This window comes from Scleropages formosus, chromosome 20 (assembly GCF_900964775.1).
Source record: "Scleropages formosus chromosome 20, fSclFor1.1, whole genome shotgun sequence".
Classification (NCBI taxonomy): Eukaryota; Metazoa; Chordata; class Actinopteri; order Osteoglossiformes; family Osteoglossidae; genus Scleropages; species Scleropages formosus.
Window position 1 is genome coordinate 19,970,924 of NC_041825.1, and position 104,150 is coordinate 20,075,073.

General features: G+C 42.1%; 8 protein-coding genes across 12 annotated transcripts; 5 read left to right on the top strand and 3 right to left on the bottom strand.

Annotated features, from left to right (window-relative positions):
- Window positions 1-5,989: 5,989 nt before the first annotated feature.
- utp6 (UTP6 small subunit processome component) lies at window positions 5,990-14,738 on the bottom strand. The gene is made up of 19 exons (XM_018761367.2): window positions 14,510-14,738; window positions 14,307-14,391; window positions 14,115-14,156; window positions 13,412-13,504; window positions 13,194-13,241; window positions 13,027-13,090; window positions 12,023-12,141; window positions 11,670-11,747; window positions 11,197-11,278; window positions 11,029-11,110; window positions 10,717-10,904; window positions 10,155-10,234; window positions 8,602-8,679; window positions 7,904-8,083; window positions 7,542-7,622; window positions 7,178-7,287; window positions 6,963-7,029; window positions 6,661-6,733; window positions 5,990-6,419 (listed from the first exon to the last, which is right to left on the bottom strand). Exons 1-19 carry the CDS (start codon window positions 14,599-14,601, stop codon window positions 6,265-6,267), a joined length of 1,797 nt encoding a protein of 598 aa, XP_018616883.2. The 5' UTR covers window positions 14,602-14,738; the 3' UTR covers window positions 5,990-6,264.
- A 3,443-nt stretch (window positions 14,739-18,181) lies between these two features.
- Window positions 18,182-32,554, top strand: suz12b (SUZ12 polycomb repressive complex 2 subunit b). Of its 2 annotated transcripts, none has more exons than XM_018762008.2 (17): window positions 18,182-18,335; window positions 18,887-18,964; window positions 23,076-23,122; window positions 23,332-23,396; window positions 24,473-24,541; window positions 24,625-24,674; window positions 24,862-24,947; window positions 27,256-27,487; window positions 27,687-27,810; window positions 28,310-28,415; window positions 28,694-28,868; window positions 28,992-29,080; window positions 29,331-29,474; window positions 29,721-29,878; window positions 30,237-30,435; window positions 30,692-30,771; window positions 30,865-32,554. In XM_018762008.2, exons 2-17 carry the CDS (start codon window positions 18,916-18,918, stop codon window positions 31,079-31,081), a joined length of 1,890 nt encoding a protein of 629 aa, XP_018617524.2. In that variant the 5' UTR covers window positions 18,182-18,335; window positions 18,887-18,915; the 3' UTR covers window positions 31,082-32,554. The 2 variants fall into 2 exon arrangements, with proteins under 2 accessions (XP_018617524.2, XP_018617525.2); XM_018762009.2 differs by having other exon boundaries at window positions 27,687-27,786; window positions 30,865-32,553.
- Window positions 32,555-32,786: 232 nt separating this feature from the next.
- On the bottom strand, window positions 32,787-47,751 carry crlf3 (cytokine receptor-like factor 3). The gene is made up of 9 exons (XM_018762010.1): window positions 47,674-47,751; window positions 41,769-41,886; window positions 38,459-38,666; window positions 38,073-38,160; window positions 36,709-36,886; window positions 35,310-35,532; window positions 34,891-35,023; window positions 34,516-34,628; window positions 32,787-34,153 (listed from the first exon to the last, which is right to left on the bottom strand). Exons 2-9 carry the CDS (start codon window positions 41,883-41,885, stop codon window positions 33,891-33,893), a joined length of 1,323 nt encoding a protein of 440 aa, XP_018617526.1. The 5' UTR covers window position 41,886; window positions 47,674-47,751; the 3' UTR covers window positions 32,787-33,890.
- A 970-nt stretch (window positions 47,752-48,721) lies between these two features.
- atad5b (ATPase family AAA domain containing 5b) lies at window positions 48,722-60,907 on the top strand. The gene is made up of 24 exons (XM_018762060.2): window positions 48,722-49,215; window positions 49,626-49,694; window positions 50,186-51,945; window positions 52,093-52,171; window positions 52,262-52,423; window positions 52,659-52,788; window positions 52,885-52,963; window positions 53,214-53,395; window positions 53,547-53,689; window positions 53,852-54,002; window positions 54,527-54,844; window positions 55,098-55,194; window positions 55,770-55,852; window positions 56,038-56,183; window positions 56,434-56,599; window positions 57,288-57,461; window positions 57,551-57,699; window positions 57,844-57,937; window positions 58,033-58,097; window positions 58,190-58,385; window positions 58,614-58,771; window positions 58,878-59,755; window positions 59,893-60,048; window positions 60,821-60,907. The coding sequence occupies exons 2-24, from the start codon at window positions 49,644-49,646 to the stop codon at window positions 60,897-60,899; spliced, it is 5,496 nt and encodes a 1,831-aa protein (XP_018617576.1). The 5' UTR covers window positions 48,722-49,215; window positions 49,626-49,643; the 3' UTR covers window positions 60,900-60,907.
- A 608-nt stretch (window positions 60,908-61,515) lies between these two features.
- Window positions 61,516-65,267, bottom strand: tefm (transcription elongation factor, mitochondrial). Of its 2 annotated transcripts, none has more exons than XM_029246789.1 (4): window positions 64,723-65,267; window positions 63,998-64,503; window positions 63,731-63,880; window positions 61,516-62,341 (listed from the first exon to the last, which is right to left on the bottom strand). In XM_029246789.1, exons 1-4 carry the CDS (start codon window positions 64,859-64,861, stop codon window positions 61,913-61,915), a joined length of 1,224 nt encoding a protein of 407 aa, XP_029102622.1. In that variant the 5' UTR covers window positions 64,862-65,267; the 3' UTR covers window positions 61,516-61,912. The 2 variants fall into 2 exon arrangements, with proteins under 2 accessions (XP_029102622.1, XP_029102623.1); XM_029246790.1 differs by having other exon boundaries at window positions 64,644-64,772.
- Window positions 65,268-65,313: 46 nt separating this feature from the next.
- On the top strand, window positions 65,314-72,366 carry LOC108940129 (arf-GAP with dual PH domain-containing protein 2-like). Its single transcript, XM_018762061.2, has 11 exons — window positions 65,314-65,422; window positions 66,012-66,142; window positions 66,352-66,443; window positions 68,068-68,156; window positions 68,651-68,763; window positions 68,848-68,997; window positions 69,669-69,752; window positions 70,245-70,307; window positions 70,572-70,649; window positions 71,455-71,683; window positions 71,913-72,366. The coding sequence occupies exons 1-11, from the start codon at window positions 65,335-65,337 to the stop codon at window positions 71,936-71,938; spliced, it is 1,143 nt and encodes a 380-aa protein (XP_018617577.1). The 5' UTR covers window positions 65,314-65,334; the 3' UTR covers window positions 71,939-72,366.
- Window positions 72,367-73,811: 1,445 nt separating this feature from the next.
- rnf135 (ring finger protein 135) lies at window positions 73,812-78,084 on the top strand. 2 transcript variants are annotated; one of them, XM_029247027.1, is made up of 5 exons: window positions 73,812-74,354; window positions 75,710-75,836; window positions 75,939-75,998; window positions 76,529-76,624; window positions 77,487-78,084. In XM_029247027.1, the coding sequence occupies exons 1-5, from the start codon at window positions 74,019-74,021 to the stop codon at window positions 78,005-78,007; spliced, it is 1,140 nt and encodes a 379-aa protein (XP_029102860.1). In that variant the 5' UTR covers window positions 73,812-74,018; the 3' UTR covers window positions 78,008-78,084. The 2 variants fall into 2 exon arrangements, with proteins under 2 accessions (XP_029102860.1, XP_029102861.1); XM_029247028.1 differs by having other exon boundaries at window positions 75,954-75,998.
- Window positions 78,085-78,806: 722 nt separating this feature from the next.
- On the top strand, window positions 78,807-100,296 carry rhot1b (ras homolog family member T1). 2 transcript variants are annotated; one of them, XM_018762003.2, is made up of 20 exons: window positions 78,807-79,203; window positions 82,633-82,691; window positions 83,029-83,110; window positions 83,234-83,277; window positions 83,655-83,708; window positions 83,899-83,951; window positions 85,239-85,347; window positions 86,470-86,571; window positions 86,884-86,982; window positions 87,185-87,293; window positions 87,741-87,861; window positions 88,455-88,539; window positions 89,048-89,193; window positions 89,926-90,026; window positions 90,841-90,971; window positions 91,940-92,023; window positions 92,275-92,397; window positions 92,868-93,070; window positions 95,683-95,805; window positions 99,054-100,296. In XM_018762003.2, exons 1-20 carry the CDS (start codon window positions 79,167-79,169, stop codon window positions 99,169-99,171), a joined length of 1,983 nt encoding a protein of 660 aa, XP_018617519.1. In that variant the 5' UTR covers window positions 78,807-79,166; the 3' UTR covers window positions 99,172-100,296. The 2 variants fall into 2 exon arrangements, with proteins under 2 accessions (XP_018617519.1, XP_018617520.1); XM_018762004.2 differs by lacking the exon at window positions 95,683-95,805.
- Window positions 100,297-104,150: the final 3,854 nt, after the last annotated feature.

Sequence of the window (104,150 nt, forward strand, 5' to 3'; positions counted from 1 at the left end):
AGAAATCCAGAAATTTGTAGGCTTGTCAAGACATATTTACATTTATTTAGCCGATACTTTTTCCAAAGTGTTTTAACACTGGTAAGATACCTGCAGTTATTTAACCGCTCATTAGGGTAGGCTCCGGTTCCCCGTGACCCCGTATGGGACAAGCGGTTCTGAAAATGTGTGTGTGTGTGTATAGCAGGGTAACCTTTGACCTCTGAGCCTAGAGGTAACAGCGCTAACCCCTACAATATAGTTATACCTCTTGCTTTCCAGCTGAATCGTTAGGTCTAGAACTGGAACACTGTGTGTCCACAGGACCAGAATTCAACAAAAAGGGCTTTATTCTGCAAACAGACTTCATCCAATGTATGCAACCCATACAAATCAAGTCAATTATTATCTAAATGCATTTGCATTAACTGGATTTAATTACATTTTTAAAATGGTGATGTAGCCAATGTGAAGTAGAACATAATGGGACAATAGAACAGAAGATGCATTTTAGATAATATGTACAGTATTGGGGGGGGGGGGGGGGCGCAGTGGGTTGGACTGGGTTCTGCTCTCTGGTGGGTCTGCGGTTCGAATCCTGCTTGGGGTGCCTTGCAATGAACTGGCATCCTGTCCTGGGTGTGTCCCCACGCCCTGTGCTGCCAGGCTAGGCTCTGGCTCCCCGCAAACCCTGTATGGGACAAGCGGCTCAGAAAGTGTGTGTGTGTGTGTACGGTATTGTGCAAAAGTTTTAGGCACTTGGGGGAAAAAGCTGTAAAGTGAGATTATTTCCAGAAATAATGCTTTTCATAAACTTCCCACAAAGCTTAGTAACCATCCATCGTCAACAAGCGCTTGTCCCGAGCGGGGTCGTGACGGGCTTGGCCGGGTTCCATTCTCTGGCAGGTCTGGGGTTCGAGTCCCGCTTGGGGTGCCTTGCGATGAACCGGCATCCCGTCCTGGGTGTGTCACCTCCAGCCTTGTGCCCTATGTTGCTGGGTTAAGCTCCAGTTCACTGCGACCCTGCTCAGGATAAGTGGTTTCAGACAGTGTGTGTGTGTGTGTGTGTGTGTGTGTGTGTACTTTCTTTAATGACACCCAAAACCGTTACTGTAATACTGCAACTTTTTGCAAAAGGAATGCTTGGAAATCTAAAATATTCTCTTTCCCCTAAAGCAGGAGGTACGAAATAACCATGCAAAACAAATACTTTGTGAAATATCTACGTGCCTAAGACTTTTGCGCAGTACTGTATGTGCCTTAGTTGGAATTACCTAAAGCTGAAGCAAACTTCTGTACCGTCTGGTTTAACTGCCTTTCACTCACTACACACGTACAGGAAATAACACACTTAAAGAACATGTAAATGGATGAGGCACAAGAGAAAATGCAAAATAAAATAGGGGCACGCTGGGCTCTTGGGCTGCTTTAAGTGTGCTGTCATTGTGTTGTAGCAATGTGGTGTGGGTCCTGTAATGATGTAACGATGACGTAACAATGATGCAATGATGATGCAACGATGATGTGGTGATTCTGTAAAAATGCTGTAAGTATGTTGTATGGGTCCTGCAAATGTTCTATAATGATACTGACTGTAACAATACGGTAGTAATGCTGTAGTGATGCTGCAATAATCATGTTGTAATAATGCTGTATCAATGCTGCAATAATACTGTAATAAAGCAGTAGCGATGCCTATAATAATGCTGTATGGGTCCTGCAATGATAATACTGTAACAATGCTGTAATGAACGCGTCCTTTTTACGATTCTGCGATGGTGCTTTAAAGCGCCGTGTGTGACGTTCTGCGCATTCCCGTGACGCGATCGGGAACGCGCCCGCACGGGGAAGCGCCGGCAGCCCAACGCCTTCGCACGGGGAGCGCGTCCATGTTGTGGGGGAGTCGTGCGACCGCGGCGTTTCGGTGAGTGTGCGAACCGTGTGGGCTGCGCGTGTCCGTAGCGTGAGCGCCGCGTCCTCCTCTCGCCGAGTTTATTCTCCGCAATCGCGGAATGAGCGACAGCAGCAGGATGACGGGACGGACGGGGCGGTCGCCGGGCGGCCTCTTATTATATTGAACTAGTTGAAGGGCAGCGACACGTAGAGCCTCGAGGGAGGTCCGCGCTCACTTTGACATGATCATCATCATCATCATCATCATCATCATCATCACTTCCCCGCGTGCGACATTTGCCGCAAACCGCTCTCATCTTATTCTCATCTTATTCGCGGAGAGAGAGAGAGAGATTGTGTGTTTTTTTTTTCTGTCTGAAGCATCGCGATGACACGGTTTTACTGCGGGGGGGGGGGGTCGGTTTCTACAGTAACTCCACCTCCCATACCGCTTCCGCTGTATCACTGAACCTAACAATATGAATGTATTCAGTGACTCATCATCATCATCATGATCCAGGCTCTTGTAATGCCTCTTCTGCTCTGGTTGCTGAGATGATGCAGAGAACAGCTGTCCATCCTCATCCCCAGGTTTTTTTCACTGATGAATACACACACACACACACACACACACACACATTAGGGAGGTGAAGCCTTCATTGAAGGGGCTCAGGACCAGGATACACCTAGTAGCTGTGGTCATCACCTCTGTGCCTAGTATCGTGTGTCTCATGTTGAGCTGGATGGACACCTTCGTGTGGGGGCGCATCCGCTCGATCCTTCATCCCGCATCTACGCAGCATTCCAAGTGCTTGCTCTTATATGTCCTTAGGTTGATCTGTAGAGCTCAAAGTGGGGATGTGTCCACCCCCCACCTCCCCAGGGCTGGTGTATAATCCACCGAGAACCACATATAATCTCTTTGTGGTCCCCGCTATCTGACTGCTTGTTACACCCCAGCCTTCGTTTCTGAAATTGTCCCTCTGCCCCATGTGCAGGCGAGCGATGCTGAGGGGCCTGCCGGGCGTCTGATGTGGCTGCGTCCCAAGTCAGGACGGCCCGAGCGCTCGATGGTCTCTCCCACCATGAAAGCCGTGGTCGATGCGGTGTGGGCCGTGTGGAGTATCGGCGCCTCCATCTACGACTACCTCCACACGAGCGCCATGGAGGAGCGCATCCACGCGCTGGAGGACGTCATCACCATTCACCAGTGCGTTATTGGGGTGCTGTCCGCTGGCCTGGTCGCGCTCATCACCTACATCCTGCTCAGAAAACACTGATGGCTGGGATGGCACTCGGGGAAATTAGGGCCACGCGGCGCTGGGGACGCGACCCACCGCCGTCGGTGTCCAGCTTTGTATTCCACTCAGAAAGGGGACCCTCCCCACAGACTGCCGCCACCCTAATGTTACAGCTACAGCCTTAACCTGCCTGCTGTCGAGGACTTTTCAAGGCACACGGAGCAAAGTCTATGAGAGTCTGAATTTTGCACTCGTTGATGTCGGCGAGCTCTGCGGAAGCGCGGCTGCAGCGTTCTGTGCCGTGCGAGTTGGTTAGGGGGAGAGCAGAATGTACCTTTAGTGCACGCCTTAATCCAGCGTGCTCGGCGGCAGTCAGAACACACCGGGTGCGAAGATGCACGGCCCTTGAGTGAGAAGGGGAAGGCTGAGGACTGTAAAGATCGTGGTATGAACCCAGGTCGGGACGGCGTGGGGGAAGATTGTGCTGGAGGACATTATCCTTTCAGGGAGCGACAGTGAAACACAGCAGAGGTGTGGAACGGTGTAGATCTCTAGCGCATTACTTATTTCCTTATACATCTCTAACTTTGTTTTCGACGCTAAGTCCCTTGATAGAGGTGCATATTTACTTGTATTTACAGCTGTAAATGGTTTTGCTTGAGTACGCTGCTGCTTTCTGCTAGGAATTCAGATCCTCAGCCTCTTGATCACAGATCGATCTCCCAAAATGTAACTCCATGCTGCTGCTCAGCTGATGTATTCTTGAACGCCGGAATAGGCGGCTGGCCATACCGGCATCCCCGTGACCGTCATGTGTTGTGTCGTGGGTCTTTATCTTGCTCCGAGGCAGCGTGTTGAGACGGGCATTATGCAAAGATTGTAGTGCATTGATAAGACTTTGCATGTTCTAACCCTTGTTCACATGGGTTTCCTCTGGGTGCTCCCTTTCCCTCCCACACTTCAAGGACATGTGTTTCAGGTGAATTGGTGACTATAAAATTGTCCATAGTGTGTATTTGTGAGTGTGATTGCACTGTGATTGACTGGCGTCCCATCCAGGGTGTATCCCGCAATCCCTGTATGCTTCCTGGATAGGCTCTGGACCACCACCACCCTGCATTGGACAAGTGGCTATTAATAAAGGATGGATGGATGGATGGATGGATTGAAGTTTCACCAGAATCCCACTAGAGAGGCCCAGGAACCTCTGGATTTTGACTCAGAAAGAGGATCTCACTTTAACTTGCCCTCAAAAAATACCTAAGCTGGACAAACTGGAAACCCAAAGTACCTGCAGCTTTTCTTTGTATATATGTGTGTGTGTTAAATAAGGTATCCTACAACTGACTTGATCACAGGGTTGGAAAAGTGGAGACTTGTAGCTCTACATTTTGCCATCCTAGAGCTAACTTGTGTTGGTGGGCTGTAGTTTTGTTTTAGTGAAGACTTTTCTCATGTACTTACACATCACACACTCAAACTCGTGGGCTTGACATCATGGGAGCCATGTATTGAGACATCTTTTCAGAAATGACTGGAAAATATAAGTGACCTTAACTGTTGCAGCCCATGACATTATTTGAGGCCCGTTGTGTGACTTTATTTGAATGTTTTTAACATTTATCTTCCACTATCAAGAATATACAGAATACTTGCTCTAAGTTTTAGAAGATGAAATGGTTTTATTAATCAGACATGGGAACATAGACTAACTTTAATTACATGTAGCTGTCATTACTTTTTTAATAGTGATGAGGATGTATTTTGTACTGAAGTGTTTCTCGCTGTAATTTAACCATACATTTAGTATGTTTTGTGATAACCTCTTTTGAGGTCTCTATGTCTGGATTAAGGAAGGTTCCAGGCCAGGAAATCTTATTATGTAGTCATCACTGGTTAGCAGAAAAATTAACTTTGCTCAGAAAATGCTTGCCCTTACTTATGCCAAGTGAGGTCCTTACATAATTCCACTGGAATAGTCCCATCTATAAGTATCGTGTATATACTATACTCCATACAACATAAATGGATGTAACATTGACGGTTGGGGGAACAAAAGGTTTTCAAAGAAGACTCAACCCAGTTGAAGTCCAGTTGACCAACTACCGCTGCGCAGAACGCATTTATTCCTAAGTGCCGATCCCTTTACTTATTGTCACCTAGATTTTTACCTTACTTTTTACAAGAATGATTGAAAGAAAGCATCTGAAAAGCATAGGCTGGTTGTTCAATGTCCGAGGCAAGGGTGTATTGAGCACCTGACGCTTCAGGGTATTGTTATCAATTCAGCTTAGGTATCTTGATTGAAACCAGGGTCCTTCACATTGCTACGTAAGAGCCCTAAACACTATGCTGCCTGCTTTAGAATCATTAGAGGGGTCGTGCTTTTAGATGTAGAGAGCACATTTCGAGGAGCACAAGAAAGAGTGAAATGTGAGCAAACTGACAGCATGAACAGTAAAACACAGCGTAGTATGTGCGTAGGGGTGACTGTTGGCACTTGCTCAACTACTAATACTTAGAGCGAATTCTACAATGAACTAGTAACATATTGTAAGTTATGAGTGCTGGATGCCTGACCATGTTCTAAGAAGGCTGCAGAATAGGGTTGTGGCTCATCGGTGGAGGGATTGGGTATTGCCAAGGGTCCAGCTCTAACTTGACCTAAAGTGTGTATCTTAGGGAAAAAGTCAGACCATTGCATGTTTATAGCTGGAGCAGGACTGTTTTCTGTATAAAGATTGCATTTTACACAGTAGGCAATGGGAAGTTGACTTGAAACATCCAGAAAATTAATTTTTTAAAGTTTTACTTAACGTTAACCAATAATTCATGTATCAAACTTACAATAAATGTTTGACAACAACACTTCCGTATTTTTTGGGGAGAAAATATTTGTAAATGAAGTTTTAATGGAATAAGCAAGTGTTCTTGCAAAAAAAGAGCTATAACGCCATTTACAAACTGTGGGTTGAACTCAAGTCAAAATCTTGAACATCCAAAACTAACCAAAGACATTTACTAAGAAACAAGAGAATGGGAGAGGTGCCAAGTTCCTCCCAGTGGCACAATCACCAGAACAAGTTGGACCAGAAAACAGTGTTGAAAGAGAGGAACTGCTGCTTAGGGGAGGATTACAGAGGGGTTTTGTCTATATGTGACCAGTCTGCAGGAGGGTGTACTTAGTCACAAAACGCTCTACACACTCTCCCTCCAGGCTCTTCATGGCCCGCCAATGAATTGACCCAGAATTCTCTGCCTGGCCATGGGGACCCCGCTCCTCCTTGATGTAATCGAGCCAGAGATCTGCAAAAATAATAAAAGTAGTGACAAACCAACACCAGCACTGCTTTGAAAAAAAATTACACTTTGCATAGCCTTTTCGTCTATAAGTTAGCATGCATATTGCCACAAGGTTTGTTCTCCAGACCCTCTTGATTCTCTAAAGTCCTATCAGGGCTCTTCTGTATTATGTAATACACAGAAAGCACGATGGGGTATGTCAGGAAATCCCCGTTCAGCCAGCTGTTTGGCAGCACAGACTCACCCTCATCTGACGATCCAAACTCTCGGAGAGCTCGCTCATAATAATCTCTGATGTTGCTCATCTTCAGAGAATCCTAGGAAGAACATGTTTGTTTAGTCTGCAAAATACTACCAAAGCATCAGCAGCTCTGATTTCCTTACTACCGTCACAAAGACACACTACTTTGACTTGCAGCATTCCAAAGGTCATGAAACACAAATATTGACATAGTATATTTAAATTTCTTTGTGTTCAACTTGGCCGTTTTGCACTAGATACACACAACATATGTTGTCACCTGTTTATCACATCTGCAGTCTCACCTGTTCTTTTTCTATCTGGATCATCCTGAGGAAAAACTCCTTGGAAAAGGGCCGGTGTTCATGCAAACTGAAAATACAGAGTAAGTTATGCTGTAGTTTCCAAACTTATTTTATGCCCAACAAGGAAAGTCCTGGAGAATACTGAATATTAGCAGTTCACTGTAGACTCAAGTGTGATGTTTTTAAAAGGGTGTTCACATGTGAAGGAACTACACCTTCTGAAAGTCTGTCTGGCCTTCTTGTATCCACCCGTTGTGTAAGACCAGTCAAGGTATTTCTTCTTCACTTCCATGGAGACTGCAGGCACTGTGGATGCTAAACCTCTCTGATCACAGGAAAAGATATGCAGCTTCACAACACTTTCCTCATTTATATGCACAATTCCTACAGTTAAACCCACAGTTTAACTGCAAACAAACCTGTTAGTCAGTTGTACTGGTTTCTATGATAAATGGATTTACAGCTAGCTACACAAACACTATCCATACAGCCACTGGTTATATGAACAGATCACATGAGGCAATGCACTACTGTAGTGCCCAAGTGTTGTTTATTCAGCTACAAGGCAGGCAGCAGCACCTTGAACAGGGCCTCCGTCTCCTCGGGGCTCTGGGTTGATGCACTCCACTCCAACTGCAGCACCCACAGCGCCATGCTCTCCTGTGAGAAGGAGAACGCAAACAATCCAGGTGCAATGTACCACCTAAAAACCAATAAAACATTCAGCTCTGAGCACTTGGTATGAGCGTGTGGCACCACCTCCTGCTGGGGCAATGAGGCACTAACTAAAGTGTGGGTTCACCCACTGTGGGATAAATCAGCCAAAAGAATAAATCATATTAAAATCAGAGCATACCCAGAATATTAATAAATTTGTTTAAAAAAAAATACATGATGTGCCAGAACGCTGCCCCACTTCCAATACTGGTGAGCAGCGTTACCTTGGGATTCACGTGTTTCAGGGCTTCCTGGAATAGCTCGTCTACATTGGCACTACCCAGCTCCATAAGTGTCTGCAGGCTGCAGCTCCAGGTCTCCACCGATTGGCTGAAGCGCTTTGTGGCTGCCACGGCAACTCTGGTGGCACCATCAGCATCACCGGTGGACTGGAGGACCTTGACCTACACATAGGTAGGCATCGCTTAAGTGTACTATCAACATCAGCTATCCATGTGCTCACTGCATCTCATCAAGGGCAAACAGCAAAAGGGTAAATTACCATGATACAAACTAGAAAGGCACTTTAAACCTGTAGGACTATACGTTTACATGCAATCATCTAGCTGAAGCTTTTCTCCAAAGCTACTTATACTGTTAGCTTTGTACACTAAGCTACTTAGGCTTATTAACCCTTTTATAGAGCTGGGTAACTTTTGCTACATCAATTCGGGGTAAGTACTGTGGTCAGAGATATTAACAGCAGAAATGTGGATTCGAACCCGAATTGTTTTTGGCTGCAAGCCAACAGCTGTAGTCACTGCACTACCCGCTGCTCCTTTCATAAGGGTCCTTACTATGATTCAGAGCAATCTTTAGTGTCTTTGTTCAGCTGACAGATGGGCAGGAAACTATTTTACACCTTTGACAGAGCTGCGATTTCCCTACTGCTGTTGAAGGATGACGACTTCCTGCCCCTTACCCATTTCTTGTAGAAGGACTCTTCAAGAAGCAATGCATCATGGGCTCTCTGAAATACTGTCAGCAGCCTCTCCTGCCTCTGAAGGACACAGACAAAACCAAGTTAGGTTCTGTATTTAACACTCCCTCTGTATAAGCATCTACTGAGGATTAACTCCAAGGGCTTCTTTCACCCCGTTCTCTCAGGATATGTGACAAAATGGGTTTGTATCATGTTTTGCAACAGAAAATGATACAAAATTTTGTCTGGTCTTCTTTAGAAATATGAAATCGCTGCAATTCAGTACTATACTAAATATTTCTCAGTACCACAACACTAATTTTGCACTTGAGGAGGGACTGTTGAAAGTGACAAATGAGTCAAAACATGCACCGCTGGTCCATGAGGAATTAATGGTAGGGACAGCAAGTGTAAAATCAGAAAGACATAATGAACTGATACATCATTCACAAGTCACTGGTGTGGCGTTATTTTGGTTGACCTATTTGATATGAAAACAACAGAAATGTAGTCATCCAGCTTCGCAAGACTCTACACTAGCAGCAAAATAACAAACATGACCACGCATTTAGCTAAACAAGCAGTTATGACAGCCATAAGAGCAAAAGGACAAATGACTTTGAAGCAGTCTTTTTTCTAACAAACTTCCCCTGTCATCCTTTGGAGCTAGAGAAGAATCATCAGACTGCCTTTATGACAGATAACACACATACACACACACACACATATATATATATATATATATATATATATATATATATATATATATATATATATATATATATATATATATATATAATAGAGAGAGAGAGAGCAGTGTGTTGAAGTGGACTGTGTTTTGCACATACTTAGTGGAGCAGACCAAAGGGGTTGCGGGTACCCCTAGCGAATCGCATTCTGTGCCCAAATTCCCAGTACCTTCTCCTCTGACCGAATCATACCTCTATGTCTACCCACTGAGTGAGTGTGATCTACTGCAGGGAACAGTGTGACACCACAGAGAGCTCAGCTGCTTCCTCAGGTGTGGATGTGCACATGGCTATACCTACAACCCTTTAAAGCCATCTGTTTCTGCATTATAAAACGTCAATAATTTACAGGAAATTTAAAACCAAGACGTTTTCAATTTGATCTTTCTGCAATCAGAGTTTGCATTAACTGGTAACTGCTTACCGGAAGGAAAATTTCTAGGAAATATAAAATGCTGAAAATATTGTATTGTGAAACCTGTATCGAGATATGAATTGAATTATTGTGCGAGTATATTTCCACTCCTAAAGCCAGGTTCTGGTTTTTCCACACATCTTCACAATTGTCTCCCACACAGTCCAGGATACAAAAGATCATTTTCTGTAATGTAGCATGTATTTGTCATGCAGCCAGTGCCAAGTGACAATTTTTTCCTGCCAATTGTAGCAATAAGACATTAAAGCATTTTCATAATTAGCAATGGGCCAACATGGACTTATTTTGCAGGACTTAATTTCTTTAAGAGATTCCAAAAGCAGGGCAAAACCAGGGTCATATAAATATCAGAAACACTGCAAAGTTACCTTTTCCTTCAGCTCAGTGACATTGGTTTTCCTCTTAAACCTATTCCAGCAGAAAGTGGCATAACAGGTCCACATAGCCTCTGTGATACAGGGAACAATCAGTGCATTGAGTAAAATCTATACAAACCTGTTAAAATGTAAAACTGGCTGTTGTATTGTAATTTCTGCCATTCTTGTCTTAAATGCCTAAAACCCATACATTTATCTCAAAGGCCCTCACAACCTAGCATACACATTGCTGTCATTCTTATAAAGATTAAAAAAATGTTTGAATGAAAAATTGTTGAAATCATGCAATACTTAGTATTCTGACTCATCGAATCAAATCAGTGATTTTAAAACTGAAACACAAAGTGTTGCGTGGAAGTCACACTAAATGCATCTTTCATGGCATCTGCACAATTTTTCATTATGATCTACCACGACTTTCAAAAATACGGCCGTTTCAACAGGCATTTGGCATCTCTGAGGGTTCTTAGTTACTTTGGCTATATATACACGATTACTGAAGCTGAGATGCAAATATATGCATGTAGCAAGGAGAGCATTCTACAGCCTGTACCTGTTTGGAGGCTCTTCAGACCCTCTTCATACACCAGGCAGCTGCGCTCCTCTCTCCTGACTGTGTCCGATGCCTTTTCCTTGGTGCTCTGCAGTTCTGCTCCCATTTCCGCTCCCAGACCTGCCTCCAGTTCACATTTGGCCATGTAGTCCCAGGTCAAGGGGTCATTTGCATACTTATTCTGTAGACTGGAGCACATCTTGGGTCACAGCCTACACTCATATATGCCACAGGAACAATATGGAGCCATTACAGCATTGAAAATCCTTCACGCCTGAGAAGAGCTCACAAAAACAAGACATGCGGACTTACTCCTGGAGGATCATCTCCTGTAGCTCCTTTGTGAAGTCAAAGAGAGCAGCGATGTTGAGGAAGGACAGCACAAACTCAGCATCTGTGATAGTACATAAGGAAGTCTTAGCTGCTGTTCAAACACTTCATGATGTGAAGATGCACAGGTTTCATAACTGTGGATTGTACCTTTTATCTTCTCAGTGGCTTCTTTGTACACAACTTCAGCTAGCTTGCCGTTCAGGATCTCCATGGAGAACTCATACTCGCCCTACAAAGTAAATGGATTGTGAGATGGGGATAGACCACACAACTGAAGTCCAAGTGTCTTTCCTCCTTTCACTGGCTTCCAGTCTCAATGTGACCGCTTAGAGACTCTTGCTGTATTTATGCGGGTTTCCTCCAGGTCCTCCAGTCTCTTCCCACAGTCAAAAGACATTAATTTCAGGTGGAGACTCTAAACTGCCTTTAGCCTGTGGAAGTGTGTGTCACATTGCACCGGTGTACAGATGGTTGAATGATTATAGGGAGTTTAGTATATCTTGCACTGAAAGTCGCCTTGAAACTAAACAGTACATAGGAATCATTGTACATCTCTTTGGAGAAAATCGTATGCTAAATCAGTTTAAAAAAAAAAAAGTAACTATGACACTGGCACTCACCATGGCCATCTCAGCCTGCTCCAACTCCTTCTGCTGTCTCCTCAGCTTCTCTGCATGCATGAGCTCCATGCGAAAGTACTGTCAAGTGTAAAGGTAAAACATACAGAAACATCAGGGTAAAGGGTCCAAAGGACTTAATCGCAGAACTAACCACTTAATATAGGGTAAATGTCCCCCATCTCCAAAAATATTTATGTAATGCAAAACTACTGGCCCCATTTTCATCATTTTATTCCAGAAGCTCAACCACCAAATATCAGGAAATGTTGTCGTGGCAGTTTGAACTAGCAACAAACCAGTGGGAACACCTCTCTATATACTGAGCAGAGGTCAGAAGCCCTCCAGCTCCTCACCTCCAGGTACACTTTCTTGTTTTTAGGGTGAAAGCGCAGGGCCCGCAGGAAAAGGTGCCTGGCACTTTCAGATGAATTTCGGTCTTCCATCTCACACTTGGCAGCCATGATCCATAAGGCTTGGAGGGAATATATAAGAATTAAGAAAAGTATGTTGTTTTTTTTTTTTTTTTTTTTTTTTTTTAAATCAGCAGCCCTGTATAATCTGGGAGGATACTATTTTTCTATGAGAATTAAGCAGAATTTCATTTTACTCTCTGATCATTCTGAGTAAGGAAAGACACAAATACTGAAATAGCTTCTAAGAAAAAAAAGTACAGCAATATGCAGCATGAAGCATAGTCATGGAAAGCCACAGACCAACACATCTTCAGCATTATAATTATTTGTTACACACTGGCTTACAAATTGTTACTTTCTAGAATGCCCAGGAGGGGTGGGCAACCACTGGCCCATGGACCCCCAGAGGTTTTTTTTTCCTCCCTCAACCTTCAGTTGGGAGTTTTTGCTCCTTTCCCCAGTGGCCAGTAGGTATACTTATAGCTCTATAATAAGTTCTTCATTATGGTAGCCATTAGTTGACTCTTCTTTGTTTGTATCAATGTTTCTTGCTGTATGCCTGTGTTAAAGCACTCTGTGTCACTGTGTGAGAAGAACGCTCTATAAAAATAAAATATGTTTAACATCTGATGCATACCTGGTAAGTTACAAAGGTTGCTGGTTCATGTCTGTCCCCAGTTGCCTCCATAGTACCCTTGATTCATACTTTTTAAAATTAGATGATGGCATTTACCATTTTCTTGCTCCAATAAAGCTATTAAGAGCTCAGCAAAAGCAAAAACAGCATACAGCGCAGTCCTCAAGGACATGCTTTGGCCACAAAACTAAAAACATCATAAATCATGAACTTGCAAGTGCCTTATATTGTTTGTTTTCACAGCAGCAAAAGAATATAATTTTTGCCTTAATGAGACCAGTTAAAATAATACAACTGCAAAACTTACCTGGCTTGTCTGGATGGATGGCCAGTAGAGACAAGAACACCTTGCTGACCTGAGTTTTCATATTCTGGTTTTGAGGAAAACAGTACCATCGTCATTTTCCACTGACAGCAAAAACAGCAACAGCATGTATGTATCATAAAGAAAAACAAGGTAACTATGAAACATACCCACTTCTTACAGAATGCAACGTGGGACAGCCAAAGCTGTAAATCATCCTGTAAAGAAATCAAATCAATGAATTAAAATGTAATTCAACAGTACGTTCATTGATTACACTCATTGATATATGTGTTCAATGAATGTACTATTAAAGAGTTATTGGCTGTTGAGGAAAATTTCATTCAGGGAAAATCTCATTATTTTACAGGAATCTGTTGTACTGTACCTTCCACTTTGCTGTTGCCCGCCTAAAAACGCTGCTTATTCTGCTCATGATGGGAAACTCAATCTCGTCCTTCTTAAAGTTGTAGCCAATGCGCTTAAAGTAATAAATAAATAAATAAATAAATACACAGAACAAGAATAGTCCATCAATTTATATTAGTTAGGTTATGTGACTGCATTAATCACAAAATATAATTATTGTACATTGATTATTCAATCTTGAGTAGCACTAACTGTTCTTTCTAGTTTACAAGTTTTTTCACTTGTCGCTGAACCACGACAGAACATTGGGAATATTCAATTAGGAGATGTGCGACATAAAACAAGCAAAGTAGTGGGGCTGTTTATACAGTTTTTCCAGTGATAAGAACTTCAAGTGGTTATTAAAAAAAAATAAGCTTAGTTCTTGTCCCAATTACTGTAATAGTAATTTAAACACACAATATTTGCCTCCCCAGGATCAGAAATAAAGAACAAACCCCTTATGAAACAAGAGATTTAGTCAAAATCAAAATAATAATGTCAAAATTCCACCAATGCAGCAAGGAAGGATACATACTAGTGTAAGATACATCTATATGGATCACCAGATCTTTTTTACTACAGTGTAAAGTAACTTTGAAGTTTGAAAGCATTAAAGAGGCTGCACAGAAAACTACTTCACTGTGTGGAAGTTCACCAATGAGACAAACTGATAATCTTACCAGTCTTCTCTTCTTTATCAGCTCCAAGACACCGATCTCATACTAAACAAGAAACAAAAAAGTTAAAACTACTGAACTGAATCAATTCCACTTTGACAGACGCGCAAAACGTTGATAACAGGGCAATCCGAGAGTCACTTACTTAATATTATTTTACTGACAGCTAATCATGGAAAGAGTTAACGAACCCACCTCAATGTACGTGATGAAATCCTCTTTCCTTAGCATCGGCCTGTGCAGCTTGTACTCCAGGGCAGTGGATTTTTTTATCACTAACCTGTAATGGACTTCGTTTAGTAACTACGCAGCACACACATCAAACTCGAAGGGCACCAAAACGTACAGTAAATTAGCTACAAGAAATCCAGGTAAAAAATGAAAGTGACTTGGTTTACCTCACTTCTTTTTTCGTGAATAGTCCGACTCTTTCGAGTTGTTCCAGTCCAGGGATCCGATCCTCTAGCCGCTGTTGGACTATCTCTGCCATTTTCAAAACTCCTGAGATCCACCATAAAAATTGCACAGTCTCGTTACAATGTTTTACGTCTCACGTGAAACCGGTTGTGTAGCTTCGAAAGTTTACCACTGCTCCACACACGTGTGGAAGTTGCGATCGAAGAGACTTCCTGTCCGTCGCATAATAATTCCCTTCGAAAACATCGACATCGTTACTTTGGGTTCCGCTGTGAAATTTCCTCTTAATTTGTGAAAACATTTATAATTAATCCCGTTCATCAGCTGTGCAAAAGAAAAAAAATGACAAATTTGACAAAAGGTGAAAATTGGGATGTTTGGAGAGACGATGGTGTAGTGAAATTTCTTGGAAAAGCTGACATTGTTCTTACAACATATTTTCCTAAAAGATCAGCAGTTATTAGTTTCTCACTTCAAAAAAAGGCTTTTATACATATATACTGTATGACATCGTCACAATGTTACGTATTATACACAAAACAGATTTGTTCCTCCTTAGGACACTGACTTGTAACCCGGAGTTACTGCTACAGTAAATTTGATTGGTATTTTTGTTATAACGCGATAGTTAGTTGCATCCATTTTTTAACTTTCTCTTTGCTGATTTACATAATAAAGCATTCTTTTAGATAACTTTTTAATGGATGAATGAATGAGACTGTACAGATTGTTTTGGATTGTAATATCAGCTAAGCAACAAATTAATTGTAATAATAATGCAGTTTTATAGCATATTAGCCTAGGTGTATTAATAGTTGAGTTCAGTGAATTCATGATAATTCATATGTGTATTTCCCTAGTGTAACTCAGGGTGCATAAAACTTACCTTATTAGCTAGAGTACTAAACATCAGCTGAAGTGATGCTCTAACTGAAGTTCACCAAATACATGCTATTATTAATATATATGCTATATATTGTTGCAATTACGATAATGATTACTCTACTCTGTACCCAGCTGTCATTGATTCTGTCCTGTACATTGATATAACTGTCTGGTTTGGCTACCAAATCGATACAAGAAGAGTTTTTTCTCTCAGGCCATCACTCTCATGAACAGTTAACACTCTCCTATAGGTCTCCTGTTAGTGCAACAATATCCCATCACTTTTGTAATTTACATACACAGTCTGAAACCACTCATCCCAGGTGGGGTTGTGACAAACCAGAGCCTAACCTGGCAACACAGAGCGCAAGGCTGGAGAGGGAGGGGACGCACCCAGGATGGGATACCAATCCGTCGCAGGGCACCCCAAGCGGCACCAGTCTGTGACAAGGCCCCCCCAAGCAGGGCTCAAACCCCAGACCCTCCAGAGAGCAGGACGCGGCCAAATCCGCTGCACCACCGCACCCCTTCTCCTTATTTATTTACTTTTTTGTACTTATACTACTATTTATACTCTCATGTTTGTATACTCTGTAAATATGTTATTAATTTAATTATTCTATAATTCTGTGTCAGCTGTTTGTTGTCTCTAAATACTGGAACCATCAAGAACCACACTAAATTCCTTGTGTGCTTCAGCACACTTGGCCAATAAAAACTCATTTTCATTCTCATTATGGTGATGCTGACAACAACGATGATGATTATTATTATTATACTATTATGTTGTTGAACAGTACAGTGCTGAAGACAACAATTCCTTGGTTTTTATGAAATTTTTTGTATGTGGATCCTTACACTGTATAAACAGAAAAATGCCTCTGTAGAGGTTGAAGTATGAACAATGACTGCTTCTTAATTTTTATTCTGAAACCAAAAATACAATGAATCCATTAATTATAATAACAATTGAATGAATCCCTAGAGGGGGTGCGGTGGCGCAGTGGGTTGGACTGCAGTCCTGCTCTCCGGTGGGTCTGGGGTTCGAGTCCCACTTGGGGTGCCTTGTGACAGACTGGCGTCCTGTCCTGGGTGTGTCCCCTTCCCCCTCCGGCCTTACGCCCTGTGTTGCCGGGTAGGCTCCGGTTCCCCGTGACCCCGTAAGGGACAAGTGGTTCTGGAAATGTGTGTGTGTGAATCCCTAGAGGGGGTGCGGTGGCGCAGTGGGTTGGACCACAGTCCTGCTCTCCAGTAGGTCTGGGGTTTGAGTCCCGCTTGGGGTGCCTTGCGACGGACTGGCATCCCGTCCTGGGTGTGTCCCCTCCCCCTTCGGCCTTACGCCCTGTGTTACTGGGTAGACTCCGGTTCCCCGTGACCCTGTATGGGACAAGCGGTTCTGAAAATGTGTGTGTGTGTGTGAATCCCTAGAAAACAGAACCTGAAGAGATACAATAAGAAGGCAGGGTACATGGCCATCATACTACAACTAACTTTTGTAATTATGTTGTTTAGTTATAGCACAAATCCTTTTGCTATAATTCTCTAGGTTCAGCTCAGTTCAATACAGGGTTAGATTATTAAAGTAAATATCTCACTTCTCTCTTTCAGCTAATGTAATGCACACATTGTATTTTCAATGAGACGTATGTAGCTTTGGAGAAAAGCATCTGCTAAATGAATAAATGTAAATGTAAATATATCTTTCTTCAAGCAATATGCATATAATAAAACTGGCAAACAGAAAACCCAATTGCACTCAAGAAGAAAGAGTAGCTCACTGCTTCTATACAAGAAGAGCCAGAGCTGCCTTTACTTTTTAAGAAGGTTTGCGTCTTTGTGCCATCATGGACTATGACCCCTGAATGCCACCCTGGGTAAACTGAGGAACACTGTAGGCCATGAACTGATAGATCTATCTATCCTCCATAATGCCAGAAAAGGGATCGTTAGCTCCTCAAGAAAGCGATTCAGTGGATGCACCAACAGTCATTGCACTGGTTTAATCAGTCTCACTTTAAATTCATTCATTCATTCATTGTCTATCTCTGTATAACTGCACATTTCTGTTACACGTCATGTTGTTCTTGTGTTATGTTGAAGTGCTATGAGTGAAGTATTATCCTATCCCTACCCTTCTCACTAGCCTTTAGGCCACTATTGTTCCTCATGCACTTCATATGCTTCAAAGCGAGGCTTGGTTATTAGGGCTTTTCTACTTTGAGTGGCCACATTTTAATTTTGTTTTCAAGATTTCTTCACTGCATGTAAATCAAGTGCTTTTTCTGGATTGTACTACTGACCAGTATGACATTTACATTTATTAATTTAGCAGATGCTTTCTCCAAAGCACGGAACAGCTCATAGAAAATACAATGTGTATGACGAAACTTAAAGATAGAACAGGTAACAATAATATAAGGGATGTATTATCCTTGAATTAATAATGTTAAAATATTATTAACCAGAAATGGCAAATTTGTCTCTTAAACAGTGACAGTTGGATTTTATGAAAATTAAAGACTCAAAGGTATATGCGCTAAATGTTGCCTCTAACTACACAAACTACAACTCCCTTGGTGCACTTCCGGCGACCTCCGACCTTCCAGAGAACGTTTCAAAGGGAAAAAAGGGGCGCGAGCGGCAATTCGTCTACCTAACTTGACTCTGACGTCTGTTGTGACCCGCGGCACGTGCGAGACCAGTAGTGCGGTCCACTTCAGCTTCAGTTGTCATTGGAGAAAATTTCGAGATGGGCGTGGCTAGTAAATACGTGTGGAAATCCGGACCCTAACCCGCAGAGAGAAGAGTCAAACGGGGGAGACGTCTGGGCGGAATGCATTTATTTTTCAGTCTCTAGTTACCCAATATCTATATAACAATTTACATGATTTGAGGCTTCAAGAACATCTTACAGAGTTTCAGGTATACATGTGAATAATCCAGACGACAGCATTTCACAAACCAAGATTAGCTAACTACTACTAGCTAGGCTGAGGGCTGGGTGTTCTCTGTCTGTGTGCTTGAGAATGGTCGTGTAGCTGTTTTTGTTGCAAATATTTGTTTTAAAACCCATGCAGGTACACGTGCTAGCCGAAACATCATGCTAAATAACTCACCTTCTAAACGAACCGAACGTATAAGTAACCGTACATAATTACTAATTAGTCGTGCATCTGATTATATCACGCGTTGGAGTCAGTTAGTTAGCTCCCAATACTGGTTTATTCTGTCAACCTTTCCACGTCGGAGAATCGAACACGATCGGATCAGCGTTAGCGCGGACTTTTTGTCTGTCTGTCCTTTGGAAAAGGCATTTATTTTCTTCCTGATTTTAGTCGATAAAAGCAGTGGTTCCGATTCGGTGCAGCTTGTAAACAACAACAAGCCGCATGAACTGCGGTACAGTGAGTATTCAGAGACTTGTCTGCTTCGGTACAGCTTGTAAACCACAACTGTCATGTATTCGTCCTCAGCTTTTCTGGCCCCAGAGACGGAACCGAAAATGGAGCAAATTCAGGCTGACCACGAGCTGTTTTTACAGGCCTTTGAAAGTGAGTATATGGGCAAAATCTGTGTTCGCACACTGACATTCAGGCGCGCTTATATAATGAATTAACCGGAAGTGTGACCTCCCATTTTCCGGTTTGAAATATGGCGCAAGAAAAGTTGGTTGACTGGGTTACCTGATGGGAAAGATTACTGACTCTCCGAGAGCCTTATTAAAACCTGCACACGAGGGTTTAATGATCAACCGTATTAATGTGGTAACAACAGCTGAAGCGTTTGTAGTTTACCTCCATGAAATCATGTTTGCAGTTTTGTTTCATTTTGCATGTTTTGTATTGGGAAATATTTCATAACCCTGTGAACTATGTCATTCGCCGTATTTGCATTTTGACATCTCGCACACATCATCTGAACCGCTTGTCCCATACGGGGTCGCGGGGAACCGGAGCCTAGCCCGGCAACACAGGGCGTAAGGCTAGAGGGGGAGGGGACACACCCAGGACGGGACGCCAGTCTGTCGCAAGGCACCCCAAGTGGGACTCGAACCCCAGACCCACCGGAGAGCAGGACCTGGTCCAACCCGCTGCGCTACCATGCCCCCTTGCATTTTGACATGACATTGTGTTGTCTAAAGCACCGTAGATATTCATCTGAGTTCCTGGAAATACTGTGTGATAGTACAGATTTTTAAGGAACACCCACCTGGATCAATGACATGGATGTTTTGCATTATCAGCAGTGAAGTGGACAGTTGGGTCAGTCTCATGACACATTGATAAATGAGGTCTGTGGTGATTTCAGTTATGTAGCCTTCAACAAGCTACCAGTCTTCAACCACTTTCTGAAAAAAGTGTTTATTACTGTTTATGTATTGAGATTATATTAATTTAAATATTATATGATCACTTTTTAAAACTAAAAATCTTATTCTTATCCATCTGGATCTAAAATGTATGTAATTGAATGCCTATGGTTTTTTACTAACTGTTTTTGCAGCATCCCAAATTGAGTTCATGTTAAACATTGTTAAATTTCAATCCACTATAATCAATAAAAGTATATTATGTAAAACTACATTGTTGTTACATTTGTCCAAGTGCCTGTCAAGAATTTCAGTTTTAATAAAATTTAAGTCTGCCATGAGGCATCATGAAGAAGTAAAGATTAAAGGTGGACACAAGGTGAGTTGGGCATGTTTTTATATATTAAATTTATTTTTTTTTCTGTGTAACTCCTGTATAAAACACCTCCCAATCTCATTACTCAAATTTTGCTGAAAATCATAAGGAAGCAAAAATAAAATGATTCATCGTTTAGAAATGGAAAGGGTCCAAAATGATCTTAGCTAAAGTTTTCCTAAGTCGTAATGGTTGCCACCACTATGTGTGAAAATGCTAAAGAATTCTCATTACCATGCAATTTTATAGCCTGTATCGCTGATGAGAACTTGAACTGCAGTAATTCCATGTTTTATTAAGGTTTAATTTGTACCGTATTTATGCTAGTTTACATTCTTGTGTTTTTTTTTTTTTTTTTTTTTGTATTTCACATGTAGTAAAGTTATTTACTATTGTAGAGCACAGTAACTTTATAATTGCAATGGGTGGTAATGATTAATGGTCTTTCCACTAATTTGAAGATTGGCAGTGTGAGCGTACAGAAACTTGGGTAAAAACTACTGTAGCCCACAGCTGATGGAAGAGTATAGACAGTGGGAAAGAGGGCTTCAAGAAAGCAGAAGTGTGATTTATGATTTTGTCATTTCTAGCCAAAGTTGTCACTTGTAAGATGCTTAAAATAGTTTAAGGGACCTGCATAAGGCTATATATAACAACTAAAGCTTAATAATACTGTTAGAAGCATCATGTGTACATCATTTTCAGAGGCATGGATGCATTTAAAACCATTTTGTATTATGTTCATTGTAGGATTTGTCAGTGTAATGACATATCAGTGCTAACTTGGATGATATTTTTGAATTCCACAGGTGTCAAATAAGAAAATAAAATGGTCTCTTGGAAGTCTGCAAAGGAAATGCAAGCCATAGAATAGTCAAAAGAAAGAACTGAGAATTTTTCCAGATTTCTCAAGATGAGAAGCCAGTTGTGTACAGTTCTTGATATCCCAGCTCATTCTCAATTCTGTGGCTGATTTAACATAAATGCTAATATTAATGTAACTTTGAAATGAATCCAGATATCAAATGGCAGTTTTTCCTTTTGAGCCCAGTATTAGCATCCCTTCCAAAATGATCAGCACAATAAAACAATTTCAAAATTAAGACCAAAGTTGGGGGATGCTGAAGATGAAGAACTTAGACATTGAAAACCTAAAGAAGAGAATCATTAGAATTGAAATTAAAGTCAGAGTTCAAGACAAAGTATGGAAAAGGAGACACTGCACCCTGTTGAACCATGTACAGTTTTTCACCTTATGAAGGTAATGTGTTGTAAAGTTCGTGAGACTGAGCCAACTGTCAAAGAAAAACCATATTTGCTTAAAAGTTAATTATTCTAAAATACAGCAGAACTCTTACTTGCTGTACACACTGAAGATAAACTTTTGTAAACCATTTTCTGTATTAATACAAATGGCATATTGCATAAAATTGTATGAAATACAGAATCTGTCATCTTTTTTCCCTTCAGAGAGTGAAGTTTCTTTCTCTTGAGCAGGTTTATGATGTATTTTAATGTACTGTAATGTGCTTTTCTTGCATAACAAGTGTCATTTTAAGATCTGCTCATAAAGTGAGTTCTGGTAAAACAAACTTTTGTCTGTATGTATGTTTGTGTATGGTACATACCTTGTATGGATATTGTCAGATGGTGTAACCAAACAAAATTCTCCTCTGGGAATTAATAAAGATTCATTCTTTCTTTCATTTCTCTTAAATATGGAGAAAATCTCATTCAGAATGAAGTCCAGAATATCGGAACTCCAGACACCCTTAAATACAGTCTTAAAACCCATATGTTCAGAGTTTTTTTTTTTTTTTTTTTTTTTTTTTCTTTTTCATGTATAAAACATTTGCGTGTTCCTGGACAGCACTGATCCCTCACAGCTGTCTTGTAGTTCCTGGACTGCTGATTTGAATCTGACTCTGTGGAATTAGCTTGTCTTCCCCATGTTCGTGTGGGTTTCCTCTCGCAGTCCAAAGAAGTTCTTGAAGCAAATTGATGACTAAAGTACCTTAGTGTGCATGTTTGTCTGTGTGAATAAGTATGCATGTGTTTGTACTGCACTGCACTGGACTGGTATCCCATTCAAACTGTACCTTGCCACACACCTTGTGCTTCCAGGATAGACTCCAGACCGCTCCATTGTGCAAGCGGTTTATTAATAATGAATGGATTCTGTTGTTCCATGGCATTTTTTTAAAATCTTGATATGTTTTTAAATTTCTTTGCCTTAAAGTTTCAACTCCTATTTCTTTCTCTAATATTGAGATGCTTAGAGAAGCTTCTTTTAAATGTGCTATATAAAAAAGACTTATTATTAGCACATTAATAAGGCAATTCTTGTAATTACTGTACTAGTAATGCATGTAACCCCTCTCCTGAGCTATTCATAAATTCTAATAAATGCAGCAATAAATGAACAGTAAATGAAATCAGTCATTTTTGTTGACATTGCCTATCAAAAGTATTTTATGCATTTTGTCACTTGAAGTTTTAAACAGTTTAGGCGTTCCTTTGCCTTTTGAACATCTGTTAGCATCTGTATGGTTCATTATTCTGATATATAATGGTTTACTATCGTAAGACTTTTCTGAAAGTTTCCTGTGAGCAGGAAAACAGTATGAAAATTTAGGTGGGCAGGAGACATTCCATTTGTTTGTAGGGAGGGGGGGTGTTGCTGCCTTGTGTACTGCTCAAGGTGACTACTGTTTTGAATTGAAATTTGTAATAAATGTGATAGCCTGTTATGCTAATTTTAGCATACAAATTACATTTACTGAAAATTCAGAATTCTTATGAGTGTTTTTTTATGGGAAACTTGTTTGTAAGTGTTGTGTGCAACAGTGCACTACATAATTTGCCTGCACTAAATATTTATACTTAGAACAAATGTTGGACACCAAAAAGGTGATTATAAATTTTGTTAGCAGGTTAGAAGTTCAAATGACATCCTTTCATACTTTTCTTTTCTCAGAACCAACTCAAATCTATAGATTCCTTCGCACAAGAAACCTGATTGCGGTGAGTTGTTTTGGTTGAAATGTTAACATTAACTGCAATCACTATCTGCAGAATGTAACTTCTTGCTATTTAGTTGACAGATTCCAGCAGAAAAACCAATGACATGAAAAACATTTCATATAGTTAAGGGAAAATTTTTGCAGTGGGAATTGGTTAGTTACCTTTGTTATTTCTGTTACAAATAACTTTTTGTTAAATGTCTTTTTCAGCCTGTTTTCTTGCACAGATGTCTTACCTACATGTCTCACAGAAACTCAAGAACAAATATGAAAAGGTGAAAATCTTGTTAAATTGCATGACATCTGTATTTCAATGACTTGGCATTTCTGATGTTGGGACTTGAATGAATTAAACTGTGCTGTCCTGAAGTATTTAGGCTTATTTGTTATCAGAACAAAGTATTCTGTTAAAATGGGTAAAATGTTTAATGACTTGAATGTTAGTCTTTTGTTCTTATAAGCTACTATACTATACTGTTTACTTTTCAAATGGAGATTATTTACACTCACACAGTACTTGGAAATGATTGAAGAGCAATTTTAGATGACTTGCAGGTTTTTTGTATGCCAAAACCTCTTATTTATAAAGTAGAGTGATGATGTAAAATGTGACTTAAGCCTTAGTTACTATAGATGATCCAAAGAGTGTTAGGTTGAATAAATATGAGAAACTTGCAATTTTTGAATGGTATTATATAACAATGTGTAACAGTGGCACAATGGGCCTCACAGTGCTTGAGCTGCTCATTCTGCCATATATTCAAACCCAGCTCAGTTTCCAGAGTTCCAAAGACATTACATGGAAGAAGAAAATTGTAAAGCACATTCATACCTCCTTCACTAAGGAAACCATGCAAGTTATGAGCTAAATTGGATTCATAGGCACTTATAGAAAACACAATAAGTTACTGGCAAACTGAATTGGAAAAAGTGAATTCTTATAAGTGCTAAGTCTTATTTAATGTACCGTCTTTTTGCTTTTCCTCTTTGGAGGGAGGAAGGTTTTGTGGGGGAAAAACTTGACCATTAATTATCTGAGGTTTTGATGAGCTTAACTGTTAAGGAGCTTGTCCTCAAAAGTGTAGAATAAGAATGCTTCAGAGATGTCAGTGTTGTTGCAGCTTAATCCACCTTTTCTTGGGGCTGAATCTGTTGGGAAGTCTGTGCTTGGAACTTTAGTCTTAGTGTTTGGTTTTATAGCACCTAGTTTGTTGTATGTTTTTGTTGAGTTTGCTTAAATAGTTTTTTACAGTATATACTTTTAAAGAGTAATTTTTAACTCTACTCTTCACAGTCAACTTGTAATGGATAAATGTTTTTTCTCTTTGGGTTCATCTGAAACTGCTTTTAGGAAGGCATTTAAAGTTGATGACATGCTGCTGAAAATGGAGAAGATGAAGGGAGATGAAGAGTCACACAGGTAACAGCTTGTACATCAGTAGAGGCACAGGCCTCAATTCAGTATCGGTCAGATATTTCATGTTTCTTTCTTTATCTCCACAGCCTGCCTTCACACCTGCAACTAACTTTTACTGGATTCTTCCATAAGATCGGTATGTGTTCGATCTGCTGGTGTGACGATGAAAACTCGCAATGAAATGAAAGCCACCAGCTGATTCCTCATTTGTCTCCTTGTTTCCTACTCATATGTAGCTCATTGTCACAATGACTGACTTTTTTTTGTATTTTGCATGGGTTTCTACTGAAGTGTTTTGACTAATTTAAACCTTTTTTTTGCAGAAAAGCCATCACTAAACTCAGAGAATGAACAAAACTCAGTATCTTTAGAGGTGCTTCTTGTCAAAGTCTGCCACAAGAAAAGGAAGGTAAGAAACTGGTGTAAAGCATTGCATAGCAATGTCTTAGTCTGCTTGCTTTTTAAGCAATGCTGCTTTCATTATAACTGTTTTTCTTGACTGTATGAGACCTGTCCTACATTTACATTTATTCATTTAGCTGATGCTTTTCTCTAAAGCAACTTACAATGTTAAGGTTACAATTATTACAGTTACAAGCTTACAATTATTTACCCATTTATATAGCTGGGTAATTTAACTGGATCAGTTTAGGGTAAGTGCCTGCAATCTTTGGGTCCAAAGGCAGTAGCTCCAACCACTACACTACCAGCTGTCCCCATACTTTGCATCCTCCCACGCAAACACCATTGTTCATTGTACTGAGCTTCTCTTGGCAGGTGTTTGGTAATGCGTAGTTTAGAGGGCTTGGTGACTGATGGAACCCCAGTCATACTTATTGTTCAGGTGAATTAGTTTCGTAGTCTTTTATGCTCAGACTCAGATCCTGCGGCCCTGTAATTTTTCATTCTGCCATGGGTGTGGCGTGAAGCCCAACAAACCCGAGTTGAGATTGTTAATCTGATCAGGCTTTTACATGTGCTTCCCTTTGAGAGATGGGGCACACTGACTTAACTGGAGGATCTGTATTATTATTATTTCTTTAAAATTTCATTTTAATCCTTGTTTTGTATATGACTGCATATGTGTATACTCTATAAGACCAAAAGTTTCCTTAGTTGTGAAGTTGAAGTCTTAAGCATTGATGATTAAATAATAATCACCGAAAGTCAATAATTAGGACTTCATTTAATCTCACTCTATATTATTACAAATGTATCTATAAATGAAGACTCAAAGTGTGTCCTATCAAAATTTTCCATATAACATGAATTTTCATACTTGGAAGTAATTTAATGAAGTGTTGAAAATTGAAAGTTTCAGGCTAAAATTGGGTGCAGTTTGTCTAATTGTTTATGAAGTTTCAGAAGTAAACTTTGTATTTTTTTAATTTTGTGTTGTGTAACATGTAGTGTTCACCTTTATTTAAAGCACAAGTATTGTTTTTCTGCCACCTAAGAGCTGCTGTGCTTAACATTGATGTAAAAGAGGAGTTTATCTATATCACTACAGCCATTTTCCTTATTACACACATAACCTAAAAATCTTTTATTACACCTTGAAAGTGTTTTAAATATGAAATTTAGCAAGGTAATTTGCCAGCTGTTCATTACTCCACTGAATTTAGTAAGTAACCCAAAGTGCTGCTTGCCAATACTATACATTGGCTTTTCATGCATTCTAAATTTCAATACAGGCATCGTCCAGTTTACAGTTGGCATTGCATATGAGTTTGTACAGAGGTTTTATTTTAAATCATAGAAAATTGGTTTTAATTTTCACGTAGCTTGAAGTGAATGTCAAAAATGAAAAAATGTCAAAATGAAAAGTCTTTCAAAGTATTTTTTACTACAGCTGTATCAAAAATGTTTACAGAACCTATCCTGTAAATTGAGAAACATTTGTATTTGTATTATTAAGCTTTTACTGATTGTGTAGATGAGGAATGGTGAAAGTGACCAAAAGCTGATAAACATTTGACGTGTTTATGTGATGGGTCAGCTGATGGAACTGAATAGGAGGCTTTGGAGACAATGTATGTCTTATTTTCAATCATTTTAAAACATTTTACTTTTAAGTTTCAAATTGATGAGAATAATAAGGTCAAAGTGTTGCACTGGCATTCCGTCAGACCTTATGCTTCCAGGATATTTTCCAAAGTACCGCAACGCTGTGTCGGGCAGGTGGTTACTGATGATGGATGGATGGAAATGTTATTGTTTTTATTTGTAGAATATTTATATATTTATCCTTTATCTGATGTTTTTACAGTCCCTGGCCTGTGAATGAGTGGGACATCATTAGGACTTCATTTAATCTCACTCTATATTATTACGAACGTATCTATAAATGAAGACTCAAAGTGTGTTCTATCAAAATTTTCAATATAACATGAATTTTCATGTATTATGTAGTATTATTATGTAGTATTAGTAGTATTATGTAGCTTTTATTGACTCTGTGGTGAAAGTGGCTTTGGATTAACAAATCGAGTTACATAGACTCCTGGACCCAGTTGTAAATTGAGGAATCAGTGTTCTGGAATTGGTGCTGTTAACATTGTGATAATTCTTTCATTTTGATCATCCACTATCTGGTTAAAACAACATTTAATGAGATGAAGAATGTTGTACATTGAACATACGTGACTTGTGGTTTTATCTCCTGTAATGATGGCACCCCCTGTCTTCTTCCAACACCCATTCTGTCTCTAATCTAGGATGTCAGCTGTCCGGTTAAGCAAGTGCCTACAGGTAGAAAGCAGGTGCCTTTGAACCCTGACTGCAGCCACACCAAGCCTGGCACCTTCCCCTCTCTTCTTGTGTCCAGCAACGAGTTTGAGCCCAGCAATAGCCACATGATCAAGTCATACTCGCTGCTGTTTAGGGTGTCGCGTCCTGGCCACAGGGACCCGAATGGCCTCTCCAACGGGGAACCCAATGAAAACATTGGCAAGTGCCCTGTAGCACCGCACACTCTTTGAGTGCTTTTTAGTGTATGACACCATAAGTGTACAAGTGACAAGGGATGAATGCATGGTGATACCCCTTTACACAGCCTTTTTAAGCTTTGCACAGCGTTTTTAAGGTGTGTCAAGTAGTCAAGCATCTTAGGCATGAAAGAGTATTAATTGTAACATTGTTTCTCCAGATGTTTTGGAGGAGCGTCCCAACAGAAAGAAGAAGAACTCTCACAAAGAAGATGGAGGGACTACCTTCGTTGCACAGATGACTGTCTTTGACAAGAACAGGTCCCAGTCTTTATCTACTGATATGTGAGGATTTTTGATAGCTTTAGATGTCTGCTGTACCACTGTCTTGTGTCTTGCATGTCATCGGTCTGTTGTTCAAACACATGCTTTCAGCAATAAATATTGGGTGAAATAAAAGGTCCTGTGAAGGAAGAAAATTTTCAGTTATTTCTAGGGAATTTACTTTTTTATGTTTAGAAAAAAACATTTGGAATTGTTTGTAAAAGAGGGTTTTACAAAGTGATTCTTTTGAATTTTGATTATATGGCTGGTTTTTAGACATACAAATAGTAGTTGACTGGTTCAACAGGGCCTTGGGTTTGTCTCTCTTGGGTTTTAATCAAATATACAGCAGTAGTATGCTAGGAATTTAGTTTTATTATGCCATAATAATTTGTTTTATTGATTTATGGGACAGATATATTGGAAATCTCCGGTGTGACATTTTGGCTGGGCCAGAGACAACAAAGCAACTATACTAGACAGCCTTGACAGTGAAGAAAAGTTGCGTTGGCTTTTGCAGGTGTCTACAGCTGCTGGATGGGGAGTATGAGGTCTCTATGCAGGAGATGGAGGAGTGTCCGGTTAGCAAGAAAAGAGCAACATGGGAAACCATCCTGGATGGGAAAGTGCGTCCTGCAGGGAGGAGTTTCCTCACATCACTGATGTGATGGATTCCATGTGCTCTGTTATAGTTGTGTTAATGTCATACTTTGTAGTGCCTAATTTGTGGTTCTGTCCCCATACTAAATAATGTTTCTCCTCACGAGCCTTCAGATATCCTCTTGAGAGGCTCGAGGGGAGCCTGGGTGTGAGGTTCACAAACACTGCACCAAGTGTTCCCTCTATGTTGTGATGGTGCAGCTGGGTGGCCATGTTAACAGGCTCATTGTCAACTGCTCCGCAGAGGCTGCCTCCATTCGAGACATTCTCTCAAGGACCCACGCTGCAGTTCACCCTGCGATGGACGGGCGGTCCTGGTGAAAAATCCACAGCTCCTGGGGCCAAGCCCCTGGCCACACGTAACTCGGACACAGGCACTCTGGACACTAAGATGAGCACATTTACACCCACTCCCACAGGTGAGCACCAAGTCTTGTTATTGTGCCTGGATGTACCAGTTTGTGAATGGTACATCTCCATTTTTCTTCTTCAATGCATTATTAACATCCATTGGTCCTAATGTCTTTGTCATACTTTTTCAGCTGTTAAAGACTCAGTCATCACAAATATCCAGATGAGAAAAGAACAGATTTCAGTCGAACCCCAGCAGAAATTGCGTGTGTTTTATCAGGTGATTCAAAGTTTTTTGCTGTGTTTGGAAGTGAAATTTTTTTTGGCATTTTGCAATTTTTGTACAAGTACTTATTTTTTGTAAATGTTGAATGAACCAGGCAGATTAGTCTGTTAGGGACTTGGTGTGAAATGCACTTGCTTTGTCATGACACATTTATATTATCTTCCTGCAGACTGGAAGTAGAATATGCCTTCAGACTCGTACACCGCTTATTTTTGAACTTTCTGAACATCCTCACTGTTCTTAGTTCCTGTACAACAACAACATGCGTCAGCAGACAGAGGCCCGCGACGACCTGCACTGCCCCTGGTGCACGCTGAACTGCCGCAAGCTCTACAGCCTGCTCAAACACCTCAAGCTGTCTCACAGCCGCTTCATCTTCAACTACATGGTGAGTTACCGGTCCATCTGCTTGCTCCTCAGGTTCGTCTCATTTTCTATCAGACCCCGGAAACTTCCCTCGTTTAGTTTTTTCCCCCTTTTCTAAATGGTTAGCATGTAAGAGGATACAAGCAGCTGAAGGAAGGTGTAGTCTAAAGTGTTTGGCACACATTTTCTGTGGCTTAATGTTATGCCTGTCTGCCCTGACTGTCATCACGTACCATGGAAGTGCTGATTGGCTCCCCTCTCGTCCCAGCCTCACCCCAAGGGAGCCAGGATAGATGTGTCCGTTAATGAGTGCTATGATGGCTCCTATGTGGGAAACCCGCAGGACATCCACAGCCAGCCGGGCTTTGCCTTCAGCCGCAATGGTCCTGTGAAAAGGACTGCTGTCACACACATTCTCGTATGCAGGTGGGTCTGCTGCTGCTGGCCTCCCCTATAGCTTCAACCTCCTGTAACATGTCCCACCATGATAGTGTCAAGGCCAAAGGGAGCTCTTACCAACAGCTCAGCAGTAATTTAAACCATTTAAAGTATTTTGGTGTAGACAAAAGCACTGTTTTGGGTTGCTGGAGGAATAGAAACTAAATATTGGCTGTGGTGTGAAGACAACAGGTTTTAATGCTTATATAGCTTCAGAGTGTACAGTGCTGAAGTTTGGGCTGGAGAACTGACAGTGGGGAATGTACATAGGTGCACCTTTGTATTTCTGTGTCTTTTGATACGAGAAAGAGCAGAAGGAAATCGTCTCTCTTTCCTTCCCACATAGGCCAAAGCGCACGAAGCCCAGCCTGTCGGAGTTCCTGGAGCCTGAGGATGGAGAGCTGGAACAGCAGCGTACCTACATGAGTGGCCACAACAGGCTCTACTTTCACAGCGACAGCTGCCTGCCGCTGCGGCCCCAGGAGATGGAGGTGGACAGTGAGGACGAGCGGGACCCTGAGTGGCTCCAGGAAAAGACTGTCACAGTAAGAGGCCTTGACAAAACTCATGTCATCTGAGAAGGTATTTCTGGCAACTCCGCATTTTCGTTCTGAAACAAACTGCTTGACCATTTAAATACAAACTTTCACGCCCTTTGGATACTCACAAGGACTCCTGCCTTTTGGTTATTTCAGTTATTTCAGCTCAACTGAAATGTTTGCGCTGTGAGGTTAAGTTTCTGCAATAGAAAAAGCTCTTCCTTCTCTAACCTGAGTTGATTTCTTCACTTTATACACACAGCAAATAGAAGAGTTCACCGACGTTAATGAAGGCGAGAAGGAGGTGATGAAGCTCTGGAATCTTCATGTTATGAAGCATGGGTCCGTTTCATGTCCGAAATTTTCATTATGACTTACAGTGTGATGTCACATGAGGCTGTGTCCTCAGTGTTCTTGTCTTGTGCCCTCTTCCAGATTCATAGCTGACAATCAGATGAATCAGGCCTGCATGCTGTTTGTGGAGAAGTGCGGACTCTACATTATTGAGAGGAATCTGTGCCGGAACTTCCTTCTGCATTTGATCAGCATGCATGACTTCAACCTGGTCAGCATCGCCACGATAGACAAGGCCATGGCACGCCTGCGTGAGATTGAGGAGGAGCTGCACGTGCCTCAGGAGAATGGAAGCTAGTCTCCCTGCACAGGCACACCAGAGTACGCCAAGTGGCTGAAGCTTGCCTGTTCTGCTCCCTCAGGTTAACTTTGGAGCTTCTTGAGGCTGAGCTGGTGGGCTGGTTGGCTGGCTGACTGAGGGGGTAAGGTTTGTGATTGAACATGCAGACAAAACCTGAGACACATTCCAAATGGACACTACTTCATGTATGCAATGCTAATGAAAGCTGTACTCTACAGCATGATGCTAGTTTTCTTCTTGAGATTAGTTGAGTAAGAAAAGTCTTGATACATTTTTCTTAAGTACATATATTGCCATTAAGATTCTACAAAAAAGTTGTATCACTGAGTAATGTAAAAAGTGCTTTATTTGTCCTACTATAGATCCATATTGACCCCATGATTGTTTTTATGCGTGAGTTAGCACTTGTGCAGGTCTGGGTGCCTGGATGAAAAGAAATGTACTTCCCCTTGTGAAAAAGTACATACATTGAAAAGTTTGCTGTTGGAGGGGGTGTGCTTGGATTTGTAATGGGATTGGTTCAGTAATGCCTGTTCTGATGTTCACTGCTCCACAGGTAAGGAGAAATGGGGAGATTACTTGACAAATACCCACTGTCCTCCTGTATGCAAACATAGTCTGGTCTTAGAAATACCAGGAAAGACACCTGCTTGTCTTCCGCTATGTGTGGGAACCTGGACTTATGCAAATAACTTTGTGTTTTTGTTCCTAACAAATAGTTCAGTGCCTCATTCTTTCGTCTGCTGTGGACTTTGTGCTCTAGTTTATTGTTAATGTACCAAAGGGTTCATTTCTTCGCCGATCATGTACCAGCATACTTCCATTCCTTCTTTTCTAAGGCTGGGAAGAAGTTTTTGATGTTTTATACAAAACACACCTGTGCACTCTTGTTTGTACATTTATGTGAATATTTATCTCCTGTTTGCCATCACTATCATGTAGATGGTGCTGTAATTGTGGGTGTACTTTGGATTCATTCTGCTAGGTTTGTCTTAAAATTTCTTTTGAGTGTTTGAGATTGAATCTCAGCTGGGTTTACAAGCCAAAAGGGGTGATACCAGCAGCTTTTTTTAATCCTGCTTAAATTTATTGTGGCTTTGTGTTGTATGCTGGAAGAGACAAATGAGAAAGCTTTTCTCAAACTTGCTTTAATTTGCTAAAGCTCTGCACATAGTGGATGGCAGTAATTCTGAGACTGGCTGATTATGCTTTTACTGCTTCGGGGGCATTATTTGCACATTCTTGATGGTCCAAAAATGTCAACCAACATTGTTTAAAAATGAGTTTCATAATAAAGGAGTTGCAGTGTTTTTTGGCTGTGGTATTTTGCCTTTAAATGTTCCAAGAACATTACAGCATGTCATCCTTATTCTACTGTACTCATTTTTAAGAAATCCATCAGCTGGACAAAAGCCCATGAACTGAGTTGAGTTTGACCCAGTTTGAAGCACAAATCTCTGTATTAAATATAAAGGTTCCCAAAAGGATTACCATATAGGTGTTGCATAAACTAAAAGCTACAGTAACAGTTTTTGTACATTGCTGCGTATACTTCTTGTTGCTAGGAATCTTTTTAATTCCTTGTTGCCAATTTGTGCTTACCCTGAAAGGCAGCACAACAGACAGGAGCAAAAAGAAGTCTTTGTTGTTAAACAGGAGACTAATTTTCTACCCCTAATCTGTAATTTATTCATCTCACTTAGACCACAGGGAAACAGGTTATAAGAAGGTTTTAATCAGATAAAAGGTGAACAGGTAATACTGTAGCTGCTGCCATTGCACTACCCTTGTACATTACACTCCCTTTTCTTTCAACATCTTGCTTCCACAATGAGCATATGATCAGACCATGAGTGTATACACAAAAACTATAAAAGAAAAACCCCACAACTTCATTCATCCAACCACATACCAGTCCTACCATTACTAACCACACTGCAAGCAATGAAATCCTCTGTTCAGACAATCACATTTCATAGGCATTAATAACCTAACTAAGCTACGAAACACTTCTTTACATTACAATCCAGTTCCACTAAGGAATTATTACTGGAAATGGTCACATTTTTCCACAATTTTATCCACAGCACAGAATGGGAGAAAGGGTTAAGGTGTCAAAGGCTCCAGAAGGTATACCCTGGTCACCCAGCATATTTTTCTCCCACCAAATCTTAACAATGTAAATAGAAACTTTTTACTAGCATTTTTAAAAAAAGAGAATTTTAAAAAATACAATCATGTCACAGTGACCTCCACAAACAGCTGTAGCTGATGCCTGAGGATACGGTTGCTAACGTTCTTGATGAATCCATGCATACCACTAACATCAGTTCACCAACCTAAACTGTTGGCACCTGCTGAACCATGGTTCACTTTACTTTTTTGCAGAGAAGTTACTTGTGCCAGATAAATTATGGCATTATGTAATGCATGCTACTCATGTCTCTGAAGTTCTAGAGGTTAGTTAGATTGAAGTGTGACAGTTAATACTGTTTTATAACAGTTTAACACTTTACTGTTTTCAAAACTTAGATTCTCTACTGTTCATGTTAAGAACAAAAACTCAAGACCTTTTCAGGTCCAACCAGAAGTACTCAAATGCTGTCCTGAGGTGGATCATAATTAACTTCCAGGGATCTCAATTAGCACAGCCTCAGAAAGACATGATGCTAAAATGCCAAAATTAAAGGGATATATAAAAGTATGTTTATTATTAAAAGACTGGCTGATCCGGTACCCAGACTGGATATCCTTCCCATTTGTGCCTTTGTCTGCAGTGTAGATTCTACTAGGTGAGGCACCAGCATTAGAATACCAGAACCTTCCATCCAGGATGCACAAAGGAGCAGCCGAAGAAAAGACAATCCACCGCCTGGTCCAGCAGCCAATCAAATACCACCTCCCTGTTTCCAGAGCCGATCGTTACCCTCAGCTTGAAATTGCCTGCATCGTTGATGTTGTTAGTGACCGGAAACATGCTGACCACCTCCATATCAAAGGTCACTGCTGAGCCAACTGAGATGGCTGGCAGTTGGTTGGTCATCTCTTTTCCATTGACAAACACAGCTCCTGAAAGGAGAAAACAATGTATTGTGTGTGTACTGTACCAGTCAGAGTGCATGTGGGACATACTTTTACACAATGAAATGAAGAGTGAAAGCAACCTATATCACTTTGAATTACTGCAAAAGAGCTGGGAAATGAGCAATAAGTGAACTCAAACTTTTGACTAGTACTCCACTTAAGTTACAATAAACAATGTTTTTCATAAAAGGTTGAAAGCCATTACCATTACATATACATATCTGGTGACAGTTGCACAGCATTTGTGTAATAAAACAAGAAACAGTTAAAGCAGATTAACCTACACTTCAGTGCAAAGTAACAGTGTGGCCCCATCCTGTCTGCCCTCTGTAAATGTGTCAGCTCACCATTGGTGGAGATGCATACAGCCTTTTCCTTCTGCAAAGACTCGGCACTGCTCGTATACTCCACGCAAACTCCAAGGCTGTCTCGCTTGTCCACTTGTCCTGCTGCCAAGATCCTAGCATGAAAGACACATCGACACATCAACACATGATCGAATTAACAGAATGCAGCTTTTCACAATGTTCTGTTGGCTGCTTCATTTGAAGCAAAGGCCACCAACGGTGGCAGGTCATGATTGTTCACAGCTGCTGTGCAACTACAACTTTGTGTAGGCCCTGAATGAACAGGCGGTAAAAGGTACTGGATGTCAGTAGTATGGCACAATGAAAAACGGGTGGTAACACTGCATGGTGTTAGGCAGAAGGGAGTTGATTTACTTGAAGGTGAGGGTCTGTCCACAGAAGTAGGTGGGAGCACTGGAATAAAGGACCCCACAGGTGGAGGAGTCGTTACGCATAGCCATATTCCTCCGGCTACTCAGGATGTACCCATCACTCCCTGGGCACCACTCTGCAAGTGAGGACACATGCACACAAAAGCACAGGGTTTGATTCTAAGTATTAAATAAATTTAAAAAAGAAAAAAAGAAAACCACCCTAATACTGAACCAAATCACACATAATGCAAAAACCATTTAAAATATACCTGTAATATTTTACTGAATTGGTACCTATCCACTCCATTTCACCTGAGCAGCATTTATACCTAACAGAAGCAAGTCACATATGTGACTAATGTGGACTGTACCCAATACGAAAGATCCAGCTGTAGTTCACACTTGCGCCAGGCTATGTACCATGTGGTGCCAGCGTTGTGTAGCCCGTCTGCGGTACACTCCAGGGACTCCACTCGGAGCGGCCATCCCCCCGCGCACACACGCGGAACAAGTGGTCTGTGTGCGGGTCCAGGTGCAACACCAGAAACTCTGAGTCCTTGCCGATGTAGGCGTCCTCGTACTGCGAAGCATTGCTACGGCGGAACTGCAGCCGGTAGTCCTGCACGGTGAAGTCTTCATCCACCTGCAGGCAGCCATGGCCACAGCAAAACATTTACATTCATTCAGCAGATTACAACAGTGCGTTACACCAACAGAGATCAGGATGCAGATGTGATTGTTCAGTCAATGCCATATACCACTGTATAAACCAACATATGTGACTAGCTGCATTGTTTTTTTTAAACAGAAAAACTTAGCACATATTTATGGAGCTCAGAGAAGATGTGACTCCAAAAGAAGTCATTTTTGAGACCCTTCCTGAATGTTGAGAGATCCAACAGTTCTGACAGAGGGAGGTCATTCCGCTACATCACAGCCAGAACCGCAAAAACAAAAAAGTTCTTGCTTTTGAATTTGGACCTCTTGTGCAGGGCACCACCAAGCGGCCAGAAGCGGAGGAGTATAGAGTCGTGAGCAATCAGATCTTGCATGAGTTCCAAGACATTCAGTGTCATGCAAGGAGAACAAGCCAAGAGCTCCTCCACTCCCCATTCTCCTATGGGAGTTATCAAACCTGTAATAAAACACCCCAGTACTATCTAACTTGTGTGCTCTTTCAGAACAATGCAGCTACAGGAAACTGGTATACTAATGCACAAAGGATTGAGAGGATGTTGCATCATCGTGACCGCTGGACTATAGATTTTGGCTCCTTAATCCTCTAATTATATTTCACAGGAGAACATGGGTTTTTTTCTGGAACAAATGGAAACAAGGTAAAATTTGATTACAAATGAACGTCTGAACAAGAATAGCTCGGAAAGCAGTTCTGCTGTCATCGCTCCTCTTAGGATGTTGTACAATATGGAGAAATAATTCAAACCATATAAGGCTGAAAACACACATTGAAAGAGATTATCTCTCTGTCATATACTGTATATATGTGACAGAGAGGTATATATGTATACACACACACACACACACACACACACACACACACACACACAGACAAGTATTTTTGCCTTATGGTGGCGTTTGGCTAAAACAGTTATGCAAAGAAACCTTTCAAATTCATTCAGGTGGAATCCTTTTAGGTTTGACATCCATGTCCTGGAGAAGTGTGTTATGTGATGCCCCATGTTTTTAAACTTCCTATTGAGCATGTGTATGTCATGTTTGTCTGAACCACAGCACTATTGGTAGTGTTGCTTTAGAACCCAGCACTTGTGACTGCCTCCAGGACAGCAGGCAGGCTCACCTTGCACCAGCGCACTAGCACACCCCCTGGCCTCTCCACCAGCTCCTCAATCTGCACAGGGGGATGTGAGGCTATGCTGCCATGACGGGCGATGCGCTCCGACACCGATGGAAGCAAGGAGTCATCCAGCTGGGCGGACAGACAGGGTACATCCACTAGAGCAGGTACCTCTGGCAAACTGAAATGCACATTTACCATTAATGAAACATATCACATACTGATCAAACTCCATGGTGGTTATGCCAAATTAGCAATGTTAATCTTGGTCTACGGCAACATAGCGACACAACAGTACCCACAGCCTAGGAGCTGTGAGGTTCGGATGTTGTTTTGAGCAGAGCTCGGAGTTTGCATGTCCTCCCCATGTCTACCCGGTATCATTACCCTTTGTTTCTTATTTTCCTGGTAGCAGAGAAGCAGAAAACAAAAATTACGACTAGAAAGCATATCTCTGTCAGACCAGTCTGCTTTCCAGACTGTTCCACAAATAAAACACACAAGTTCTGAATGTACCACAAGTGTGTACTCAGTCCTGATTAAGTTAAACAAGTTAACAGCTATATGTCCATAGTTTATCTGTATATGGATTCAGAGAATCCAGTTCCATCCTCCCTCCTATTTTAGTACCAGGGGACTTATCCTAAATTGCTCCAGTTAAAATTACTCAGCTGTATAAATGGGTGAATAATAAGTATCTTAGTGTTAAGATAATTTGGAGAAAAGCATCAGCTAAATGAATTAAGAATAACACGATTGAATCTATCTCAGTTGTGACATTACAGAGAAATTAACTGATGGTTGTGATTCTTTGGCACTGTCTATGGGACAGAAAGTACTTCTCCCATTTCGTCTTGTGCTAAGCATAATTAAGCTCTTTTACATAGTTAATTCATGTCCTGCAATTTTCTTAAATGTTCCCATGAGTTTATCCCATGAACGTATCTGGAAGTTGAACCCAACGTACTAAAAAATGCAATGTATTTTCGTGATATGCTGTAGTGGTTTTAACACAGGTATGAGGGATGGGTGTACTGTACTTCACTACAGTACAGTACATACTTATCTCTCACTCAATCAGATCAGCACACACACAGACACACACACACCTTACTGTGGATGACCAGGGAACCCATTGTGCTCAATCTCAAAATCACCATCAGGAAGTGTCTGTGTACACACACTGAGGACACCTCCTCTTGCTCCACGCCCTGCCAGGACGTACCAACACGGCTAAAAACACACAGTCACACCGGAAGGGTCACATGAGACCACCGGTGGCCTTTCCAATGTTATGCCAATGTTCTGGCTGAGCCCCAGTAGCCGACATCCTGGTCACTCCAGGGGCCGCACTCTTTGGCTCCTACCTGTCCAGCTGAATTTGAAGGGCCTTCTTTGTGAAGCTGCCCAGTTTGTCATCCTTCTCTCCGATGTTACAGCGGATTGCAGCCTCACCTGGGAGTGGGAAAGAAAGAGTTACTGAGTGACTCCAGCAGCTTGAGTAAAAACATTTTTTTACTATAGCAGTTTAAGGCAAATACCTTGGTCAAGGGTACTACAGCAAGAGGTGGGATTTAAACCTCAGTCTGAATAGAAATCAGCAGCCCTAACCACCACACCTTTTTAATATTTAATCAACTGAAATTTCACACTTGCTCAAACTCTTCGGTAGTCAGAGGCCTAGCCTGACACTGCAGATGCATTAAGCAGTGCAGATTATTCTTGGAGTTTCCACTCAAGGCCATTTCCTCACCCTCTCGGAGCAGCTCGTCTGCCGTGCTGACCCCATGCTCAATGAGCTTCTGGCAGTCATCCAGTGGACGAACACTGTCCTGCTCGATGGCATCCACCTCATCCAGCAGGGCCCCGAGGCGCTCATTCAACAGCCGCAGCACGCCTGCCTCCAGGTCCTGGAAGTGCCGTCGGAGGGCCTCACGGGTCTGGGTAGCGCTGCCTCGCACCTAGAGAGCACAGCGCACTGTGTGGGTGACCCAACCCTGACAACTCTAAAGGGCATCCTATAAGCCAGACTTTGTACCAGCTGTACATTCAAAAAAAAAAAAAAGTTCTATATTCTTGTACGTTCCTTTTTACTGCAGTCACCAGTCAAAAAAACATAAGATGAGGCTCATGGCTTTATGCCACACGAGTTAAATAACCGAGAATCCTGTACCCACACAGCTGGATAATTACTAAAACACATCTCAATGGAACAGCAGTAGATCTCCCTGTGGGATTGGATCCTGATCATTTTGGTCACTGAATCTCTCCTTGAAAAGGAATTTCCTTAAGGTTATTAAATGCTAAAATACCTACAACTGCAAGTACTTACAGACAAAAGTATTCTTTAGTAATTGTGAACATGAAAACGTGGGGCATGAGTGGGATGGGGCTGAATTTCTTGTGCTCATGATGTCCTTGCAAGGTAAAGTAATCCTCATATTCGATGAAAGACACATTTAACAACACAATATAAACAAAAGACGGGAACATCAGAACCGTGGCTGCCAAGAAGTCAGGTGCCAATCAAAATTCACAAAAAACACCGCAGAGTGTGTAATGACCTCACAAACAGCGTTGTGACAAGGAACTCATTGAGAGTGCTGTGCTGTCTATCTACTCAAGAAAGTTTTCACTTCTCCTCCCCCACACTTCCAGCTAAGAGAAAGGAGCCAAGTGACAGGAAGCGAGCGAGTTTTTCGAGAAAACAGCCTGTCACAGTGAGACGTTTCATACCTTCAGCTTCTCCCTTCAAAGTCCTTGGCTGAGGACATGTCACAGTACAACTACAACTCCCTGCAGCTACACGGAGTGACAAGAACTCCTTTCCAGCAGCCGGTCCTTCACAGACCACAGCTGCAGAAAAGTGAAAGCCGCCTTCATTGAAATACAACGTAATCGTTAGCAAAGGGGGCCATCCAAAGCAGTGCAGACGGCCTCCCCAGCCTCCTGGTGGCTGGTTGGGTGGGCACAGCTTCTGCCTACCCAACGGGGTTGCCTGTTGCATAAACGTGCTGCTGTGGACACTTGTCTTCCTCACCCCCTTTCTCCTGGGGTTACAGTAACGAGGCCCGGGCAGTCTGTGCAATCCGGGGGGTGGGATGGGGGTGCTTCCCGGCACAGGGAAACGGGAGAGGAAGACAGAGAGGCTGGGGCTGCACTGATAAAGGAGGAGAGGATGACTCGATAAGCAGGAAAAAAAACAAAACCAAAGGGAAGTGTAGCAGACTGCATCAGTGTCTGGGGTCTGGGGTCTGGCCCACCCTGCATCAGGTCCAGGAAATGGCAGCCGGGAGTCATCAGCACTGTGCACTCCACAGCATCACTGCACAGTTCCTATCAGCAGCATCTCTCAAAGCAATCTCCTGGGACCAGCCGCTTTGTGCGTGCACACGCGCACTTGTGTGTGGGTGTGTAGAGCAGTTCCACACGCTGGATCCTACGGCTCCCTTTCCGCCCAGGGATCAGGTTACAAGCGGGCTTTCAGGGGAACGTGCAGGATCACACCGACTCACCAGCGAGACAATGTGGGGCTTCCTCTTCAGACTGCTCTCACGTTGCTGGTGGAGACAGTGACCACAGACTCACAAAGGCTGTAAGCATACGTGCCTTGCGGCCTCAATCGGAGCAGACAACAACTGGGCAAGCAGGGGATCAGCACAGAGGGGTGGGGCATGGAGAATAGTTTTCTAGGGCCCCGCAGCCCAAAAATCAAGGAAAGCAGATTTAAGTACGGAAGCTACATGTTCATGCAGTACAATCTGAACACAGTGCACAACCCAGTTGCTAGGGGCTAAGTGAGGTCTTACAACACACCCAACTTCACAAAGCATCCTTTTCTATAAGACTTCCTTATGTAAGACGACAATATTTTCATGAAGAAATCTAACACAGAATGTTAAGATGCCCTGACAAATGTAAAGAAAGTAAATCCTGAAATCTAATAATTATAAAACTGGAGTCTTGTGCAGGGTGTATCATGGGTTATGCCTTATGTTTCCAGGACTGGTTGTGCACCACCAAAAGGCAAGTGGTGACTGATGACGGGCCATAATGGACAGACAGACAACAAGAATACCAGTGTGTGCTTAAAAATGATCCCAAAAGTGTGGGATTCCACAAGGAAAAAAAAAAAAAAAACCACTGGCAGGAGGTTCAGAATAATAGTGGATAAAGTGCCATTACAGCACTTCAACATCACTCTTTAACTGCACTCCATCAATTTCATTGTCAGATATTAAAAGTGCTTCTCCTGAGCATCAGGATCCTGTATCATAGTTTTATTCCGCTTCAAGTATTTTCCATCTGGCATCTGGTGGAAAAAGCCATGTTCCAAGGTAGGGAGAGGAACTGCCTAGGATTCACTTCACATTTGCCTGCATCGAGTGATTTTTCAGCTCTGTGAATGATTAGCTGCAAGTGATGAGTACAGCATCATCGCTCCAACGTGGTGCCAGTTCAGGAAACGGAAGAGCACATCAGACGCCCGTTGCTCAAAGCAGTCACAAGGCTGCTACAACCACATATACTAGATTTAAAGCAACGGCAGTAAATCTAATTTTTTCTTAATTTTTCCATTTTTTTTTTTTAAAAAAAAAGTATCACTTCCATGGCATCTGTCTGACGTACTGAGATTAGGAGCCATGGTCAACCCTACCTCCTTTCAGAGGAACAGGAAGTAGCAACGTTGTTTACGTGCAGAGAGTGAGCGGGACGTTCGGCGCTGGGCAGGGGGAGGGGCAGGAGTGTCTCAGGACAGAACGCCAGAAACTCCATGGGCTTAAAGGCTTTCAGTGTCATCCTTAGGCTTAGGCAGCACTGCTTCCCTCAGCCATCCAAACAATCTGCTGCACTCTTCATCCAAGATCTTACGCCAAAATTGCAGCAAAACGTTCAATGCTGAATGTCAACCTTTCCGCCTCACCATAAAATGCCAACCGCTCTGCGCATTTCACCTCACGGGCACCATCCCAAACACTGCGGGCCTGCGAGGGCCGCTCACGTGGTGGCGAGCATGCTACGTCCGTGCACAGCTGGGGTTGATGGGTGGGGCACAGCCATACCTGTTTCCGTGCCTGGTTGAGACCATGCAGGCGCTGCTGCAGCTCGGCCCTGTAGTTCTGTGCCGCCTCGATGTTCTCCTTGGCCTCCTGCAGCAACGCTTCCACCTCGATCGACATTCTTTGGAGGACAGAGATTTCAATCAGAATATGGACTAAAACCAAAAGAGCAGCTCAGCAGTTGCAAAGAGTTTTTACATCCCTCCCATCAAGTGCAGGTTATGCACTATTCTGTAACAATCACACACTATAACAATTACACCAGCATTGTTATGAGTCCCCCCTCACACAAAACAAGAGTAAACCAAGTGGAGGAAGAGAGGTCCACTTCTTCGTCAGAAGGGGGCAAGTGAACTGAGCACTTTGGGCTCCACAGACAGGCTCAAGGCACAAAATCTCAAAGGCCCAAGTTCACTTAACAGTCAGGATCCCACTGCAACATCCCACTGGCCTGTGGCCATGTACTGCATGAGTTAATCCCAGATTTGAGCTTCCGCCAGAAATATAATTACATCAAGAATCATGATTTGCCATTTCCTTCGGCAGTTTTTCTTAATGATCTCCCAACCCAACTTTCACTTTTGCTTTTCTACAAACGATTCTGCTCTCGAATCGAACGTGTTGGACATTTCAGCCACATCAGTTTGAACTGCACAAAGCTTTAGGAGATGAGCACAGCAAGCCAGCAGCTTTGGCTCATCTTGATGCCATTTCTGTCCACATGCATATTTGCAGACTTGCACAAAATGAGGGAAATTCCTACAAGTATCTACGCTGCTGAGCCTACGATACAACTCCACTACAAAGGCGTTGTGTCCCGGACTTCCTTCCTTTAGTATATTCAAATGCAAGCTAAACGTCAGTAACGAATGGTACTGTGAACAAATGATCGTGTCAGTGATCAGCCATCAACACATCAGTGTCATTTCTGCATGGCTCTCCTGAGGTCAGAAGAATAGCTTGCTTTCACTGCATAGGGGTCGTCTCTTGCCTTTCACCAGGTGTGAATCTTTCTCCAGTTAATGTGGCTCCTGACTGCTGCTCCATCAGGTTTACAGCACCCCAACATGATAACCATGATTCATTCAAGAGTGGGGGAGGCCAAGAATGTCAGCCAAACACATGAGAGCACAGGACAGGAGCACCGGCACTTTACAACACCTCTGGACCAACGTTTACAAAGATGTCCACAGGAAGTGACCCGACCTGTGTAACCATGGTTACAAACTCCAAAGGACAAATGGTGGAATGCTGTTGCCTCTGCTGTGAAACCTGATGGCAGTTTGAAATTAAAATGCGGAAGCGCAGAGCAGCAGTAAACCACCATCTCAATGAGACACACACACACACACACACACACACACACACACACACACACACACACACACACAGCGAGCACTCTGAGATGTCTTCACAAATACCTTACAAGGCAGTGAGAGGCCGGAAGAGCAGACAGTATCATCTGAAAACACAAACCACTTCCTCTGCACTCAGGACAGCAACAAGACCATAGCTGGCACAGCACGGGTCCAGCAGCCTCCTAACCTGACTGGCTCCCACTGTTTCAATCACATTTACAATCTTAATTAACAGCCTTTACGCCCTTTCCACAGCACATGCAAGTGTTGGCTTTATCATCTCCTCCTACAAGCTACACCATTTACATTTATTCAGTCAGCAGACGTCTTTCTCCAAAACAATGTAAACACTCCAGGTAAACAACAGCGCACTTTGCAGCCATGAAGCATATTAGACAGACACACAGACACTTTCTGAACCGCTTGTCCCATACGGGGTTGCGGGGAACCGGAGCCTAACCCAGCAACACAGGGCGTAAGGCTGGAGGGAGAGGGGACACACCCAGGACGGGACGCCAGTCCATCGCAAGGCACCCCAAGCGGGATTTGAACCCCAGACCCACTGGAGAGCAGGACCCGGTCCAACCCACTGCGCAACCGCTCCCCCCCTTAAGATAGACACAACTGTCTGTATCTAAAGCAGTTAGCTTGTCCAATACCACCATTTTTTGTCAGTGCAAATAACTTGATTAGCCGCACGTAGTATTGACACCGAAAAGAAATCATCCCGACAAATGCAAATTTTTGGAGATGTCAAATTAACAAAGAAGTGGGTCTGAAAGATATTACTTTTGAGACCATCCTAAAAAGCTGGTAGGGATTCAGCAGTGCTGAAGGAGCTCATTCCACACTGGAGCCAAAACTGATAACCTATAGGCTTTGCAATTATGATCTATTATGTATGGGACCTCCAAGCAGCCAGATGTGGGATATTCAATTAAACACAGCAACCACAGCTTGTGTAACACAGTATCAACTTGCTCCATACAGAGGTGCCTGCCTACACATCGGCACGAGCAATTCTTATTGTTTTGCTATGCCAAGTTCCATAAGAGCAGACAGCTGTACAATTAACCCCTCGACTGGGTGCAGTGGACAGGTCATATTCACACTCCACATTCCTCCCTGCTAAAAATGCCTATAACAGAGCCACTGACTCAGTACAAAGGAGTCAGAATGCAGGCAACATATGGAACTAAATAACTCATCTCACTGCAAACCAAAAGCAACACGAGGTTGAGAATTTAAGCCGATGCAACTGCCACTTCTGTCATAACTGCCAAGCTGTTTCCTCCCGACGGCAAATAAACGAGTCAGTTAATGACTCAAGACAGTACACATCCCCCTAACTTTGACCGTAAACAAAAACCATTTTTACTTTTTTCCGGTTCTGTCTTTTTCCATCCTCAACAGCCCACTCAGTCTTGAAGACAAGGGGCCAGCGTTACCAAGCTTTTGTGCTTGTGCAAGATGCGCACCATCTTTCCACGTATTGTAATACAATGTAATAAATAAAACAAATACTAGAACTACAATATCAAAGAAATCATGAAACAGGAGAAAGCTTATGAATTTATTTTAGACTTTTACTTCTTATTCTACGGGGGGTGCGGTGGCGCAGCAGGCTTCACCGGGTCCTGCTCTCCGTTAGGCCTGGGGTTCGAGCCCTGCTTGGGGTGCCCTGTGACAGACTGGTGTCCTGTCCTGTGTGTGTCCCCTCCCGCTCCAGCCTTGTGCCCTGTGTTCCTGGGTCAGGCTCCGCGATCCCGCTCGGGACAACCGGTTTCAGACTGTGTGTTTCTCATTCCTTTGGAAAGGGAAAAAACACCAACTTTTGTGCCAGTCCGAAAGAATAATAAACCTGACCCAGGGTGTTTCACATTTAGCTGACGCGTTTCTCCAAAGCGACTTACAACATTAAGCTACTTTACAGATATTTAGCTGTTTATAGAGCTGGGTAGTTTTACTGGAGCAATTCAAGGAAAGTACCTTACCCAAGGGTACCAGAGCAGAAGATGAGATTTGAACCTGTGACCTTTGTGTCCAAAAGCAGTTATTCCAACCACTATGCTAACCAGTTTTCTCCAGCAACAAACTCTCCACCAAGTCATCTGCCTGTGTTTTACAGGCCAAATGTACAAGGACACCCAAAAAAAGCACAAACCCCTGGCTAAAGGTCCAAGATGTATCAAACTTTAAACACTCACCAATACCAAACAGGTGAAAATATTTTTCTCAAATAAAATTACAGTTTTTAAAGTCTGCAGAGGTAAGACAACCCACCACGTGAACCAACACAAAGCACTACAAATATATTTTAAACAGCAAAGCATCCAAGGTTTCTCTAGTGCAAACTAAGTAAAGAGAACAAGCACAAATCAAAGAGTCTACTTGCAGCAGGGACTGTGAACTACAGTAACTGTCAACTCAGACAGGCCCCTTAACCTGTGAACAAAAGATAGTCAAACACCGGCTAGCTTGACCGGTCAGCTTCATCATGACTGCACGGCCAGCGTTGCGGGCCTAGGACCATGAGCAGATACCCCAGTCCTTCTTCCTAGCATCACATCACCTGCAGGAGAGGCGTACAGCTCAGGTTTCCCATGGAGACTCCCCGCCATTTCAGAAAAGTACATGAACAACAATAACACAACACTGTAGCCAGTCCCTGTCTCCACCACCAACAAAACTGACCGAAGTAACACTACACCAACATGATCCACATTTTGTAGCAGAGCAACACCAGCCATGACAGATAAGATGAAGAATACAACTGCATTCTTGGCTTACCATAGAGCAGTATCAGCATTTTTCTCAAATATCACATAACAGTTATTTTATTATGGCTGCCGCTGCACTGTAATGTCATCCCGTCACCGTCAACAACCGCTTGTCCCGAGTGGAGTCACGGCGAGCCGGAGCCAACCTGGCACCACGGGGCATAAGGCTGAAGGGGGAGGGGACACACCCAGGACGGGACGCCAGGCCATCACAAGGCAGGTACCCCAAGTAGGACTCGAACCCCAGGCCCACCAAAGACCAGAACCCAGCTAAACCCACCACACAACCCATAATGTTGGTCCCTCTCAGTGGGAATTACCTCAAGGCAGCAGTGCACTAATCCAGTCTTTTTTTTTTTTTTTTTTTTTAAAAATTAATAATTACTGCCTTACTTGAAAAACTGTGAAAAAGGATTTACCCACTACAAAAACTCCTTTCGAAGCAAAGAGAACCAAGGAGAGAACACACCTGATGGGCAGGTGAAGAAGTGCATCTCCAAACTGTAGCCAAGTCAGAAGGTGACCACAGGTCTGAATTTTTCTCAGTGGGGGGAAATTCTAACAACTGCTCAGTTTACAAGGCAATTAGCTGATTTCAGAACTAACATTTATTTAAAAAAATAAGAATTTTGTTATCAGGAGTCATCTATCCTGCGTTTTACACCTACTCAGGCGATGAACATCTAGTCTAGTGGAAAGTAACAACTAGGTTTACTTAAGTTAAGAATCACACCTCTGCAGCTATGTCTCTTTCTCTAATGTAATGTACAAATTGTATTATCGCTGAGATGTACGTCGCTTTGGAGAAAAGCGTCTGCTAAATGAGCAAATAATGTAAAATGGCAGGTACTGTGTGACGCCTAACCGATTCTTTCGTCAGACAGAGGGATAACATCTCCATGATGAAATGATGGCTTTAGACCAGCCATTTATCATTTTGAGTTTCTCCAAAACGACTTACAGTGAGTGTTAGGGTACAATTATTTACCAATTTATATACAGCTGAGTAATTTTACTAAAATTATTTAGGAAAATGCCTTACTCAAGAGTACTACAGCCAGACGTGGGAATCGAACCCGCGACCTCGCGAACCAAAAGCAACGGCGCTACCCACTAGGCTACTCATTCCATTGTCCTCATACAAATGACACACATTAGAATCACGCGTCTGCTTCTCTCAGTCTCTCTAATTCACACTTCGTCTTTTCTGAGAGATCCGTACATCCTTAAACTTGCGTCTGCTAAATGTATATGCGTACAAACCACAAAAACACCCGTACAGCATTATCATGGAATTACCAGTCTAAGCGATAGGTTGTTGTGTATGCTATAATCTTAGCTAAGAATATCAGTAGAACTGTGCAATTTTATTATTATTATTATTATTATTATTAACAGTAGTAGCAGCCTGGTCCAGAGTTTTTGAGCAGTGAGTCGCAGTGTACAGTACGAGTCTGAACCTAGTTTGGCGAACATGCCCAAACTCGCACCAACTGTGAGCTTCCGCAATAATATCGTTTGACTTTTTCGTACCACCGCGTTTCGTATTGCTAGTTTGTACATTCAAATTAAAATAACGCGATCTCGTCATCTTTCCAACCGGCCGGGGCTCGCCGGGAGAATTTGGTTATGAAAACAGGCAGAACTTCCTAACTAACCAACGCAAAACCGCTCTTCACTGTTCCACACCACCATCCTTCGATTACTGTTTAACCGAAAGTGTTGTACTCCTGCCTCCAAGAGTTTACACATTAAAAAGAATGTAATTACCTGCCACGAGCTCACTCCCCGACCATGCTGCGAGCTTTAAGAGTTGACGAGTCTTCTTTCGGGGCTCGCAGCGTTAAAGTTGAGCGCAAAATAATGCCTGTCAATCATATTGCAATCTCCAATAATAATTTAGAAATTAGCCTTAACTTTGAGTGACAACACGAATATCCAATCAACATTGGGCTGTGACGTATAGGGCAGTACCCTTGAGGTCCTTGTGCGCTGTTGGAAACGTGCGAGCAGATTCACGCCCTGAGTGTGATTATTTCGAGCCATGAAGATACGACATAAACACACGTTTTAGAAATATTTACTGTATTTCCAAATTATATTGTAATAGTGTGACCAGGACTGTTAGCTGGGCTCTTAGAGTCAGTGATAAGCTATTAAGGTTTCTGCAGAAAAGCTGTGCGACACCAAGAAGTTCTTGAAGAATAATCACTTCTAGTTCTACACAACCCTATTGGTCTTTGGGATTCTTACTGCTCAAGTCATGGAATGTGGGATTATCATTCTCTTCAGTTGCAGTTTTGGCATTTGAGTTTTGCATACCTCTTTTACGTGACATATCCGATAACCGAAAAGCTTTAGCCACGTGCTTATTTTTATTCAAACATATATGCAGGGGTACTGGGTTTTCAGCTCTTTTAAAAGGTTACGCATGCAGAATATTCGAGTCGTTGTAGCCACTGAAACCCAGTACGTAAAAGGGTTAATAAGAAACACCATACACGCCCCAGTTCCACCAAACGTACTTCTCCACAACAAGACGGCGGTAAAGTGTTTTTAGTTCCGGGTTCCTTCCGGACGCAGGGAAAATGGGGCTCGGGGACATTCATGATAACGGCTGTAATACGTCGCTCGCGTTTTTACCAATGATAACAGGAACCCCCAGACCGATGCCATACAACAGTACTAAAAACCCACTTCCGAAAAACCACTCTCGCGTCCCTGAAGAATAATCATTAATGCCACTAACGTCATTGGCCATTCTGCAATCCGATTGGCTGGGACTGTCGGTGCAAAGGTCACCTGTGTTTGGCGCCATTTGTCCGAGCCGACAGAAGAAATGTCGAAATTCGGCGCTCTTTTTAAATGCTGCTGGATATTATTACCTTATATTTAATGAAAATGTTTATATATCTGTGCTAAGACATAGGTGGGAGGCGGTTTACATGACTAATGTTCTAATTACTATACTATTACTGTATTTATTTGTTTCCTTTCGATGAATGTGTGGCACCAGTCACTGTGACCAGCAGCAGTAGCCGGTAATTTTTAATTAAAAAAAAAAAAAAAAAATACATGTGTTATTATTAGAACAGGAAATTTATAATTTACTGTGATACTACAATGCGGACTGAGTAATTGGTTACATTTTTAATATGCTTTTGTTTAGTCGTGTAGCAGGCGAGACGCTGTCACATCTCTTCTTGACATTCACATGAGATCTGTTTTGAATTGAATGTTGTTGAATTACATCGCTTTTTTGTTGCGTTACCGTCATGGTTATTTCTTCCCGCATGCTGAAATAGGAGTTTGGTAAGTAATCATCTTTCCATGGCAGTTTTACTGTTGTTTTTGTAAATGTAAGTGCTTCGGCTATTTAGCGATAGCTTGTAATGTAATCATGATAATGTTTTTGTATAAATAAATAGCATTGATTAAGTACTGTTGTTAACTGCCTTGTTTTTGCTTTTAAGTCCTCTAGATATGTGTTGATCTGTGAAAACACTATTTGATATGACATGTATTTAGGTCATTTTTATGATTTGAATTTATGGTGTGAAGTTGCTGTTCACTTTCTTTCATTGACCAAGATATAATAGGGATCTGTCACTTTACCATAAAATGACCTGACACTTTCAACACAAACTGACCCAGCTCTGTTTTACACTAAACTGATCCAACACTTTGTTTCACAATAAACTGGTTTGACAACCTTGTTTCAGGAGCTTGTTTGGAAAGCTATGGCCAGTCTCGTTGCTATGGCTTCTGTGACTGAAGACTTTGAGACACAGGTACTTTTGTGTTGTTTTCTGATGAGGTCCTTGTCATTGATGATGGGTTATCTGTTGTGTAAACAAAGAAAATGCTGTTTTTGTTTTGTTTTTGTCTTTGTACTTTTAAAAAGTATAATAAATGTTTTCCCATTTTCTTCACTTTGTTACAATATGTTTATTATGTGTATTGTAAAAGTTTAAAAGTTTGAGTCCACTTGGTGGAATTTAGTTTTTTCTGAGATTTTCAGTTAAGTTTTTAATCAGACAATCAGCTGACATTTCTCCTGAGCATTTCTGCAAAAATTCCCAGATATTTAAGACTCTTGTGGGTTCCTTTGTTTTCACTTATCTTTCCAGTTTGTTCCATGCAAGCATTACTCCAGTGTACTCGGTCTTTGGACTGGTAATATATGTGTTAAAAATAGAGGGTTTTAAATACATTGTATTTCATTAAACATAGCACGGATGTACATAAAACTATAATACGCCTCCTTTGACTTTTTTGACAGCCATGCAAGAAAGAAAGAAAAGATGGCGAGACTTCTTCTGTTAAGACAATCACAAACTACTTTCAGCCAGTGCCTAAGCCTACAGAGAAGCCATTCTCACCCCCTAAGCCCAATAACATCTTAGATTACTTTAGGAAGACGGGTAGCACTCTGGAGAAGACTGACATTTCTGATCTGGCCAAAGAGAACAGGAAGAGTCCCTCTGAATTACAAGATTGCAGAGAAACTGCTGTAAAGTCAGTCAAGATCGGGCGTCTCAAAAGAAGTAAAAGGCTGAGTAAAAAACTTTCTTTCAGTAGAGGAGCAAAAGATCTTGAGACAGAAGGCCCATCAGAAGTCATAAGAGTGTCAGAGTCAGATTTTTCCAGTGATGGGCAGCTATCAGTAGGTGACATGAAGAGGAGTTCTACAGTATTTGGCAGTGACACCGCCACTTTTCTGGCTCAGATCAGCACTGAGGCTATAGATGGACAAGAGTCTCTTCATGATGAGACTTTCATAGTGACAGACACATGTTCAGAAAAGAAACCTCAAGAGAATTCAGACAGAAAAGGTTCTGTGAATCAGAAGGCCAAAAGTCTACTGGACACCACAGCGAGTCTGGAATCTACAAAAAGTGGTGGGAAAAAGAGCAAATACACTAAGGCTGACTGCAAGCCTGATGCCGTGTTGCCAAAGCAGGATTTGCTTAAAGCTCAGGAACCTGATCGCTCCCTCTCTGACAGAAACCTGGAGGCTAATGTGGACAAGGCCTCTCCACTGAATGACAGCACTGTGACCATCTCATTTGAGGAGTTTCTTCAAAGTCAAAATCAGGATGATGGTAGTTCCAGTTTTGACACCAGTGACCATATCAATGAGGTGTCAAATACTACTAGTGAGGAGTTCAGTTCCCAAAAAGTGTCACCTCGTACCCTCACTATCCAGGCAGAGGTGCACCCTGTCTCTCCAGAACATGAAATGGTTAACCCCAGAATGAGGCAACTGGCATCCATATTCACCAGGAGATTGGTGCAAAGTGGTAAAGGGAGTAACTCAAAGAGCCCTAGCCATCCTTGGGAAGATGCAGATATTCAGCCTACTCCTAAGCGAAAGTCTAATGTGGTGCTGCAAGAGGAGGACCTGGTGCTGGCTGTCATTGAGGCTGGCTCCACGCCCAAGTGCACCCAAACAGAGAGGAAACAGTTCATGAATGCATTCAAGCAGCCTACTTTAGAGGCTGGCAAAGCAAAACTCAGGAAGGGTCCTTCCAAACAGGAAGCGGCAAATAACAAAACTGTCATGCTTCCTGAAGAAGAGACTCTGACCTGCAAGAAGGTTTCAAAAGAAGAAAAGGCCCAGCTCGAGGATGTTTTGTTTCGAAAGAAGGGACACAACAAGCTTCAGAGGGGAGGCAAGAAAAAGGCAGGAGAAGAATCCCCACTTCTCCTCCCAGCTTCTGAAGAAAAGGCAGTATCAGAGGGAGGTGGAAAGGCTGAATGTCCTGATACTGCTGGGGATCATACCATCGCTCCTGTAGAGACCACAGCTCTCCGGAGGTCTACCAGAGGGAGAGCACAAGAAATGACCTCTGAGCAAAGCACACCCACGCAATCTCCCATGACAAGGAGCTGCAATAGATTGAAAAATCAGCAGAAAGGTAAAGAACCCTCCCAGGGCAGTCTCACAGTCACAGCCACACCCAAGAGACACCTGAGCAAGCACAGGATGTACAGAGTAGAGATGCTCTCTCCTCCAGATGGTAATAGCAGCCCAATAAGGTGAGTCTGTTATTTTGTCCAGTGAAATATCCAGTTAGATTTATAAAATGGATAAAATAGCTTTTTCATATTTGATGTACTAAGTAACAGAGTAATGCTTATTAATACATGTGTGTTTTCTTCTGCAATATGTTTGTTTTGTTTTAGGATGAGGTTCCAATATGTATCTGAACAAAAGTCTGGTGATGCAAGTGATTTTGAAATACAAAGTCCTTTAGTTATTCAGGTAAATTTATTTCAAAGATTATTACGCATTTTCAGTTTGCAAAAACATCTTAACTGAAACTTTGATCTTTATGTTTTTAATGTAATCTAGAAATCAGGTCCATCCAAGAGCAGAAAACAGGCTAAAAAGTTGGTTGAGAAAGCAAAGGCTCTCCAACAGAATAAGAATGCAGCAGCTGCAGATAATAAATGTACCTTACGACGCTCCACGAGAAGTGCAAACCTCCAGAGGAATTCTCATTCTGATAACAAGGTATTGAAACATTTTCGATAGGGAGAAGTCATTTTTTTTCCAGCTGTTTGAAATGTAGCTCCTTTTTCAGCTGCATATAATGTATTCTGTGGTCTCCTTGACATAACTAACCTTTCATTGTTTATCATTTAAAGTGATTGTTATTGGTATTTATATTTTTAACAATAAATAAATGAAAGAAGCTATGATACTGTTTGCCGTGATACTGGATGGAGATTAGTCTGTTTGTTCCTAGGACTCTGTGGTGTGTTTGGAAGAAAAACAGGAGGGCTCTAGTCCAACTGTCAACAAAAAGGTCAAAGGTCAAAAACAGCTGCGCACTTTGAATGAGGTTTTGGGGAAAAAAGCAACAAAGGGCTCTATAGGTACCGAAACAGTGCTCAATGTTTCTTCACATGCATCGTGAAAGTTAAAAATGATTTCCACAACCTTTTGAGTAAATTGCTTTTATTTGTTTGTAGTTTCCAAGATTGCTCCTGTGTTTCTTGGGAAAAAGATGCAGAAACCCGCTGCAGTAATCTCAATATTTGATGAGAGCAGGTAATGTCAAAGTTCTTTTAATTCTTCATTCAGTATGAGTCAATTTTTTGGTCAACTTTTTCTTATCTTAAATGGTTATTTTTTAAAATTATGTAAATGGATGTATCTGTTGATCCCATTGACAATGGCTTTTAACAGTTTCATTTTTACAAAGCCCATCTGCTTGTTCACAGCTTAAACTAGACTTTGCCACAGAGCCCAAACTCACAGGCCATTTTGTAACACTTCTCCCTTTCTTGTCCCTCTGCAGTTGTGATTGGTCAGAGAATTCCCAGGACGATGAACATTTCAGAGCCCGGAGGGAGTTCCTGAAGAGCGGCCTTCCAGAGTCATTCAAAAAACAGATTGCTAGGACTGCAGCCAGTCGAGATGCCTACTCCACAGCCTGCACCTCCTTCCAGCCTGTTGTGCACGTGCTACAGAGGTCCCCAGGTAAGACAACTTTGCTTTTGCTTTTCAGCTATTAACTGTTTTATAGTGTTTATATATACTATAAATATTGTTCTAAAACCAACTGCTCTGTGGACCTTTAGTCCTGACATGGAAGTTAAGTTTTGTTTCCTGCTTTGTTTTCTCTGTTCAGGCTGTCCTCTTTGGAATCTTCCATGGCCTGGATCTCTCAAACAACTGGAAAAAGCACGCTTTGATGTCTCAAAACCTGTTCTGTCCCTGGGACAGACGCATTACACTAAGACTCAGCCTACCTCAAGAGCCAACATCAACAAGGTACATGAGACCTGGCCGTAGTACTACCCAAAACAGAGGTAGACCTTTTTGGTTTGAGAAGTCCATTGGCCACCTGTTATTGTCTTTTTTGGTTGTCTAGCTTTTCTGAAGAGTACTGTTGTGTGACACCTGGATTTCTTAGCAAGTCCCCGTGATACACAGGGCACCGGCTGGAGGGAGGAATTCTCAGAGCCTGTCCGAAAGTGCCTTGTGGAAGAGGTCAGAGCGTCCAACCCACAGTTCCCAGTCCAGAAGTTTCTTGCCTGGTTTCTAAAGAGGCGTGCTGAACACCTTTTACAGTGTGCAGTCTCAGGTGAGTTAATCTTAAATTCATTGCCCAGAAAGCCTTAGCAAACCCTTGAGAATGAGAGAGCGCACTGAGATCTATTTGTAAATGGCCAGTGGACAGAAATGTGATCATATACTGTTAGGATTACTGTTCCTAACATTCAGGTGTATGACTCCTCTCCTAGAAATGAAGAACATGGACCAGTATTTTTGGTGAAACATGTTTTAATGTTTTGCATGGATTCCAGCAGCAGGTAGTGTAGTGGATATAGATTTGCAAATAGGTTACTGAATTGAGTCCAGGGATGACCCAATGTGTTGTACCCCTGAGGAAAGTCATTAACCTGAAGTAATCCCAAATAATTAAGCAAGAAAATTTCGTAATTTTCCAGTTACTTTAAATAAATCGTCTAAGTAACAAAAGAGATGCAGAGGTTTTTATAATGGATATTCAGTATTTTGAACGTCTTTGTTAAATCTTGTATTTTGATTTTTATCTAGATATATTTTGTAGACTTGTACATTCACCTTTGTTCCTTTCATCTCTAGAGCCAGACAAGAGTCACAAAGCTGTCAGTACTCCTGCCCTCCCTGAGCCTGCTGGAAGGAAGCGGAAGCGTGGGTCACAAAACGATGGAAAAGTTGGAGGCACTAAGCGTCGACGGTCCAGCCGAGGGGATCCCATTGTCATTGAGGATAATTCTGCAAAGGAAGACGCAACTTCTATTGGAAGTCGGCTGAGCCGAAGTCGCACGCAGAGGAAGCAAGAGACTGGAGGCCTAGTTTCAGGGAGCACACCTGTTCAGAATTGTTCTGCAATAGTGCTTGATGATAGTCTGCCTCCACCAGAGAATTTTCAGAAAGGAGGTATTGCTATGACCCTTGAAATCCAAACATACCTAGGATCTTCCCTTAAATGTATATGATTTCGGAATCTATGTACCATACCTTAAAATGTTCTTTGAAAGTCTGGATTGACAAACATTTTTCTTTCCATAAGGAACCTTTATCCTATAAAGGCTTGTATCTACACAGTAGTGTCAAAATGCATGAAGATCTCCAGTAGTTGCTTTTCAGAATTCTTTTTGGTTTGCGTTCATTCCTTATTCCCTTTCTGTAGGCTTTATGAAGGAGGATGTGCTGTGGACGGAGAAATATCAGCCACAGCACTCCAGTGAGGTCATTGGGAACATGGCTGCCGTGAGGAAACTTCACAGGTGAGGGCTACCTTTAAGGGTGTTCCAGTGAAGTTTGTCTGGGAGTACATGTCCTGGTATCTTCATAATGGGTTATTTCATTATTATAAAATATTACTGTGATATGGGATTATTACATAAAATATTTTTATCCAAATCTTACATATTTAAGTTGGGGCGTGATAGTGCAGCGGGCTTGGCTGGGTCCAGCTCTCTGGTGGGTCTGGGGTTCAAGTCCTGTTTGGAGTGCCTTGCGATGGACTGGCATCCCGTCCAGGGTGTGTCCCCTCCCACTTTGGCCTTACACCCTGTATTGCCGAGTTAGGCTCCGGTTTGCCGCGACCCTGCTTAGGACAAGCGATTTCAGCCTGTGTGTGTGTGTGGCGTGTGTGCGCGCACGCTTATATACTTTAATATTGACTGTCATATTGCCGCAATGCTCTGCAACTTGAATAACAAACCTAGTTTTTAAACCCCAGGTTACTTGCTGTCCTTTTCATTACTGTGTAAATGCTGTCCTATCATGTTTTTGTTACAACACCTATTTGAGGTTGAGTACATCTGTTAACATCTGTCATTCATGTGGTGTTAAACAGCTGGTTAAAGGAGTGGAAGCAGAGGGCTGACAGTGAAGAGGGGAGAAACCAAAGGGACAAGAAACGTGGGGATAACAGCAATGGTAGGGTGACTCCTAGCGGCCATGGGCATGGTGTCAAAGCATGTTCAACTCAGAGTGTTTATTGATTTTATATAAGTGTAACAATCTGAAATGTCTCATTCATAGATCATCCCTCTGTCTTTGCAGTAAATTCTTCCTTCCATATTTCTGGTATGTTGACTGCTATTTGTGGGTTGCTCTCGCAGATTCTTGGGATTGTGGCGACTTCCAGGGGGAGGAAGCACTGGAGATAGGCGAGGACCCACTGTGCAATACACTCCTGATCACAGGTCCCCCAGGGGTGGGGAAAACAGCTGCAGTGTATGCCTGCGCTCAGGAGCTAGGCTTCAAGGTGCCTGCTTGTAGATCTCTGTACTGTTACCTGTCTGTCACCAGACCTTTCTCCTCACTATCACCTGTGCACAGTGGCACAGAATGTCAGAGATACACGTAGCGCTCAGAACCTGCTTGATTGTAAATCTTAACACATGATTGTGTAAACAGACACTGGTTAGCCTCAGTGCGATGTGAGTCTGTTGGTGAATGTGTTTGAGCTGACACCTGTTCTACTGTGAAGGAATATTCATTTTTGCCCTCTTTAGGTTTTTGAGGTGAATGCATCATCTCAGCGCAGTGGGCGTCAGATCCTGTCCCAACTGAAAGAAGCTACGCAGTCCCACCAGGTGGACCTCCAGGGAGTTGGGGCTCTGAAGCCATCCTATTTCAACAGCCAGAGCAACAGCTCCACCAGAAGTGGCACTTCTCCAAGTGAGTGAGCATGTTTCTCCCTCTTGTTTATCATGAGGACATTCTTGATGTCCGGGGCTTTTCTGCTGAGTAGGGGAGTTTCTTTAATTCAGTGTTGACATCATCCAGCTTTGCAAAATTAACTTTTATACCGCTTAAATTGATTTCCACAAAGTTCATTCGATCAGACAGGTCTTTTATAGTGCGTGTCTCTCTTGACCAGCATCTAACTCTAACATGTCATCACTTAACACTTTCATTCAAGCTGCCAGATGTACATCTGAAGGCAAACTAGTACAAATGTTGATAGAATGGAGAGGAAGAGCCCAAATTCCTCCCTCTTTCTCCATAACTGTAGATTGTGTACTCTGAGTCAAGTTTTTTCTCAACTGGCTTTTCAGTGTTCTCAGATCATTTTTGCTTTCTGAAGGTGTGATGAGGAAAAATTTGAATAATCCTTGCCTTCCTAGGTACAAGACATGCTGGATTCCATTGATTTAAATGGCTTGAAACCGATATTAGGGGGGTAGAAAATATCAAAATCGTGGATCTCTGGAGAGGAGCCACAGTTTATGCAGCCATCATAGAAAGTGGCCATGTGACTGTCTAAAAGATTTTCAAGTGTTTTTTTCACCTGTGGGACTGAACATTTGCTTTATCTCTGATTTTGGTTCATATGGCTAATAAATTCCATGACATTCACGAACAGGAAAGGGCAATTCTCCTGGGAAGGTGGTCTCATCTCCTAGGAAGGTCCCGCAGTCCCCTCGCAGGACTGGCCACAAAAAGAACAGGCTGGCTCCTGTTTCATTGGTCAGCTTTTTTAAGACAGGCAGTCTCAAGGAGAAGAACCCAGGTGGTGAGGACAGCTGCCCACAGAAAGGTGATCAAGCAGTCTGCACCTTGCTGCTGGAGTCAATCTGTGGTCAGTGTCCATTGCTCATAATTTGTTCACCTCGTTGTTTACCACAGACACAAGCACTTGCTCTGTCAGACCAAAAACAAAGGAGAGCATCATAAAAGGCAAGGAGAACACAAACAAGTCCCTGACTGACAAGGAGGAGGTGTCAGCTGAAGAGCAGAGTAAAAAGACTGCCACATCACTCATTCTGTTTGAAGAGGTAAACCAGTTCAGCAGGTCATGTACCAACTTCATCACAAAATAATGAGCCTGTGTTCAGGTGTGTTTTAACACAGATTAAACTAGTTTTGCAGGTGTTTACCTTGTTGTCATTGTGTCTGTATTTGATACCCGGTTCACCCAGGTTGATGTCATATTTGAGGAGGATTCAGGATTCCTTGCTGCCATCAAAACATTTATGACTACAACCAAGAGACCAGTGATCCTAACCACCAGTGGTAGGCACATATTGTTCCTTTTGTGAAATAGTCTGAACTTGTTTCTACTATTAAAATTAATAAAAAAATGTTAAATAAAGCATTTCTTCCTTTAGATCCTATATTTAGCATAATGTTTGATGGCAGTTTTGAAGAAATCAATTTTAAGATGCCATCAGTGGTAAGTTACCTGCAGTTGAAGTATGGTTATATTTAGCCTTGTTTTTATGCAGATGAATATGTCATTCACATGCCTTAATGTATGTGCCACAGGTGAATGTGGGCAGCTACCTGCAGCTGCTTTGCCTGGCGGAAAATGTGAGGGTTGACGCGCAGGATCTGTTCTCGCTGCTGGCCTGGAAGAAGTGTGATATCCGGCAGTCTATGTTGCACCTACAATTCTGGGTGTGCAGTGGCGGGGGGCGTCCATCTGCCCAGCGACTCCTGGCTCCAGCCTCTGACATTAGAGGTACTACGTCTGAGAAAGTGGTGCAACACCAAGCAAGAAAAGCCACTGTAATGCTGTGGGAGACCCGTTTCTGACAGCTGGTCTTCTTTTTTGGAGTATTTACCATTTTCTGAGGTTTTGAAATAAAATGTTATGGCAGCACTTGTACTGCACTACCATAAATGGAAAGTGACTTCAGTTCTCTCTTCATTCCCAAAATGTTCTGTGGTTGTTTTCTTACCATTTCAGATGATGAAGGGGTGTCTGAACTGACTGGGGAGGCAGAGAAACCCACTGAGGAAAAAGGCTCAGCAGCAGATCCACCTCACTGCCAAACTGGCTGCACTGAAAGCCTACTGGGCCTCTTAAACATTGGGTCTGACCTGGACCCTCAAGAAGTGTGCAAGGTGGGTCTTCGATCCTCTGTGAGTCCACAAGTGTATATGGCAGTATGTTGTCATATGTGTCAGCAGCTTTTGTATTAAAAAATTGTGTGTATATGTGTGTCTGCAGTGCAAGTCCTCGGCAGAACCAGAGACCCAGAAATGCTGGAAACTTCTGACAGACAGCTGGAAAAGGGGAGTGGACTTGCTGTACACAAACATGGAAGAACTCCTGCCCTTGCCTGTCTGCATCCTGGAGACATGCAGCCGAGGACCACAGGAGGCACCAAAGCAAAGTTCCCTGCAGCATCACGTAGAGGTCTGTGAGCTCTCAGATGAGGCCAGCCCAACTAAGGTGTCCTCTAGGATAAGGAGGAAGAGATGTCTAAGCCATACAGACCAAGCTACCCCTGTGTTGGACTCTGATACAGATGATGATTTCCTCTCGCTGCCCAAGTCCACACAGGCAGCCACTATTTCCAAGCCCGAAGAAACATCTGATATGTCCACCAGAGTTCTGCTGAAACACAGTGAAGAGAAGCCACCCGCACCTGAGAAATCCTCCAGGGAACTGAATAACACAGAGCTCTCCCCTGAGCAGCGCAGGGCCTCTACGCTGGTGTCCTGCTGCCTGGAGTCTATGGCAGAATTCCTTGATCACATGTCCTTCCTGGACTCCTCGTTGAAAAACCAGGATCTGGAGATGGAGGGCACCTGCAGGCCAGGGGCACTGGGTTGGATAGGGGCAGAGGTGAAGAGTGGGCTGACTGATGAGCCGAGGGAGGCACACTCTGCAGGGTACGGCCAGTGGGAGGAAGCAGCAGAGGTCAGGGCTGTCACGGAGAGTTTGAGCTTCCAGAGGTGTCACAAAGAGGTGTCAGAAGTATGGGTTGAAGCCCAGAAGCTTGAGCATGAGGTACAAGACAAAGTCATAGAGAGGCTCAGCCTTCCAGTGGCCCTGCACAGGAAGGGCTTCAGTCTCTTTGAGTCCAGCCTCTGTGAGCCACGGTGAGCGTTCATGTTATGACCAAGAGTTGCATTAAACTGATGATGTGCACTTAGTTCAGTACTGGTGTTATATGGTTTTGTACTTATCAAAGGTTGTTTTTTTGTTTTTGTTTTTTTTTTTACCCCCCTGTTCACAGTGTGATTCAGATGCGAGGTGATGTCCTGAGGACAACCTCCAGCAGAGTGCTAAGCATGCTCGGAAACAAACCTGCAGCAGCCATGGACTACCTACCATCTCTACGTACAATCTGCAGGTCAGAAAGGCTGAAGGAGCAGGGGAAGGTCAAACGCAGGTGAGGAATCATTGGAGTGACACCTATCCAGGTGCTGATATAAACATCAGATCAACACTGCTCCTTGAAATATGTAAATATCAATATCCTAATTTACATTTGATATCATACATGTTGTACAGAAAAAGTAACTGTTGGCTGGATTAGTGTATCTTCCTCAAACCACTTCATTTTGACGTCAGCAAATGGTGGTGCTTTTCTTACAAACTCGGTAGAAGGTACCTGAAAAGTTAATTTACATATGAAGTATCAGTGGGTCACACCTATTGCCAGGGAAGATGCACGAGTCCTGGTATTGGCATCCAACAAATCACAGGGCCTGCGTTCAGTGGTGGGTGAAACTATCCATTGTCCCTCGGCATTTCCACTTCCTGGTTCCACTGGAGACTTCAACCTCTGGGCTCCTGACACCTGCCTTGGCAGTTCACTTCTTCAAAAAGACTATTGTGCTCAGCAAGGTGGAATCAATACCATCATCCCCGAGTATTATTCAAGTTTGTATAGCTTAAACCCTACAAATGATCTAAATCAAGTCAACAAACCTAAGTACAGAGGCATGCAGTGTCAAGAAATGTTTAAGATCAACCCTCTTCCAAGGTGCTATATGAGCTCAAATCAGAATGAGGCTTCTCCGTGAATAGGGAGGACAGCCTACGCACAGTCCTTAGACTCTATTGGAAAATTCATGATTGAGTACTTTATTAATGCAGTCAAAGTAACAAATTGGAATTAATGAAGGATCCATAAAGTGCTGCCCTTATTTCCTTCCTAGGTTCTTGCACTACTTAGATGGAATTCATCTTGGTCTACCAAGGAACACAGTGCAGATTCTGGCTGAGGACTTCCCTTGACTATTGATGCCCTGATGATGCATTTTATAAATCACTGCAAATTTGTTTGCTATATTTCCCATATTTGTACATTTAAAGTAACCAGAATTCAATATCAGGTCTAGTTTTGTACCATTTTCTGAATTTTGAAAATGTTTTATCAAGAAATAAATTTACATTTATGACAGCAAATGTTTCTATAAAATTGTATTCTTGCCTTTTATATAATGTGAAAGTTTTGGAAATTGTAAACCGTTGAGTGTTTTAATTATGCACTTATACAGAACCCAGATTATGTAGCTGTTTATATATTCACAAGATCTTAATGCAGCACGAATCTCATGTGCTGAGTAACAGTCCAAGACAGCAGTCCTCTCAGCCCTAAGGTGTTATGCTTTTCAGTGACACCACTCAGATGAAGAGTATGAAGTGTCACCAACTCAAACACTACTGTTGGCGTTCCTGTCCCAGATCTTCTCTTCACCTTCAGGTACCATTGAAGCCATTCCTTTCTTGGACTATGTATTGTAAATGACAGGAACCTGGAGGTTTTTCAACATTTTTATGGAAAAATGTAGTTTCTGGAAAAAAATTCACTCTTTATTAATAAATAGGCAAGTATCTTGGGGTAAAATAGTTCCAAGGATAAATGGGGTGGAAAAAAAGTGTTTAGTGGGCACCATGTTAGCCTACCACTGGAATCCATCCATCAACCAACCAATCTAAAGGTGACTATTTTCCACCGTAGGTTTTGAGGAGACTAAAGAAGCTGTCAGCTTTTATAGGGGTCACACAACCCTGACTAAGCTGTGCCAGTATCACCTCACCAGTGATTTCAACATACCTAGATGACTCATTGTAGTCTTCATAGGCAAGACTCTGACAAATGCCCAAATTTAACAGCATTGTGACTACTCAGAGGTAAATGTATCCCGCGTTATTGGGCAGGTACATCTACAGTCCTGGACAGCAGTATGTCAGCAGAAATAAATCAAGAGTGAAACTTAGATGCGGTGGAGGAAGGGTCCCCTGCTCTATTCCTTAAGCAGTTCATAGAAGGCCACTGCCTGCAGTAAGGCATCACAGAGCTCCTCCCCACGGTTACGTGAACTCATCTGGAAGGCATTCCTGTACCGTGCCAGTAGTTCAGGAGGGAAGGTGACACGAGGAGCCTTCTGGATCACAGAATCCGTCATCATGTCCTGCACCGCGCGAACCCCACTGGTCCGTGACTCACCCACCATCAACCCAAAGTGGCGTCCCACCGCCGTGCGCATCATGTTGAGCACTTTAGGCTTGCTGCCGGGTGGGCCATGGGGAGACTCCAGGAGGGCGAACAGCATGGCCTCCACCGTACGTAGGTGTGCCATGGCAGGGTACAGTGATGTGTTCTGTAAGGAAATTCCTGGCTTCTCCACCACAAAGAAATCCGCTGTTGGCATTCGTGAGACTACAGCGGAAACCTGAGAGGAAGGGCACACAAGAATAATGAGTGTTGATCAGAACTCGGCAACAACACTGGATTCACAAATAAGTACCATACTAGAAGTGGGTAAGGAACACTACTAGTACCCAAAAGGCTACAGGTCCTAATAAGGAGTTTTGTATCATCGTGGAATGGAGAACACGGGGACAAGAAGTCTATTTACAAATCAATTTGTTTATAATTCAGAAGTCTCCCTTAACATGGCTCAATCAATAAGAGCCAAAGAAATGTATCTGTCTTTGTTTTAATGGGCTGGGTTCTGTAAAAACCTCAGATGAAACGTTCATTTTCAGAAGTATGTCCGGCACAGGGTCGCACTCCAGGACCTAGGGTGCAGAACAAGATACACCACCTGGCATGATGCACAGTAATAGTTTCATTTTCATTGTCAAAACTACATTAAAGTTAAGACTTGTTACTTAAAAAATAAAAATGCATCTCCACAACCTCCCATTCGATGCTGTAGGCCAGTTCGTCACATAAATGTCCAATGTCCATCAGCTCCACACGACCTTCAACTTGATCTACACTTCAATAATCCCTCAACAACACACATCCCTTGGTTCATTTATGCGTAAGATTCTGCAAATGCCTTGGATATAGCTATAGAAAATGATACTTTTGTCTAACATTATTAGCTTTGAGCTGTATTAAAAATAAGACTAATTTAAAAATGACTAAACATTCTCTCTACAAAGCAAGGGGGCGTGGCGGCATAGCGGGTTTGGCCTGTGCCTGCTCTCTGGTGCGGTTCGAGTCCTGCTTGGGGTGCCTTGCGGCAGACTGGTGTCCCGTCCTGGGTGCGTCCCCTCCCCCTCCAGCCTTGCATCCTGTGCTGCCAGGTTAGGCTCCAGCTTGCCGTGACCCCACTCGGGGCAAGTGATTTCAGTCAATATGTGTGTGTGTGTGTCTACAAAGCCTGATTCAATGAAGACTGGTAATCAATTAGTCCCACCAATGCGTGGCGAGTTCCTCAACTTGTTGATCACTGAACTGAGGAGCACTAGCCAGGGGCTCTGAGCACCTGGAAGAACAAGGAATGAAGATGGTCCTGCACCTCTGTTGGGTTCCGATGGCATTTTGCCATTAACAGCGGCAAGCAGAACCACGAGACCTTTTCAATTTCCAACTGAGATAAATATGAGAAAACCGAAAGGTGAAGATGAGGACACAATGCAGATAAAACGGATCAACTGGACAAGAATCCTTAGATCCTGTGCTACCTGCTCCCTCGGAAAGCATGGAAAGCAGAGGAAAATAAGAGTTTTCTGGGCTGGGGGTGCGAGACACATAACTGCTTTTGAACCCGGACACAATGGAGAGGCGAAGCCTGACAGGTGTAGCGGTGCACGTGCCCTCTACTCACGTCGCGCAGGTACGCGGAGGCCGTGTACGCGCCTCGCATGAAGCTGTGGCAGTCCTCCTGCTGCCAGTCCCGCACGGCGCGCGCGCGGTCCACGTGCGCCCACGCGATGCGGCTCGTGCTGTACGCGATGGACACGATCACGCGGGCCTCCTGCAAGGCGGGAGGCCAGCAGCTGCTGTTAAAATTGTGCGGAGCAGCGCGCTTGGTAAACAATTTTCAGGCAGGTAGATCAGCTGAAGTAAAACTTATTTTTAAGCAGTCCCTCACCTTCAAAATGTTGAGATCAACCTCCGGTCTGATGGCTTTCACCAGCCGGTTTCTGCCTTTCTTCTTGTCCTCCTTCAAGGAGTCCAAGTTCTTCTTGCTCTCGGAAGGAGACAGGATGGAGTGGAACGCGACCGCGGCCGTCTTGTGCTTCAGCCCCGGCACGTTCACGACGCTCTCGAGGTCGCGGAAGGGCCCGTTCCTGCTCCTGTATTCCACGATCTTCTGCGACTTCTGGCCCCTGAGCCGCTTCACAGCGCACAGCTCGCGCTCCGTCGCCGAGTTGAGAACCCGCAGGATGGCGGACCGCTGCTCGGCCGTGTACCGCTCGTCCAGCGACTCGGACTCTCCCTCTTGCTCTTCTCCCGCTCCCGCTGCTTTACACGTGACCTCGGAGGAAGGGCGACGTTCCGGCTGCTCGCAATCCGCCACGGAGAACCCACCGGCCCGGCGGCAGCGCGCACAATGCAGATGCCGCACCGCTGAGGAGGAGGAGGAGCCCGCGACCCCTGCACACGGACGGAGAATTAATTTAATAATTAGCTGTCGGAATAGATACCGAATCGCGTAATTTGTGTAAAGTTTCACAGAGCGACGTGCTTACACTTTGTTAAACTTTGAAATTATTACATTTACTAGCATAATTTACCTTTTCGAGCCATGACAAACAGGAGCTGCTTAAGGACCCGCATTATTTCTTCAGTCACAGTGCTACGAAAAATACCTACAAGCCCCTCTTCTGCTTGTCCTTCTGGATGGTCCGACGTGCCACAGAGTTGGAGCGACATTGGTTCCGGGGCACAGCCGTTCCGCGTCTCTTGTGCTTTCTCTTCCGAGAGAGAGCAGTACCGAGCGTGTCAATGCCATCTGCTGTCACGCTTTTAAAAGAAAGAATTTGTAACTTCATTTGTTTTTTTTTTTTTTTTTAAATCCAGTTTTTCAACTCTTTAATGTAATAATTTTAGCCTCAGGTCTTGTTCATTTGATCCCTGTTCCCTTGATGATTTCCCGCTGGGAACGGCACACCCGTGACCCGCACCGCTGCTCTCACCAGTGTGACAATGGCAGTCTCTTCTTAAAACATTATTCTTTCCCGGTTATAGACCGCTCAGTAGGCTAGGCTGCCTGATGGCTGCATTTTGAGAGAAGGTAACTTGCCTTTCACTTCCCCTCTCACTTGTGAAAGTGTAGGCGTTGCACAGTGAAGCGCGCAGCGCTCGGAAAACACGGCATAACGCGGCGGGGAGGCTGCCCGGGCCCCAACATGACAGCTGCTGCCAACAGCCGTGGAGTAAGGAGTTAAACACCTTGTGGAAATATAACGGTCCGGGTTTGTGCTTATGGCTAACTGGGACCGCAATAAGAACCTCCTGCTGGAGCTGGTGAAGCTGCCGGGCAACGATCGATGCGCCGACTGCGGGGCCCCGGGTGAGAGAGCCGAGCTTGAGGGTCACGCCACGGGAGACCTGCTGGGTTGCCTGGACCTGGGCCTGGATCCGGATCCGGACCTGGGCCTGGATCCGGACCTCATCACAACTGCTGGATTTTACTGTCTTTTTCTCGGAGCTTTAACAAAGTTAAAGAATATTAACATTGGAGTTCTTCAGTCACAGCGAAATTGCCAGGATCCGAGATCCCCTTTTCTCTAGGTCAAGGCCGGTAAAATGGGGTCTTGAAAATACATGTTTTGTTCTCTTTTGTTCGCGTTAGTCTTAAACCTACAAAATACACAGCGCAAAGTTTTTCTGTGTTCTGCTTGACCGTCGCTTAGATGAGCTCGTTTCTGTGGCCCACATCTATGTGGTCAGTTATTTATGTGCTGCGCCTAGTGTTTAACTTCAGTTTTTTTTTTGGCTTCATAGCTGCACTAACAACCAAAAAGAGCAAAACGGGTATATAATGAGCACTTTAGCAAAAAACCCTAACAAAGAAGAAGGTATTGAACTGGGTGTTTCTTTTATTGCTTGGAGTTTTTATTTAAAGACTATAATTTCTTTATTTTTTTGGTTGAGCACAGATGCAGACTGGGCATCCTACAAGCTAGGCATCTTTGTATGCCTGAACTGCTCCGGTACTCATCGCAATCTCCCTGCAATAAGTCGCATCAAGTCCATACGTTTGGACTTCTGGGATGATGACCTGGTGGAGGTACAGTCCTTCTGTGGAATTTGTTGATAGCCAATACACTGTAATATTTAATATTACAAGAAGATTCCTTCAGCAGTTCTTGTCTCATAGAGGCTATAATCTGCCTTTGAGATTCTATTTATGCAATGTACTTTGTATGTTGTTTTGTTCCACTCAAGGAATATTAATATTTGCAATTGTCATTCCTCTTTTGTTTCAATAACCTGTAGTTCATGAAATCCAGTGGCAACGCTGCAGCCAAGACCTTGTACGAGTCCTCTATCCCAGTTTTCTACTACAGACCAGAACATCAAGACTGTGCGTGAGTAATGCAAGATTTAAGACAAAATCCATGCAAATCCAGCTGTGGTTTTCATAGATAGAGTAATGGATGACTCATGTTTACCACAACAGTATTTTTTTCTCTTAAAGATCATGCCTAGCTCTTAAACTGAAAGGTAGTCTGTAGTGTGTGAGTGACAGTGAGAAGGTGTTCCACTGATGTATGGATGAATGACCCAGTGTAAGTAGTGTATCTAGCAGTGTAAGTCACCACGGTGAATAAGACGTGTGGGCTGATAACACCACATAAAGTTCATTGGAAGTCACTTTGGAGAAAAGCTTCTGCTAAATAAATAAGTGTAAATGTAAATTAGTATTTTTAATTGGATTCTAGAAAATATACCATTTAAAACAGAAAAAAAAATGAAAATAGGAAATATACTATTGAATACATAAAAATAGACTATTTAATGGTTTGAATTTCTTGCATGGATATAATTGGCTTTGAAATTTTATTGTAAGCATCCTACATAAAGATCATCTATGTTTTTCAAAATCAGCAAGTGCTTAGTAACTTCATTCAGCACCAGAAAGGAAGGCAAAACAGAAAATAAGGGCTTTGTTTTGCAGCCTCAGAAAATTTAAATAAGATTTCCTTTATCAGAAACAAGAGCAGAATTATCTTTACAAGAATACTGAGACCAAAGGATAACACATTTTTAATCACATTTAATAATTTAATCATTTTTAATTAAATGACATTTTTGAACTGGCTAAAATGATTGTGCAGAACCTGTAATAGTACTGGAAGTGACTGTGTGGTTCCTGTTTTTTTTTAACAAAATGGTTGCACAACAGTAACATAATAAAGGAACATGATGGCAGAGACCTATTAATAATCTCCATATGCAGGAAGTTAAATAAACATGACTCAAACCACAACAATTACAGAGCCAGGGAACAGATTTATTTTGTTTTCAATGGCAAGATTAAAAATGCCAAGGTTACCATCATGAGATCTGTACAGATTTATTATATGAGATGTTGTATAACTATACTTAAATTGTCACATCTACAATAACACAGATGTATTCCAGACTTTGTCTTATACATGACATGTCTTGAAGAAAATTGGATGACATCAAAAAGATGATAGTTCAGACCAATTTGAAAGTATATGTGATATTTCAAACAAAATGTCCTTATAATAACATGGATATATGAATTTATGGATGTTTTGTTAAATTCTAAATGTATAACAAAATCTCAGATTCAAATTTTTAATAATTTTACCTTCAGTTTTATAAATCAGTACAAAACCATATTAACAAGCTTTCAATGAGTTGTCTTCCTGTGAGGTATATACTATATCCTGAGGAATTTTCTCTATTGAAAAGTTGCAATCCATTCTAATTATTATCAGATATATATATCATCTAGAGACATCTACTTATAATATTACTTGTACAACTAGATTCATTATGATTGTTACATATCAACTCTATAAATGGTTTAAAATGGCATATTTACTCATTTGAAACATATTAAAAAGCTTTATTCCCATGTCAGTTTGGAAATTTTCCTAGAAATATGCATATATTTTTCTACCCAGTGTTCTTTATAGATGAAAAATACAGTAATACGATTTCTCTATTTCTATACAGTGTTCTGAAGGAACAGTGGATTCGCGCAAAGTATGAGAGGAAGGAATTCACTGCAGAGAGAAAGCATCTTCAGCAGCCCTATAGTTCTGGTAGATGAGTCCTATACATTAATTTATTGAACATACTTTAACAAATTTTCATTTCAGTGATTGCTTTGTAGTTCTGAGGTGTAATGTTCAGTTTGTTTTCACAGTAGTTCAGATTATTATGAGATGCTGAGAAGGCACTTGGAAATTGTCTATCAGAAAAACTGTTACTCTGATTATATAAGTGCAATTATGACACTCACATCCATAATTTATACATCTATGTCTATGAGGGCAGGTCAGGCCTGCTGTGGAATTTGGCTTCCACATTTGCTTTGGGGGAAAGAACACACTGTCCGAAGCCAATAGCCTCAAAAGTTCTGGTTTCACTATTCAACTCATGACCAGTAGAAATTCACTTTTTTTTTTTTTCCCACTTTTTCAAGATTTTCCTCTTGAATCAATATTGCCGAAAATATTCACTTAAGTAAATAGATGCTGTGAAAATGCTGTGAAAAATAATAAATAAGGAACATTACTGGGTAATGCTTTTTCAGGATATTACGAGGGGATGTTGTGGAAGAAAGGCAAGGATAAAAAACAATTCCTGAAGAGGAGATTCCTTCTCTCCCAGAAAGATTTCACCCTAAAATACTTCACCAAAGAAGATGTGAGTAGATGCCGCAACAGTGTTTGTCTCAGTCAACAAGCGCTTAAAATGCAGAACTGTGCTGATAACGGGTGTCACCTTCAGTCCTCAACAAACCCCAAAGCAGTTATTGCTGTAAAGGACCTGAATGTTACCTTCGAGCCAGAAAAGATTGGCCACATGCATGGGCTACAGATTACCTTCGTGCAGGAGGATCACACCAGGAACCTGTTTGTATATCATGACAGCGGCCAGGTGAGTGGGAAGCTGTGCGAATGCCCGCTGCAAAAGAGGAAATTCTTCTCTACTTAGGAAGAGGATGCAGTTCCTCTTTACATCCTATTAACTGTGAAAATGCCAGGTGTAGTAAAGATGTTCAGAAGCCTAGGAATATTTTTTGCTCAGATGCATTAATTGTGTAGGCATTTACAGTTAAGCCAAGACAATACTGCTGTCCTAATTAACATTGTCAAAATTCACGTCAAGCAGTGAAGTTCTGTCAAGCGTATCCACATTAACTGAACGGACTGAAGAGCACAGACACACAGTACAGAAGAAATTTAGAGTCGTGCAACTGGTTAGTCGCACAACGTGGTTAGAGCTACTACCCCTGAACCCAAAGGCTGCAGGTTTGAATCCCACCACCATCTGTAGTACCCTTGAGGAAGGTACTAACCCTAATTTCTTCTAGTCAAATTACCTATTTGAATAAACAGGTAAATAACTGTAGAGAGCTTAACGTTGTAAGTCACTTTTGAGAAATGTCTGCTAAATAGATAATTTTTACTTCCTTCTGTTCTTCTTCTAAACCTTATAGGCTGTGCTTCAAGATGGCAAACTAGAAGCAGTTGTTCTCACAACACCGCTTTTTTAAAAGCTGTTTTCAGTCATGCTAAACTATGAAATAAAAATGTTTTGCCCTCTAGGAGATTGTTTCCTGGTTTAATGCAATTCGGGCTGCTCGCTTTGCTTACCTAAAAATGACCTTTCCTGAAGCTGTTGAATCTGAGGTGAGAACATCTTTATTATACTGCAGTGTTCTTTTAAATATTTTGATGTGCTTTTTCATTAGCATTTAATTTTTTTAATGAAATTAAATGAAATACCAATGGTGAAGACAGGCATTTTGAGAATTTATGTCTCCTGCGGTAGAGAGACGGCACAGCAAGGTGTAGTTGCAATGGAAGTTGCTTTGGAGAAAAAAAAAAGCATCTGATAAATAAATAAAATGTAAATGTATAAATTGGAATGTATCTTACCGCAGGGTTTAGAAATATAAACTCAAAATAATCATTAAGCTATTGAACCTAGGGTTGTTAGTTTCTAATGTTTTTAATTGTTTAATATGATCAGATCATTTTTCAGTAGATCACTGAAAAATTGCCTGAATACCATTTGAAATTACAGCACATCAACTACAGACATAGGGGACAGATGATCTGTTTCAGTAGTGAACTTGGATAACTTTCCATCCATTGAGTTTTTTTCCTTTTTTTCTAAAGCTCCTCCCCTTGATAACAAGACATCACTTGAAAGAAGGTTACATGGAGAAAACTGGCCCAAAAGTGAGTCATTTGTGACGTTATTGTTGCATATGCAGCACATTCATTTCAAAATCATTACATTACTACTTTAGGTTCATCTAAAATGTTCTGTAAGTGACAGGTATTGGATTCAATTGCCTTAGAGTGTAAATGGGCCAGTTAAAGTCAATTTAATTGGGCATTTCTAACGTCAACTTTAGCCATTGTATTATAGGATATGCTTGCGAATCAACGAGATTTCCCTTGAGCCAAATTGAAATTATTAATAATTTCTGTTTTGGACAGCAACGTGAACCATTTAAGAAGAGGTGGTTCATCCTGAACTCAAATGACAGGAAACTGCTTTACTTCAAGTCCCCACTGGTATGACACATTTAATATCTATGCAATGTTTCATTGCCTCAAATGGAATATTCTTCATAAACCTAATAACTGAGAATATTACATTAAGAAGAGTTTGTTCTCGTCACCATTTTCAATCCTCCATTTATTGACGAGCTTATTTAATGAAAAGCTTATGAAGACTTGGACATACAAAATGAGTTTTTAATCCTAAAAATTTACAGTACTGTACACTGTACAAGAGGAAACGATTCTTTAGTTTCCATTATAAAATCTTCCTTATGTGCTGCTTTTGTCCTGATTAAATTATTTAAATCATCATAAAATTAGTAAACAGTTGTGCAATGCGGCATCATGGTGGTCCTCAGCCTACCCTGGAAGCATAGGAGGAAGCAGGGTTTGTGAGGTGTGTTACACTCGGGCAGGGCACCAGTCCATTGCAGAGCAATCACATGTAGGCATTCGCTCATGCAGAAACACACTAAGGGCAATGTAGCATCAACAGTTCACCTGAAACACATGTCTTTGGCGTGTCTGAAGAAACCAGAGCATCTGGAGGAAACTCACTTCAACACTGGGACAGCATGCAAAGTCCACACAGACTGAGCAGGATTCAAACCCATGTCCTAACCCACAGCACAGCATCTGTTATACACGCAGTGCTTTTTGTGCCACTTCTGAAATTAATCTGTTTAGATTTCCTGTTATGGTTGCTTGTAAAATGCCCCAGTGAATGAGGTTTGTATATCTGTCAGTCGTAGAATGAAAACTGAGAAAATTAAATATGAAAGCCTCCTTTTCTCCTGTGATGTTTGTACATTTGAAGGATGCAGTAGAACTTGGAGCAGTGTTCCTTGGTCCTGAGAGCCTGGGCTACTCAGTAAAAGAGAGCCAACCCAAGAGCATGCGGGGCAACAAGTGGAAGTATGGTGTGACAGTGGAGACGCCAGACCGGCAGTTTGTCTTCATGTGCGAACAGGAACGTGACCAGAAGGAGTGGATTGAGGCCTTCCAGCAGGTCATCTCCCAGCCCATGATACCTAAGGACTATGCCAGTAAGGGCCTGTCAGCAGGAAAACGTACAAGGCTCCCTTTACTTATTCCATCCAACAGCATTCCTGTCAAGTTATTTCTCCAGAGTGCGTTCAATGATTAGTCTTGTCATTTCTGGTGCCTTTCTTATTCTGTAGTTGGAATTTCATTGATTCATGGAAATAAACATGAACAAAGTTTTCTATAGTACTGGAAATAATCTTGGACTAATACAGATCTGCACTGTTACAGCTGAAGCTAGTTTGAAGAGAAGATGACAACAATTTCATGAAGACATGGAAATTTGAGAAGAGAAGTGTGAATGCTCTTGGTTCTGTGCATCATCCTACACACCTGGAGATGGCAGCCTCTATGGTACTGTGCAGCTGGAATGATTTAGAACTAGAAAAAATGTGAATTCTCCCCAGTCCATCTAGTTGTTATCTAAAGTGTTGAAAATAATGTCATGTCTACTGCCGTTTGCGGTCCTGAGGAAATTTTGAAATGAACCATTGATCACCAGTGATAAAAGGGTTGCAAATGAATTAAATCCTTCATTTTCCTAAACCAGTTGATAGTTGAGCAATATCATCACAGTATTGAAAATACATGTCTGTTGTTTGTTGCATACCAATTAGGATTGTCAATACGTTTAATTAATAGTACATACTGTAAATCTTCCAATCAATGCATTTTAAAAAATGGAAAAGGGGAAATAGACAAAAATGTGTTCAAAGTGAAATGTGTGAACAAAGTGTTCTGACTGACAGTATTTACATGCAATACATTTAAACTGAAACCTTTTATATTAATGGTTAAAAAAAAACATTGTATTCTGTTTTGTGGCCAAACATGATGTGAAGTATACATGAATTTTTCTGTTTACGATGACTACTTTTTAATTAGTTTGTCACTGCTAATAAGAATAAGATGACATTTCTTTACCAGCGTGATATTATATTTAAATGAATTCATTTAATCCTTTTTTAGATTTATACCTTTGCTCACATGTAGCAGAGCAATGTTCTTCCTTGAACTTGAATCAGCAAATGTTAGGTTATAAACTGGCATCGTTAACCATTCATCTTGGGATATTTTCCAACCTTCTTCTTGTAGTTTTGTTATGTACAGTATGTTGTTGTGAAAAAGTGGTAGGCTTCATCTTGTACCATCTGACATTCCCAGTTGTACCAGATTTATGCAGTTTATCAGCAAAGGCCTTAGCTATAGTGCTTTAGTGTTTATAATTACGTATGAAACAAAAACTAATTTCACACCAAAATAATGTAACTTGATTTGTCAAGTTTTTGTACCAATGTACAATTTCTACCTTAAAAAGTAATCATCCAAAACAATTTGCAATGTTAAGCTACTTAACATTTAATTATTTACCCATTTATACAGCTAAGTACCTTGTTCATGGGTACTGCAGCTGGAGGTGGGATTCGATCCTGTGACCTTTTGAATCCAAAATCACCACAGCACACTATTGCAAATGCTGTGCGGACCTGCGGTAGTGAAGTGAGTGTTGAGTTCTCTGATAAATCAGCTCATCTCACTCGCTCTACGACTCCATCCTCACCTATGGTCACGTACTTTGCCCAGTGACCGAAAGAACAAGAGCATTTGTGCAGGTAGAAATGAGGTTGCTTTACAGGTTGGTGGGATTCACTCTTTGCGGCGGGGTGCAGAGCTCAGGGGTTCAGGAGGCCTTCGGAGCAGAGTCCCCACTTCTCCACAGCGAGAGGAGGTGTGTAAGGTGGTTTTGGTAACCTATGGAAGGTCTACTGGGTGTGTCCCGCTGAGAGGAGAACCCAGGGCAGAACCAGGCCATTGTGGAGAGTTTATTCCCTCCAGCTGAGGCTCTGCTAAGAGAACTCTGAGTTCAGTTTCTGCAGAAAGGGAAGTAGGGTATCCCCTGGTCATGGGCCTTCCACCACCACTGCCCTCAACACAATGTGCCGCTTGGAAACTGACGGATGAATGGATGAATACCAAAAGAAATGCAAAAAAAAATAAACTTTTCTTAAAATAAAGGATTGTTTCGTATTTTTAATTCGTGTCATTTCTTTAAAGTTTTGACTGTAGGCTGTTTTCTCGTTCTTTTCCATTCGCCTTTTTTTTTTTCTTGCATCTCTGCTCACAGCCGGACGGATCGCGAACACGTCCTCGACCCGCGCTAAACGCCGTCGCTTCACATTCGCGCCACTTCTCGCGATTTTCGGGCCCGGCGAATATCAGAGTCGCGCCGCGGACTTGGCGTCAATCCAGCAAATGGCGAGTTGTACTTTTTCCTTTTTAACTTTCATTTTCACTCCGCGCAGGTCCGCGTAGTTGCGTGGCTGGAGGGGAGCCGCCATGGCAGCGCTGCGCAGAGATGCCGCTCTCGAAGCCTTAGCGCAACATCTCAAGTGCTCCATCTGCTACGAGATCTTTCTGGATCCCGTCACGTCGTCGTGCGGCAAACACAACTACTGCAAAGGGTGTCTGAGCACTTTCTGCGAGGGGAACGGCAGCAGGAGGAACTGCCCGCAGTGCATGGAGGGCCGCCGGCAGGACTACACGCCTCAGAAAAATGTCACACTGTGTGAAATAGTGGAGGTTCTCGGCAGAGACACGTGGGAGGAGCTTCTGGCCCAGAGCGAGCAGAACCGCGACAATCATCACGTGCGTCTCATCCGAGACTCGGACGGGGTGCGTTACCCGTGTTTGCGCTATGCCAGCGGCGCGCGCAAGGTAGTCTACGGTCTGCGTGGTACCGTGCGCGCGCCATGTATGGTATGGTATGGTATGGTATGTATGCATGCATTAGATCTTGAGCTACTGCTCTTGATCTTGATCTACTGCTGCTGCTGCTGCCTTTGGTCCAAAGGTTCCAGTTTCGAATCCCACCTCCAGCTACATTGCCCTTGGCTTGGTCAGGTACTATCCCACCTCTTTAATGGGTAAATAATTCTGAGTATCTTGACTTTGTTAGTTGCTTTGGAGAAATGCATCAGCTAAATGTATATATCCAGTGAATGAACTGAAATAAATCTTGCGGTGGTACAGTAGGTTCAGGCAGTGTCTGCACTGTGAGCCCTGCTTGGGGTGCTTTACAACAGACTGGGTCCCATCCTGGGTGTTTCTGCTCAGCTTTGCACCCCAGGCTCACTGCAACCCTGCTTGGGACAAGCACACACACTTGCTGAACTGCTTATCCTATACGGGGTCACAGGGAACCGGAGCATAACCCGGCAACATAGGGTGAAGGGCTGGAGGGGGAGGGGACACACCCAGGACGGGACACCGATCCATCGCAAGGCACCCCAAGCGGGACTTGAACCCCAGACCCCTTTGAGAGCAGGACCCGGTCCAACCCACTGCACCACCACAGCCTCTTGGGACAAGTAGTGTCCTTGGATGGAAATCTAGTGTTACATTGTACCGCTTGGTGTTGTATTTTATGATGTACTTCCGTATAGTTCATGTACTGAATTTTCCACTCTCACCCTGGATAAATGATGTATAACTTACAACGTCACTGTCAGCCCAAAATGTATCAATAGCCTTTTCTGCTAATAAAAATGGGAGGTAAGGAGTGGTTGGTAAATATTTTAAATAATACAAACCACGCTTTCACATGACACAGAATAAATCACTCCTTTTTTGGTTTATGCTACTCTAATATAAGGAGTATAATTAATTTCTGAATATCTGTGCATAAGGTGAATTCCTGCCTTGCCTTTAAAGCAAGAAGAAAATCTCATTGAAAACCAAGTCCAGAATATCAGAACTTTACCCATCTTTTTTAATCTCTCTTAATGTTTGTATCCCCTCTCTGCTGAACTATATTTGAATTTTATGGATCAAGTTCCCCTTTATTTGGACAAAGCCATGAAATAACGTACAGGTAGTCTGCAAGAAGCAATTTTCTTGCATTTATAACTAAAAGGTAAGAGGGTGTATGAGTATTTGTGACAAACAGGAAGTCATGTTATTCAAGATTAAGTTTATTTTTGTCATAGTGGATCCTACAGAGGTGACAGTTGCAGCTGTCTCTTTCCTAGCTGGACAGCCAGACACGGAAATTCCTCACGGGACAAGTGACGGAGGATGCCGGACTGTACAAGGAAGAGGCAAATACATCACAATGCGACACCACAGCATTATCAGCGGTCAGAGAGCTGTCAAAAGGTACCGGTACCTTTCTTTGTTCTTTCTTGATGGTATGGTATGGTATGGTTATATAACTGGCTATATCTATAACTACCTTTAATAATGGTCTATTTCATATAGTCCCAAATCATACAGGTGTTGCTGCATCAGAACCTCACGAGGAGTGTGGAAGTAGCTCTGGTAATTATTATTATTATTATTATTATTATTATTTGGGGATTGTTTCTTAGTTGACACTTTCATCTAAAGTGACTTACAGTATCTGAACTGGAGCCATTCAGGGTATATATCTTGCTTAGGGGTAATATATCAGTACGAGGGAATGGACTTGAACCAGCAACCTTCATATTACTAGTTAATGTATTGTAATGTAATGTGTTGTACATGATATAGTAGGCAATCTTTTGAGAGTTCAACTGTTAACATCATTTGTCCAATCATTTATTAGGAATTATGTAGATGATTACATATTAGGTGTTTTACCTCTAAGGTCATTGCAGAGAATCCTATTAGAAAGAGGTCTGCAAAGAAGCTGATCTTTCCTTTGTATTCCTTTGTATAAAAGTTCGAGTTACTCCACCGACCTGAATGCAGAGGATGAGACGCTTCCTAAGATCGATGCATTATTTCGTCAAAAACAAATACATTTGAGCATGTTTGTAAATCTGCACAAGTGATTGTAACGATCAAGTGTGTACTAAATGTTGTAGAAAACTCGGAACTGGCGTTCAACGGAGCGCAGAGTGTGACTGAAATGCTGGAGGCTGGTGCACAACAGGCGGAATCGTCAGACAGCCAGACTGAAAGTAAGTGTTGTTATAGACAAACGTACTGTGGGATCTGTGTCATCGGTCCACGAAGGCATGTGCCAGCAATTCCAGCCTTTGTGAGCCTGTTTTCCATATTTCGGAAACAAATTTAAATATGAAACTTTTTACATGTCAGATATCAGGCTGCATGTTTCACTGTCTAATTTTGTAAACATTTTACGTACGGTTTCAGTAATAACTTGCCTAATTTCCATTTATGCAAATCAGATTTGCATAAATCTGAAAATTTCTGCCAAACAGAAATGGAAGTGTTGTAGGTTTTGAATCAGCGGCCACCAGGTTCCAAATTCATTTCTTTAATCAAAACAGCAACTTCTGCTCTACTTTATTTCTAAATAGTCATTAAATAAACATCAACAATCTTTACCAGTCCACTGAGATTATTTGAAAACTGCAGATGCACCGTGAAGTGCAAATATGAATATTTTGGAATGCTTTAATGTTTTAAAATGTGCTTTGAATTTCTAAGTTTGAAAATTAATTTTCAGCAATCGCTTGTCTGGTGGAAGGTCATAGTGGTTTGGAGGCGATCCCAGAAGCACAGGCCAATACACACGCGCTTAGGGCGATTTAGATTCCCCAGTTTGCTTAAAACATGTCTTTAGACTGGGGAAAAAAAAAAAGCTACAGCGCTGGAAAGAAACCCGCACAAACCTCCGCAAAGACTGAGTCTCGTTTGAACTCGCATCCGAACCCACGGTCCGGTAGCTGTGAAGGCACCACCACACCCCCTCGCGCCATCGTGCCGGACGTGTTCGAAAATACTTTAACCGTATTGTCCGTTTATTGACCATATTATCCATTGCCGGCTTTTCTTTTCTCTCGTTTCGTCCTGCAGCTTTTGCCAGGCTGAACTTCAGCCCTGAGCTCAGGCACAGTAGCCTGGCTATCTCGCAGGACGGCCGCAGGGTGGAGGTGCAGAAACCGAGGGGGTTGTCCCGATCCCGGCAGGAACGCTTCGAAACGAGCCAGGTGATGGCAGACCCCGAGTTTGCATGCGGTGCGCACTACTGGGATGTGGACGTGACTCGCGCCGATGGCTGGGCCATCGGCGTGGCCTACAGCAGCCTGGGTTCCGGAGATCTCCTGGGTCGGACTTGCACCTCCTGGTGCCTGGAGTGGAGCAACAAGAGACTGTGCTACTGGCACGATAGCGAGCGGAAACTCCTAGGAGGTGACCGTCCCGGTAAAGTGCGAGTTGTGCTTGATATGAGTCAGGGCTCACTGTTGTTTTACAGCCTGCGTGAAAAAAAGACTTTGCTGCACAGTGCGCTGGTCAACTTCACTGCACCCGTGAGGTCTGCATTCTGGCTCTATGGACTAGGGAACAGAAACTCTCTGTCCTTCACTGGACCATAGTTGATGACTTACTGGAAGAAGATCTGTTGTAATGACTGCATTTATTTCTTTATATTTTACACACACACACACACACACACACACACACACACACACACACACACACACACACAGAGTCTGAAGCTGTTTGTCTCAAGTGGGGTCGTGGGGAGCCAGAGCCTAACCTGGCAACACAGGGCGAAGGGCTGGAGGGGGAGGGGACACACCCAGGACGGGACGCCAGTCCGTCGCAAGGCACCCCAAGCGGTACTCGAACCCCAGGCCCACCGGAGAATAGGACCCAGTCCAACCCACTGCACCACTGTGCCCCCTCCCCCCCCCCTTATATGTATTTGCAAATACTTTATATTATTGTATTTAATGTAACAGTAGTGTAGTTGCTGTAAAAAGGTTAGATTTGTATTTTTAGCTTCAGAAGCTAAAAAAAAATGTAATGGTATGTGTCTTTTTTCTTTGTATTCACTTATTCCTTTTGTACTACTGTGTAATAAAATAGCCTGTTTCATGATGCATTGCTGTAAGAGTTGCATTTCTTTGGAATTGCTCTTCGTGTTTATAAGATATTGTTTATTGGGCCAGAGACATAGTATGTAGGTCTTAAAGCCGCACAGAATTTGCATGCAATCTGTCATTTGCAGAAACGTTACGTTAAGTTTTAGCAACAACAACGTACAACAAAGACCGGGGCGCTACTCCGTTCTCTTTTCGCGTGTGAAAAAAAAAAAAAAGCCCTCACTTCAAATGTCCCTTTGCACGACCCGTAAACAGTGGGTCAGAACGCGGAAGTGTGAACCGGAAGCCGGATGCGCCACAGGATGTCACTCAGTGACATAATGCAGGGAACGTGTAACAGGCTACAGGCAAATGAACTCCTAATGGCCTTCAGTGTGGTGAATCGCAGCTAATCGAAAAACGGTCTGGTCCGCACGGTTCCGTTTCCTCGTAAAGCGGTGGTTGAACTGGACTGGCCCCGGGGCCCGGCCTCCGCCGGCGGAGGAAGTGACCTGCCCCGGACGTCTCTCTCCTCTTTTTCCCCGGCGCTGGGCTAAGCTGGCTAAGCCCATGATGGCATAGTCTCCATGACATTGGACGCACGCGCTCGCTCTTGTTCCCTCACAGCCGAATAAGAAAGGCTTGAAAAGTAAAGTGTGTGGAAGCCATGAGGAAGGACGTGAGGATTCTGCTGGTGGGGGAACGTAAGTGGGACGCACGGGGTCGGTATGAATCATGAGGGCAGTCAGACTCTTGAGTGTCAGTCTGTTAAGTTGTCAGCAGAAAAGACGTGCAAGTGAAGTGCCAGTGGGCGGCTGGGAACCGAGCGAGCGGAGACAGAGAGTCACAGACGTCGAGCCGGCCGGCGGCGGCGCTCCGATGTCACGACACACCACCGGTCTGCTTTCGATTCGTCACGTGTTTAACTCTGGGATTCTGGTGTCTGACACAGGTCAGGTGTAGTGTGTCACACTGATCATGTAACAGCCCGGGGTAGAGAGAGCCCAGAGCCAGGCGTGTTCGTAGTGTGTGTTCGGACCGGAGGGGTCACTCCTTCACTTCAGTCTCACAAGATCATGATCATGTTCAGATGCTCGTGACCTTGGCCTTGGCTTTGATGCTTTCTTTTCATGTCACATGATCATGTGTCACTTAAGTTAAGGGAGCAGAGTGTCTGCCTGGTGAGTTGTGTTGCCGGCGTTTTACTTATTTCACTACACTGACTGACTGACACACTCAGAGAATGTGCAAAAAAAAAAAAAAAACACGGTACTATGAATCATATCTAGGCAGAATGTAGTAAATATCCTGGTTAGCTGCTCACAGCTAAGACTTAGTTACAGGGTGGAGTACTGGGAAAGAGTGATGTTTCGTATCTGTAGTTTCATTTTGCGCTGTCGTCGTAATAACTATGTAGGTATCGGGGAATCAAAAATATTAGGAATAATACTAAATGTGACACAGCTCTTGGTGGAACTCTAGATGGGTACACACACACACACTGTCCGAAACCATTTGTCCCGAGTGGGGTCGCGGTGAGCCGGAGCCTAACCCGGTAACTGAGGGCGCAAGGCTGGAGGGGGAGGGGACACACCCAGGACGGGACGCCAGTCCATCGCAAGGCACCCCAAGTGCACACACACACACACACACACACACACGCACATTTTCAGAACCGCTTGTCCCATACGGGGTCACGGGGAACCGGAGCCTACCCGGCAACACAGGGCGTAAGGCCGGAGGGGGAGGAGACATACCCAGGACGGGACGCCAGTCCATCGCAAGGCACCCCAAGCGGGACTCGAACCCCGGACCCACCGGAGAGCAGGATCCGGTCAACCCCGCTCCACCATCGCACCCACCCTTTGTTATGACTGTGATATTCAAATTTGCATCCTCTTGAGACTCGGCAAAGAGAGGCTGTTGGAAATATTTCTCGGAAGTTTTGTAAGCCTCACCCCAAACATAGTATTTAAAAGCATGGTATGTTATAAGGTGCTTTAAGACTCTTTAGCATGTAGAGTTTGGGAGGTACCCTAAAAAAATTGTCCTCTAGAGCGGATAAAAAGAAAGGCTACATTTCAGGGGGATCTACAGTCTTCTCCCGCCTCAAGAAAATAATGTATTTCCAAGAAACATTTTGTAAGGTGAATTCTCATAAGTTATCGACTTAATGATAATTTCGAATAATGAAACTCTTTGTGTTCTGAGCCTCAACATTGACTCCAATTTATGATAAAATATCACCAAATCCCATTGAAATTACTTTAATAGTTGACATTAATTATGAAAGGACAACTTGCTTTGATACTCTACTCTATCTCCCTGCCTGTGACCCTTCAGCTCTTTTGCAGCTGTTATGTACCATACACTTAACAAACGCTCACAAAAAAAAAAACCATACATACATGTGATACTCAGTGTTTATGTGTTGATATGACTTTTAATGAAAAGCAAACAAAGACAAAAGAAATCGATGAAAAGAATGCAGCTGAACTCACAGATGAAGCTGACATGGTGTTTCACAACACCTGGACCGTACAGTTAATTATGGGTTTGATCCCCGCTCAGTCTGTGTGTCGTTTGCATGTGGTCCCCTTCTATATATGGATGCTCTACTACAGTCAGGTGAATTGGAGGCTGTAAATGTTCTGTTGCATGTGTGTATTTAGAGTGTGTTACGTTGCTCTGCTGCTTAGATGGGTGATATATTGTATGTAATTTCAGCAAATTGTATCTAATATTACCCCTTGTTCAAGTCACCTTAAATAGAGGTGTTGCTTAAATACTGGTCGATCATGATTGTAAGTAAAGCGAAAGAGAAAAGCGTCTGCTAAATAAATAAATGTAAATATTTCTTGCTGCTCGGCTGCCAGGATGCATGCAAAATCCAAATTTGTTTCTTGTAAATATTATGATATGCATCGTAAGTTGAAGTAGGAGTTTTAAAGGAAACTTCTTGTGATGTCAAACTCTTGAAAATCGAATGGGTGTATTTCGGGGATGACTGCACAGACTGAGACTCTACATGAAACGAATGATATCTAGCGTCACAACCCTGCAGCCAAGGTCATTGAACGTGATGCGAGTTGTGTTTCCTGTTTCTGATTTTGATTTTCACACGTATAATGTATGGTTAAATAAAAACTCATGTGTAAGTGAATTTTTCCAGGTCTGTGAAAAATGCCAATGATTTCAATCTGTCATCTTTCTTATAAATAAGTGTTCGGATGTGACCTTTTGCTCCCGGGTCTGGATAGCGCATCCTACTGGTTTTGGGATCACTCGCAATTTTCCATGATGTCTCTCTGAATTCAGGACAGTTTTTAATCTTTTGCATTTCAGTGCCAGGGCTTACTGGCGTGCATATTTTTTTACTGAAATAATGTGGATTGGACTTGAGCTGTTTCAACATCAGGTGTTCCGCATGTGCCCAATGCCTGTTTTAGTTGCGCTCAATTTGGAAACCTCACCTTTGGCTTTCATCACCTCTCTTCCTCAAGGGTCAAGAGCTGTGGTTGCTGTGGTGACTTTTTTGTTTTTTTTAGTCATAGTGTTTCACTTGTGCTTCGTCGTTACGCTACGTGTGTTGAATTTAGTTTTAACCCTACATGTCAGCCATAATGTATGTCTTCATTGTTTTCAAAAGTCTACAAGAACAACGGAAAATTTTCAAAAAGCAGTTTGGTTTTTGTAAAGTACAGTTTTAATTCATAGTGAAATACTTGCAAGAGATGTAGACTTTCCTGAATACTGTTGGAGATAGATTAGGGAAGATTTTTTGAGTGGCTCACACACACCAAGGCTTGCTGCAGCTGTTCTGTTGTGGAGCTCCTCGTTTGTCAGTATGTCAAAGTGTTTCATTGGTTATACGGTCTATACCACCAAGTGACAAACAGGGCGGCTGATGCCATGTTTCATTTCTTGAAGTGGTGGAAAGTGGTCATGCTGCAATATACCTGATCATGGTGCTTAATTTCACCGTTGAAATATTCTGCTCTATAAATGCATAAAAATAGTATGTCTGTACAGATGAAAGCACTGGCTAGGCAATACAACAATAAAATAACGGTAATAGATTTTTCTTGAGTGTAGTACTCTTAGATTGAGTCAGACTCTTCCTGTTTCAACAGCTAAAGTTGGAAAGACATCTTTAATTATGACTCTTGTCAGCGAGGAGTTCCCAGATGAGGTATGTAGATTTTTAAGACCTTACCATTTCATTCCAAGAGGGAATTATAATTCTCCCCGTTTTTATCAGAATGTCTTTTTCGCATAAATGTATATTTCTGGTTTCAGTTAAATTCATACCTCATTTTTCCCAAATATTTTCAGAAAGTGGTTTTATGAGGAAAAATTGAGGCAGATTTAAACGGCAGAAGGGTAAAGTTAGGTCTTAGGGGTAACTAATCCCGCTTTCTTAGTTTTTACATCTGGTTAAATTTGAATTTGTTTTTGTTTTGTTGTAGATTTGTCTCTGGTGTTTGGTTATATGGCCTAATGCAACCTATCCGCTTTATGCTGAACAGGTGCCCCTTCGTGCTGAAGAGATTACCATTCCTGCAGACGTCACACCGGAAAGGGTCCCTACTCACATAGTAGATTATTCAGGTAATCATTTTTTCCCATTCAGGTGCAAAGTCAACATAGTATCCAGACGGATTTAATCATACGAGATGTCAGTTAAGGCAATGGTGTGTAAAAAATAACAGCTTATTTTGTTACACTTCACAGAAGCAGAACAATCGGATGAACAGTTGTTTCAGGAAATATCGAAGGTGACGCTACTCTTGACGACCTTTTCTGGTTTCAGAGATAATTTATTCTTTGGTAGAATTTTTGGGACATCAGAATAAATTATAAATTCAACATTGCATATTTAGGGTAAATGGTGAGAAAACACAGAACACTCATATTAAGTCATGTTAAATGATAACTTGTACTTTTAAATAAAAATGCTTTTCCATATAATAGATGTACCTGAGAATGTGAAGCATCCAGGTATCCTCCAGTACAAGCCTGGTGATTAATTTTGTCTGAATTTTGTACTGCAAGTACCAAAATGAATAAGTGATGCACAGGAGCTCTAAAGATAACAACAAAATCAGGTGGTTGTATTTGTTATATTAACGGTAGTCTTTTTTCCCCTTTACAGGCCAATGTAATATGCATAGTGTATTCTGTTAACAACAAGAAGTCCATAGATAAGGCAAGTTCATTCCTTTCCTTTGGTCAAAGCCCAAACCTCCCTACTGTTTTAACAGTGTTGAATGTCAGACTTGTATAACGGACTGATTTTGTCTCTTATTATTAAAAGAAAAATCTAAAAATAGACCAACATTTACAGCTTTATTCTCATTTCTGCAGCCTATGATTGGGTACTCTTTGCTTTCTCCTAGGTGACAAGCCACTGGATTCCACTCATAAATGACAGAACAGACAAGGACAGCAGGTCTGTGGTGCTGTTTTTGTTACTTGGATGCCAAGTCAAAGTTCAGCTATGTTGGATTGGTTTGACCTTTAATAGATAGACAGTAGGTTTGTAACAGGAGGGCTGCAGTGCAATGCAATGTTTACTTCATGACTACGGTCATGGAGCTTCCGCTTGACAGCTTAGCAGTGTCAGTTTGAATTTAAATACAGGCATTCCTCGATTCACAAAATTAAATGGTTCCTGAAAACAGCATGCATATCGAAATAATTGGATACTGAAAATGTAATTTCCAGTACAGTATTTTTAAATGGGGGGGAAAAACTGTAATGCATTCCCTGCCCATCCAAAAAAAAAATCACTATAACACTGTAAAAAGTCATATAACTGCCAGCCCATGATTTCAGCACAATATAAAACACATTTGCATTTTCATTTATTTAGCGGATACTTTTCTTCAAAGAGACATACATCTTAGAAAACAATACAAAAGTGCATTACAACTGTTAACTTTGCTTCCAGACAGTTCTTCGCAAGATGAGCAATAAACCAAGTAGGGATCCACTGAGTACATTGCATTTATTCTGATCAACTTGATAAAACTATGATTCTGCTCAAATGTACATACATATCCAAAATAAAGTTTTCCCCCTAATTGCTCTGATGTCTATCAATTCAGTCATTCAGTTAAACTCCACTTTCTTAAAGCAGCACACTCATATTGCTAACATACCAACAGATGGAGAGATCTGCATACACATAGACCAACTACAGTACATTACTGCACTTTCGCGTCATTCGTGTGATGCTCAAATTTTTTTTAATTACTTTGGGTAAATGTCACATACTTTTTTTGGTTGCGTAAATTGAAAATGGGTATCAAAAGCCAATAGCTGTTATACCAATATTTTTATTAAGAGAGTTTGTAAATTGAGGGATACCTGTATATGGCTTGTCAACACTTTATTTCAGATGTGTTTTTTTGCATGTATATGTTGCATGTCAGCATTCTTTGCTGGAGCTGCCATTTAAAATCCGGTTATGTGCTGAAGGAAAGATGAGAAGTATGAAAGGAATGCTGTGATTGATGACTTGTTGCTATGGGCTGGGAAGAGCGCAAGGAAAATCCAGTCCCTTTCACAGTGGCAGCACCTCCCACATATATGTATATGTGACAATGAAAAGAAACCAAGAATCTGGTTGTTTTGAGATTTTTTTGCTGAATAAAATAAACAATTAAACAGGGTGCTTTTGAAATGGCTGGCAGCTCAGAAAATTTTACCCAGTAGGTTATGTGTTGGGCTACAGGGTGCCCCTGATCCTCGTAGGAAACAAATCAGACCTGGTGGAGCACAGCAGCATGGAAACCATCCTGCCCATCATGAACCAGTACTCAGAGATTGAGACCTGTGTAGAGGTGAGATACTGTGTGTTGAGTTGCAGCTGAGTTATTGATGGGTTTGCCATGATACTGAGATGTGTGAGAATGCAAAAACTGCCAGTGTGTTTTGGTGTGTAATTGAGAGAGGTTGAATTAATCATTGAATACCGTCACATTATGTGAAACACCCTTTGGTGCTTGCAGTTTTTCCATTTCAGTTTCGTAAGTGTGAGTGTGGGAAGTGTTAGTTTAGCAGGCAAACTAATCATATTTCCTCTCCCTGATCTTGATGCTTGGGCAGTGTTCATTGTTGGAAGGAGTAAAGTTGTTTGGATGGAGTTTCTGCAGCATATGTTTTTCTTTAGTGTGCGTTATAAAGACTTGCTGCCAGATTTTTGATTGGCTACTAAATCACCTGATACTCCTTCTGTATGCTGCTTTCCCCATTGATTCTTAATTTTAAATGTGTCTAACTTTGTCCCTCTCTTAAATCGAAGTGCTTTTGTTGCTGTGATCCTTGGTAATGAGATTAAATAACTGGAGGTTGTGCTCATCAGACTGCTAAATCTAATCCATGAGACGGATTTCGTCTGTTAAATGTCTTGCACCCATGTGACACAAGTTTAGCAAAGTCACACCAGGATAGAGGTTGTTTTAGACAGCCTTTCTGATAACAATTGAAATATGTTAACTTTCCACTCAAGAGGTCTGCAGGATTTAAATCTGAGATGCTGGCACTCTGGGGAACCTGAGGACAGAGAGCAGGAATATGCTTTGGGGTGGTGGGTGGATGATTAGAATAAGGAACAGGGTCTTGCTTCATTATTACCTAGTTTAAAATATTTAATCAAGTTTATCATGGCAGCAAATCAGAAAAACTAGATAGCCATCAGCATACAGTTAACAAAACATTTTGGCTTCAAGTTCTACATCAAATAAAAGGACAACAGATTCATTGTTCACTAGAGAACATACCCCTTGCTTCAGTACAGTGTTCATGTGGAAGATATTTGAATAAGGAGATTACCAAATTGGCAGCAAAGTGGCACAGGTCACCTTATGTCACATATTGACTTCACTACTGTTCATGGCAAGTGTTTCGTTCATCTGTTTCTGCTCTTCCACATCACGTTGGTGTACGCTTGTTTCTGTCTGTAGTGTTCTGCTAAAAACCTGAAGAACATCTCTGAGCTCTTCTACTATGCCCAGAAAGCTGTTCTGCACCCCACAGGCCCCCTGTATTGTCCAGAGGAGAAAGAGGTGCGAGCTGCGTCACCACATTACAGCCATCTGTAATTGTCATATTGTAATTTACTCTCATGTCTCCTGATGAGATAATGGATCAATATCTCTTTCACAAATTTTTTGATGAATTTATTCAAATACATTCAGTGGTTTCTGGGCAGCTTATCTCTGCTTAAAGCTCTAAAATGTACTGGAGCAGTTTGGCAGTCAGTGAAATGGTTCAAAATGTGTTGAGATTTCACTCTTTTGAAACGATCTTGTTTGAATGAAGCCTTTTTGTGAATAAGAATCTTAAGTCCTTTAACTGAATGTATTGTTTATTTGCAGATTAAACCTGCTTGTGCAAAGGCCCTAACACGCATCTTTAAAGTATCTGACCTGGATAATGACGGCATTCTGAATGACAATGAGCTCAACTTCTTCCAGGTATCAGGCGTTTCTTGATGGTATTTGTCCATTTGCTATTTTGCGTCTCCTTGCTGCTGTTAACATCTATAACCAACCCTGATGATACTTTTGGTCTATAATTTAGTTTAATTACATATGAAGTATAATCATGATTTAATCATTATTTAAAGTGCCTAGAGATATGTGACCATGATGGCATTTATTTATTTATTTATTTCAGAGGACATGTTTCAACACACCCCTTGCACCTCAGGCCCTGGAGGATGTGAAGAATGTAGTCAGGAAGAACATGACAGATGGAGTGCGTGACAATGGCCTCACACTGAAAGGTGAAACAAAACCAACAGGCTCATGCCTTTTTTATTCCCTCTCTTACAGGAAATAACTGATGTTTAGAATTTAGTTCATTTATTCCTAAGTGAAGTTGATGGTCATAGATCGTTTCTGATTGGTTAGGAGGACTCTGTGATCGTATGGTGAAACTTAAATGCCATTGAAGAGTGTTGAGTATATTTGGGCAACCTGGGCATTTTTCTGAAATGAATAGAAGAATGAAAACAAAGCAACATAATTTTTGCTGCAGAAGAATTGGAAAGACACACTGTGACTGATTCGCCGATCAAACATATTATCCAAATGCCTCATGGGTGGGGAAAAAAACTAGTTTCCATCAAGAGTACTTAAACTTTCGACTACTGTTAATGTGTTGATGTACCCTTAGGGAACACACTGTCAGTTGGCTGTGTCTGATTAGCATCTTACTCTGGCTTACTTAGGCTTCCTGTTCCTGCACACACTATTCATCCAGAGAGGCAGACATGAGACCACTTGGACGGTGCTTCGGCGATTCGGCTACGACGATGACCTGGAGCTCACCCAGGAATACCTGTTTCCCCCGTAAGCCTCACGTAGCTTGTTTCCTGATACACCTTGATTATGTGCCATGACAAAAAGCGGTATACAGCAAGGACAGATCAGTTTCATTCATTCATATGATGCTTATTTCCAAAGCAAGTTATGACGTTTGTATACTAAGATACTTACATTTATTTACCCCATTTATATAAATGGGTCATTTTTACTGCAGCAATTTAGCACGAATATCTTTCTCAAGGTTACAACAGCAGGGATTTAAACCCGTACCCAAGTACAAGCTGTAACCATTGTACCTGCTGGCATTTGTACTGCTTGCTTTATGCAAGTGTGGTTAAATTTGCACATCTTTAATTCTGTTTGCAGGTTTTTGCAAATGATATTACAACACTGTTAATAGTGAAACTTTCCCTACATGTTTAGTGTTACTACTAACTGTTATTCCTAGCTTGTGATGTGCGAAATATTGGAATTGGCAGAAGAGCAATCTGATGTAGGTAGTTACCTTGGACTCAAGTCTTTCAAGAGGTTTAGGAAGAGCTGTGTCCTAATCTTGTTCTCATAATCTGTTAATCCCCAACGTGTTTAGTCTAACGGCAGTGTTTGTCTTGTGTCAGGTTAAAAATACCTCCTGACTGTACCACTGAGCTCAACCACAATGCTTACCTCTTCCTCCAGAGTGTCTTTGACAAACACGACAAGGTGATGGTCTGCATTTCTCTCCATACACATGCAAAGCTCCCATTTCAAAGATGGTTGAGGAGAACATGTTGGTAAAAGATAAATTTAATTCTGTGGATCATTTTGTTGCATTGATACAGTTTTATGCTGTAGGCAGTTGATATTTTATGGGCATAAAACAGTAGAATATTTTTGGGCTGTTGATCTTTTATAGGCATAAAAGAGTAGGATATTATTTAACGCCTACTGTTATGTTTAGACTTATCCTAATTCTTTTGAATCACTCCCTTTCATACCTCCAGTGTTTAGACACAAATACTCTTTCATTTTCCTGTCTCAGGTTATAGACTATGCATAATTTGTTCACCCTGCAGGTTTATTGCATACTCACATTTTAGCATTACCACAAACCATGAAGTAGATTATGTCAGTCCAGGGCTTTGCAGTCATTGATTGGATGTTTCCTAGTTCCTGGGGTGATACCAGTAAATTGAATGGCTGTGAATAACTGGTCTGTTATACATTTCAGGACAGAGACTGTGCCCTGTCACCAGATGAGCTGAAGGATCTGTTTAGAGTCTTTCCCTACATGCCCTGGGGCCCTGATGTCAACAGCACTGTGTGCACCAGCGACCAGGGTTGGATCACCTACCAGGGCTATCTCTCTCAGTGGACGTGAGTACTGCCATGGAACCTAGTGAGAATCATGCTTTCTGTTACATGGTGCCGTTTCTTAGTTTGGAGCCAAACATTGTACTGGTTTAGATGGTTTTGGCCTTGGTCTCGACAGACTACTGTGTATGCTGGTTTTGGTCCTCCAGGATTCTTATGTAATTTTCCATGATTTAATTGATTAATGGAATTCCATGTTCCAAACGACCCTGAAACTGATGCATTATACATTTTCAATAGCTTTGGCTAATCTGTGAAAACATATAGATGGACATTGGATGTATAAAAATGTTTAATTTCTTAGGTTTTTTCTGCAATTTAAGCAAAGTTTAATAAATTAATGTTGGAATAGGCAGTTGTGTAGTACTTAATTGGTTTAATTCATAAGAGCTCTATCATATCACTCACTTAAAAGAAGAAAATTAGCATTGCCAGTGTTTTTCTGTTACAGCTATTGCGTGACAAAGTGGGTTTAAAAACAGTTATGCGTGGTTTCTCAGTTAATGCATTCAGTTTAGCATCGTTTTAATTTTGCTGTGCATATCAACAGCTGAATCAAGTGTAATTCATTAATGGGACATAAACCAGCATAAATGGGGGGACGAGGGTCATCAGACCCAGAGCATTACTTATGTAAGAGTATTTATAATTAAGTGGTACTTTATTAATGGTGCATCTCCAAAACATTAAGTATTTGAGCTGTACAGCTAACTGGTTTCTTCTCTTTGGCGTCAGGCTAACAACGTACCTGGATGTGCAACGCTGCCTGGAGTACCTGGGGTACCTGGGCTACTCCATCATTTGTGAGCAGGAGTCCCAGGCTGCTGCCATCACTGGTAGGTCACAGACTGTGGAGACCACATTGTCACGGTAGCTGGTGGTGTGGTGGACCGCCATCTGTCTGTTTCTGCTTTAGTCTGACAGTTAGTCACATGTCAATGCTTAGATGTGTTTTCTAGCACACTAACATAGTTATTATTATTCATCAGCTACCACGGTGGTTCTGCACCCAGCAGTGCTTACACAAAATGATATGACGGGTATAAATAGACTGGACACTGGCATTACAATAATAAGCAGAGAAAGAAAACTCTTTTACACGTTTATTTATGAAGAATAGCCAATAGACTGCCATGCATGAAGCATGGAAATTGGACTTCCTTGCATTTAGATTTTTTAATTTAGCTAAACTTTTCTCAAAAGCCACGTAAAACTTAAAAGAAACAGAAGTCCATTTTACAACAGATGAAGACCTTTAGGATTGTTGAAGTAGAGTTTTTGACCAGTGCCACAATTTTTAAGGCACGCATTACTCCGGTGCCTGTTCATACAACTGAAAGTCACATAGGAGGTGCAAAGATGATCATGACAGATACATAAACTTGTATCATAAAGTAACTATTAGTGGATCAGGAGAGAAGTGGGTGGGTCTGAGAGAGATGTTTTGAGACTGAATCCTAGAAAGGATTCTGCAGTTGTGAGGGAGAGGGAGAAGAAAAATGAATAACTTGATTTATTGGTAAATGAAATGTTACATACTATAACTGAAACCTTTCCTGGTCTGCAGCTATGATTTTAGTATCTGGTTGTCCTGCGTTTGGCTTCTGGTTTGCTGACTTGAAGTTGTTCCCCACCCTTACACACTCGCAGTGACACGTGACAAGAAGATTGACTTGCAGAAGAAGCAGACACAGCGTAATGTGTTTTGCTGCAATGTGTTTGGTGCCAGTGGTAGTGGGAAGAGTGGCTTCCTCCAGGCTTTCCTGGGCAGGAATCTTGTGGTGAGTCACCTCCATCTCCTGTGGTTTACATTTACGTTTATCCATTTAGCAGGCGATTTTCTCCAAAGCGACATACATCAGTTTGAATTAAAAGAATTTCACCAGGTGTGTGTTATCCACCGCTGATGTGCATGCAAATTTCTCGAAGGACATACTGTATGTGAACACTTGCAAAGATGTACGAACACGTTGATGTTAATGCACCTGTGTGTTTCAGTCTTGAGTGCTCTGTGGGGTTGGGCTGTGTCCTCTCCTGCACATCTCTGTTCCGTCTTCTAATACAGCCTGAATCTTACTTATAACAAGCACCGTCCAAGGTCCTTCAGCATCAGACCAATGCATCTATGTTAATGAAAATTACCTCAAACAGAGATGCCTTGTATTCCACAACTTTCTACATGGAGTTTCACAATAATGTATGTAAGAATGAATGCAAAAGACATAATATAATCTAGACTATATAATAGATAAATAAGAGTAAATAATAATGCACAATCCAACAGTGATTACTTAGATTTAGTGAAAACTTAGATTTAGATGATTAAAACATAAAATAGGAAATATATCACTATTACACTACTAATATCAAGGATATGTTCTTTGTCCAAATTACATAATTACATTTACATTTATTCATTTATCTGACAGTTTTCTCATAAAGCGACTTACAATGTTAAGCTACTTACAGTTATTTACTCATTTATACAGCTGGGTAATTTTACCAGAGCAATTTAGGGTAAGTGCCTTCCTCAAGGGTACTACAGCTGTAGGTGAGACTCAAACCTGTGACCTTTGGATCCAAAGGCAGCAGCTGTAACCAGTACACTACTAATTATCCCCAGTAATTATCACTCGGTATTCAAAAATATACACATATTCGTAAGTGTCAGATTTCATTTGGTGATTTTATATTCTTGGCTTTTTCATAAAACTGACCTCTCTTTGAAAAGATTTCCTTTCCATTGCAGCGTCAGAAGACTATAAGAGAAGACCACAGATCCTATTATGCCATCAGCACCACCTATGTTTATGGACAAGAAAAATATTTGCTGGTGAGTTAGAGCTTACTTCCTTTAAATATGGTCTGTTATCTGTAGTACTAGTATCACCATCATATCATCATCTTGGAACTGATTTCTTTGGTCTGAGTGGAAGGTTTGTCGTTATATTTCTGATGGTTTTTATGGGAACATGATTTACTGTATATACCATCATTTGTTGAAGTTTGAACTTCTAGATGAACTTCTAGAACCCCCTTGATTGATACTTGACCGAATTGTCTCCTCCCTTTCTCATGACTCAGCTTCATGAAGTTTTCCCCGACTCCGAGTTCCTCTCGGATGCTGATCTCTGCTGCGATGTTGTCTGCCTGGTCTATGACATTAGCAATCCCAGCTCCTTTGAGTTCTGTGCAGACATTTTTAAGGTACCTTTTCGGCTCCGTTTCTTGCAAGCGGATGTTGGCCGAAAGTTAGTTCATTTGATATTGTTTGTTGTTAATGATTTTATAAACTATAAATCTGTTGCTGAATATCTACTTCAGTTAAATTTCATGTCAGTAAACTGCATGTGTTCCATTTGGCTACAATATGAGTAATTTGTTAAATGTATTTTTTTGATGACGCTGCAGTATTTTCAGTCGTTCCATGGTCAAAGCAGGCATAACGTAATATGAATTGGTTTCATTTGAACAATTACCAGGAGGTACCCTGGTGCTGTACCCTTTAGTTCATACTTAACATGAACAACAAAGGTCTGCTTGTAGACACATGAAATAAATCAAGTGAAATAACTATAAGACATTTAATGTTAATATGATGTAGAAAAACTTTGGCATTGAAAATTGTTGAGTTGATTGGGTTTTTCTTCAGTAATCCTTATTTTGTGGGCTTGCAGAGGTACTTCATGGACAGCAAGACGCCGTGCATGGTCATTGCTGCCAAGTCGGACCTGCACGAGGTCAAGCAGCACTACAGCCAATCACCACTTGAGTTCTGCAAGAGGCACAAGATACCACCTCCGCAGTCCTTTACGTGCAATACGGCTGATGCCCCCAACAAAGACATCTACACCAAGCTCACCACCATGGCTATGTACCCGTGAGTGCTGGGTGCCCACCCATCACTTTCCTTCCGATCTGTCCTTTGATGCTCCCCATATCCCATCTCCCTCTCCTGCATGGCTCTGCCGAATTCTCAACCTGCCTGGTTCTCTGGCACAGGATTTCTTTACATTCTGCCTGTTGTGTTTACTCATCTGTTACATTTTTTTTCCAATTTTGCATTGGTGTATGCTGTGAGCCTTTATTTGGCTTTGGCTGCATGTCTTCTTGTATAATGACCTTCCTGCTGAGCTCTAGTGGTGGGCAGTTTCACTGGAGGTCAGGGTGCTTGGAGCCTTGATGACATAATGGGGAAAAATTAAACTACTCACAAAGTACTACTAGAAAGGTAGAGACACAGGGTGCTCTTTCAGCAGAGGATAGCAAGTAGTGAAATGGTAATAGCTGCTGCCTTTGGACTCAGAGTTTGCAGGTTTTAATCCCACTCCTGCTTTCGTACCTAAGTCAAGCGCTTACCATAAATTGCTTTAGTACAAATGACCTAGCTCTATAAATGGGTAAATAATTGTAGGTAGCTTAATGTTCTAAGTCATTTTAAAGGCATGAACTAAATGAACAAAGGTAAATTGGAAGCCAGTTTAAAGAATATACAGGTATTTGGCTAAAATGGCATCAACGAACAATCACAAAGGTAGTTGACAGGACCACAACAGGCCCAAAATTTCACCTACACAGTATGTCCACATATCTGGATGTTAGGAGTGCCTTGGATCAGTTCCAGACATATGTTACTGCTCCTTACAATAGTTTTTGATTGATGTACGACACACACTTTAATTGGCAGGATCTATTTCCCGTTTTATTTGTCGCGCTCCTTCACTAAGGAAGTTTATGCAAGACCTCTGTGTACTTAGTGAAAGTCACTGATAGATTAAATGTCAGCAGGGGTTTCCCTTGGTAAACATCATTATTATTAGTCGATGTATTTTTTTTTAATCTGTGATTGAGCAGTACACAAATACTGTTCTGCTGGGCAGCATTACGGTTGATATAATAACTTGGATTTAGACCACAAATTATGCATTATGTTTTCTGCAACAGTGTAGTACTGCCCAAGAGACAACAGCTGGGATTTCTGCCATGTTTTGGAACTGCGTTATCACTTGCATGTTATTTCAGGTTAGAAAAACAGACATTGCTAATTTGGTGTGTTCAGATTGCAAAGGAATTCAGTTGTTTTGATAAGAAAGTCCTAAATGTGCTGCTGTTTTTGCTCTTCCTATCATACCGACTCCTGTTCTTTCTGGTTGCACAGCTGCTTATCAGAAATGCCAAGTTAATATAAATAAAATCTGCTATTGTTTATTTGCTTAACAAAGCCGTATTTACCAATATGAAAAATACTCGGTAGATGGTGTAGTGCATATTAGACCCCTGTCCCTCGGCACCACTAGCCTGCTTCCACTGGGAGATAACTTATTCCTGGAGTTCCAGTGCACATCTTTCATGCACCTCTTAGCAAAATGTGCTGCTGGCGTTGCATCCAATACTAAGCCAATTTGGGAATATTGCTGATCTCATTGATCACTGGAGTACAGTATAGTGGAAGTGCTGCTGTTTTCCCTGCTTTGTGCCACCAAGTAATCTTTCTCTTAGTAAGTGTTCTCATTAGGTTATGACTGATATTATGCTGAGCAATTGTGTAAATGGATATTAACTGCTTTGAGGGCACACTGCCCATGTGCATGGCTTTCTTTACTTCAACCATGTACATAAAACAAAGATTAAAGAAGAGAAAATCATTTTAATTTCTGTTCAATAATATGATTTGCTTTAAACAAGAGATTGAGTTTTATTACCAGCATTTTGCTGTGCTTTGTTTGCATTTTGAATTCTGCTTTTCTGCTTCCTGCAATTCATGATGTAAGTATGTGGAATTTCTGCCCCCTTTCCTCCTATATAACATGGGAATGTTTAAGCTCTGAAGTAATTGACTAAATAATATTTATTTTATATATCTTTAAAAGCAGCTTCTTAAAGTGCTTAACAATAAAGAAGAATGATATTGCAACTGTAAAGCTAAGAAACTTACAGCATTTAAAGAATTACAACAATAAAAGAAAAAATAAATGATATGAGGGAAGGGGGATAAAAAATAAGGAGCAAGAAAATGTTTGCTATAAATGTGATTTTGAAACTTGTGTAAAATGCTTTTGCTTTGGATTGGCAAGTAGGGTTTTTTTTTTTTTTTTAAAATTGTCAATGTTAAGGGAAATTCTACAGAATAGAAAAAAATAAATGTTGCTGTACCATTTACCTTTTAAGTATCCTTGTAAACATGGTAGAAGTGAAGGAGTGGAGTATGTTACATCAGTCAGTGTGACAGCCAGCAGCAGTACAGTCACCTGTAGGTGTCTGTACAGGTAATGCTTTGGCTTTTACTGGATGTAACAGTGCTCGAGTTCTGCTGTTCCACTTTTACGCCCCTTCCCCCTCTCCAAACGCCTCCTTACCTGTTCCTGCGTTGTCAGTCACCGAGGGGGATACGTTAGGGTGGCTGTTTGTATATTGGGTGCTGCTGGGCTCTAATCGTTCTGATTATGGTGTGCGGTTCTCACCTGCTCTTCCTCTGTGTGTGTGTCTCCGCAGCCACGCCCGGTTACGCTGCATGTGTACCTGCAACAGGTGCACCTTTTGCATCTGTCAGAACCTCCTCAACTCAGAGTTTCTGCAGTCTGTAAAGACCAAACTCTACACTGCCGTTCTCAACAGGTCCTTTCTCCCGTCCTGCTGCGGCCCCCTCCCTCACAAGCCTTCCTCTTGCTCATTGATTCCATCAGTTTTCCCTTGTTCTTCTTTCCACTGCATATCCACTGCCTGCAGCTGATAGGTTCCACAAATGCTGCCAGAGTTAGTTCTGATTTTCTGTTAATGGGTAATGATGTTAATGCTGTCACATTTACTGACTTGTCTTAGATACTCTTGTGTGAATGTCACATCTCTAGAAAGATTTGGGCTGGAATGTGATCGTGTCATGCTGCAGTTAATGTCTGCCTTGACAGCAATAGTGTGTGACCGTGAGCTGTCCCAGTCTCTCGGCTCTTTCCCAACGTGACCTCACAGTAAGCTTCTTGTGTCTACACACCAGTCCCAGGAGCCTGCTCCTGATGTCAACGTTCACCTCTCTTCAACACTCCAGCTTGCTTTAAACTTCTGCATTTAAGGACTTAATGGGGGGTAATTTGAGGATGTCCCACATGTAACATCCTAATAGGTCAGTTCTGCTGAAACCTCTGGGGTGTTATGAGGCCACTAGTTAAGATATGACCCCCATGTTACATACTAGCCATCTTATCCAGGATTTTTTGCTGCATGCTTATATGCCTTGCAGCTTGTACATTTTGAAAATGAGTAGTTAGGTGGTGGATATACAGTGTGAAGATTGGTACTAACACATGCTCCTTTTTATTGAGCTGGGAGCAAAACCTGACATTGTTGCCCAAGTGAGCATTCACAGTTTTCATGTCTCCATCCAGCTGACCTAAGCTTGTTTTGAAAACGTCACAGAAGTTTTCTATGTTTCATGTGTATAGAGGAGGGTGGCACAGCAGGTAGCACTGGTGCCTCACAGCTACTGGGCTCTACATTCAGATGTGAGTTTGAATCCAGCTCAGACTGTGGAGTTTACATGTTAACCCCGTGTTTGCGTGGGTTTCCTCACACAGTTCAGACACATGTTTCAGGTGAATTGGTGACTCTAAAGTGGCCTTTGTGTGAATGCATGTGTGTGATTGGCCTGAGATGAACTGACATTCCATCCAAGGTGTACCATCCCTCATGCCCTATGCTTCTGGGATAGGCTTTGCACCACCAAAACCCTGCACTAAAAAGCACTTACTGACAATGAATGGATAGATGTGTACACAACTACTGTAAAGTGCAGTGAATACTGAAATAATACTTGTCCTGTTGTGTGTTGAGAAAAGAAGTGGGTGAGGGGGGAAATATGTACAAAGGATGTCATGGAAATTTCTGTGATGTTGCCACAGTGATTGTTCTGACATGTTGAATGTTGATGTTCAAACCAGCTGTATTTACTGCTCAGGCATTTCTTACAGTGAGAGAATGAAGAACTGACTTTCATCACTTCAGCAGCATCCAAGTCTCTAACATTGGAGTGCGGGTGGTTTTTTTTTAATTTTTTAATTTTTTTTTTTTTTTTTTTTTTAAAAAGAAAAAAGTTTTAACATATCCACCCAACTTAGTCAAGTAAAATGAACAAGTTTTCAGATATTTTAAATAGTACTTTTGGTTTTGAGTTGACTTTGTGTTTTCGCAGTCCACTTGGTTTGAACGATGTTTGTTTTTGACTAACCATAATATGTGTCAGTGCTTCTATAGAAAGGAAGCTACACTTACTGTATATCATTTACGTTCTCATGATATCATTTTTGTTCCATACTATTTTCTGTTGTCCTCACTGCTGGGTGTTCAGTTTCATGTGGTTGTCTAACCCTTTTTCTTTTCCTGCATGTCCATTAGTTTGTTGCCTATTGCTGTGTTGCATGTCTCATAAATGGCATGGTCTTTCCACACTATATTCCCCTTCCCGTCTCTGTTTTCTCCATGAGGCTGCTCTCTGACCTCTTCAGACTCCCAACACAGGGGTTCTCCCTGCATAGTTCTGCCTTGAGTTGACAGGGCTTAGCCTGATGTCCATCTTTTCTCTTGTATCACACAGAAGTGGGTGATCAGTGTGCATACTTTGGTGTCCTGCAGCTGTCGTCGGCGATTTCTGTCCTTTGTAGGTCCATACCATTCCCATGTGTCCTTTCTCATCCTCTTGGGTGAGGATAAAAGAGCTCTGCGGTCACTGATGTGGTTAATGATCTTGTGAAGAAAGTGCTATGAGTAGGGTTATTGCTTCAGTGGAGATCAGTGCCTTGCAGCAAAATTCAAAGTGAAAATATTTGCAGAGGATTTGGTCTGTCTTTCATTAAATGTTTATTTTTGTGTATGTATTTTATAAATTAAAAATGAAAGGTGGCAACTCGTTATGACATCATTGCTTCTCAGGTTAAGACACCTTTATGCATAATAATCCAAAAACTGTAACTGAAGCTACAGCTAGAGGGCACCATAGTGCGGTCAGGCTGTTCAGTGCTACTGGGGTTGCTATGTAAGAGGATAGCTGCTTGGGGTGCAGTGGTGTTTCTCTGCATCTGGTGTACGGTTGAAATTGACAGGCAGGATTCTTTCCTTTCGGCTGACATGGAGAGCAACTTTTTGCCAAGATCATGACATTATATATGTGCAGGAGTCCTTAGGCATGGAGCCATCTGCTGACCTGTCCATGTCTGAATGAAGACAAGCTGTAGAATTAGCCAGTAGTTTCTTGCTTGTTTCGCCTCCTTTTTTCTGTGCATTGATACAGGGTGCATCATGATGGTGTTTACCAGGGTGTGGGAAGTAGCATTTGCAGGTCATTTGAGAGATGCCTTCGTGCAGATCCTGATTCTTTTTCGTGCCCTGCTGGCTAGCGTAGCGCTGAAGTCTCCCCTGGCTAATTGTGCTGTGTGGCATTCATGTCACTGTGGCTGCTTTCATGACCCCACTGCCCTGCCCCCCTCTCTGCTCATATCGCTCTCTGCATTCATGCATGCTGTCTGCTGCTCATGCATCACCTAGCTCTAAAACAGGCTTTTTGTTCTCTTCCTTTGTCTCTCTTATCTGCCTCTTGTTCCCGTGTTTCTCTTTCAGAAGTTTAATTTGTTTCCCTTCTTTCTCTCTATTATTTTGTGTTCAGAGCCCCTACCATGCGGGCAGTGAAATGGGTGTGGCTTGTCGAGTGTGGGTGTGCAGAGATGCTCTGGATGGCACCTCACAAGGCTATAGTTTGAAATTCAGCTTTGACCGACTGAATCAAACTGTTGCCCTGTGCCTGTGCAGCTGGATTTTGTCCCCTGCCTGGGTACAACACGACTAACTATTTTCTTCTTCTCTTCCTCCTCTTGGGACAGGCATGTGACCCAGGCAGACCTGAAGAGCTCCAACTTCTGGCTGAGGGCGAGCGTGGGGGCCACTGTGTTTGCAGTGCTGGGGTTCGCCATGTACAGAGCACTCCTCAAACAGCGGTGATCTGCTGGAGGGAGCATGAGACCCTCTCTGACCAGCCTGCATCCCCACTCCAGAACCAAACCCCTCTTCCTGCCCTTATCCTGAAAAAGAAATGAGATTTTATATTAAAACAGAAAATCTGAGATGAATGCAGCAGCTCGGTCTGCAGCCATGGGTGTTATCTCAGCTCGTTTAAGTCCTTTAATTTTACGGAACGGGACCTGCCTCTGAGTGCAGATGATTTTTGTCATAATGTTACGCTTTAAGTCTGACATTTTACCTTAGCTTCTAATGCATGGTTTTACAGCAGAGTAGGAGCTTGAGAAAGTTATGGATGGAGAAAATAGACTTGAGGTAAAACAAAAAGAAAAACTTTAAAACTGAGACTGTATACCTTGTAAATAGTGTAAATACCTAGAGCATACTTGCAAAGGTCCTTGCGTAATTAACTTACAAACTTAAAACCATAGCCAGAGTGTAGTGGCAATTCATAAGCTATAATGGGAGAAAAACTCATCAAAAACATATTTTGTTGTTTGTGCACGTAATGTTAATTTATTACCCTTTTCCCATAATTATTCAGTGTTGCATGAAATGAAAACAGCTCAAGGGATTTTTTTGTTTTTCCATTATTATTATTATTATTATTATTATTCACCTACTACTTGCAGTAGTGAAGACAGTGTTTCATAGTCTGCAGTCTGGCTGCATAGGATCTTTGTCTTCCACTAGACTGTGTTCCTGTTCGTTCACAAGGAACCCATTTCCTTCAAGCAAGCTGTGGTTGTTCCCCCTATACCACGGTGCGTTCCCACCTGTTCTCTAACTCTGGGTGCTGTCTGTCTTCTCTTTTGTCGAACTGTACTAATGCACAGCTATTACATTTTATCAGCATGGATACTTCACAATTTTTAATTGTTTTCTCCCATTTAATGGTTGCAGTTATTCCTGTTTTAGCATTAAAAACCAACGACATGCCTCTCAGTAACACCTGCAACATGCCTCTCAATAAAAACGGTTAAATCACTGAATTCACGGGTACATTCAGCAACCCTGACAGTTTCGTCCACCTTTTCCAGCCTTTACAATAAACAACTGTGCTGTAACTCTGCCTAATGTGTAGTACTTGGAGACCTTTATTAAAGCATTTACACACCTCTACAGCTCCTTGCTGTTGTAGAAACAAAAGTGGTAGCAGTGAGTGAAAGTGGTCTGTGTCTGCTCTGAACTGCTTTGGGGAGATTCCTCATAATCTAACAGCTGTAGCATTGGTGACTCTTGATCTGTGGAGTTGACTCTTACATGTTATGCCTTGGAATAGGATGAAGTCTTACTGATAATGGATGAATTATGATTGTAGGAATTCTGTTAAATACCTAGTGAATGCTGCAAACAAGTATGTAAGTGGGATTGTCTCAGGGAAGCTATAGCTGTAAAACAGTGGATATTGTGTCCTGTGTATTGACAGTAATGTTCTTCCATGTAGTCCCAACAATTACACAAGCTGAAGTTGTGTTGTGTGCTGTTGGGTTGTATAGCGAGTTTTGCGTATTGAGATTTTATTGTTGTGGAATCATTAATTCAGGAGTTTATAATTCACATTTACTGTGGGGATACATCTCTTGCTTTTTAAACAGTTTCACATGTTTTTATTAAATGAGCCTTGATTTTTGCAGCCCGTTGACTTAACTGTAGGTATAAATACCAAGGCCATCTGGATTCTGAGGCTCCGGCAACTTTTGGTTCACAGCAGTGAAATAGCGGTTTTGTTTCTTGCTCTTCAGTGAAGTGGAAAAGCATTCAGATTAGCATGTTCATGGAAAAGCTGGTTTAAGGGCTACAATAGAAAGAGACGAGAAGCTCCTCCAACAATAACCCTCTGCTGAAGCAGCCTTGTAGGTGGATGGCGTGCAGAGAGAGTGGTTCCGAATGCACACAAGGGCCTCTTGTGTCCTAAGCACCCTTCGCCCATCTCTTCGCTGGCGAATAGCAGAGGATGTGTCTCTTTAAAGGGACTTCCCTTTAATTTTCTGTTAATGGTCCTGAGGGCCCTTGCTATTCAATACAGTTTAGTAGGAAGGAAAATGTTTTACAAAGCAAACCAAAATTCTGTACAAGATGGAGCAGCTGTCAGTTTTATCTCTTGAGGGGGTGAACTAGGTAACGGAAAAGAACAAAGCGAGGTCTTTCTCCGTCAGTGGCTGAAGTGGGTTCAAGTTGTGCAAGAAATTAAAGCTCCGCACATCAGCAAGAGCAGTGAGCATTGTGTTGTGAGCTGACTGAATGGTGTTTCATTACAGAATTTGTCAGCTGAGTAAAGCGATATAATAAATTGCCAGGCTTGGTATGGTTGCTTATGAAACATAGACATTGTTATTCATATAATGTTCATTATTATCAGAAGTGGCACTCCGAATTGGTAATTATAAAGGATTGAAATGCAGAGCAGTATTTAGTTTCCTAAATCAAATCAAAACTCAGTAAATGTTCTAAACTGGCAGGAAATAGGTAGCGGTGAGGATTCATCTCCACCTCCCACACCAAAGGCAGCGACTCAAGTTATGATCACGGTAGGCCAAGACCCCCCAGCAAGGCTGCCAACAGGCCTACTCTACACTTGTTAGCACTGCTTTGTCTTCCTATGTTGCCTTGGTCTGTGGCGCTCACATCCTGCTTGGCATCACAAATTCATGTAACTACTGTAACATTGTTCAAGAGGAGGAGAAACAAGGTGTGTGCAGAGTACATCTCTACACTTTGTTTATTCAGCAGGTTTTTTGTGTGTGCTACACAACCTTTGTGGAGGTTGAATTTCACTCCCACACATTTGGGAGAGTGCAGCTGGTCTGTTCTGTTGGCATTCCAGTTATCTGCTGAGGGCCAGTGCTGTCACAGCAGGAGACTGTGCTCTGCACACCAGGCCATCCTTGTGCTATGCTGTCAGGTGTTTAGAAGACTTTGGATGGTGTACATGGGCAAAGTCCACCCTTCTGGCACCCATGGCCTTACAACCCAGGGCAGACGTGGCCAACAGCAGAGCCACAAAGTGAATACAATTGCCACAGGCCCTCATTTTCAAAGAAAAAAAAGAACAAAGGGGTTTGTCAGTGAAGAAATAATGGTGTGATGAGATTTCAAATCAGTTGCAGCCTTTGCAGGGTTCACTTAGCCACTTTTACCCAGGCTCTGCCCATGACTTCTGCACACTCGCCAAAAGACACTTTTCAGGTTGACTAGATACAACCACTAGTAATAAGAATATGTTTTATCTTAATATATGTTTAGCATGTGAACAGCTGGATCTTCAGTCACTTTGGGGTCACTACTTAACACACACACAATGTCTACAACTGCTTATCCCAAGCAAGGTCGTGACGAACTGGAGCCTAACCCGGCAACACAGGGTGCAAGGCTGGAGGGGGAGGGGACGCACCCAGGATGGGATGCCAGTCTACTGCAACCCCAGACCCACCAGAGAGCAGGCCCTGGCCAAACCCACTGCAACACTGTGCCCCCCCACCCCCACTTAACATACTGTACATTTATTCATTTAGCTGACACTTTTCTCCAAAGTGACTTACAATGTTAAACTACTTACCCATTTATACAGCTGGGTAATTTCACAGGAGCAATTTTTTGAGTAAGTACATTGCTCAAGGGTACTACAACAGTAGGTGAGATTCACATGGGCAATGGTGCTAACCACTTTGCTAAAGTTGCCAAAATTGGATGTCACTATAGGAACATATTGCCAGTTGTCTTAATATAAATATGATCTCAGGTGGTGACCAGATTCATGATGTAAAAAATTTATGGGTGCTATATTTGTTATGTCTTACTACATATTGTTAGGATTATACTCTTTATCTGACTGTATCAACACGAGAAGCCATACGAGGGCGCTGTTAACAGGTAAAACTGACTTTTTCCGCAACATTTGTGGCGTCATTTTGTACTAGAGCAGAATGGACGCAGACAGTTTGTATTTTTGATAAGATTTATCTACAAGCATGCATTTCTGCAGTCTGTTCCACAGGCTCAAATTTCTCTTCCCACCACACTGTCCATTAAATGTCAGACAAGACCCAACCATAGAGCTAAGTACCACCTTGGTATTACTTAATATGTAATAGAATGGATAAAATGCTGTAATTCATAGCTTCCTATCAGGTACTTGAAACTGGACCTGTAAGTATAGCAGTGACCCGAAACGACCCTCATAGGTCTGTGCTTCTATGTACCGTCTCAGCATGACCGCAGCAACTTTGTCCAAGACAGCTTATAATGACAAATGACAGACATGCTGCTCTAAGCCACTTGTAAGAATTTACCCATCCACAGAACAGAGCAAGGTAAGGTAAAACACTCATCCACGCACACTATGAACAATTTAGTAATCTACTCACCTGAAGCACGTCTTTTGAATATGGCATGATCCCTCCACACAGACTGAGCCAGATTCAAGTCCATCTCCAAACCTACAGGTCAGGAGCTGTGAGGCTCCTGCACTGCAGTACAATTATCTGTGCTTTGTGGGGCTGTGGGTCCAGTGGAGCCTCTTACATCTGCAAAAAAATTTAATCTATGTCAAATGACATCAGGTTAAACATCTCGATAAAAATGTAGTACCCCTCTGCCTCCACTTCTCAAGTTTAGAGATTGTGCTCTAATTATTTCAGACTTGCTGTTTTTTCCCTCTCTCCTTCTGACATACATATGGAGAATTAGGAGGGAGAGTCTGTGACACTCTGGACACGCCAACATCCTTCCAATGGAATTTGACAGAATTTTGAGAGCTCTCTGCAGCATATCTGTTCACAGCCAGCCAAGCGCTAATATGCCACAACATACCATGCAGTTACATGCCATTTCTTCAACTCAGTCCACCTTTGTGGAGCCTGCTCCATTTCCATGGCCTGCCCCAGACGCTGCACACAAGCTGACATCTGCAGTTACAAACACTGGCCTGCGAGAGCGGTTAGCCCAGTTAACAAGCTTAG

Coding starts and splice junctions, on each gene's coding strand:
- utp6 (XM_018761367.2), bottom strand. CDS start 14,601: ATGGCAGAGATAGTCCAACAGCGGCTAGAGGATCGGATCCCTGGACTG. Junction 14,157..14,306: donor ATTTCATCACGTACATTGAG/GTGGGTTCGTTA, acceptor TTTCTTGTTTAG/TATGAGATCGGTGTCTTGGA. Junction 8,084..8,601: donor AGTCCTTCTACAAGAAATGG/GTAAGGGGCAGG, acceptor ACCTATGTGTAG/GTCAAGGTCCTCCAGTCCAC.
- suz12b (XM_018762008.2), top strand. CDS start 18,916: ATGGAGCAAATTCAGGCTGACCACGAGCTGTTTTTACAGGCCTTTGAA. Junction 24,542..24,624: donor GGAGATGAAGAGTCACACAG/GTAACAGCTTGT, acceptor TTATCTCCACAG/CCTGCCTTCACACCTGCAAC. Junction 28,869..28,991: donor ATTTACACCCACTCCCACAG/GTGAGCACCAAG, acceptor ATACTTTTTCAG/CTGTTAAAGACTCAGTCATC.
- crlf3 (XM_018762010.1), bottom strand. CDS start 41,885: ATGTCGATCGAGGTGGAAGCGTTGCTGCAGGAGGCCAAGGAGAACATC. Junction 38,161..38,458: donor AGACGAGCTGCTCCGAGAGG/GTGAGGAAATGG, acceptor TCCCACTCCCAG/GTGAGGCTGCAATCCGCTGT. Junction 36,887..38,072: donor CTTCAAATTCAGCTGGACAG/GTAGGAGCCAAA, acceptor TGTGCATTTCAG/TTTGCCAGAGGTACCTGCTC.
- atad5b (XM_018762060.2), top strand. CDS start 49,644: ATGGCCAGTCTCGTTGCTATGGCTTCTGTGACTGAAGACTTTGAGACA. Junction 53,690..53,851: donor CAAGAGCCAACATCAACAAG/GTACATGAGACC, acceptor CGTGATACACAG/GGCACCGGCTGGAGGGAGGA. Junction 56,600..57,287: donor CAGAAGTGGCACTTCTCCAA/GTGAGTGAGCAT, acceptor ATTCACGAACAG/GAAAGGGCAATTCTCCTGGG.
- tefm (XM_029246789.1), bottom strand. CDS start 64,861: ATGGCATTGACACGCTCGGTACTGCTCTCTCTCGGAAGAGAAAGCACA. Junction 64,504..64,722: donor GACAAGCAGAAGAGGGGCTT/GTAGGTATTTTT, acceptor GTCCGTGTGCAG/GGGTCGCGGGCTCCTCCTCC. Junction 62,342..63,730: donor CCTCCGCGTACCTGCGCGAC/GTGAGTAGAGGG, acceptor CCTTCCTCTCAG/GTTTCCGCTGTAGTCTCACG.
- LOC108940129 (XM_018762061.2), top strand. CDS start 65,335: ATGGCTAACTGGGACCGCAATAAGAACCTCCTGCTGGAGCTGGTGAAG. Junction 66,444..68,067: donor CCAGAACATCAAGACTGTGC/GTGAGTAATGCA, acceptor ATTTCTATACAG/TGTTCTGAAGGAACAGTGGA. Junction 69,753..70,244: donor CTGAAGCTGTTGAATCTGAG/GTGAGAACATCT, acceptor TTTTTTCTAAAG/CTCCTCCCCTTGATAACAAG.
- rnf135 (XM_029247027.1), top strand. CDS start 74,019: ATGGCAGCGCTGCGCAGAGATGCCGCTCTCGAAGCCTTAGCGCAACAT. Junction 75,999..76,528: donor GGAGTGTGGAAGTAGCTCTG/GTAATTATTATT, acceptor TAAATGTTGTAG/AAAACTCGGAACTGGCGTTC. Junction 76,625..77,486: donor GTCAGACAGCCAGACTGAAA/GTAAGTGTTGTT, acceptor TTCGTCCTGCAG/CTTTTGCCAGGCTGAACTTC.
- rhot1b (XM_018762003.2), top strand. CDS start 79,167: ATGAGGAAGGACGTGAGGATTCTGCTGGTGGGGGAAC. Junction 83,278..83,654: donor TGTTTCAGGAAATATCGAAG/GTGACGCTACTC, acceptor TCCCCTTTACAG/GCCAATGTAATATGCATAGT. Junction 92,024..92,274: donor GACAAGAAAAATATTTGCTG/GTGAGTTAGAGC, acceptor CTCATGACTCAG/CTTCATGAAGTTTTCCCCGA.